The 144,179-nt window shown below is 31.5% G+C and overlaps 6 protein-coding genes across 7 annotated transcripts; 4 read left to right on the forward strand and 2 right to left on the reverse strand.

The window, feature by feature from the left end:
- Nucleotides 1-5,301: 5,301 nt before the first annotated feature.
- On the reverse strand, nucleotides 5,302-10,937 carry LOC109814205 (U-box domain-containing protein 44). 2 transcript variants are annotated; one of them, XM_020378582.3, is made up of 4 exons: nucleotides 10,639-10,937; nucleotides 8,345-9,729; nucleotides 7,649-7,967; nucleotides 5,302-6,995 (listed from the first exon to the last, which is right to left on the reverse strand). In XM_020378582.3, the coding sequence occupies exons 2-4, from the start codon at nucleotides 9,572-9,574 to the stop codon at nucleotides 5,503-5,505; spliced, it is 3,042 nt and encodes a 1,013-aa protein (XP_020234171.1). In that variant the 5' UTR covers nucleotides 9,575-9,729; nucleotides 10,639-10,937; the 3' UTR covers nucleotides 5,302-5,502. The 2 variants fall into 2 exon arrangements, with proteins under 2 accessions (XP_020234171.1, XP_020234178.1); XM_020378589.3 differs by having other exon boundaries at nucleotides 8,345-9,734.
- A 17,065-nt stretch (nucleotides 10,938-28,002) lies between these two features.
- On the forward strand, nucleotides 28,003-29,736 carry LOC109804552 (CBL-interacting serine/threonine-protein kinase 7). The gene has a single exon (XM_020366406.3). It carries the CDS (start codon nucleotides 28,043-28,045, stop codon nucleotides 29,333-29,335), a length of 1,293 nt encoding a protein of 430 aa, XP_020221995.1. The 5' UTR covers nucleotides 28,003-28,042; the 3' UTR covers nucleotides 29,336-29,736.
- A 17,999-nt stretch (nucleotides 29,737-47,735) lies between these two features.
- LOC109788841 (ion channel POLLUX-like protein, putative (DUF1012)) lies at nucleotides 47,736-61,784 on the forward strand. Its single transcript, XM_020347680.3, has 25 exons — nucleotides 47,736-47,929; nucleotides 48,135-48,223; nucleotides 49,007-49,078; nucleotides 49,782-49,903; nucleotides 52,075-52,361; nucleotides 53,270-53,341; nucleotides 53,488-53,563; nucleotides 53,675-53,773; nucleotides 53,848-54,002; nucleotides 54,093-54,197; nucleotides 55,834-55,920; nucleotides 56,199-56,283; nucleotides 56,382-56,529; nucleotides 56,982-57,058; nucleotides 57,146-57,226; nucleotides 59,069-59,248; nucleotides 59,348-59,461; nucleotides 59,780-59,881; nucleotides 59,973-60,096; nucleotides 60,160-60,236; nucleotides 60,362-60,409; nucleotides 60,492-60,561; nucleotides 60,663-60,736; nucleotides 61,116-61,226; nucleotides 61,308-61,784. The coding sequence occupies exons 1-25, from the start codon at nucleotides 47,844-47,846 to the stop codon at nucleotides 61,407-61,409; spliced, it is 2,643 nt and encodes an 880-aa protein (XP_020203269.1). The 5' UTR covers nucleotides 47,736-47,843; the 3' UTR covers nucleotides 61,410-61,784.
- Nucleotides 61,785-65,281: 3,497 nt separating this feature from the next.
- LOC109795075 (uncharacterized) lies at nucleotides 65,282-69,897 on the forward strand. Its single transcript, XM_083059857.1, has 7 exons — nucleotides 65,282-65,650; nucleotides 65,722-65,982; nucleotides 66,070-66,208; nucleotides 66,684-66,798; nucleotides 67,108-67,171; nucleotides 67,281-67,547; nucleotides 69,498-69,897. Exons 1-7 carry the CDS (start codon nucleotides 65,492-65,494, stop codon nucleotides 69,501-69,503), a joined length of 1,011 nt encoding a protein of 336 aa, XP_082915983.1. The 5' UTR covers nucleotides 65,282-65,491; the 3' UTR covers nucleotides 69,504-69,897.
- Nucleotides 69,898-78,813: 8,916 nt separating this feature from the next.
- Nucleotides 78,814-93,536, forward strand: LOC109807330 (Glycosyl hydrolase family 47 protein). Its single transcript, XM_020369852.3, has 16 exons — nucleotides 78,814-79,365; nucleotides 79,449-79,541; nucleotides 79,655-79,741; nucleotides 80,695-80,785; nucleotides 82,100-82,155; nucleotides 82,434-82,506; nucleotides 83,272-83,381; nucleotides 85,809-85,859; nucleotides 86,838-86,926; nucleotides 87,045-87,126; nucleotides 87,224-87,337; nucleotides 88,747-88,826; nucleotides 90,802-90,937; nucleotides 91,607-91,677; nucleotides 91,769-92,015; nucleotides 92,799-93,536. Exons 1-16 carry the CDS (start codon nucleotides 79,138-79,140, stop codon nucleotides 93,024-93,026), a joined length of 1,836 nt encoding a protein of 611 aa, XP_020225441.1. The 5' UTR covers nucleotides 78,814-79,137; the 3' UTR covers nucleotides 93,027-93,536.
- A 10,156-nt stretch (nucleotides 93,537-103,692) lies between these two features.
- Nucleotides 103,693-105,093, reverse strand: LOC109817418 (auxin-induced protein 22B). Its single transcript, XM_020382659.3, has 4 exons — nucleotides 104,786-105,093; nucleotides 104,499-104,689; nucleotides 104,310-104,409; nucleotides 103,693-104,225 (listed from the first exon to the last, which is right to left on the reverse strand). Exons 1-4 carry the CDS (start codon nucleotides 104,971-104,973, stop codon nucleotides 104,150-104,152), a joined length of 555 nt encoding a protein of 184 aa, XP_020238248.1. The 5' UTR covers nucleotides 104,974-105,093; the 3' UTR covers nucleotides 103,693-104,149.
- Nucleotides 105,094-144,179: the final 39,086 nt, after the last annotated feature.

Raw genomic sequence — 144,179 nt, forward strand, 5'->3', positions numbered from 1 at the left:
ACTACACAAGAAACCCCCTTTCGCCTGGCTTATGGGTCCGATGCGATGATCCCAGTGGAAATCGGGGAACCATCATTCCGCCGAGCCCACTTCGACGAAGCAAACAACGGAGCCAAGCTCCGAACAAATCTGGACGCGGTAGAAGAAGTTCGAGACCGAGCGTTGGTAGTGGCCGAGGCCACCAAACAACGATACAAGAGAAGGTTCGACAGCAAGGTAAAGCCTAGAGAATTTCGAGAAGGAGATCTCGTTTGGAGAGCCACAGGCGAAGCAAGAAAAGACCCGAGACAAGGGAAGCTCGCCCCAAACTGGGACGGGCCCTTCCGAGTCCGACACAACCTGAACAACGGAGCGTTCAAGCTGGAGCACCTGTCCGGAGAACCTATCCCAAGGACTTGGAATTCCATTCACCTAAAGATGTATTACAACTAATGTACTAGTGCACTCTTTTCCTTAACCGACTCTTTTTTCCCTAAGGAGGGTTTTGGGTCGACAAGGTTTTTAACGAGACACTTCATTAATGCAAAAACTTGAAAATCATTTCCCTCCTTATTTAATATTATGCATACATATATGTCATGATTATGCAGGTCTGATCTCGGTTAACTCGTATTGGCGCCGAGCAACCCTCGGCCGACCACTCCAAAAGTGCCCTCGAGTTCAACAGGTTTCCCTCCCGAGTACCCTCCTCGGCTAAGGATGTACCTAGGCCGAACATTACTCTCACGCACCGACGCCGAGCAACCCTCAGCCGACCACTCCAACGTACAATCGAGCCTAACAGGTTTCCCTCCCGAGTACCCTCCTCGGCTAAGGATGTACCTAGGCCGAGTACTACTCCCATGTACCCACGCCGAGCATCCCTCGGCCGACCACTCCAACGTACAATCGAGCCTAACAGGTTTCCCTCCCGAGTACCCTCCTCGGCTAAGGATGTACCTAGGCTGAGTACTACTCCCGTGTACCCACGCCGAGCATCCCTCGGCCGACCACTCCAACGTACAATCGAGCCTAATAGGTTTCCCTCCCGAGTACCCTCCTCGGCTAAGGATGTACCTGGGCCGAGTACTCTGCACAAACACCTCCGTCGCCGAGCTACACCAGGCCGACCACTCGTTTATACACCCGCGCCTAACAGGTCCCCTCCCGAGCACTCCCCTCGGTTAAGGATGTACCTAGGCCGAACACTACGTGTTCCCACGACGAAGTCACAAACGATGCAATCGTGCCCAACAGTTTTCCCTACCAACTACCCACTCGGCCGAACACTTCGACGCGCACGCAGGCCCGACAGGTCTTACTCCCGAAACCGACTGGTCCGAATAACAAAATAAATTTCAAACCATGTCAAGGCCAAAGTATTGTAACCCGAATACTCATAAGCGAAACATTAACGGCTTACGTTTAAACACACAACTCATCCACATCGGTCATAGTGAAGTCGGTTTATATTAGTGGTAACTTGGTTAAATTAAAGCAAGGAAATGTTAAGCAAGACAAACTTCAAAGTTTCATTAATCATGGCCGATCAAAACGGCTACTTACAAAAATAGTCAGTCTATACACCGACACTAGAGGTCGGGCTTACAAAAGGCGCCAACGGCCCAGGTACAGAATGAAAAGGCAAAAAAGATCAACCCTAGCCTACCTTATACAGCAGCCGACCCTGGCGGGTCCTCGCCACCCACCACATCTATAACCGGGTCCTCTTCCTCGGTCTGTTGCACCGGAGCCCGGCCAAACTCAGCTTTCCGAGGAGCTTCGACATCAGGTTGAACCCCTTGGGGGAACTCGGCAAAGCTGATAAACTTGCCATTCAAGAAATCCCGGCTAACGTCAAATTGAAAATCAGCCGGGACATCACAGAACTGATAAGCTTGCCGGACAGCATGGTTGAAACCGGCGTCGTGCTGGTAGAGGATCTGCTCGGTGGCTTCGGCCTCGAACTTGGCGGCTTCCTCCTTTAGCCGATTGATCTCACCAGCAGCGGCGGCAGACTCGACCTTCATCTTCTGCATAGCCAACTTTAGGTCGTCGGCTTCCCTACGATAGGCATCAGCCGCTTTCTTCAGCTCCTCAGCCGACTCTGTGGCCTTGGCGTTGGCACTCAGAGCATCCTTCACTGTATTCTCGGCATCCTTCAAGTGTGCTTGAAGCCTCTCGGCCGAGACCGCCGATCTCATCATGACATGCTTTGCCACAAGAGAAGTCCGAGCATCAAGCTCACAGAAGAGCTTGTATTCGGCCTCAGCGGACATTCCCTCCAAATATTGAAGTCCTCCGCCAGTGGTAAGGTCGAGACTGACCAAATTCTCGACCTGAACTCCCGATGCCAAGAAGTTAGACCCGGCCACAACGGCCGGAATGACAAAGGCACCGCACCCTGCTTGCTCCAAAGATAATTGTTTGGGGCGCTTGGAGGAGGAGCTCGGCCTTTCCGACTCAATATTCTGTTCCGCAGCCCGCGCTCGAGACATGTTCCCCTTTTTCTTGGGGTCGGCCACAGGAACCAGCACATGAGCAGGTTTATCCTGTTGCACTTTAAGGGCCGACCGTGCCGGTGGCACCTTCCCGCTCTCCTTGGTCTCCTTCGCCCTCTTGGCGAGCATTGCGGTCACGTCCAGTTTACCCCTAGCCATTAACCCTGCAACAACACAAATCTTAACATCAATTCAAAACTGCTAAACAACCAAAACTTGAAAACACATACCTAGCAGAGCCATCTCGAAATGAGATGTTTCAAAAATATCCAAAAGGCCTCGGACAGGCAGGCCCTTCGGTAACTGATCTAGTAGGTCCACGATCTCCTTGTCCTCGTCGGGAAGTCCGGACACGGAAAATGCCTCGTAACGAGTCGGACGCTTCGTCCAATAGAAGGGAAACAATGGGTCGCCCTCACGGTCATAAAAACCATTTTTTAACTCCGGCCCCCAACGAACCTTGAAAAACCCACTCTTAAACCCTTTGTACGAAGAAGTGAAGGCCCGAAGAAACCCTCGCTTCGGCACCCGAGACAGAGACACCCACTTCACCGGCTTGCTCGGTCGACATGTATAATAATACAGAAAGGCGAGGGGTCGGGGAGTGAAACCCAAGCATAAACAGAGATTCCGAAACGCCTGCATCGCGGCCCAGGCATTCGCATGCAACTGAGTCGGGGCAACATTGAGTACTCGGAGAACCCCCATCTGAAAATCGTCAAAGGGCAGCTCGACACCGAGATCAGTAAACCAACACATGTAGGCGTAAAAGTAGTCATCATCATTCTCCCCTCGTTCCAAAAACACAAAGTCGGCCTCCGGCCCATCGTCCACGCAGGCCTCGGCTAGTAGGGGAAACTGGTCTTCCCCACTCCCAAAACAATTTTCCAAAGACACAAACGTGTCCAACAACCCTTGGTCCGACAGCTGAGAAAAATAAACGCCGACCTCACCGTCAACCCATTCATAGCCAGGCATCTCCAAAGTCCCGTAGTCGATCCGCGCCCTAGCCCGAGTAGTTGAACCAATAGCGCCTTTACCTCGCGCGTCCCCGACTACTTCTACTCCATCCCCGCTAGAACCGACTCGCAACGCAACCTGCGATGTTGGCTGACCGACGCGACCCACACCCCGTTCGCCCACTTCGACTGCCCGAGCCAAAGCCACGGCCAACGTGGTCGGAGACAACACCTCGACCACATCATCCCCACTATCCTCTGGTCCGGGGTGGTCGGAAGGAAAGACCACCTCGCATTGCAACGGGGGCAACCTGGATATTTCGCTGGAAGTCGATCCCTCTCCATCTGACGAAGCGCCCGACCCCTCCGAAGACGTCCAATTCCTGGCAGATTCATAACCCCTATCCATTTATTGCCAAAATAAAAGAATACAAAATTTACCTTTCTCGGTTTGCTCGGAAGAATCTTGATATCGAGAGAGCTCGGAAAATTTACAGCGCGTAAATTTTCACTCCCAACCTCCCTATTTATAGGCAAGGTAAACGGGAGGAGGTGAAAAGACGCCCCCAAGCCACGACCGTTCGATCGCCATCATTCAACGGCCCAGATCTCACAACCTTTGAAATGATAACCGTTAGGGCTAACGTGGCAAGTCACATCCTGCAACACCTCCCCACGAACACTGATCACGCCTCGGTACAAGACTCAAGCAAAACTGGGGCCTCGGTTTAATCCAAGGTAGGCTTCAACTCAGCCTAAGCCACTCAGGCACTCGGCCAAAAATCAACAACTCGGCCACAATTCGGCCCAAACATCACTCGGCCCAAACTCAACAACTCGACCACCAATCGGTCCAAACACCATTCGGCCCATACTCCACCGACCAATAGTAATTCCAAAACCGGCTAAACCTATTCCCAGACCCCTTCTAGGTCGAACGCCGAGAACCACCACTACACACATTCTTAACTTCTTCGTCTCTGCGATCCTCGACGCTGTGGGGGCTGTGTACCGTATGAGGCCGAACGGTCCGAACACCCGACCACGTAACCGAGTGGTCTGAACACATTCACCCAAACCCGAATGAACCGAAGCCCGAGCATGCCGACTACTCATAAAAGGGAACAAGTCGGTATGTTCGGCTCAGGCACCAATCTTCGCTAGGATGATTATGGAGAAATTAATTTGCATAATATCTCGGTTTAACCCCCTAATTATCCGGGGCCCAGTCCCTAATCACGGCCCAACAAGAAACACTATAAATAGACCCCCTGTGAGGTACGTATCCAACTTTCAACTACCGCATTTATTACGCCGAGCACTTACTTGAGCGTTGGAGTGTCTTTGCAGGCTCACCCCCCTCACATCGGACTACCCGGATAGGAACAGTACCCTTCCTTTTCCTACGGGCTACGGGGTCCGTATGTAAGTTGGGGCATGGCCCCATGTTAAACAAATAATGATAATAACAACATGAACAAGCTAGTTGGCAGACACGTATTCATAACTGTCATCTACCATAATTTTGCTGACCATTTCATCATATAGGAGAAACAGATGCCACAATTAATGAGTTACACTTTTCAAGGTTTGGACATTTAATTACACTCGACAAGTTGCGCAAAAAACCATCTCCTTATTTACTTTGACAGTACCTGTACATTGGATTCTTAAGCAACAAAAGATAGAGTTTAAAGTGTAAAACTTTCATGGTCAAACAACTAAAACCAATTCATTCGTAAATACGTACAATAAATTTATTATACTCCTATATTATAATTTGAAATCAGTTACATGGCCGGTACATACATTATTTTCTCAAAAATAAAACAGAAAAGGTAAGAGTACAATACAAAGAGACGAAAAGTAAAGAGAATTTATTTGAATTTCAAGAGGAACTTTATATTGAAGAATTAGCCATCTGGTCAACACCAATATCCAAGAAGGACTGCATGACATGCATGTATGTAGGTTAATTTACAAATACCCAACAAATTAAGAAAGTTAATTAGAAATTTAGAATAGAGTTGAAACAAACAGTTACTACTTAAGGGAGTATAGTTTCACTCCAGAACTCCAGAGATTGCAGATGATGACGACTTTGAGTATCGTTCAAGCAATGATAGTACCTTGGCAGCTTTTTTCCTGAGGTGGCCATCTCCATATATATTCATGCCAGTCAAACCAATTAGACGTGATCTAGCTGTTGTTCCATGGTATTCAACCATTTCCTTTGACACAAACACCTTCTCCAATAGTCCTAGAGCTTCTGCTTTGAGAGAATCAGTTCCCCAGTTCAAAATGTCCAATATGGATCTTATTGCATTTGAATCATGCAAAACACGAGCTCCTCTTTGAGGAAAGTCTTCCAAAACCAACGTGGAAAGTGTTTGTATTGCTTCATAAGCAGTTGCATGAACCTCCCCATGCAACAACTTTATCAAGCCAGGTAAAGCCTTTGCTTCCAAGAGACAAAACGTGGTGTTGGCACTGCATACACTCCCATGTGCTGGACACAAAGGAACACGAGATGATCTGAAAAGCCAGCAACCAGTTGGTTTGGGAACAACTGTGAGCTTTGGAGTGCTCATGGAAAGATCACCAATGAATGCTGCTGCTCTTGCTTTTGCTGTGACCGAGCCAGTGTTGAGAAAATTCACAAGCAAAGGATAAATCCCTCGTTTAACCAAATCTCGCTGTGACTCAATGTTTGTAGGGTCTGTGAACCTGAAGAGTGCACTGAGAGCATTTTCTTTTGCTTCCATTTTGCCAGTTTTCAAAATGCTTATGATTGCATCAAGTCCTCCCAGCTCAATCAACTTCATAGTGAGTTCTCGTTCTGATTTTGGCAGGTTAGCAAGTAAACCAGCAGCAGCCATCTGCACATTATCATTTTCTTCATTCTCAAGAAATCCAATCAAGGCTTCCAGCCTTCTAGGCCTGAAGAGGTATTCAACTACTCCTTCTGGCTCATGTTGCGAGAAAAGAAAGAGAAGAATTATGGAAGTCTCCCTGATCTCTGAGTCAGAGTCATCAAGAAGTGGAAGAATTAGAGATACACCATTGGCTGCTAGAATTGCTTTCTTAACCAAACCAGTCTCAAACTTGCAAATGCCAAGAAGTGCACGCAGTGCATGCTTACGGATGTTGTGATCATGGTGGGAAATCTGCTGCAAAGCTAGCAAATTGGTGATGATAGAATCTAACTCAAGTTCTTTGCCTTCTCCATCAACAAAGAAATCAATTCCATTACCATCTGAAGAAAGCTTCTCAATGATTTCAGAGCATTTGATGATAATGAATGTCAGTGGCCGAGGAGAGAACATTAAATCTAGAATAAGAGGAACTCCTCCAGATGCTGCGATTATTCCCTTATTGGCATGAGATCCTGCTAATTTAACCAGGGCTGACAATGACAAGTCTTTTGATTCAATACTGCCCGACAGCATTTCTAGCAAAGGAGGTATAACTCCTTCCTTGCCAAGGAGTTTCATGTTTAAATCACTCAACTCCAAATTAACTATTGCTTTTGCCATTGAAATTCTTGAATCCGGTCCTGGGAAGATAAAGAAGAACAAATAACTCATTATGATCAACTTAGTAGTTACTATACAGAGTGAACTTTCTGACTCGAGAATTGTAATAAGTCAAGACCGACTGCTTGATTTGGTATCAGTGCAACAAATAATTATAACTATAGGATACAAAGTAAAGGAAAAAGACTCTCCTAATCTGACTATGTCCACAACAAAATATATGAATTATGTGCACCATAAATGTAAGAAAGTATATGAACATTTACCATGTGATTTTGAGCAAGTCAATTTTTAAATGGAGCATGCATTACTTGAAATTTTTCATCGGCATTGCAAGAACAAGGAGGTATTTTTTTACTGAGTTTTTCTCCAAAGCTGGGAAGTGTCATCGAGAGAGAACATGGAATGGGAAGAGATTCTAAATTCGTTTCCTAAGAAACAATGATATTTACAAACTATTTTATTAATAAGCATCCATTTCATGTTTCTAACAAAGGAACTTAAAGTGTACTAGTTAACAACATAGGATAATTGTGTATTTCCTTAGCTAGCTAGATGACATGGCATCCTTGTCTTCTGCCATTGCAGTGCCAATTGCGTAAGCAATATAATGAGAAATATTTATGTTATCATAATAAACATGTTACAACTTGAAAATAATCCATCGTCTTACCTTGAATCATGCGATCAACAAGTGGTTTATACCAGCCAAGATTAGCAGCAATAGTAATGCTTTCCTCATTTAGTTCAAAAACCATCATCAAAATCTTTTCTGCTACCTCAGAAGAGGGGTTGATAGAATTCTTTAGAAGGGAAACAAGGGACCAAATTGCAGTGCGATTTTCAGAAAGCTTTTTGCAGAGACATTGATTCCAACCAGATTGTTCTTGAAGCAACTCATATAGCAAATTAATTGCTGCCTTTGAAATGCTAGAGTCACTCCCTAAGCAAGAAATAATGTGATCCCATCCTTGAGATTCAGCCACTTTCTCCTATAAAATTTCATGCAAATATTAGAGTTCAACTTGATCTTGAGGTTAAACATTTGATATGTGTGCTGTGGGTGTAGCCATAAAAAGGAATCCAGACTATCTCAATGGTAAAACTAGTCCACTTCCCATTCAGGAAAGGAGAGAAACTTCAACACAGAAAGTGGTAAAATGAAATCAGTGAGCCATAATGAGAAACATATAACCTTTTAAAAATTATCATGTTCAAAATGATACAAGCAACAGCATAATCAAGAAAAATACTTTTTCACGTTTGTTGTACCTATGCTTCTCCCATTTGTCCCTCTAAATCATAAAATGCAAATCCACAAGGAACTTTATTTTTTGACTGAAGCAAGAAAAAGAAACAGCTTGCCTACCTTATTTCTTGTATTCCCCTCTACAGCATCCTTCAAAGTTATCAAAATCTTCATCTTCACTTCTCTGTCATCAGATCTCCCAAGGATAGAGATAACATTATCAGTAAGCTCTCCTATAGAAATCCAATCCTTGTTAATAGAATTCTCTCTTACTAGAGCCTGCATTTGGCTCAGGGATTCTTGCAGGTCAGAATTTGATAATAAATTTTCCCTGATAGACCTAATTATCAGACAGTAATTAAGTTCTCTCCACTCTTCAATGGATTGTCTTAAAGGAATGTTAGACCTCAAGGTAGTATCTTCAAGATCCTCTTTAGTTTCTGGGTCTGTCCTGTTGCCATCATAAAACCAAGCTTCAATAGCAGATCTCTCACAAGTAGTACCAGTGCAAAGGCTGACAGGATCTTCCATAACAGCTCCAGTTATCGAACAAAGGAAAGGATTGAGTGGGGGGATATACTTTTCCCTTGAATCATATCTCTCTATCACCTTAACCCTTTCAAAGTATTGCCTCTCCACTTCTTCATAATCCCTTGCTGCATCAGCTCTAGAGAGTAACTGAATGATCTGCTCCAAAAAAACACATTCAGCTCTTTCTTTCCTTTGGGCAGCTTCTTCTTTTTCCTTCCTAATGCTATCAAGCTCTTTGCTTATCTCTGAGGGTTCCACTGGAACCCCAACTGCCCTTGCTATCTCCTCTACCATGTAATTTGCAAAAGCCTGATCTAGTTTCTGTTCTCTGAGTCCCTCGTTCAACTTGTCAACAATTTGAATTTGAGATTGTGAAGCCTCAAACTCCACCCTTTGCATCTCATTTTGTAGTCTATTGACCTGATCAGAAATTCTTGATAGGACTTCAGTATTTGCAATAGACAATGCAGCCAGAGACTTTCCAATATCCCTGGTGACTTGTTCAACCTCCTTAACTATGGATCGGCACTTAACTAGCAAGTAAAAACGGCCACGGTTCTTATACTTCTCCACCAAATTATTTGCTTCCTTAACATCTGCTTCAAGAGAGTCCAGAGCAACTCTTGCGGCTTGAGAGTCGTTCAATTCTTGAAGTTGTAATTCCTTTAGCACTGGCTCAATATCTAATAGATGTTTTGAAAGAGCCTTGAAACTTTCTTTACCAATAAGAACATCAGATGCTGCGGAAGCTGTTTTCAAGACTTGGTTAGTTACCACTGTCAAAATTGTACCTATGGGTATGAGTTCCAATCCTGCCATAGTGAAAAGTCTATGGCCAAATTTTCTACTCAGACAGTGTAAACTGAACTCTTTCTATTTCCTGGAAGTTGAAACTATTGAACCTGCAAATTGCTTCTCTTTTTCCTTGGAATCGAATTCTTCTAAATCAATCCTCTTATAAAGCATAAAAAATTCTGCACTAATTCCAGAACAGACAATTTAACACAGAAGAAATAGATATTGACTAAATGAATATGAATTCTACTGTCTAAAGAATTCCATATGCAATAAACACCATGCTCAGTATATTAAAAATATATGATTTTAACTCGTAATATTGAGGTTTTGGGTATTTTTACTGATAGCTTGGAAAATAAAAGATGAATTAATATATTCAATTCAAACTTTTACAGGTGGTGTTGATTGAAAATAGTAATTCGTGCATACAACAACAGAGGCAACGAATTCTTATCCCATCTGATGGAAGATACAGAATATAAATCACTAGTACATTGCTGGGTACATAATTCATAATATTGGGCAACATTGTCCATAAATGTTTCTTCCTTTCTGGTAAGGGAAATAATCAAACAAGCAAGTTGTGAAAGAGAGATCAAATGCTACAGTAAGGAAATCCTTTAATGGAGAAGCAAGTTATCAAGATAAGCAAACAATCTGACAAAAATTACAAGACCGTGCCAATACCAAGATACAAGCTGCCAACATATGCTACAAAAATTAAGGAGTAGAGTGGACTTTCAGAATATCTTGTTATTAGGATGAAATCTATTTCAGCATAACTTCCATGGTTTTATCTTTCTTTCTTCTACATAAAAACTGATGCATCCCTGATGTAAAATTATAATTCTAAGATGAAGAATTCCATTGCTCTCAAAATTTCCTCGTTTACTTTTCACATAGTATTATTCTCTAATTTCACTTTTTTGAGTACCCAAAAAGTCAAAATTCAAGAAGAGCAAACTAAAAATTGTACTTGAGCTGCAGCAACCATAATTCTAAGTTTCTAACATGCTGAGGACAATGGCGTCTATCTTTCAAGATGCACAAATAAAACGGAAGATTATAAAAGGCTAAAAGAATACCTCACAGAAGCTGCAAACTAGTGTCAGAACTCAAAACTGAGAAACAAAGTTGATTGTTACTGCTTTCCTTTTATTGGCACAGAAGATACATGGGGAGAGAGGAGTTGAGCAAGTCAATGGTTTGAGGAAGATACCAAGAAAGTTGCATTTTCATGTAATTCTGTGTTTCAAAAACATTAAACATGGTTTGGAAAGTTGCGTACAGAGGTACGGAGCAATGAGTGACACATTTTCTCTTGCAGTAGATTTTGTTTTCCTCGATAGTTAGCTCGTTTAATACGCTTAGCTACGTTAAATGCGGTCCAGAGAACGCGGTTAGTTGATCTGGTCGTGTGACTAACGTTGAATGGAGTTGACCTTTAATCTAAGTCTGCACTGTAAATTTCGTATGAAAGATGGTTCAAACACCAAAATCTGTCATAGGCCCACTACTTTGTTTTCAACATTTGCTTTTCCAATTCGTTGGATAGAGGCCCAATTCGGTGGCCTTTTTGGATTCAAGTGTTTCTTTTCAGGCCACACCCCGTTCTCGTGGCCCAGCTTTTGGACTCAAATGTTCTTTCCAAAAAAAAGTTTTAGAGCTACGTCTCTACTAATATCAACTTTCCCAATTTCTCACTTTCCAAAATAATAAAGAAGTATTGTTTTCAGCAACAAATAAATAAAGAAAAAATAATGACAATCTTAGCCTCTATCACTTCAAAAGAAGAATAAAAAAAAACGAAATATGGCCATAATTGAAAACAACATTTCATCAGATCCCAACAATTATCTACAAGATAATGAAGATGGTTGCTATGAACTATTATTTGATTGATCAAAAGCAACAAATACTGAAGTTTAAATTTATATTTAGAAAATAATATCACATAAAAAGAATTCATGCTTCAGCTCAATCAAACTCATTATCATATCACATGACCATAAAGGAGATAAAACTTTCAATTTGTCGAGAGTCTGCAAAGAATATCGCATGAAAAAATCTTATGATTTACACATTTGTCTAAAAGCTTTAAATATAATATTATCTTACCATCCTCTCTATATCAATGCAATATTTTATAAGTATAATAATTCTGATGTAATATATTTTATTCAATAAGTATAGTAATCTGTGTTGTAGTTATTTGCTTGAATCGAATTAATCATTGGAAATTGCCTCCAAGTTTTCTTCCTGCTTTTGTAAGCTTTTCATCTGGAATTTTTATTGTAGAATTTTATTTTAAATCAATATTTTCATTGAGCTTAATATTTAGGCACTATTAATGTAAAAATTTACACTATTATCTTAAAAATTACGGAAAATATATCTTTTAAGATAATTATTGTAAAAACAAACCTATGTTAATTTGTAATTGAATGTTAAAGTAAAGTCTTTACATTGTTAATACATATAAAAAGTATAAGCTGTTTACTCATTCTCAATATATTATTATAATAAATTAATTCATAAGATATTTATAATTCTGTCAAATTTATTTACTTAAATTCCAGCTAATACCACTATATTGAAAGAAATAATATAACACGAGGAGATCCTAAAGAACATTGATTGTCACGCAGTTCCATGATGCTGCATGCCTATTTTGTTTGCGTGTGTGGCATTTGTAGCTGAACCCACTTTACGCTACAACTAATCAAAATGTTCCTTCTGCAACAAAACAATGAATTGCTCGTCTTATTGTCCATAGTTAAGCTGAAGAATTGTATTATTGAGCAGTGAGAAGTGACATCAGACGTGACATAACATATAATATCTATTACTCTCATTCCACTGCCCATGCCCATCAAATAACATCTTCTTAGTGGTCCAATTTCACATGAACGTCCAATCATTCCAACCATTAAAGCAACAAAGCACAAAGCTCATCACCCTTCACATTTACGTTCTTTTTTTAAAAAAATCTAGCATATGGAGTATATAGCAAAAAGAAGTCACTTTTTTTAATCAAGATATTTTTGCTTTCATGACGAGGTGACTGCTTCAAAAATGATCACTCTCCATGAAAGAGAACATTTCACCGTGTTGAAACAGTTAATTACATGCTGTAAGTCATTTTCCCACTTTAATTTAGTATGTGTTTCGATGGATATTTATAGCATTACATGAACTTCATTTTATAAAATCATTTTTAATTAAATTTTAGAATATAGAGAGTAATTTATTTTAAAATAAGTATTCTAAAACAATTTATAATACAATTTAAGACAAAAAGATTTATTGAAACATAAAATCATCCTTTTAAGTATACAATTATGAATTTGATTTATAGTTTATGTATGGAAAAACATTTGTTATAAAAGTTCAATCTTTTAAATTGGCATCAGTATCGAGAGAAATTTCTTTAACTTTTGGTTAGGTGATTTCTTAGTTTATTAAAATAACAATAATAATTTTGTATAACAATTTTTTTTCTATATTTATTTCCCATTTTTCACAAGGGAGAAGGTGAATTTTTTACATAAATAATATTTTTTTTAAAAAAAATTACAAAAGTAACATCTGTGCAACTTTATTTACTCAACTAGAACCAATCACTGTTCATGCTCAGAATTCGGTTCCCCGGGAACCGAATTCTGAGCTTCAATATATATATATTTTTTTGTTATCAGAATTCGGTTTCCGGGAAACCGAATTCTGAGTTGTTTTAATTTTTTTTTTTTTTGTTTGAGGCCCAGTTTGGGCGAATCTGGGAAGTGGAACGGGCCGTTCCGGAAGCAGAACGGCCCGTTCTACTTAAACACATAGAGTGTTATTTTTGAAATTGGAACGGGTGCAGAACGCGCCGTTTCAATTTCAAAAATAACACTCTATTTGTTTAAGCAGAACGAGCTGTTCTGCTTCCGGAACGGCTCATTCCACTTCTCAGCTTCGTCCAAACTGGGCCACAAACGCAAAAAAAATTAAAATAGCTCAGAATTTGGTTTCCCGAAAATCGAATTCTGAGCACAAAAAAAAATTGAAGCTCAGAATTCAGTTTCCGAAGAACCGAATTCTGAGCATGAACAGTGATTGGTTCTAGTTGAGTAAATAAAGTTACACAGATGTTACTTTTGTAATTTTTTTTAAAAAATATTTTATGTAAAAAATTCGGAAGAAGGTACCCAACATTTTTTTCCCTTATTTAAATATATTATTTTACCACTACAAACTCTCCTAATCCATGTATTAATATTAAATTTGCAAATGCTCATAAAAATGTTGATAATAGTTGGAAACAACTTTTAAAAGAAGTGGAACATTAGGTACCGTACATATGTTTTGGTATTTGGTGAAATAAGTGGAGCATTAATTTAGCGAACAATAGGACGGAAGTGGTACTAAGTATTAACTTCTCCTTCTTTTAGTTTTATTTTTTTATATTTACATAATGAAAACTAGAAACTCTAAAGAAATAAATAACTGAAAATTCAGTTATCAAAGGAAATATAGTCCAGAAAGGCGAATCTTGAAAGACATGCACAACAATAATGAATTCAAATTAATGCTTAAAAATAAATTGCTTTTATATTTAATATCACACTGTTTATTTCACATACATAATTAAATGAATATACTATTTATAATAAATTGAATTTGAATAACTTAAAAAAAAAAAATATCACATTCGAAATTCAAATTTTAAACAAAACACCCAATTATTGTAAAATTAAAGAAATGTAAGATTGTAAACTTTGATTAAAAAAATCAAAATGGGAAAAGTTTTGGCAGATTTATATTCTATTTAGAATTTTTAATATAAAATATATTTTGAAATAAATTATCATCTAAAATATTATATTAGATATTAAAAATATGTTTATATTATAAATAAATTAAACTTGATTTTGTTACAATTTAACATATTAATTTTTATGTTTTTATTAGTATTAAATTATTACAAAATATATTTTTAGGATTGTAATTCTAATCAAACATTTAAAAAAATGTCTAGATAAATAAGTCATATTTAGGACATATATTTTAAAAAAATGTTAAGTTCAAACCTACTAAATTATAATATAATATAGTCTGACTTAACTTATTTTCATCATTAATCATAAGCATAGATATAAAAGCTTGTAAAAAATAATTACAATATATATTTATACCTTTAAAAATTACATGTAAAATTTGCAGTACTATAAATATATAAATAATTATTGTCCTCACTATCTACAATTTATGGATCCGTCACTATTCTTAACCGGCAATAAATCTTTAGAGATGAGTCGCATACATATAAAACACAAAGGACACATGAAATCATATACAATATTAGTCGAAGTCCATTTTATGTGAATTAATATACAAAAATTTCCAGGAGTTCATCAATAGTTACCACAAAACAAGTTTCGTGCATATAGACATTTAGCTGAATAAAATGAATAACACATATATTGATTATAGAAATCATATCCTTTATTTTCAACAATGGTAGAATTATAATGCATAAGGATTATGCTGAGTGACTGAAATATTACACTATATACACTAAAACTAAACTAAACTTATTCTAAGAAGAAAGAAGAAAGATGGTCAAGAAACCATACAACAGTCTCATACATAGGAGCCATATGCGCGGGCAAAAAGTGTTGTGAGATTTCGTAAGTACAATGTTTCTAACCTCTTGAAACGAGTCTGTCTTGCTTATTTATAGATGATGGGTAGGAGCAGTTACTTTTGTATTAAATCTGATGTGGTATGTGTAACTGCCCCATATTACAAGACGTGGGTAACCTGTCTTAACTGTTCTTAACTTCTCGCGACTGCCCAGTACACTCTTCGATCCTTGGATAATTTTTTCAAGATTCTCACTTTAAATTTCGAGAAACAATTAATATTTATCAACTCCTTATGCTTTGTAACTGCCTCATCGTTCATGCATTTGTGAGTAACCTCCTTTAACCACCCATAACTGCTTGTAACTACCTTTCTTCAATTTGTCGAACTATAGAATCTTTCGATTTCTTCTAGATTTTCCAATTCTATCCCAACACATACAATGGATGAGAGTGAGACTTTCCAAACCAAACTATTCTCGAGACTCTATGCACTTTTAACACACTTATCAATATATAATTTCCAACACTTTGCAGTTCGTCACTTATCACAACCCTTGTTGCATATCACATTATGAATGTCACTTAATGTTTCACTTTCACAATATCACTAACATTTTCATAATTCACATTATTTTCCATATAATATACCATCCCTAGTTATCATGCAATCATTCATATTGATTTATCATCTCCCATCATAGACATTCAAACAAACACCAACATTGTAAGTGCCCAAGGGCTCGCTCTAAGTACCCAAACATTCACTTTAAGCAAGCGAGGTTAGAAATCACTCTTAAACCTCTCCACCACCTCCCTTAGTTCGCTTAGAGTAATCATAATTCACTTTGAGAAACTAAAGTCAGGAAAAACACTAGACTTGGTTGCACCACTAGCTTAGAGCAAGTAAGTCCTCACTCTGAGTAAGTACACTCAAAAACCTACATATTTTTTTGACTTTTCTCACATATAATTTTCCATAATTCACACAAATTAATCAATTACAAGGGCTTCTAAAATCTAATTAATTATAGTTTTTAAACATACAATTACAAATATTTTAAATAACATCCTACAACAATTTGTATATACATCCTTAAGATTCTCTCGAGAACTCACGGGCACTCATAGACTGATAAATTATGTACAATTCATAGAACCAAACACACCACCACACGTATATGTCATTCAGAACATCACAATTTCATGACAAATTCACACTAGGTTTGGGTTTAATCCCTCACCTCTATGCATACAAACAACCTAGGGACTAAGGATCAATCTCGCTACCCAAAAGTTATCCCACACCCTAGAGCAAGACTTTCGCTCCCCCCTTACCTTGATTGACGCTAGCTTCAAGGTTCTGATCTTCGAACTCCTCTCATGCTATCTTGAATTTGTCTCCCTCTTCATATCACAATATATAGTCAGATTAAAAGTGGGGTAGACCTAATATTACTAATGTATTTAAAAGAACCCTAATCCTCACCCCACACATGTATCCCTTCAGAAAAGTCCAACTCAATCACTCTCATTAATTTGAATTTTAAAACATATAATAAATCAATAATATCTTCTCTTGATTCCCTTAGAATATATTATCTCCATTTAATTAATTTAGAAAAAAATTTATTGATAAATTTTAAAAAAAGTGGAATCTTACACTTAAAATTACATAAAAAATATTTAAATAAAAATGATAAAATGTTCAAATAATATGTACAAAGTTTTAGGTTTAAATTTTCTTGTGTCATCGTAATTTTTATTGATTAAAAACAAGTTTTACGATCAAATAATATAAATCTAATATAAATACATTATATATAAGTAAATTTATAGGTTTTTTAATATTTATTATTTCAATCAAATACAAATTTATAAATATAAATAATGTCACATTTTAACATGAAATTAAAAATATTTTTCATATAAACATTGTTTATTTTTTAAAATTCTTTTAACATTTTATATTCATCACATAAATTTATCGTTTATTAAGTTACATTATTATTGTCTCTATTATGAATAATGTTGAGCATGTTGTATTAAGGTAATATAGCATGTTTAAGACAATTTATTTTTCTCTATTTTAACTATATTCATATGGAAAAAAAATAATTTGAAAATATAACTAATGTGTGTTTGGAAGAAAATAAATGATGTTATAAATGATATTAACAATTTGAATTTTTTTAATGCTATAAATGATGCTATAATTAATGCTAACCTAATAATTTGAATTATATATATATATATATATATATATATATATATATATATATATGTATATACATAAGTTATATACAAATGCAAATATATTAATAAAACTAATATTTTCATAGATACTTTTATTTAAATATACATCATTATTCATTATCATTTTTATATATTTGTAAATATTTAAATGCATATCTATTAACACATATTTTTAAATAATATTGAAATACATTAAAAATTATAATAATTTAAAAAAATCATTAATATCCGTGTAAGACTTTACAACACACACGTATGCACATATTTATATAATATTTACGAATGTAAGACCCTAGACTCTATATTAAAGATTATAATATATAAAATTTTGTATTTTGTAAATTATAACCTTATTCGTACACGCGGAACAAGTTACTAGAGTAGTTTAATACATAAGAATGAAACAAGATTGAGAGAAACAATAGAGTATAGTGTAAAAAAAACCTTCAGAGTATGAATAACTTTTTTTAAAACAAATATTTACAGAAACAAAAATTTTAAAATAATTATTTTGAGATTATAAATGACCAGTATTTAAAAAATACAGAAAAATTGAACATAATTAACAATTTGGTTTTTTAAAAATTAAATAACATTAATTAATATACAACTTTAGAAATAAAAATAATACGAGAAAATGTTACCACTGATAAAAATAAGGATTGTATTGTATATATAAAAGATTAATGATTGTATTATAAACAACTACATATCTAGCGATCGATTTTATTTTATTTTTTTCTGTAGAAAGAATATCTTATCTTGCCGTTGCATGAATCCTTAAACAACTTTAAGTTTGTTTTTGAGTTTAGTCTTTATGTAGATATTTCATATATGCACAGTGTATTCTCCAGTTCCTATATATAATCCTATATTCTCTAGCTCCTACATATGATCCTACTAAAATATAAATTGGCGACATGTATATACAAGCATTATTTTTATTTATTTATTTATCCCAAAAGTCTACCTCCACACAAATAAGAACAATATTATTTATTTGTATACTTAATTTCAATTATACCTTTAGACGTTTACTCACTTTGTAACGAATAGTTTATAAAAAAATAATGAACAAGAACATATAATATAAATATATACTTATTAATTCGAAAACTAACGGTGGAAAGGAAGAGAAAAGTCTTGATCATCAAGTGGTAATCATGTTTTCGGGATATTTCCTTGCAATTTGTCAATCATAAATTGTATCTTGTTTACTATACTACTACTGTCGAAGCTAATTTCAAGCAACGTACCAAACAAAGAAAACTTATTTTATACAAAAGATAGATAGTGACATGTTGAATAGAATAAATAAGGTCATTGTCACGAGTCTTCTCGTTAGTGGTTGATTCAGAGCCACTATCTTATATGAAGCCAATAAATGATAGTTTCTTAAGTGAATTAACTAATTCGGGAAGAAAAAAAACCCAATGAACTAGGAGCCAAACAAACTAAGATTACAGAATGGAGTGAATGAGTGGAGTTATTTAGAAATACAACATTGTTTGTCTATAGCTAGGATGATGAAATATATATATATATATATATATATATATAACTTGTTTCTTATCAATTATATGCTGCCTCTTGCTACAGTGACAAGGCTAATAATTCCTTTGGGAGACGGATGTTTATTCATAAAAATGGGGAACAATCTTTCCCTCTATTTTTTTACTTGAGTTGGAAATCTAGCGTTTTGACCAACAATAATGAATAAGTGAAAACATCTGATATTTTCTTACAAAAGATATTTTTGATTTATGCTTGTCTTGTCGATATTGTTCCTATCAAGTTATACTTTTATAAAATTCAATGAAAACAAAAGATATAGTGTCATACATATATAACATTTATAATCAGATGTTTTTTTACATTTATTTTAGTCTTTTCAATAATTAATTATAAATTATAGATTTATTTTCACAAATATTCCCTTAACATATATTAAAAACTTAATAATTAAAGTAAAACTGAGTTTCAATATCTTAATACAAATTTTAAGTTCGAGTATCGTAGATAATAAAAAAATGGGTATAAATGGAATCAAACATCAAATTAATATTAGTGGTAAGAGTTGATCCATGCTTAAACAAGGTCAGAGGTTCGAATCTTTCCTTGTGTATGTAGCCGCGTTAAATCTTGGGACCAGCTATCCCACCTTTTGAGGTGCCTCTAACGTAGCGAGGAGATTAGTCACTGTTATCAACGGTGGATACTCCAGGGACAAACAAAAAAAAAATATATCAAATTAATACAGAAGGGGCCTGCCATAAAACTAATTTTATTTAATGATTATTTAAATAAAAAAATTTATATAAAATATTGACAATTATTTAATTCACAAAAACATTTTTAGAAAATTTATTTACATAAACTAAATATGTTTTTTAGAATATCCAAAATTACATTTGGCAATCATGAATTTATAATGAAATTTTATGTAGCATTAATCACATTTTTTATATAAAAAAGTCTTATTAATTGTATTATAAAATTCTACTAAATTAAAATGAATTGTATTAGGCGCCAAATTATTTTTATAACAACAATAGTCAACAACAATAATCGAAGAATAAAAGAAAAATGTCATATTATTTAATTGAGAAAATGTGAGAAAAATGAATAAAATATAACAAAAGTAGTCATATATAGAATGAAATGAACTTGATTAATGTATTTAAAATTCAAGATGTCAATTTCTATTAAAATAAATTGTCACTCTAATGTACATAAGTTTGTCCCGTTGACAAATAATAATAATAATAATTTTAATTCTCAAAATAATTTATAATTAAATTCATATAAATGTAGTGATCATTTTTTTATGCATTTGAAATAGGAAAAAAAAAACAACGAAAAGAATTAAAAGTGAATATAGATTACGCTGATCATATCAATTATCAGGAAATGTGTTAATAAAGAGGGACACTCGTTTCAAACTAACAAGTGTTCATGGTTTACTCTATATTTATCCCGTCAATCAGCACATGAATTTCCTTGACGTAGAATGTGACAAAATTATAATGTCCAATTGAAAGTTTTGAAACCATGAATCAAGTTGATTAAAGGTTCGATCATATCTTACATCTTTATTAATAAGTTCGAGCCTCATTCACACATAAAAAGACTAAAATTATCATCCCATACTCTATTGACTATTGATACCATAATAAATACTCCCTCCGTTTTTTTATAGTCGTTTAAGGTTTTGCACGAGACTTAAAAAAATCATTGATATTTTAGTTTTCAAAAATATTTATTACTTACTTTCCTATTTTACCCTTTATTTTTTTTTGTATTTTTGAGACTTTTAAACTGCAATCTACTCCATTAATTATTAATGCATTGATTACACGTGAACTATGACCTACTGTATTTAATTATACCTGTCTATGAATTAATGGTTATAGTTAAAGAGTCTTGTAAATAGTTGTCCCTTTTTTTTTGTTTTTTTATAGTATTTTGTTGGGAATATATTGTTTTTATAAATGCACATTAACTTTATATGGGTAGTTGGAGAAAAAATAGGTAGACATTAAAAATAAATACACACATTGCTCAGTAAACATGTATTAATTATCAAGGGTAAAAATGGAGAAAAAAATTAATAAGTCATTAATTTGAGTAAAATGACTGAAAAAAAAATAATAAATTCTGACAAAACGACTATGAAAAAAAAATGGAGGGAGTAGCAAATAACTTGACTCTAAGATTAGTTGAGATACGACACGATCCTGTAATGCCAGTGATCCAATCTCTAGTAGAGTTTCGGACGATTACTCCAAATCCATAAGTGTCAGGATTGTCCCACAAGCTTCCATCTGTGTTGAGTTTAACAAAAGGTGAAGTAGGAAAGGACCAACCTACATAAAGAGAAGTCTTGAACAACTTGAGTTTATGAAAAGCATTTAGAATATCCACGTGAAATTGTTGAACCTGGTTAATGATTTTCCAAACATCCCAAGATATAGTTTGAAAGATAGCTGCATTACAATTTTTCCAAATCATCCAGCAAGTTTTGGCAAGGAGCACACCACTCTTACTCTCCATTGTTGGTCACCAACCAGTTCGTGAAATCAGCAGATCGTAGAAATTGGCCTGAGAATCCAAATTCAAAAACTGCCATATTTGAAGTGAAGTGTTGTAATCTCAAAGTAAGAATTGTTTCCTCTCCATTAGTGCACCTGAAACGAGAAGAATTAACACATGTGCCTAGAGACACAATAAACATTAGTGGGGATGCTCTCATGCAAAGTGAGCCATATATAAGAAGTGTTTTGTGTGTTTAGGTAAAGGTTATTTCTAGATCCATAACCAATTTCCAAATTGAGCTACAGGCAATGGAGACTCAACAATAAGCCATATGTAAGCTGAACCAGTCGAGAAAGCGCCATCTTTAGAATGCCCCATATAATCACATCGTCTATATGCTCATTCAAAATATAATTTTGAAGAATCAGTTTTGTTCATGTATTAGGATACACACTTTGCTTATCCGAATTGTTGCGAGTCTGATCCTTGGTCTAGGTCTTCTCGTTCCGCTCTAGATAGTCCGAAGTGGGGGGTGCCTGCAAAGACACTCCAACGCTCAAATAAGTGTTCGGCGTATTAAATGCGGTAGTTGAAAGTTATCTACGTACCTCGTTGAGGGTCTATTTATATTAGTTGTTGTTGGACCGTGATTAAGGAATGGGCCCCAAAAATTAGGAGGGTAAATCGGTGTATTAAGTAAATTAATCTCGTCCTAATTCACCTGGCTTAACTCCGTGTCCTCGAGTATGAGAACCTAATTGGCCGAGTCGGCCGACCCCAATTTGACAAGGTCGGCCGAGTCGGTTGCAGTGGGGCGGTTCGGTATGGTCGGTTATACTAATGTTTTCGGCCTGGTCGGCCATCCGGTACAAGTTTGACATGCATATGAATAGTAGTAGCCAACTTGATAAATATCCTTCAAACGCAATTGAGTATCCTGAACATGCACATATATGGTATTAAATGATAGAGATAGTCTTCCTCGAGCCATTTATCGTACCAAATATAGAGATATATATTTCCTCTATCAATACAAAATTGAAAGCCAAATTTCAAGACATTAATAGCTTTTGTTCTTACCTGAGATCGGTCAAGAGGGACGATTTACTGGGTAAGATCAGTGAGCCTTCTTTGTTGGGTACGTCAACTGCTTCGAGATGGGGTGGTACCTGCAAAAGAGACTCCGATGCTAAAGTTAGTATTTGATCGTATGAGTGTCTCATGTATATAGTGCACGTACCTTGATGTGAGATTAGAATTTCCTCTTGGGTGAGGATAAGATTGATATGGGCCTGAGATTGGTCGTGGCCCAATAGGCATTGGACCTTTGCTTTGACCGATGTCATGTAACATCTATCTGAGATTGTGCGACGCTTGGGCACCGAACTTGAGCTCGGTGTCCGATGTGAATAGTACAACTTTAACTATTAATTTCTAAGTAGGATGCCCCTTGTATTAAAGAAGAAAATAATACAAAGTCACACCTTAAATATTTGAAAAAACTCAATTAAACTGATTATATATAAAAAATAATAATTAATAAATAATAAATTTTAACAACTAATATTTATTAGCCACAAAATCATATAATTTATGATTGATTTAGTGACAATTATATTTTTGTCACCACATTATTGTTATTAAAAATTATTTTTTTTCGTAATATATAAATAATACTTAATTAAATGTTAGTATTATTTTCACATTCAAATATTCTTAATAAAAATAATAATATCAATATATGGTTCAATAATTTTTATTTATTTATTTATTTTTTACATTCATAAGATAAGGTTGGCTTCAACAAATTGAAGTTCTTAATTATATGATTCATTAAAATAAGACAGGTGATAATGTTGAAGTCAGCATGAACCAACCTAGCCGAGCTTAATTGATCAGATGAAAACCCAACATATTTTTGTGAATGCATTAAACAACTTAATACTAATTAATAGACAACGACGTAGTGAATTAAACTATAAAATGATCAAATAGTCCATGCCTGAATAATGTCTCGAATTTTGAAGAGAACCATCTGTTAACTTAATTTGCAAATTATCATTAATATATATTAATAAAATACTAAATTAGTGTCTGTGCCTTTGTAAGCATGGCGTAAATCATTTTTTCAATTTAATAGTTTAATTATAACATATTTATATAGTGTAAATTATATTTTTATTTCAATATTTTGAATTACAATATTTATATCTATAATATAAATAAAAAAGCTCACGTTAAACTTATAATACGATTTTTTCATCTAATTTAAAATATAAAAAAACTCTTTCAATTTATTTTATTAAATTTTTATTTTTGTTATATATTTGTTGACCTTTTTCATTCCAGTCTTTTAAAATTTTTATGTTTTTAATTAAATTACATGGAAAATTTTCATGTCATGAAAAGCTTAAATGAAGAATTCAAATATTATGTGGTGAAAGATTAAAATATAATATAATTTAAAAAAATGAAAATAATAATTAATAAATATTATATATTTTTATTTATGTATTTAAGATTAATAAAATAAAATTCTTCTTAATTTATTAAAAATTATTTTAATTACTATTTACTTAAAATTTATAGAAAATAACTATAAAAAAAAAATTGAACGTACTTATTTGTTTCTCTCCGCAGAAATGCATAAGCTTTGTTATTTTTTTCCCTAAATATTGTTTTTCTTAATTAATTATGTTCTTCCACGTTTCACCGATTTTATTTGGCCGAATGACGAAGGTTCAAACAAATCCTTCCATTTCTCCAAGCAAAATGTGACTAATGTGTTTATGCTAAGAGATCAAACATGTCACTTGCATAGTATTGACCATAGACACCACATAAAATTTAAAACGCATAAAAAATAGTATCGATTTCGTAAAATATTACCATGCAATATTTTATTACATAGAAGCAAATGTAATTTCCCTTTTAAGTTTTTAAGACAATAATTCCAGCTAATAGTAATTATAGTAATATTAATATGGCCAGGGGCGGACAGGGGACTCACAGCTCTCCCAAACTTTTCTAAATTTTCATATATATATATATATATATAGGGGAATGCTAATATATTCTCACCTATATTTTTTAGTTGAAGTATGTTAGTAACTTACACTAAAATTTTATAACAAAAAAATCACTCATTTCTTTTGATTTGATTAATTTATATAAATGATATTATAGTAATTTAATTTAATTTTAAATGAAAATAAAATATATTTTCTCTCTTATTAATTTCATTCTCTAAGTTATTTTTATTTTTTATTAAATTCTTTCTCCAACCTACTTCTCTTTTTAATTAAATTCTATCTTTAACTTATTTATCTCTCTCCTATTAAATTCTTTCTTTAACTCATTTCTCTCTCATCTCTCATGATGTCTCCCCTCTTTATGAAGAAATAAAAAATTAATTAATAAAAAATAAATAAATTAGAGAATGAAGTTAATAAGAGAGAGAAAATGTTTTATTTTCTTTTAAAATTAAATTAAATTACTATAATATTCTTTGTACAAATTAATCAAATAAAAAGAAATGAGTGATTTTCTTGTCCTAAAATTTTAGTATAAGTTGCTAACATACTCCAACTAAAAAATAAATAGGAGTATATTAACATTCCCCATATATATATATATATATATATATATATATATATTAATATTATATTTATATATTGTTATATTATTAATTATAATAAAATTAAAAAAATTGAGTAAAAAAAGAGAAATTCTATTTTTTATTTAATAAAGAAATTAATTTATAATTTTATATATAAAAAAAATAATTTAATACTTCCAAACTTTTAATCCAAGTTCCATCACTGGCGTAAGTATAGGCCTGTAAAACAAGATACTTTTGTATAAAATTCTTCTGATCAACTTCTTCTTTGACGATTAATTTAGGCCTACGATCATGAAAATATAGTTGATGCGTTAGTTTATTAGCCTTAGATTTTGTAGCTGATCCACAAGGTTCAGTATCATGAAATTTCTAGTGGCATACCAAATTTAATACTATAGCAGAATACGATTCATTTTGGAGACATTTTTCACGTCTCATTATGTAAGAATTACTAACATGGTATAAATATATGAGAATAATATAAATAGATCATATAAATCTTAGGCAGAGTACTCTCCACCCCTCTTTCTCAATCTATATATGTATAACTTTTAAACACTTATTCTCTTATTATAAATATTGACTTTAACATCAAAAATTTTATAAAAATATCTCTAGAGTTAAGCTTGCATAAACATTAAAAAAAAAAAATATTATATTTTAATATTTAATTTCTCCACTCAGGTCTAGTGCTGAAAAAACAATCAGTTGTGAGTAAAATATTCAACTAACATTTCTCTACCACTTCCAATAATTTTTTCATCAATCATTTCATTCTTTATTTGTATTTTTAAGTACGCGTGCTTTTATGCCTCATTTGCTTCTGACTTTTCGTGATTATTGATTTCTTGTTTGGAATTTGTAACATTATATATATATGTGGCCATACTCCTCGCAACAACTAGTTTGGTCATCTCATTATTTCAAACGTGAACACAAAAACGTGAACAAATTCTTGAAGTATAATATGTTTACTTATAAATACGACTAATTAAAATTCCTTAAATAACATTAAAATAATCTTTCAACAAATATAATTATTAAAATAACATATTTTAATCTCTTGATTGATTGTATTGAATAATAAACAAGAGTTCACAGTATTTTACTTTCTAAAAAAATTATAAATTTTAATTAATTTTTGTTCTAAACTTTAAAAATCAATAAAGTACAAAAATATTACACAAAAAAATTTATATTATAAATATAATATATATATATATATATATATATATTTGATATATATTTACATAAAATTTTATTTTAAATTTTGAATAAAATTTAATAATATATTTTATGTACCACTATATATAATATAGATACATACATACCAATATATTATATATATATATATATATATATATAATAAAATTAAAAATAATAATAAATATTGTATATTATGGGATATATATCAGTACATAATTTTTTGCAGTGATAATTTGAATATTTAAAAAATGAAAAATTAAGAGTTGGTTAAGATGAAAAAGAAGAATAACCCAATAAAAAAATATCGTAATAGAAATTCTTAAATTAATCCTTGATAAATAAATAAAAATGATTTTTGTTATATGAATAAAATTATAAAAGAATAAAACAGCCGCCTTAGTACTTTGTAGTTTGTACTAGTTACGTAACTGTCACTGCTGTTCTGACAGCTCTATTTGTCGTTACTATATCGTGGACTCCCAATAATCCCAACCCTAGAGTTCCCCATATAAACTTTTCCTCAATTACTCATAAATTCTCCATCTTTCTTCCTGTTTAACTTGGGTCTTCTTGGAGGTTAAAAATTATTTATTTATGTAAAAATTTCGACTAAAAGATTCTTTGCTTATCGTTTTGCAATTTTTTATATTCTTTACAAGTATTCTATTTATAACTTACTCTTATTAGTGATTAAGCCTTTTGCCGTAACTTGACTATAAGGGTATGAAAATAAAATCATTAGAGCAATTAATTATATATATATATAATCAATTACAATCTGAATAAATTAATAAGCTTTAAATTATGAATACATAAAAATCGAACGAAAACATCATGAAGGTGGTTTGGAATTGAGTAATTGAGCAGTTTTAAAGCGTAAAAAAAATTACATGTAGGAATAGTTTGATTATGTAATAAAATAAAAAAAGATGAAAAGGTTTGGTAAGAAAAGAAGAAGTGTGTCAAAAATTGGCTAGCTTGATGCGTTGAAAGAAAGAGAAGTAAAATATAATGATTGACAGTTAATTATATGGTAATGCTTTGCGGATTCTCATTCCAGATTGTACCCAATTTGTCACACGCTTCTTCCCAAAGAGTCAAAGACTCACTCAACGCTACTCGTAGCTTCGCGCCTTCGTCAAAAATATCTCGGTACTTGTCTACACCAATTCAATTAATCTCTCTTAGTGGATTTGCTTTTTGCAATGCATCTTATTCCCACTGTTCCACCGCATTTATTTATATTTCTATATTTTTAAATTATATATAAATTATTTTATAAGAACAGCCCTCTCTCTTTTAAGATGTTAAAAAATATAGATATTTAAATTTTGCTTGATCACATTAGTATTTGATTTATACAATAAGATTTAAAATAGAGGGGATATATTCATAAAAGCTTTTACGCAACTCACTCTTGATCCAAGTCAAATGTGCTTGTGGTGTAGTCAACCTATGGCGCTTTGTATTTACGGCTCAGAATGAATAGTCATGTCTGGTAACAGTTGGTAAATAGACTAACCACCAAGCACCAACTAATGATATACTATTAAAACGCTAATTCTAAGTTTAAACAATATTTATCTCAGCCAGCAATTAAATATTTATATTTTACAAAAGGGAATTTTAAAGTGGAAGCCAACCGGTGTATCGGTGACAGCGAAAGATCCCAACCCACACAAAAACTTCTATATAAACCCAACTCCTCCATCACACACTCTCTGTCCCGTTCCACGCTCAATCATGGAACCACCATTCAACCAGCAGGCGCCGCCGCGCGCCGCCACTATCCTCGGAAAGTACCAGCTCACGCGCCTCCTCGGCCGCGGCAGCTTCGCCAAGGTCTACCAGGCGCGCTCCCTTGTCGACGGCGCCACCGTCGCCGTCAAAATCATCGACAAATCCAAAACCGTCGACGCCGGGATGGAGCCGCGCATAATCCGCGAGATCGACGCCATGCGCCGCCTCCACCACCACCCTAACATCCTCCGAATCCACGAGGTCATGGCCACCAAGACCAAGATCCACCTCATCGTCGAGCTCGCCGCCGGCGGCGAGCTCTTCTCCAGAATCTCCCGCCGCGGCCGCCTTCCGGAGGCCACCGCGCGCCGCTACTTCCAGCAGCTGGTCTCCGCGCTCCGGTTCTGCCACCGCCACGGCGTGGCGCACCGCGACCTCAAGCCGCAGAACCTCCTCCTCGATGGCGACGGCAACCTCAAGGTCTCCGACTTCGGCCTCTCGGCGCTGCCGGAGCAGCTCAAAAACGGCCTCCTCCACACCGCCTGCGGCACGCCGGCTTACGCCGCGCCGGAGATTCTCCGGCGGTGCGGCGGGTACGACGGGTCGAAGGCCGACGCGTGGTCCTGCGGCCTGATCCTCTACGTCCTCCTGGCCGGGTACCTCCCGTTCGACGACTCCAACATTCCGGCGATGTGCAAGAAAATTTGCCGGCGGGATTACCAGTTCCCGGAGTGGATGACGAAACCGGCCCGTTTTATTATCTATAAGTTACTGGACCCGAACCCGGGCACGCGAATGGGCCTGGAGGCCCTGTTTTGTAATGCGTGGTTTAAGAAATCACTTAAAGCGGAAACCGCGGAGGAAAACGCGTTGGACTGGGAGAATACTAATACTAAAAATAACGTTTATGATAAGGGTTCGGGTTTGACCGCGTTTGACATTATATCCATGTCTTCGGGTTTGGACTTGAGGAGTTTATTCGAAACGACGTCGTGTAGAAGAGAGAAGAGGTTCAGTTCGAGTGCGAGAGTGGAGGTGGTGGAGGAGAAGGTAAAGGAAGTGGGTGGGGTTTTGGGGTTTAAGGTTGTTGAGGTTGGGAAGAGTAACAGTGCTGGTATTGCTTTGGTGAAAGGGAAAGTGGTTTTGGTGTTTGAGGTGCTTGAGATTGTGGCGAACGAGCTTCTTTGGGTGGCTGTGAAGGTTGTGGAGGGTGGCTTGGAGTTTGAGGAACATCATTGGGAGGATTGGAAATCCGCGTTGCAAGATCTCGTCCTTTCTTGGCACCACGAATCGTGAAGTTCCGTATGGACATTAATTTGTATATACTATATACTATATAGTCACTCGGTGCTGTGCGTTTTTGTTAGATGATTTAGTTCTTCTCAAGTGAAGGATCTAGACATGATGACAGAGAGAGACATCACAAGACGTTGTCCTGATGAGAAGAAGCAGCGTTGATGCTTGTGAGCAAATAATTTCACTATTATGTGCCGTAGCTTAGTTCTAGTTACACGTGTATTAATTTATGATCGTTATGAACATATGAGAATACTATATGGTGACTAATGTTTGCTATTCTCCTTTTCAGTTCATGCCATAAATTTGTGTTTTCCTAATGGTCATTTTGTAACAACTTCTAATGTACACACTTTCCTATATATATATTATATACTAGTATGAAAATTACTACCCGTCAACTTTTTTTTTGTCGGTTTCCTACATTTTTTTTTTTTTTTTTTATCGAGTCGGTTCTTTTTATATATATGATGAATGCTTTATGCATGAAAATAAATTATTTATTTACATGTCTATTATAAAAATGAAGTGTAAATAAAATAAATATAGTTAAAAATTCTTTAAAGTATTTTTTAGAATATATACTACTCCCTTCATTAATCATAATCTTTGGTTTTTTAATATTTATTTTGTTTTACAGATTTGATTTTTTTTTTAAACTTTAAAATGTAATTGGACATTTTTTTCCTCATCAATTTAAACAAAATATCAATAAATTAGTATAAGTTATAAATGGAGTAGGATTTGTTTCTAGAGGATTACAAATATTGCAGATGACGGAGTAGTTGATAATCAAAGTTTGTAAAATGACAAATGAGGAGTATAAATTAAAATTTTCTTAATATTTGTGAGTAAAAACCTTATAATTAAAATAAAATTTTAGGAATGTTGGATTACTAAATTGTAGTAATAAATATTTTTAATAAAATATAATAATAGTCTAGCTAACAACTCATGCCATTAATAATTAAATCTCAGACAAATTTGAAAAATTAAACATGAACAAGTTCCCTAAATATTGAAGAAAAATAATAGAATGGACACTAAAACTAGGATCTAATTAATAAGTTTTACAATACATAGGACTTGTTTATATAAATATATCAATTTTCATGAGATAGTACTTACGTGCATATAATTTCTCTTCTTTATAAATAGCGTCTGTATGTTCATTGGACACCTCATGACTTTATTTCGAGTAACTGAGTAATTAAGAAAGTTTTCCTGTTCTAAGGGCACAGTCGCAGGAAAAGAGACATGCATTGATATATTTTATTTGAAAAACATGTAGTCGGTTCACTTCAATCTAAGAGCATTATTGGGACCAGCAAAGTGGCAAAGTCCTAAAGGGCGTGCTCGCAACTTTCAACGGCTCTAAGGCATGCATGGCATAGTAGTATTTCATAATCAAAGTATCAAACCACTATTCATAATCATATAATATTTGAAAGGAATTATCATCATGATCTCTCTCCTGGATGCAATAAAACAAAACAGCCTCAAGAACTTGGGCTTGTGGTGTAGGATGCAAGTACCCCTCACAAAATCAAAAGCAAACCAGGGTAGTCAATTGTATATTCAAGAAACTCATGATCACGAGTGGTGGAACCACCAAGTTAGCACTCTTGTAAATACATTCTTGTATGTGTAAAACATACTTAATTGTATCACGATATTACTGTGATGATGATGTGATTGTCAATTACCCTCAAAATAACGGTATATACTCTCTAATTTATATCTCTTTTCCGTTTATTTAAAATGAAAAAATTCAAAAGATAAAGAATTTATTTTAAAAAAAGAAAAATTTAAAAGTAATTAAAGTTGAGATTTACAAATTGGTGCTTTTTTAATTTTAAAAAATATATTAGACTAAGAACTATTAGTCATACTAGTGAAATCGTGTCGTATAAGGCGGGGAAAAAATTATAAATGATGTGTTCATATTTAAAAATAAAGATCCAATTTTAATATATAAATAAATAAATAATTGATTAAATAAAATATAATTGTCAGAGGGGCCTCAAACGTTTTAGAAAAAAAAATGTACAGAGATTTCTAAATTTATTAAAATATTTAAATTGATATATCTATATAAATCATTGTGAAAAAAAAATAACATAACTTTAATTGATTGTCGTAATAAATTTAAAATATACTTGTTCAGATAAGTTGAACGTATTAAAATTAAATTTTATGACTTGTGAAGTGATGATAATTGATATCTTTTATTTATTTATTTATTTATTTATTTATATATATATATATTACATTTTAGTTTTAGTATATTAAATATATAATATTATAATATAATTTGAATTATATATATCTTCCCGTTAGATCTTGCATTTAATTCATTTAGATAGATCTGTAAGACAATGAGCCATGCAACATATTCATATATACACAATTTACAACATGCATAGAGTATTGTTGAAAATTAATAACATGATATGATAAACCTTTAATCAGTCCAAATAATGGAATACTCCGGAAGCTGATGTTTTAGTAGATCTTTTGGGGGACTTTAATGTGGATAAAATGATAAATTATATTATAACTAAAAATCTGTTATATTGGGTCATGTTTATTTTCTTTTCTGCGTATAGTTTCAGAATGTTTCAATCCTACGAGTTAATGGAATGTTACAGCTTATAAATTGTTTCGGTGCCGACATATGAACAGATAAAAAAGGATCAATTGAGGATATCCCTACTTCAAGATAGGCACAAACATTGAAGATTAAGAGATAAAAAGAAGAATGTATCTGTCTGTGTTAGAGATTTCAAAAACATCACTAAAATATTTACAACTAGCCAACTAATCCAATCTTTCTATATTACTTATGTCAAACCCTTTCTTGATGATTAGATATGTTCCTTTTTGTTTTTCATTATATTCCTTCTCTTAAACGATAACGATAGCTTTAATTCAAATGGACGGATCTTGACATTGAAGATTTGATAACAGCCTTTCCTATTAATATTATTATATATAGAGAGCGTGGCTGATAACACTGAACATCTTGTTACTAATTCATTCTTCACGAATTTACTTGGAAGTAATCTAGTGGACGAATACTAAATTTAAAAAAAAAAACAAGAATTAGATGAAAATTTTTGTATTCAAATTTTATTATAACTTTTCATACTCTGTAGCGTTTTTGCATTTTATATATTGTTTACTCATACAAATTGTTAGTAGATATATATCTCATTGTAATTGCATGTTTCTTTGCCTTTTGACCCTGCATTTTCTTTTTCAAAATAGTCAATGTAAATTTTTATTTTTGGTTTTGTTCTTTATTGTATATTTTTAATTTTTAATTCTTAAGCGTAAATATGCATGTGGAGCACCAGGCTCAAACGCACCGAAGAGCAAAAACACAATTCTATAGAACTATGTACATTTACTAAAGTTGATCTCCGTATTTTGGAAAGTACAATCATGTTGAATTAAACACAATTATGATAAACTAGTGAGGAAAACGCACTTAGGCCTCTATTATACTGTACTTGATCGCTGAACTTAAAGAATAATTAAATTCCAATAATTGAATGAACAAACTACTAACCAAGTTTTCAATTATTTTGTTTCTGTGCGCATTGAAGAGCTTTATTCAATTGAATTCTTAAATGAACAATAGGAATTAATTTAATAAAAAGATATTTCTTGCAAAACATAATTGTTGTGCACATATTTTGAGTTGTAGATATGATCTTGAGCCAAAATTAGTGGCTATGAAAAGCTAGAATAATTATTTACAACTTTTATAAAGAAGTCATGAACTAGAAAAGTTTAGATTATGGACAAATATGACAATCAAGATGAAAACATTATTTTGAATTGTAATACTAACATAGTGCAATATTTTGAACATACATATATCTGAACTTACAGATATGATTTTGAACCAAAGTTGGCAGTTATGAAAATATTGAAAAATTGTCTACAACTTTGATGAAAAAGTTGTGGGTTAATAAGGTGTCTATCATAGACAAATTATGTATGCAATATGAAAACACTAATTTGTCCATAATAACATGATGATGCTACAATGTTTTGGGAATATCTTGTGCTACAAAAGTCCAAATAACATGAAACAAAATCCTAATGATCAAGGACTAATTTATCTACAAGTTTTATGAAGACATCAAAAATTAATTTGGCCATTCGAAGAGTCAAAATACTTAATTATAGAGACTATATCAGTAAAGTTCCATATTAGAGAAAATGGAACACAAAACACGAACGAAAAAGCACCTTGTCTAAGAAGCTTACTAATGTAAGAAAAATATGTGATGTCAACACAAAACTTGGGGAACAAGACATGCTCCAATGGCTAGTGCTATTGAGCATTGAAAACATTTTGATGAATCTTGCTTTATAATGGTTGCATGTGGATTTTGTTGTTATATTTGAGTTGTCTAGATTATGTATGTATTGATTGGTGCATTGCATGCTTAGATTTTCTGAGTTTCAGGTGTGGAGAACCAAATTTGTGAATCTGCTAAGTGTAGAATTCATCATCACATTAAGTGTGACATGGGTCAGAGACTCTATATCGCATTGATGTCAAGCATGGGATGGGTAAAGTCGAACGTGAGTGAGAGAAAAACTCTATGACTTGATCATGCTGGGTGTGGGTCGAATGACACAAGGTAGGGAAGCCTTGGAGCTCTCAACCTTGGTGACGTCGGACCCTAGTTGAGTGGCGCTAAGTGTGATCAAGATAGAGATTCTCTATTTGAATTTATATGTTGATGTATGAAGTTTGATCTTTATACATTGGTCTAAGATAATTAATATATATATATAAGTGTGATCAAGATAGAGATTCTCTATTTGAATTTATATGTTGATGTATGATGTTTGATCATCACACATTGGTCTAAGATAATTAATATATGTGAATTTATATGTTGATGTATGAAGTTTGATCTTCACACATTGGTCTAAGATAATGTTGATGTATGAAGTTTCATCTTCATACATTGGTCTAAGATAATTAATATGTGTGTGTGTGTGAAGATAATGTTGATGTATGAAGTTTCATCTTCACACATTGGTCTAAGATAATTAATGTGTGTGTGTGTGTGTGTGTGTTTCATCTTCACACATTGGTGTGTGTGTGTGTGTGTTTCATCTTCCCAGAATGGTGTGTGTGTGTTTGTGTGTGTGTGTGTGTTTCATCTTCACACATTGGTCTAAGATAATTAATGTGTGTATGTGTGTGTGTCTGTGTGTCTATGTGTCTGTGTCTGTGTGTCTGTGTCTGTGTGTCTGTGTTTGTGTGTCTGTGTATGTGTGTCTATGTCTCTGTGTGTCTGTGTGTCTGTGTGTCTGTGTCTCTGTGTGTATGTGTGTGTCTGTGTCTCTGTGTGTGTATGCGTGTGTGTCTGTGTGTCTGTGTTTGTGTGTGTGTGTGTGTGTCTGTGTGTTTGTGTGTCTTTGTGTGTGTGTCTGTGTCTGTGTGTTTGTGTGTGTGTTTGTGTCTGTGTGTCTCTATGTGTGTGTGTGTGTGTGTGTCTGTGTGTCTCTATGTGTGTGTGTGTGTGTGTGTCTGTGTGTGTCTGTGTGTGTTGAGTTGGTTGAGTTAAGTGTCAATTAACTTGGGAATAGAAGAAATATTGTTTAAAATATGGATATCCCATCATGAGGATATTTTTTTGGTTCTTTATGAGTTCAATTTGTTTAAAACCCTTATTGGAAAGTTGACCTTTGAAGTAGATAGTTGAATTTCCTCTAGAATCATAGTTGATGTGATATGTGGATAAGATCGAGTCATATTGTGTATAACTAACACATTATAGGGGTCAGGTCGAGCTATATTGATTATAAAGTGATCAATGTGATCTGTATAGGGGTTAGGTCGAGTTGTATGTGTATAAAAGACCAATTTAAAGTAACATACAAGGTTGGGACCAAAATTCTTAACTAAGTACAGGAAATGATGTAGTATTTAGAGGGTAGTCGATAAGTTAATCTCATAGGAGGTTTAATTATGCAAGCTAATATTGTGGTAGGTTCACACCCCAAGCTATCTTACTATGACATGAATATTAGACTTTTCAAGTTTAAGGAGCGAAATTCAAGAAATTATATTGTTGTTGATTTTTATCCAAATTGATTGTTGAACTAGTTCTATTGATATATTGATTGAGTTGTATAGTTCATATGCTTTGTTGTTTAATGATAAGTTTGAGGTGTTATTGTTGTGTGGAAAGTTGAAAACCATGAAAAGTTTTGGTAATATAGTTGTATTTTTCTTTTATAGTTGATATATTGAATTCTTTTAAATATTAACTTACCCTTACATTTTTTTGTGTGGTTAGATTGCGATGATCATCTTTGGTATAAGAGGAGAACAAAGTTAGTTGGAGGAGGAGTTATAATTGGGAGTCGTGTTGGACATCGGTGTCATTTTATACTACCATGGTGTGATAGTTCTTTTATAGTTGTTGCTTAATTGATAACTAGGATTTCATAATTGCAATTTATTTTGGATTATTGAACATATGTGTATATACAATATATGTCGTAGTTTTATTGAGAAACATTTTTATTATTGGTTTTTTTTACTCCTATATATATATATATATTATTACTTGTAATTACAAGAATTGTCTGCATGCTAATTTTAAGTAATTGTAATTATCTATTTTGTACTCTAGTAGTTGAATTGCTAAATATAGAAATCATAACTAATCGTTACAGATTTCTTTGATATTGTTGATATTATAATATTTTTATAGTAATAAAAAATTAAAATAGAATTTCCTACTAAAAAGAATCTGAGGAGTGAGAAAATAGAAAATGAAGGTGAGAAAATTATGGGCCGTAGTCTTATTTACCCACGCAACCCGTTAATTAAAGCTGAAGAAGCTAGTGGACTTGTGTGTTTTTCATGGGCTTCCCAAAAAAAAAGGGTTAAAAAGAAATTCGTAGCCCAATGGAGAAGAAATTTCAAACCAATACAACTAACACACCATGGCCCAGGGACACATTAAAAGGGCTGTAAAATTGAAAGAATTATACAGCCACAATGAGCAGGGATTTCTGGGTATACATTCGTCTTCTTGGTTGTACAATTCATGATATTATCAATTTGTTTGTTCTTGGTTAAAGGAGTAATGATAATTTATTTATGGGATACATGAGATAAAAAATAAAAAAGATTAAAATAATAATAAAAATAATAAGACAGAAAATGAAAAGCATGTGACGAGTAAAAAAAGAAAGGAAAAAATATAAATGAATAAAAAAGAGAAAGTAATTATTTATTATGTTATTTTATTCAAAAGAATGGATACTTCTACAATGATCCTATGGTCCTAACAATAATGAAACCGTCGATGAAGCTTATACTAACCGGTTTATAGAAGTTAAAATGGTTTTATATATCTAAATTCAATATAAAAAATAATAATAGTTAAACTTTACTCATACGTAAAAGAGTTTATTTTATTTTATTTTCTTCCTTGGTTTTTTCAACATCCTTTCTTCTCCGTGACATTCAAGTTACGTCACCTTAATAATAATAGGCCATTGTTGAATCTAGTGTATCCTTATCCTTTTTTCGATCACAATTTTGAATAAGAGATTTTTCAGGAAATAACAGATATATTTATCTATAACTGAGCCAATCTAGTGTATCATTATCGAAAGAGATTTATTCTTTCGATGTAAAACAAAGAGATTTATGTTTTTTATTAATTCCTCTAAATTCGATAACAAATCATTTCTTGAATGAATTATTCAAACGAATTAAAAAGTTACTCTTAATTAATTCTACCTCTCCTCTTTTTTATTTACAAAGAAAATGAATACTTTTTTTTATCTAAGAATTATAAAGAATGGGTTCATACTCTTGGAGAGAATAATTTAAGAGATCCAAAACTTCAAATAATAGTATTTAAAAAAAAAAGAAATAAATAAGCTTAAATTATTTTGCATGGTATTTAACTTCTAATAAATCAACTAGAAGTAAGTACTTAATGTACATTTATGATCCTGCATGACTTCTAAGTTCTTATCTCTTACTATTTTTGTCTTAGCTAGAACATTTACACATTAATTATTCTTTCGAAATGTATGTTATAGCGTGTATGTCTAATTTCTGTCTTGAAAGTGATGAATATTCATAATCTTATTTTTAATTATGTGATAAAATATATGCACACCAATTATCCTTTGGAAACGTATATTATAGCGTGCACGTCCAATTTTTTTTTTTTTTTTGGAGACCGACGAATTTTCATAATTTCATTTTTAGTTATGTAATAAAATGATATTTCACTCTAAACCCTTATCTCTAAAATGATATTTCACCCTGTATAAGGCTAAGAAGATTGAACAACAACAAGATATTTGACTTTTGACCTCCAATGAGTAAATGGCATGCAGTGACGGTGTCTTGGAGCCATCAACTATAAATTTGTAATGATAGAGGGACTATTTTATAATTTTATAAATAAATCTCCTCACTTGCTTGTCGAACCTTACTATTGGTAGTTCATCTCCTATTTACTTTTTTTTCCTCTTAACATGACAGTCTAATTTAACGTGACCTCCATATTGATGGTCCAAAATTTATTAGAGTACTGAATATGATTTCCTAAATGAATGGTAAAATATAAATGAAAAAATAGAGTACGTTTTTACTACTTGAGTGGGGAGAAAAATGTTTTGGCAAAAAAAAATCTAGTAGTGAATACTACAAAAACAATTTTCAAGTAAAGAAAAATGGGAGGAAAAAAAATTGTTGAAGTAACAAATTTTGGCATTTGTCATCTATGTAACAAATTTTTAAGTTGATGTTAGTTAAGTTGGTTAAGTCTAAAAGGATTTATAGGGGATTTTTTGGAGAAGGGGACTCATAACCATATTTTTAGAAAGACTTAAGAGAGTAGAGAGAATCGGAACCTTTTCTCCTTCTCCACCTTTTGAATGTTTAATGCTTGTTGGTATGCTTAATCTGGAGTGGGTGTTGGATTTTGAAGAACTTGGTGTTCTCGGCGTACTTGGCAGAGAAGGAAAGATTGGATGATTTGTTTGGTGTGTTATTGTTGCATGTCTCATTTTTTTCAATTTATGAGTTGTATGTTGTTATAACTTGAAGATTCTTAGTTTGCAAGCATGTATTGTGTATGAGTTAAGAGGATTTGAGATTGTTCTTGAGTTGTTGGGTTTTCTCGAAGTCATGCATATTGTCTGGGATGGTCACTTAAAGCACCCATGGGGGTTGCTCCAAGCAAGCCTAGGTGGTCATTTAGAGACGCTTTCAAAATTGGGTCGCTCTAAGTGAATTTTGATCACTTCAAGCGAATTTTGGCCACTCCGAACAAGTTGTTAGATGCTTTGAGCAGATTTTAATTGCTTAGAGCTAGTTGTTGGTCACTCTAAGCGAGTGGTCTAGTAGCTCTAAGCTAGCTGTTTGGTAGCTCCAAGCTGGTTGTTGGTAGCTTCGAGATAATTATTGACAGCTCCAAGTTAGGGGTTTGGTAGCTCTGAGTTAGATGTTTGGTATAGCTTTAAGCTAGTTATTGGCAACTCCAAGCTAGGTATTTTGTAGCTTTATGCTATTTGTTGATAGCTCTGAGCTAGGTGTTTAGTAGCTTTGAGCTAGCTGTTGGTAACTCCAAATTAGGTGTTTGATAACTCTAAGCTAGTTATCGATAACTCTAAGCTAGGTATTTGGTAGCTTTGAGCTAGTTGTTGGTAGCTTCAAACTTGGTGTTTGGAAACTCCAAGCTAACTATTGGTAGCTTTGAGTTAGGTGTTTGGTAGCTCTGAACGAGCTATTGGTAGCTTTGAACTAGTTGTTGGTAGTTTTAAACTAGCTGTTTGGTAGGTTTAATCTAGCTATTTGGTAGTTTCGAGCTAGTTGTTGGTTGTTTACATGATGCATGATGAAAATTTAAATATATTTCTTTGTATGTTGGTAGTTGAAGGATGATTTTAAGTTTCATGATGGATTATGTATGATAGTGTCCAAGTTGAAAGTTGTAAGTCATATGATGTTTGAGTTATATGAGTTATAAGATGCTAAAGGTAAACATGTTGTTAAGTTTAAGTTGTTCGATGAGATGACATGTTGACACCCATGAAGTTTGTAAGTTGATGTAATATGATGAAGTATATGATGTAAACTAGTATGTTGATAGAATGTTGTGGTTGTCAAAGTTGAAAGTTGCAAGTTGATAAATGTTAAAAGGTGTATTAAGTTGTATTATATAAATTGATTTATTTTAAGATGAGTTATGAAAACAAGTTGTAAGATGAAAGATGTTGAAGTTGTAAGATGAAAGATGTTGAAGTTGAAAAGATGTAAAGTTGTTAAGTTGTAAGTTGAAAGATGTTTAAGTTATGAAGATGTAAAGTTGTTAAGTTGTAAGTAGAAAAATGTTTAAATTATAAAGATGTAAAGTTGTTAAGTTGTACTTTGAAAGATAATTAAGATGTGAAACTGTACATTGCTTCTAGTTTATGTTGGTCATTTTTTCTAGTTGCTAGTCGTTATTTTGACCTTAGTATCAACTGCTATTTTTGTAGTGTCAGTCGTTTCTTCTAGTTTATGTTAGTCGTTGTTTCTAACCATGGTGTTAGTCGCTGTTTCTTGCCTTAGTGTCAGTCATTATTTTTTACCATGAGTCAAATGCTGTTTTTAACCATAGTGTTAGTCGTTATTTCTGGCCTTAGTGTCAGTTGGTATTTCTGACCATAGTGTCAACTGCATTTTTTGACTTTAGTGTTAGTCAATGTTTCTAAACAAAGTGTCAGTCGTTGCTTCTAGTGTATGTTAGTCGTTGTTTCTATCTTTATGTTAGTTGTTGTTTTTAACCATAGTGTCAGTCGTTGTTTTTGACTTTAGTGTTAGCCATTATTGTTTACTAGTGTTAGTCACTGTTTCTAACCATAATGTTAGCCACTATTTCTAGTCTTAGTGTTAATCGTTATTTTTTACCATAGTGCTAGTCGCTACTTCTGACCTTAGTGTTAGACATTATTTCTAACCATAGTGTTAACCATTACTTATAGCTTATGTTAACTATTAATAGATGTTGTTTCTAGCTTTATGTTGGTTGTTGTTTCTAACCATAGTGTTAGTTGTTATTTTTGGCCTCAGAGTTAGTCACTATTTCTTACTATAGTGCTAGTCGTTGCTTCTAGCTTATTCTAGTTGTTGTTTCTAACCATATCGTTACTTGTTGTTTCTAGTTTTATGCTAGCTGTTACTTTTGGTCTCAATATTTGTCGTTGTTTCTAGTCTTAGGTCAGTCGTTGTTTCTGGTTTTATACTAGCCACTATGATTTGGTAGGGTCCAACACTTAAACTCCTCATCCTGTGTTGTACGAGATCTCTATAAATTGATATGCATGACGATGTATCAGTTGTTTAAAGTTGTTTATGCGGTGATTGAAGTTGTTATCTTGAGAATGCTATACTTATTGCAAGTTGTGCTAGTTGTTGAAAGTGGTGATTGAAGTTGATTCATTTGTCAAGATGTTTAGTTATTTTCAGTTGATTAATGGAACGTTGTTTCAGTTGATGTTATGTTTAAAGTTAAAATGCTAACTCGAAGTTAAGTTGTTATATCGATTGATGCTTTTAAGTTGACACGTTGCCAATTTGTGTTGTATTTGTAAGTTGTCATGTTGCGATGTTGTATAAGTATGTTGATCATTGAAAGGTTGTGTTGTTTATATGCTAAGTTGTAAGTTGTTAAGAGGTTAAGTTGTAAATTCCATGTTGTATGTTGTTTTGCGTTGTTAAACTAGACTTTGGGTCGTAGTTATGTTGATTTGTTGATATATTATTTCTTTTAAAATCTAGTTTATTCTTGCATATTTTCATGTGATTTGGACTATGATAATCGTGAATTTCATGGGAACAGGGTAGGAATGGCTTGAGAGAGCTTTTAGAGTTGTAGTGAGGCCATGTTGTTGGCAATGTAGTCAACAACTACTTTTATTGGTTCATATAGACGTTGCTTGACCGAAAACTTAGGATTTTATATTCTTTAATTGCGAGATTACTTTACATATACTTGTATAGTTATTTTAGTTATATCTACTCATATACCTGCTATAATGTACATATCCTAATATTATCAATATAATCTTAAGTAGTAATTGTAGTTTCGCTACTTGTAGTTGTGATCATAAATGTGATGGTTATGGCGGGTTAATACAATTTACCTGTTATTATATTATAATAACAAAAAAATTATTTTGTAACGACCCATTATAGTTATTACACTTAACAAATCAATCTACTAATAATGGGACCAATAAAACAATTACCTAAGGTTCATATATCTATAATTCTTGGAAAACACTGTGATAATATATATATATATATATATATATATATATATATATATATATTTGTGTGTGTGTAAAATAAAACTTTTACAACAACAATTGAAATACTATACAAGTATATATGTATATATAGTAATCCAAAACTATAATATATGAGCTTAGGTTGTCGGTCAAGCAACCCTACCAAAACTTATACAAAGTAGCTTCCAACTACACTACCATCCCATAGCATGACTCTCCACACGTCTGACTCCTCTAGCATAACCCTGTCATGCTTTCATGTAAAGATGGTCATTGTAGTCTAACCAATAAAATACATGTAAGGATAAGTTAGAGTACAAAATGATAAAACATAACATCAATATAGAAGTAAAAGTATCTATACTAGTCATCAATATGTAAAACCATACATATCACCTCATGGTCTACAACCTAGCCACACATCAAACATCTCAACACGACGTTCAACCACCTTACAAAAGTAAACAACTTACAACATATGATACATCATATTTCACCACATCAATGTCATTCAACCATAAAATCAACAAGCATATGAACATCATCAAATCACACCACATCATATGCATACACCTCAACTATTACATTGTCACACATTCACTTACAAAGATCTCCTACAACAAAAGTGAGCAGTCTATGTAACTTGATCCTATTGAACCAACGTGACCTTTTTACACCTGTTACGTTAACAACCAAATTGGGTTACCAATCTCTAACAACATAATTTCTCGGATGTTGTCACTTAATTTAGGAAGTCTAGTATTCTTGTTAAGGTAGAACAATTTGGGCATCAATCTGGCACAACATTAGCTTGCAACAATAAGCATCCTATGAAATTAGCCTATCAACTACCCTCCAAATACTACATCCTTCCAATATTTAGTTAGGGACTAAACCCCAACCTTGTACCTTACTTAGTAGGTCACTTTATAAACATATGTCTCGACCTTGCCCATTACGGATCAACATTGGTCACTCTTAGTCGGTATGCCTCAACTTGACTCACATACCACATCAAGTAAGGTCCTAAAGGAGACTTATCTATCCATTTCAAGAGTTAATACCTATTCTAGAAAGGTTTTCGACAACTAGACTCGTGTAGCACCACATCAATATCCATACAATAGGATATCTAACTTTTAAAAATAGCATTCTCTCTAGTCCTTTGCCAATCAACATACCTAAATGCCTAAAACATTCTTAACATCATACCTCAATAGTATATCAACACAACATGCCTAAAGCATTCACAACAGGGATGCAAAGGTGAGCAGAGAAGGCTATCAGGTGGATGGCGATGCTTTTGAAAGTTTTTTGTACTATTATGTTGATAGTTGTATAGTAATGTTTAACCGACACACTTAACTCATGTAGTACTTTTTTTTAAGATGATTGTATATATGTTTACATTGTTTTATACTTGTATAGTTATTTTTTTTCCCATATACATGTTATATATATATATATATATATATAGTCATTTTGATAGGTGATAAATGTATAATCTTAAATATCTTAGTAGTTTTGTTACCGTTTGTAAATTTCACAAAGTAAAACGACCATGATAAGTCATTACAAATACTCCACATAATTTCTAATATATTAATCTATCATAATATGAAATATTTTCTATTATTATTCTTTCATATGAAACTTTATTTTATTTAAAACACTGAGACATCTAAGATGGAAAATTAAAATAATATACATAAAATTCTATATTTAAATATTTAATGCCATCATTATAATAATTTCATTAATTTTATTTATTTATTTTTATCTCATCTTCTTTTCAATTTCCCCCGAGTCCCAACCCAACAGTTTAGAAATATCATGTTTACAGGTTACCTATATGTTTGGTCATTCAGCTAGTTTCAAAATTACAAGATCTAATAAATGCTGCAAATTACTCTATGAAACAAAACATCAACTGTTTTGTCCTCGGGGATCTTTTCATAGCAAAAGAAGAACAAAAACTTTTGTCTCATACTTTAACCTAAATTTAGATCCGTGACTATTCTGTAACTTCTGTCGGTGACCAATTCAATAATTGAACTCAGGACACTGATCTCTGTGGTCACAGGCTCACAGCTGGTAATGCAAACACAAAATTTCGTTTTCTTTTGGTAGGTATCGTACCTGGGGGAAGAAAACCTGCAAACTTAATTTTGATTTTGATAGTACTATGCATATATTAAATGCCACACCTGATTATCAATGCCTTCATATGTTGGTGAAGGTCTATTTTAATTTTAGATTTTTGTTAACAAGTGTTTTTAGGGTCTTAGTAAAATAAAAATTTTAAAAAAGTTTATGCTATAATTATATTGGTGAAGAATCAACGCATATGGTTCACTTATGAAAAAGATAAAAATGTTTTTAGTGTGTACATAAATTTTTAATCAAAACTATAAAATCACTGATTTTATTAAGTACACAAGTTAGAGGTTTAAAATTTAACTTATTATTTTTTTTATCAGTTAAAACTCCGTCTTAAACTAATTTTATTTTAGAGTTTAAAATCGAAAATACTATTTGATTAACTCAATCTTAAATTTAGTATATTAACAACTTGTATTCCATTAGAAATTTTTGAAGAGACACATTATAGAAGTTTATAAATTCTTTTGACTAACTTACTTATAATTTTTTTGGTTAAAATATTATTTGGTACACAAGTTTATTTTAAAAATGTATAACTTATTTTTATAAGTTAAATGAAATAAGTTTTAGTTTATAAGCTTTACATTTATTTATTTATTTATTATTATTATTAATTTTTTTTGAAATTTATTTTTATCCTTTTTAGTCCTACTAAAATAATTAATTAATTAGTTTATAAGTTTCCAGTTCTTCAGCTCCTAATACTTATATAACTTTCAAAATTTTAATAAGCTTGTAAACCAATTCTACTAAATATTCGCTTAGTAACATATTGAAGGACTATGAAACTTGGACATCATAGATATTTTAAAATGACTTTAAATCATCTAACAGTCTCACCTGTATGAGCATATAATTTAAAGTTTATTTAATCATATTTAAGAAGATAAGCTTGGGTAAAAACATAAATCATTTTACTTATCACATTACTCCACGTATCGTTACATCACATATTTTAGCATGAAATTTACATGGAGAGAGAAAAGAGCTTTGAAGAGTGCAAATGAACATTGTTTACATGTGTTTAGTATCACAGAGACAATATGAAAGAGCACAAATATTGGTGGGGCCAACAATAAAAATATTTTGTACCAATAATAACAAATTCATAAATCAGATGATTAAAGTACTTGTCATTCTAAATTCATTCACACTTATATATATATACAGAGAGAGGAGCATCAAATTATTTTTGAGATAATTTTTGATAAATTTATTCTATTAATAATTCATGTTATATGATAATTTTAACGATGAAATTATTAAATTAAAAATTTATAATATAAAAATTAAGTTTATAAATTTTAAAAATTTTAAAAAATATTTAATATTTTATTTTATTAATTTAATAAAATGACTTTTAATTTTTTTTTAAAATTTATAAACTTGATCAGTATATTATGAATTTTTAGTTTAATAATTAAATAGTTGAAATTTATTGTACAACATGAATTATTAATTATGTAATGGTTATGATATTTTTATTTATAAATTAAATAATATAAAAATAAAAATAAAATATTATTATAACAAATAAAAATATTTATTATTTTAGATTAAATACCTTCTAAAAAAGATCATTTTTCTTTCATTTATTAAGAAATAATCTTAACTATTATTTTATTTTTCTTCTCCTTCCATCTTTTCTCTTTTCTTTTTATTCTATTAACTATTAATGACACATAAATATTGAGCAGGCCTAGAACACAGTATACAACAAAATTGATTATTGATTATTGATTAAAGGCTTGACTCTGATATATTCCATGTATTTCACGTTGAGATTAAGTGACTAGTGGGTAACCCGCACTCACAAAGTGGGTCACCCTCACTTACAAAAATACTATCACTTTTCAATAGTTTCTTCAAAAAATAGTACCATTTATGACGTTGGCGTGTCACGCTACTTCATCAATATCCATCACACCTATTGATTAATATGTCCCTGTCATTTGGCTAAATACAATTTCTTATTATTCTCAGAAATTATTTTGTAATGTTACTTAAACCAATAACAAAAACAATTCATCAAATAAATAAAATAAAATATATAAATTAAATATTCAACAATAATAATGACATAGTAATATTTAATTTGGTTAATCCCATAAAAGCAAAGAAAACTTGTGTGCAGTGGGTTTTCACTTTGGCATGCGCACTTGGAAGTGGCATAAGCAGCACCAAAATAGGGACCAGCTGACTGAGAGTGTGACCGACGCACGAACTCTTAGGTGTAACGAATGTCATGAGCTAATGGCCCAGCCCAGCGATTCACATTTTATGCATCACAAATCTTATCCTTTCAAAAATAAAAATATTTTTATTTTTATTATTTTTATTTTTATTTAAAACTGCACGGGATCCAATTCCAATGCCCAATGCACGTTCGGATTCACCTAAGTCCTATCCACTTGTTAGTGTGGGTCTAATTTACCGTAGAAATTCACAAAATCATGTTTAACAAAAAAATAAAAAATGTTACTTCTCAATTTAGTGCTTTGAAATGTGTGTTTATTATGTTTAACCAAATTTAACCATATACCAAACATACTTTTAATTGTTAGGACTAGTATAATGTGAGGTAGAAATGTGTTAGGATAGTTAAAAATACGGGAGTTTAAGTTTAATTTTTATTGTGATATTTTTATAAATTTTATTTTTATTTTTATAAAATATTAAAAAAATAATTTTATTTTATTTATTCTTCTTTTAATTAATCATATTATTAGTCCGTTTCAATATTTAAACTATTCATAGATACTTTAAAAACAATTTAAATATAACATTTTCATAAATTAGTTTTTTTTTCTTTTATTTTTTCTTCTATGAGTAATTATACAAAAAAATTATTCAAACACATTGTTTATACTATTTATCTTGATTTTTAATATTTTTTTTACAAGAAAAATCTTTTATAAATATTATTTTTTAGAATAACTTGACAAAAAAATTATAGGGTTAAATTATATTTTTAGTCATTTATCTTACTTATTAGATTTATTTTAATCTTTTATATATAAAATGTTTTGTTTAATCTTTTATTTTTTATATTTAAATTAATTCAATTATTTTAAAATAATAATAATTTTTAATTTTATAACTCAATTTTGAATCAACTTTTGATTAATTTGAGATGTAAAACTTGTAACAATCTGAGCAAAAATTATAAAATTCAAATTGATGCTTGAGAATGGTGTGAAAAATATGTCAAACAAATAATTAAAAAATTATATGAAATTATAATTTTTAAAATTTTAATCATCTTTTGAAATTATTATTATACAAATTTTACTATATTTGTAATACTTTTTATTTATATTTTATTGCATTTAACAAATGAATATAATGATATATAGTAAAAAAATAATTTAAAATTGTGTCTCAAAATAAAAAAATTTATTATTTAAAAATTAGTTTAAATTTAAGAGATAGAAGATTATAATGAAAATTTTAAAAAATTATATATATTTACTATGTGTTTTTAGTAATTTTGATTCTACAGAAATATTTTTGTCCACGAATGTTGAACGTTGAATTGTAAACTGTTATTGCAGTCAGAAATGGAGATTGAATTGTCACAGAACTATGGGCCACCAAGTAATCAGCAATAGCATACAGCTCCGTTGTTATTGTTAAGCAAAAGTATGTCCGAAACGCGAAAGGGATTGTTGACGTTCCCGGTTACAGCTTTTTGTTTTTTTGCGACGACGTCATGTTTTTGGATTCGATTATTCAATGGTGCTTTAGTTGTAGTACTAGTACGTTATATGACGCTCCTCAACAAACATTAATAAACCCTCTTTTCTTCTCGGTAATTACTAATTACTAATTACTAATTAATAATTATTGTCTTCCTCCACTCTGTCTTCTCTCATTTTTCATTATTATTTTGCCACGTTAGTTGTTACATTTTTCATTCTCTCTCTTCCCATCACTTTCTTCCTTTGATTTTTGGTTTTTCAGGCCATTCTTATCTCTCTCACTCCAACAAGGAACTATGCTTCTCCTTCACATGCAGAGCTGTCAGCCATGGATTCTACATCCAACACACACTCACATCTCATCAATCTCCAACAATTCCAGGTACTCTCTTATGCTCTTACTCTATCTCTCCACACACGCACGCACATGCAAATATAGAATTTGGGAACCATTTATGTTACTTTTGATAGTTTCATGTTGTCTTCAATGGATTTGAATATCCTCAACGTAGATAACCTTTGAATTGGTTAAATAGGTTTTAGATGAGTTTGTTGTATGAAGAATTCTCTGTTCTATTATTGCTCAGGAGACTTCACAGGAGGTATATGCCCTGCCACTTCAGCTTCATCAAATCTTCAGCCTTACATGTGCGTGGTCTTAGAGGGCATGGTGAAGGTGAGCCCCACGAGTCAAGAGAAAACAATCGTGGACTTTATCTGTTCAGTTTTTATCAACTGAAATAATGCTGCTTTAGTTGAGGGTGCAAGATCTTAAACTAGTCAATGTTAACTGTTAAGTTTTTGTCGGGTAAGATGTTCTTGACTTGTTTATCGTCAAACTGAATAGAGATTTATGTACCTACTTAGAATGCCATTTGTGGCATCATTATCAAATCAAAATCAAAATTTCACTCAACCAAATTTTTTTATTCAATTCTGTATAGCTAAAATGGCCAAATCCATTCTTAATCTCTTTGTCTCAAGCTTATTGTACTCTTGGAGTTTATCTCTGATTTTGGAGCTTATAATGACTTGGCTTGTTGTTTACTACTCTTACGCCACTGATCTAACCATTTCCAAATTTGATTACAGTGTTGACTTTCGCTTTCTTTATCTCTGTTCAGCTTTTGGGATCATCATTTAGCTCTCTAATTGGCTGCTATGTATACTTTTTTTTCTCTCTTGGTTTTCTCTTTTCAAGTGTTTGCAAACATTTGAAATTAATACAACCATTACTTATCACTATGTGAAATATGTTGTGCTACCTAGGATAGAGCCAAGTCTAATTGAATGCCATAAGATGCTGAGTTAGTACTTTTCTTACTCTTCTGTTTACATGCTTTCTTATTCGTCCTCTATATTATTTAGGTGAAGGCCACTGTATATAGTTTCATTAGTTTATTAGTTGTTCTGTGACCAGTTCTGATGTGTTGTACTCTTCTCCCATGCTCATGTCTAGGAAATTATTTAATGAGTGATCCAAACAGGGCACAGCTCACAAGTCTTAAATTGTTTGCATTTGTTAGATCTGGTACTTCCATTTCTTATTTGTATTTTTTCAAAGATTTCAATTGAGTTTCTCAACTATGTTGTTCTTTAAGCTTTTGTCGTGGCTGTTTGCCTGTTTACAACGAGAGGCACATTTGTTGTTCTTTCTACTACATATCTTGAAATCTCCTCTTTGAGCTTTTTGTTGTTGACTATGCTAGCTTCATAAGAAAAGAAAGAAGATTACTTCCACTTGCTTTTGGGTAGGGCTTATGGTGTATGCATATAACACACCCAGAAACTTAAGCAAGTGTGAAAAGATTAGTGATTCACACTGTCAAGATCATAAAACTTCATTTCCAGCATATGTTAGGTTTTATTTATTTAAATTTGGTGTGTGTGTATAGTGCCTTCCTAAGTGGATTTGTCTATTGAAAGATGCTTATAGATTGATAGCTGTCTCTTCTTTTGAGCTCAAATTGTTTTATCTGGAATGTTTCTTTCCATGAGCTTCTATATTGTCTTCGAGGAGGTTTTGATCCTAATCAACTTTGATTATGCTTTAATCCCTTTCTTTTGGGAGAACCCAGTTGTTTCAGCTCTTAAGTATTTGCTTTTTTGTTGTCCATCTTACTGTTTTGCATGATATATTCTCTTTCTTGTTTGATCTGAAATAATTTCTATGGATTAATTTTCTTGACTGTTCTTACCTAAAACTAAAAGGTGAATTGATGAAATCCCTGTAGGGAGATGGGAGGTTGATTCTCACAGGTCAGAAGATAAGTCAAATTCCAACTCTAACAATCGTGTCCCAGAAAATTTGGGCATCGAGTTTGTTTGGATGAAGAAAAATAATAATAGTTCTCAGGTGAGAAATGTGTGATAGAACTTGGAAAATGGTATACTTTTTAGTAATTTTGTTATTTTATTTTCATTAGTTGCACATTGTTCCTTCCCTTCATGCTTGTATTTATATTTTTTGCAATTTTTTTTTTCAAACACTTAGTTCAATGTTGTATTTGATGATGAATGTTATTTAGTTTTAAAGTGTAAAATTACTGCATTTCCCCCTTATTCCTTATTTTGTAGCATGTTGTGCATGAGAACAACTATATTTTATTCACAAAAAGGCCTTTACATTATTCCCGCCAATAGTGCTTGATAATGAAGTAAAATGAATGATATTTGCTAAAAGAAACTCCTCATAGGATTGCTTGTTAAACTTATGATTCATTGTTTCTTTTTTGCAAGTATTTTTGGAAATGGTGTTGCAATTATCAATTCGATCACATAATAAGCCCAGTATTTCCAACGGGGAAGGGAAAGTGCCAACTATAATTTGTATTTTTGTAAGGTGATCAGAAATGTTGATGCTGAGGATTATAAGGCGATCAAAAATAGTTATTATTGCATGCGGTGACTGGGAACTTGTGGTGATAAAAAATAATGGCTTGAAGATTGCTTTAGTGATAAGGTATTTAGATAATGGGCACTCCGAAAAATATTAAATGTTATTTAAGAGTTAGAACCAAGGTTTGCATGCAAAATTTGATGAAATATATATAGGGTAAACTGTAATATTGGAATTGCAAGAAATATATAAAAACACTCTTGGGCCTTCTTACAACTTAAGTAGTTAAAGGGCATGCTTGGATGCACGCCTGGGATTCACATCCAAGCAAAAATCACATCAATTGATGGTGAAGCTACTCTTTGTTGCTTCTTTTGGATGTGGAGAGTGATGATCTACGTTCCGGATTTGGTTCCAAACACACTAAGTTTTAGCTTTTAAATTGATTCTTGTCATGGTTTTTTTCCTGAACCAACTCTCCCAAAAGCTTAAGCTACATGACTGGTTTTATATCTTTCACACCCCTCATGCAAGAGTCCTTTGGGCTTCAAGTGTAGAAAATGTGCTAGCCCATTTTTTTCATGTGCTTAATTCAACCTTTATTTATGTTAATGATGAGGGTGATAAGGATCAAACTCTAGTCTAAACCAATTAGTCATTAAGGCTCTTTGTCATGAACTAACTATTTTATAAGCTTAAGTTATAGGGAGAAAACACATGAATGGTTTTATATCTATTTAACATGTGGTTGCGGCAGGTGTATACTTTGCTCACCTTGAATACTATCATGTTGATAACAGATAAAAAATGAAACATTGTGAAAGCACAAAGACTAAATTAAAGTGGCATCTATTTGTCATGTCATACTAAATTATAAGATTCTACGTTTGAAAACTCAAGGACTTTATTAAGGTGGCTTGGATGTCTCAAGTTGTATCAAAATGATAAGATTTTAGATTTGGTTGAATGTCACTTTTTCTAAGTACTTTTAAATTAGAGGCTCAAGAATAGTGGAAGATATGCTAGGATAATCTTGTGTGGGAAGATTGACAGCTATTTCTTAATTTATTAAAATTTAATTATTCTTTTTGATAATGATACTCTTTCAATTTCTGAAACTTGAATCAGCTTTCATAAAGATGTCATCTTTATACCTTTGTGCTATAAAGCTACATATTAGCAACACTAGGTCAACGTGATTTTGTGCAAGCATGGGAATTTGTATTTCATTAATGATTAATTTGATAATGGAACTTCTATGCCATACTTGAATTACAATACTTTCTGAATCATAAATCATAATGGACTAACAGTTTGATGTGGTCATCAATTTGGAACTTATGGAAGGTTTATAAAGCTGACATAAGTACACATTTGAAGGTGACTTTATTGATATATAAGTTGATTATGCTCTTTAAACATATTATGATAGTTATTCTATATTATCAATTGACTCTTTCAACTATTCTATTAAAGTGAATAAATATACTTGTCAGTGGATACTGGACATAAACTTGTCCTTGCAGGCTTGCAGCTATGTTTTCTTCAGATTATTTGTCTATGTCAATCTCATGGTTGTATCATGCTCAAATATGTTGGATAAATTGATGTATTATTAGGATTTGGCTTGCTAAACTTTGCAGTACTTAGTGCTAGCTAAATCTCTCAAAACACAATATGTGCTGCAGGGTCCACAGGCTAGAAGCATGATACAAATTATGTCAATGTACATCATACTGAGATTGACCTATAAGAAGTTGTATGATTTGATGATAAAAGTCGGCCAAGCAGTGGTTCCATATGTGTTTCAGACTCTTAGTGCAACAAGCTTACCTCTTGCTTGTGTTTCTAATGCCTTGAATAAACCAAAGCCTCTTAATTTAGATGTGTCCTTGCCTTCTTTTCATGATATTAGATGGAGCTTAGCACGGTTGTTATACTTATTTAACATCCAACTTGAAAGAAATGTTGCCACGTAAGTTAATCGCTTCTTTTATCTGGCTGGGAACTATTATACCTACTGGTTATTTAATAAAATTTAAGCTCACTTGACTATTGCCTTTTGAGTAGCATTATTTATATTCTTTTGTTGTGTTTATCTTGGTATCAGATCATTATATTTATATCAGTTTAGCAGCATTAATATGTTCTGACATGGCTATAATGCAAATTATAGGCTATATATGTCATCTTGGATATCATTTGCATTAGTGTGCACTTTTAGTGTATTGTCAAGCTAGAAGGGTTTATTCATCATGGAGATAACTTCAAAAAGGCTGCCATTTTATCATTAGTTTTGGTGTATAATGTTCATGAATTTACTGTAAAAAGAAACCAACTTTCTTTGTGAAAGAATGGAAGTTTTTGGGATTGATGGTCATCTATTATTGCGTTATTTGTTATCTTGGTGTATTTGAAATAGATAGTTTGGTTTATATTATAAGACATGAGTTTTGCTAGCGGATTTTGTAAAAACTGTTGTGAACTTTCAGGGGAAAAACTGGAAATTCTCTGGAAATGTGACTCTTTCATGGGGATTTAGTGCATACATATTGTTGTAGATAGAGATAAGGAACAATACACTCTTCAAAATTAGATTAGGATATGAATGTTTGCATTGCTTCCTTGGGTGCTATGCTTCTAAAACACTTGCATTACTCTATTGCAGCTATTCTAAAGGACTAGGGAGCTCGCTTATTTATGGCCAAGATGGCTAAATGAGAATTTCTCTGAACAATTCGTAAAAAATATGTTTTTTGAGTGTCTGTTTTCTGTGAATGGAGCCAGTGGGTCTTGTTTATGTTACTAACTATTTCTTGGTATTAAAAAAACTAATGATATATACATGCTTGTTGTCTGAAACAATCATATGGACTCTTTCAGGTTCTTTGTGGTGCTCCTTATAATGTGCTTCTCATTTGTGGTCATTGGTGGTCTTCTGTTCTTCAAGTTCAGGTAATCATAATTATCATAGATAAATCACTGTTTAAATAGTGTTATGAGTTCATTCTTATGGCTCTCCTAGTCTTCTTTGCTATTTGAGTTCACTGCTGTTGTGCTTATATATGTTTGTTAATCTGGGCCAATATTGTATTATCCAGGGGTAACAAAAATTCCCTGGAAGATTGTCTTTGGGAAGCCTGGGCATGTCTTTGTTCATCATCTACTCATTTAAAAGTATGTTGGTCCTATTGTGGACTTCATAATCTGATTTTTTATTCACCCGTTTCACATTGTTTATAAGCATTTACTGCATAACCAAATAACACACTTTTTGTTCATCTACAGCAATCAACACGTGTTGAACGTGTTATTGGCTTTCTTCTTGCAATATGGGGTATATTGTTTTACTCTCGACTTCTAAGCACGATGACTGAACAATTTAGGGTAAAATCTGAAACATTAGGCATTCATTAAGCAATGTTTCTGTGCATGCCATTAATGTTCAGCCTTCACTACAGAGTAATATGCAAAAGCTCAGGGAGGGGGCTCAAATGCAAGTTCTGGAGTCTGATCATATCATTATATGTGGGATGAATAGTCATCTTCCCTTCATATTAAAGCAGTTAAATAAGTATCATGAATTTGCTGTCCGCTTAGGCACAGCTACAGCTAGGTAAATGGTTCGGACAAGGTAGTTGCCCATTGCCCTTATCTTGTGTTCTGATTGCTGGCTTCTGTAATATGCTTTTTCATTTCTATGCAGGAAGCAGAGAATCCTTCTTATGTCTGATCTTCCAAGAAAACAGATTGATAGAATAGCTGACAATATTGCAAAAGATTTAAATCATATTGATGTCCTTTCCAAGAGGTATCAATGCTGGGTAATTTTCTGTTTTAATCATGGAAGCACCTTTTGTACAATTACAATTTGTTTCTTTTCTTATGTCAGAGACTTTTCCATGCTACTTGGTTGATTTTGGTAAAGGTTCTTTTAGAGAATACTCCCTCCAGTCCTTATTATGAGACACTTTTAACCGAATCATTCAAACTAATATAAGTAGTTATGTTAGTTAATTTTATTGTGTTTATAAAATAAAATCATGATACATCAATTTTACCCTTCTTACTTATTATTAAATTTGCATGTGAGAGGTGAATATATTACACCATATCAAAATTTATGCACCAATACTAATAAAATTGATAAATGACAAGAGTTTAAGAGGTGAGAGAAAATATTTATTTATCAAATTCTCTTCTCATTATTCAACAATAAGAGACACATTCTAACACTCTTTAATAGGGACAAAAGATGGAAAAAAAAATAATGCTTCATAGAAATTGTAAAGTGCCTTATAAAAAAGACCATCATTTCCTCCTAAATTGTGTCTTATAATAAGAATTAGAAGGAGTATGAAATAAAGTGGGACAGTGGGTGAAGAGATCACATTCACCAATTAAATTACAAATGAAGGATTGCTTATTTTCTAGCTTTATTGCACGTAAATATATATAGCTAAGTTAGGTAACATCTTGCTGTATGTGTGTCTAATCTATTGTTTCTCTATTTACTGCTATGTGTTATCTTAATATTATTATTTGTGTTTAATTTCACTTCAAGTCCCTCTTGTTTGCTTATGAGTGCAATTTAGTTCTTTAGCTTCAATTTTTAATTAGAGAAATCGAGGTCATCAGCACAATAAGGCTCTTCACTGCATTTCCACTGATATCTGATTGGGAGATTCCCAAAGTCAGAGCACAAAGAAGAAGCTATTAACACAATAAAGCTCTCATAACAACGTTAAGGATAATGAAGCACCCTAAAAATGCAAGCATTATGCTCCAATCATTTACACCAAAGAACTACAGAAACACTGACTTTCCCTTTCTGGCCCTTCTAAGCCTTTCAAAGTTAATTAATAAGAACTGCATTAAACAATTCAAAGGACACTTCTCAAACTGAACATTTAGAAAAGCTCTCAACTTAGTCCATATGTGGCCAGAGAACTATGTAAAATTGTGAGTGTTTATTTCTATAGCAGGTAAAAGCAAAAGTAATGAACTGTTGTATATGTTGAGTTGGCTTAGAACTTATTTTCTTTCGCGTCTCATATGTTAGACTCAAGAACATGCAGGAATAGTTAATTCTTTTACTAGAATAATATGGTTTATAGACCAGATTTGTAGAACAGAATATCAATTACACAGGGTTTCCCCTTATCAAGGAGTTTCCTCTTTCCAAACAGCACCACCAACAAACTGACATAATGACTGCCTCCTACAGGTCTGTCACAAAATGTATAACTGCCACAAAAATTCATAACTGACCAAAGACACATGCTACAGAAACACTCATTAGTCTGATCCCTAACCACCTAAGTAGCTACCTAAAGACACAAATACTGCACAAACACTAATAATTCAGGCTTTTTCTTGGTCTGCTTCTTATCTTCTCAGAAAACTTCTGAGGTCTATCATCATACTTGAAATTTTTGGCTTTACAGTTGCAGCCTTAGTTTAACAAAATCATTTGAAAGAGCAGCAGCCAACAAGGCACGTGCAATAATTATACTGCCAACAAAAGGGGATCGGTAAGAGTTGATCTACTTTTTATTGTCAAGTTGTTATATGATATCCCATGTAGACTAATTACAATAATTAAACCAGTAAGCATTTGTTTTAGTAGAGTTTTTTCTCTAACTTTTGTATCTATCCCATGTAGACTAATTACAAGCCTCATAATGTTTAGTTAACATAGATAGCTTCAGTTGTTTTAGCAGAGTAACTACTTTTTTAGTTAATTTGATTTTTGTCATGTCCTGAATTTCACTTTAATGAAGTTAATTGATTCAGATTGTTTGTTTGTTAGGTATGAAGTTGACACAGATGCATTTCTTTCTGTTTTAGCCCTTCAACCAATTCCAAATATGGATTCTGTCCCCACCATAGTTGAGGTTTGTTGCTTATGAGCCGTGTTTTGTGAAACTAAAGATACAAATAAAAAATGTAGAGAATAAACTTCATTTGCAAATTTCTTAATTAATGAATGTAGGTTTCAACTTCCAAGACATGTGAGTTGTTGAAGTCAATATCATTATTGAAAGTGGAGCCAGTAGAAAATGTTGCATCCAAATTATTTGTTCAATGCTCTCGGCAGAAGGGACTTATAAAGATCTACAGGCACTTGCTAAATTATCGAAGTACTGCCTTTATATTCTCTACATGTCATATATGTCATGTTTGTAAGGATTGTTTATTTTCATATTTCTTAAATATTCTATAGTGGTATTTTATATTTGTTTTTTTTTTCTACCAAAATAATTCAGAATAGATTTCAGATAAATTCAAAATACTTTTTGATTATTTGTTAATGACTAGCAACTACTAGATTGTTCGTTTTGCAGGTTTCTAGTTTCTAGTTAGTTGTTATCAATGTAAATGAACATATTTTAGTGTTCTGATTTTAGTCTTTTTTATTGTTCTAACCTTTAATTTGGTATTGGTTTCCATTTCCTAGCATAGTTGGTGTTACACTAAAGTAGACACATATTTTGCCTTACATTTGAAAACTGGTTAAACCTTTTATGATTTTTTTAGTTGACTTGCATGTATTTATTTATTCATGAATTCTAATTTTTAGTTCCACTTGCAGAAAATGTATTCAATCTTTGCAGCTTGCCTAATCTAGAAGGAATGACATATAAGCAAATAAGACATGGATTTCAAGAAGTAATTACTTCTTCAAATGTAATTTCTTGACTCAAATTTCCGTTTATACACTTTTCATTAATGCTTTCTACTTTGATATTATTTCAGGCCATTGTATGTGGTCTTTACCGGAGTGGGAAAATATACTTCCACCCAAATGATGGTGAAATTCTGCAGCAAACTGACAAAGTATGTAGACCACCAACTCATAGCTTTGTCTAATTCACATTTATATGACATCTTCCTATCTACCTTTTTGTCTTGAAATTTATGAGTTTCATGGTTAAGGGCCCATTTATTAAAGCTTACAAAGTGATTCTACTTTTTCTGAAACTACTTATTTTAACTTAAATTAAAGCACTAAAACAACTTTTTTTCTTATTTTTTTTGAAAATTTTACCTTATTATAAATACTTTAGTACATTGCTTTTAATTAAAGGAACACTTTCTTCAACAAAAAAAAAAGGCTTAAACAAATGGGCACTAAATGGTTGTGTGGATAAACAATTGTTAGAATATATGAAAATATCCTTTACTGTTTTGATCATATAATTAAAATTTGTAATAAATGAGTATATTTTATCATATAAAAAGATTTATGATAAATAATTTATATTGTGATACAAGATTATTTTAACTATTGATATTTTTTTAAAAATTATTAAATTTAATTTAGAAATAACAAAAATGACATATTAAATTGATAAGAGGTTAAGAAAAATTCCTAAAATTACTTTTATCAAAGAAAAATAGCTAAAAACATAATCGTTGGAGAATGGTCTCTAAAGACAGTCTTGTTCTAGAAAAATATTTTAATTTATATGTATAGAAATATCTTAGACTATTCTTTAGGATTAGTTTTTCGTATCTCTTAGGATTGGTTACTATATTTCCTTATTTCATGATTTGTTTCGTTTTTAGTTAGGATTATGATTAGTATAAATAAGGGTCAGTGCTCTAGGTTTTATGATCCCAGATCTTATCATCACATTATAATACATCACATCATACCAAGTCTATGTCAATCTCATAATATTGAGTCTCTATTCTCTCCTTTTCCTTCCTTTATACTTAAAACTCCATAATTTCAACAAAGGGCATGGGTTATTGTTCCAAATCTTTTATCCAACAACTGTGTATAAATTGCCATCAGAACAAAATCAATGAAGCAGTTGGTATACAGGAAAAAAGAGAGTTGGTCAGAAACTGGATTAATTTTGGTATGATCAAAAAACTATTACCTTTTTGACAATTTCCCTAAAGGCAGTTCTCCCATTGGCAAACTTTGCCTTCTGAACTTGAGATTCACCTAGGTTGGCATGTTTATTGCAAATTAACTGGCTCTATTTATATTGTGTATTATAAATATGTGAGATAATCTATAGGTAGATAATATACCTACTGATTGCACAATGTTGAATAATAAAACTCAGTCTGTCTTAGATTTTAGAAATGTATTTTGTGACCAAGATGTATGTTGTCAGGTTTGGTATGCTAATTTTCTACTGTGTATGTGAGATTTCTTATTATTTTTTGTATTTAATTCCCTAAATTGGTTCAATGAATCTTTATCAATTGAAGATTCATCAATGTCATATTTTACTATTAAATTTCCTTTCATCAATACATTAAGGTGGTGTATAAGTTTAAAAACTGAGTTTGTTTATTGCTTAATTCTTCATGACTTTTGGTTGCATCCTAATCAGTAGATGCTTATAGTTCCAATCAGATTGGTAATGTTCATTGATTTCTTGAGAAAAATATGCTTGCTACAAATACTATTTTATCACTTACATTGTTGCTAAACTGAAACACTGGGAATCAGGGAAGGGGGGGGGGGGGGGGGGATAGGGAACAGAAGCCATGTGAGGGAAAATTGGCAATGGCTGGATCAGACCTGGTCACTGCCAGAAGCACAGCCATTTAGTTGACCAACAGGACAATGGCCTGTTGATTAAATTTTATTTTACATTAGTCAATTTTCAATGTTTACAAGCATACATTCAGATACCGCTTAGCTTTCCTTGTTAGGTACTGTTTATTGGATCCCTTCGGGATACTAAAAAGCCAGAAGTTGTAACCCTTAATGGGAAAGAAGGAAACCATGGAATTCATAACAAGGAAGTACAAGAAAAGGATGTGGAACATGCCATCAAATTGGGTAAAAGACTTGCTAATATTGTAAAACGTCCTAATAGATCAGGTTCCAAGGTATGGATTTCCAGTTCTATGTTGTATAGATGTTTTGAACGAACATGATATCATATGTACCATTTGAAACTTTAACCTTTGTTGGTTATCATGATGTAGGCATCAGATGGGAATGTTGGACCAAAAGAATGCATTCTTTTACTTGGGTGGCGCCCTGATGTTGTCGAAATGATTCAAGAGTATGATAACTATCTTGGTCCTGGAAGTGTTTTGGTATGTCCTCATATATCTTGGAATCTTTGTTGATCTGTACTTTGGTGAGTGTATGATTGGGAAGAGAAACTTTTAAGGAATTAAGCTGGTTTACTGTTTGCTATATTTGTGTTAATCTAAAATGCATTATCCCTCCAACTAAATACTTCTGCTGTTGATGTGGATTGATCTTAATTTTGAACCACGAGGAGATTCATGACAATGGAGATTGTTTAGAATTTAACATACTGCATGCTATTTTTCCCCTTCTTTATACATTATATATGCATTCATTTGGAAGTTCAATATTTACCATTTCTGGTCATAAATAATATGCAGGAGGTGTTATCAGACACACCATTGGATGACAGGATTATTAGGTCAAGCAACATCAATGTCAATGGTCATAACAAACTCAAGAATGTCCGAGTTTCTCATAGGGTATTGTCTAGTGTAGTCAATTAATATTTTTAAATTTCTTTTAGTACAGTCCTGCTTTCGATACGAACTGTCACTTCTTTCAATTTGGCAGATTGGGAATCCCATGGACTATGACACCTTAAAGGAAACCATTTTGAATATTCAGAACTCATTAAAGAATGAAGATGTACCAATGTCAATTGCTGTCATATCTGACAGAGAATGGCTTCTTGGAGGTAATTATGCATAAAGTTTTTTGTGACTAAAAAATGGCCTATGATTGACTATTCTTTTTTCAGATCCATCAAAGGCAGACAAGTTGTCTGCCTATTCTCTCCTCCTTGCCGAAAATATCTGCAACAAACTTGGAGTTAAGGTGATGTTTTTACCTTCTTTCTCTTGCATATTTTTTACGCTGATAGAAATTGTTCATTTTGAAATATTAGTTATTCTAATGAGACAGAGGTAAAGCATAGTTGGATTGAATTGGATGTTTTGCAGGTGCAAAATCTAGTTGCAGAAATTGTTGATTCAAAGTTGGGGAAACAGGTAATTCTCTTGTTTTTGTTTAACCTTTCGAATTTTATATTGTGGTATGTTTTGACGACAGTATTAATATAAAATGTTGCAGATTACTAGAATTAAGCCATCAGTGACCTACATTGCAGCAGAGGAAGTTATGAGTCTTGTAACAGCTCAAGGTCAATAATATGTGTTCTCTTCTTGCTTGAGTTTTAACAGTTGTCGTTGTGATCTATTTCGTGTATCCAAGTTAAATTTATTTTTCAAACTTGAAAAACAGTGGCCGAGAACAGTGAACTGAATGAAGTTTGGAAAGACATACTAGATGCAGAGGGAGATGAAATTTATGTCAAGGTAATATGTATTCATGTTGTCATGTTTTTTTCTGTAAACATTCAACCCAAGAAAACGTGTGATTTACCGATACTTTGGTGTCATGCCTTTCTTTTGAATTTTTCCTACCATACCATTTTGTTTCATGGACGAATTCCTTCCTTATCAGTTATCACCCTACATTCCTTTTGAAATAATATACCTTATGAAAATGAAGAAATGATAAATTGATTTGGCCTATGAGCCAAACACATGGCCTTTAAACTGGAACATGAGCGTCAGCCTGCTGGATAACAATTAACAAATGAAACGAACAATACTGAGGAATGAGGACCCTTTTAATTAATGTCTGCTTGGTTGCTGTTGTAGCAATGCAGTTGACTCTCATTTGTTATTGCAGGATATTGACCTATACATGAAAGAAGGAGAGAATCCATCATTTTCTGAGCTTTCCGAGAGAGCATATTTACGGAGAGAAGTAGCTATAGGATACGTGAAGAACAAGAAAAATGTATGCCAACAGCACTCTCAAATTTATTTTTAGTACTACTTAATTTGAACAATACTCACACGCCTTTCTTCCCATTTGCAGGTAATCAACCCAGTTCCCAAGTCTGAACCCCTCTCTCTTGAAATGAGTGACTCCTTGATAGTCATATCTGAGCTGGAAGGAGAGCAACCAGTGGTTTTGTAATGCTGAAAGCTTTTTAATCATGTGAAGAAAAGTTTTGGAAAACTCTGCCCCCCAAAATTTGGGGCCATTCATTTTGATGATTGCATCCAGGTGATTGATTGCTATTTGGGATGATGTTTTAGGACTTGACTTTCAGTGAACATGTTCTAGGAATCTATTTATCTACCAACTATGTCAAGTCAAGTCTTGCTGGTCAAATTGTTACTGCTCCTGTTTGCCACTTATTAGTTCACTCATACTAGATCAATGTTCAGCTTCTCGGGTGCAGAAAATGGAAGAAATGTATTTCTAATAATTCTATTGCTATATGATGGATTTTTATAAACCAAAGTTCCTCTGCAATAATCATAAATAAAAAAGAGTAGACTTAACTAATTCTTCAAGTTGCTCAATAATTTCAGTTCAATTTTTGCATTCAAAAATTTTCTAATTAGTGGTAGTGTCATCGTCAATATCATCATCACCACCATTGTCGCTATTGTTACTACTATCACCATCATTGTTGTCGTATGATGATGACGACGATGGTAAAGTCAATGACAACAATAACAAATGATAATAATGACGGTGGTGACAATAGTGGAGTTGTGACCACCACCACTACTACAATCGTTGTGGTAGTGATGATGATGGTGATTGTGGTGGTAAAGATAGTATCAACGATAAAGACTACAATGGTAATGATGGTAGCAACATGGTTGTCATTGTCATCACTACCACCACGATTATTGTGACAACAATAAAGTAATGGTGATACAGACAACAATAATAATGACGATGACAATAATGATGATGGTGTAACGATGACAATGACAACGATAATGACAATAATGTTGATGATGGTGGCAATGGTAACATTGTCGCTATGACCATTGTGGCGATAATGATGATGGTGGTAGTTAAAACGGTGACAATAGTAATAATGACAATGGTAATGATGATAATGGTGATAGTATTGTCAACATTGTCGCCACGACCATTTTGACAATGATGATGGTAAAAATGGTGGAGATAGTGATTACAATGATGATGATGATGGTGATGACGGAAATGGTGGTGTCGTTGCCATTACCACAATTGTCACCATGACAACCACTAATGAAGAGACAATGAAATGATGAGATTCAAAAAAAAGGAAGAAACTATTTTGTCGATATAGTTTATGCCACCATGTTTTTATTTTGTTGGAAAATATTGAGAAAACTTTGGGGGTGTATTGGTTTAGGATTTCGTAAGATTTTAAAAGACTTTTTTTGAGTAAAAAAGTCTATTGGTATTCAATCAGGATTTTATGTCACTTAAAAACAATCCAGTTGTATTCAATCTGGATTTTCAAGATTTTTTTAAAGAATCCATTAAAATTCATTGGTATTCATTTGAGATTTTTTACAACTTAAAAATAATCCATTGGTATTAAAAAATATAAGGATTTTAAAGGATTGTTGTGTGAGAGGGATTTTGAAAAAGACTTTTTAGTGCTATCTATAAATACCAAATTCATAAAACAATCCCATCCAAACCCATTGGATTTTGAAGGATTGTTTGAAATGACTTTTCAAGTGTTTTAAGAATTTTCAAGTGAGTTTTTCATCTTTTTTTTTCTATGCTTCTATCTTCTCCATTTTTTCTTTGCTAATAGTACTGCACTTTTTTCATTGTTCATATATAATATTGTAGTATTGTTCTCATTCCATTCTTCTATTCTGTGAAACTCTAATATGTAAATGATAATGTCATTGACTTGCTCTATTTTTGTGTTCGTTCTTTTTAATTGACTTGTTTTTATTTTATTCTATTTAGTTGAATTTGTTCATTTATATAACATAAATAAATGCTTGAAATTTCAACTTTTAAGTGATAATTTTTTTCATAACACACGTCAAGAAAAGGAAAAGGTGAAAGATGAAATTGATATCATGATCCTTACAATATATATATAGGGTTTCTGTGAGTAGAATGAGATGAAAATGGAATTTAGTTGGGGGAAGAACCCTCTCAGCAAAAAACTACAATCTCTCCTTCCCTTGAGTTTGTTATTCTTATCCCTCCTCCTTTTATGACTCAACAAATATTTTATTTTTTCTATGAATTTTTCTTTTTATTTTTATATTGTGAAATTAGAATTTTTTTATATTTAAAAAAAAATTAACATAAGACATTGCGGTATCTAATTTTTTAGGGTTTAGGGTTTATGCCTTCATTAACTTATTTTAAAAAAAGGAAATATTGTTAAAATATCATCTACAAGATTTTGCAGGTCAAGGTAATGACCTTAAAAATAAGAAAGAATTGTTCAATCTTCGTCATGCATCTTTAAGGAATGTGATCGAGAGAATATTTAGTATTTTTAAATAAAGGTTCACAATTTTTAAGTAAACACTACATAACTTTCTACATAAAGAATGTCGTTCTAATGAATTTCCAATTGAAGCGGTGGATGAACCTTCATCTTCAACACTACCAGTTAATGAAGATCATACTTTTGAGCCTATTATTCAAACACAAGAGCAAGAGTAGAAGACGCTAAAGTTTGGAAGACTAGTATAGCTATGAATATTATTATTTTTTTTTATTTTTGTTTTTGACTCTTTTTAAATTTGAATGTATGATTTTTTTTTTGAAATCTTATCAAATGTCAAAAATCCAGGAAAATTCTACAAAATCTCACAGAATCCATTAAAATCTTGATTTAAAAGTTTTGCAGAATCCATTAAAATCCTAATTTTAAGTCTTGTAAAATCCTGCAAAATCTTAAAAGTCATGAAAATTATGCAAAGTCTTTTAAAATCTGCAAGATTTTTTTTAACTAAAAAAATCATTTAAAATCCTAATCTAATACACCCCCCTTTGTTTTGTTTTTAATTTTGACTTTCATTTTGAAAATGTTTTCATAGAAAATATTTTCTAAAACTTAAGCAAGCATGTTTTCATCACTATTTTTCATTTTCACTAAAAATGAAAAAGAAAATAAACATACCAAACAATCCCTTAGTTTCTCTTTGGTTTGTTCTTTAAAAAATAACATTCCCCATTGTACCGAATAGATTTCAGATCATCCTATTGAAAACATGTTGGTTATAATCACAATTCCATAAGGTTGATATCTTGGTTACATATCAAAAGAGTTCGAATACTAATCGGCATATTCGGTAGAAACCACTCTTGATCCAAATAATCATCAACTTGCTAAGGATTTTATTTTCGTGGTTGTTTAGCAAATGATAACGTCTGACTGTTAACAATTAAATATCTTGAATGCATTTTAATGTCTTGTGGACTAATGGTAATATTTTTTCTCCTATATATACACTTGTATTTTTCCTTCTTAAGATAGCCTTGTTCTTAAGACTACACTCGTACCCTCTGATTACTTACTAACTTTAACATCAAAATCCCTTTTATAATTACAACCACTAATTTGAGGATTGAAGACTTTGAAAGAGGACGAATATACATCAACAAAAATTGACTGAAAATAGTTTTATATAGGTATCTCACACAATTATTCCCAAAAGAGATGAAAATATAGCATTTTCGAATTACAAAATAAAGTGTTAAAGAAGTAAAATCTTGAATTCTCAAAAAAAAATTTATAAATATTTTTGGAGATATGATTTTCATAAATAATAATTTCAATCATAAAAAAAATTTGCCATACAGACCCCCTCTAAATATGAAAGAAGAAATTGATGACAGTTAATTGAAATAATTTTGTGAAAATAAATTATTTAAAAATAAAAAATAAAAAAATGTTAACAAAATCCTTTAAAATTAAGAAAATTAATATCTTTCTTGTAACCTCGATTTAAGGTACAACGATTATCGGAAAAAAATTGTAGTATTCCTATTCCTATTCCTATCCAGGCTGAAGTGATTGTTGAAAATCAAACGTTAGAAGGGAGGGTCTGGATATAAGTGGTTGAAAGGAAAACATAATAAAATTTAAAAAAGTTATATATAAAAGCTCAGAGCAAAACCCTCGGTGTGGTTTGGCGGTGCAGTGTATTATAGGTCATAAGACGAAGAAGGGACTCAGAAGAGAAAAAGTGAGATTGATTTGATTTGAGAGAAGAGAGAGAGCCATGGCTCACGGTGCTTACAGCAAGCGGCGCGTGAGCGCAACGCGTCGATCCAACTCCAAGCCTCTCGGCATCGCCAAGAAGCCCAAGCCCAAGCCCAAGCCCAAGCCCTCCGTTTCCCTCAAAAATCAGATTCGATCCATCGAGCGCATGCTCCGAAAGGTAACCCTAACCCTAACCCTATTTCATCTTTTCCATTACTTTCTATTCATTTCTCCGAATTCGTAAAGCAGAGTTTGCCTCCCGAGGCGCGAGAGGCGCAGGAGCAGAAGTTGGAGGGACTGAAGAAGCAGCAGGAGATTCACACGCGCCTCGCCGCCGAGCGCAAGATATTCCTGCGCGACCGCAAGATCAAGTTCTTCGAGAGGAGGAAAATCGAAAGACGAATCAGACGCCTCGAGAAATTGCACCGTTCTTCTTCTTCTTCTTCCTCCTCCGCACAACCTTACTCCGACCAGCTTTCCGCTCTCAAACAGGATCTTCAATATGTCATGGTCTGTATTACGCTGTTTTTTTTTGTCGTGTTGACATAGCCAGAAATGTTGACTTAAAATCTGTTGTTGTTCTATTTCTGTTTGCAGTACTTTCCCAAGAATGAGAAATACGTTCCTTTGTTTACCGGCGGCGATGATTCGGAGATTATTGACAGGAGAAATGGGCTGCGCAAACAGATTGAAGATAGGTTAATTGCAGCTGCTGCAAGTGGCAAGGATTTAGAAGGTTCGTTAATTTTCATGATTCGTGCCGTCATATATGAGTTTAGAATGTTGATGCTCTACGAGAGATTTGTTTTAGTTGTGTGAGCCCTAGCTGAAATTGTTGGTTGAGTTTGGTTCTGTGTGGATAAATTTTTCAATAAAAACTTACAGAGAAGAAAATGAGCACAGAAAATGAATTAAGCTTCTCTTATAAGTTAAAATTAAATGAGTGGGCTTCTATGAATTAGCTAATGAATAAGCAAATTTGAGCTTATGGTAGAAGTTGAATTCATTTTACCTTCTTATTTTCTTCTCTAATAAGTATTTATTGAGAAATTTTTTCACACGGGCCTGTCAAAAAAATTAGGAAAACTAGGTCAACCCGCATGGATGTGCCTGAAGCTCTGCTTTGTATTTTTAAAAAAATAAATATGCCTCTGTGTTTATGCTGGATTCCTGTTCCATAAATTGTCAACTTGATTTTGTGCTGTTGTCAGAGACTGGCAGTGAGGATGACGGTCTTTTGGATCTGAGTGATGATGATTTTTTCCTTGCTGGGAGTTCTAGTGATGAAGCAGATGCAGATGATGAATGGACAGACAAAAGCACAAGGTAAGTGGGGATGTTTTAATCCTTTAGCAATTCTAACAATGAGAATTTCATATATACCCTGCGTGCATTAAGGTAAAGGAGAATTAGAATGTTAAAAGAAGAGTAGCGGAATCAACCCTCACTTGTGATGTTGGTATTAATGAAGTTGAAGCCACATTTTTATTTATGAAACTTCTGGCGTTTGGCCAACATTATGCTAGGAAAATATTCCAAATGCATTTGTTTTTGGAAATTTGCATTAATGATTAAGATACAGCAAACATTTTATTTTGATGGAATTTGCTATATAAAATTTTCTATTGGTTGCAGGGAGCAGGCTTCCAGTGCTTCTGGTAAAGGCGTGTCTGGCATGTCCAGTGATGAAAAAAATCAGGTCTGACAGTAAGAGTAGCAACTGTGTTTTAATTCCCAATATTCTATGCTATGAAATATATAGTAACAAACTATTCTGCAAATTTTGATTATCTTCAACCTTTTTATAGAGGCTGATTTCTGCTAGAGCTTTGATGCCTCCACCTCGTCCTTCAAACATGAAGTTGTCAAGGTTTGGGTCATCTTCTGGTCAAAATTCATCTATGCAGAGATCTGAGGTTTCTACATCGAGCAACACATCAAATAGCAAAAGCAGCTCAGACTTCAAAGTAAGGGGACCCTCAAGATCAGGGACAGGTCATGGTAGTAGTCTAAGTTCCAACTCTGATGCTCACAAACCTCGGAGGAAGAGAAGACCCAAGAAGAAAAAGAAGCAGGTTTATTACCTATGCTCTGTCTTGGATTTTATTAATCTTGGTTATTTACCGCAGTAGGTAGGTTTGGAAGCATTTTTATGCACACTCCTTGGCCTTGTTTCGTCTAATTAGTTTATTCTCACATATATTGTAGATAAATGAATTTTGCATCTTAAGTAATGGCTTTGTTTATTCTTGTTTAATGAGGTCCATACCCTGTAGTTTTATTATGTTGATGGTGATAATCAGTAGTTTAATGTGGAAATTTGGGAATAAAAAATTCCCACTTGGCAAGGATAGGTCATAGGTGCCATCATAAAAGAACTGTACATGACATGTATCTTGGGATTTGTTAAGGATTGGACATGAAACTGCTATCTGAAGTGGGAGTCGGAGCGGGATTCATGAGTTTAAGGGCTCACTTTTTTTCCTTAGAATTTTTTTTTCATTATTAATGTTTAAATTTTTTTAAAGGTAATTAAAGGTTTTTTTTTTTTTTTTTGGGAATAAGCTAAAAAGCCAAACAAAGCAGTTTTATTAATTTTTACAAACTAGAAAGAGTAGCTTTTGAAAGAAAAAAACCTATTAGAAAAAGCAACATTGCAAGATTAATTTATTTTTTTAAAGCTTGTCAAATTACATCCCAAGAGAGCTCCAACTTGCAATCTATTAAGAAACTATTGGGCACTAGTTCTGTTCGGAGTGGTCAATTGTGGCACTATCACACTGCCAGTGTGCCACCAAGTTGCACAGCTTGCCCACCCTAAGTCCTGTTATGATGGAGAGGCCAGGAATTACAGAAAATTGCAGTATTGCACCAATCTGGGGGTAAAAAGCCTGCTTATGTCAGTCTTTCTGTCATGCCCCTTTGACAAAAAGCAACTGCCCCGCCTCTATTTTGAATTTCCAACAGAAAAAACTACTAATTCTAGCAGAGTCTGTTCATCTTCTGGCAATTTTTCTGTTAGCCAGTGGTTTTATGGCCAACTTCACTTGTCTGACTGTCTGATTGGCAGTGTTATTTTGGGCCTGGTTAGGCATTCTGCTGCAACCCACCCATAGCTTTTCTCCTCTGCTGATTCACACATAATTTCTGTTGGTTTAGTTCTGACAACACTGGGGGTGTAAAAAAAAAAAATTCCAAACCGATCTGCTTTAGATTATAAAAGCAAATCAGTTTCAAGCAATCCAATTTAAAATATCCAACCTGTTTTTTTTTTTAAAAACTAAATCAATCCACATTACTTAAAATGGTTCGGTTAATTGAACCCTTCTCATAATGGATTGGTTTGGTTTGGATTTTTCAAAAATCTGATCCATGAACTACCAATACTTGTTTTCTGCTCCCTTATCTGTTGTAGGTCTGATTCACACATGTTGTGCTTTTTCCCCGTATGTTGTGTACATCACACTTACCAGCCCACTAATTTCTATCTCATTGTTTCATTCTTTCCCCCTCCCCCCTCTATTAATTCCATCATTTTACTATAGTTTACCTAATTCTCTGTATCACCCCCCCCCCCCCCCCTCTCCCCCTCCCCCTCCCCCTCCCCCTCCCCCTCCTCTACTATATGGTCCTGGACTGTTGTGATTAGTTAATCAGTAATCACGCTTTAGAATGATGGTGTTTGTATTAACCATTTTTTTAAATTTTTTTAATGATAATGCCTTCAATTTCAATTTGTTTTTAACATTTATGTTGTATTAATTATTTATCTTGTATCCTTAATTTTCGGTAGCCACCATTCCCGTGTCCTGCTATATACATTTTTGGGATTGGATGCTCTGTACTGGCATTAGGGATTTTGAGCATTTGACGGAATACTCCTAAAATAATTATATGGAATGAGATAGGTTGATAAAATTATACACCATAGCATCAGTGTGGCGAATTATGTCGGGAAATGCATCCAATATTTACTTTGCTTTCTCCTTTGTGTCTCTAAAAGTAATACGTATTTTTTTCTCCAGATGTAGGCATGATGGCCGAACTGTGCTTTGCCTTGAGCAATAGGATTTGTCGTCACATTTATTCGAGATTTTACGGTTGTCTTACCTGCTGGGAGCCCCTGTTTCACTGGTCAATATGATGATCACATTATGTATTGACTTGTTAGGTTAGATCAAGAATTCGTTACTGTAGATTATCTTTTTTATGTGGGGTCTTCATATGTAACCATGGCTTACTGTAAATTATATTGAATTATGATTTATTTGTGGGATAATATTCTACCCTTTCGGAGTACTATCGCATCGACATTCGGCAAATACGGGGCATGAAACAAATTCATGCGTGAAGAATTATACTACATTTTAGTTTAGGCTTAAAATACGAATTTTGTCATATATATATATATTGTTTTATTTTTGATTCTTGGGTTTTTTTAGTGAAGTACGAGTTTTTCCTTTCAACTGGTTCTTTTGTTCCGTTAAATGATGAATTGATAAACATCAATCACAAAATGCATAATATGACTGTCATATCAACTTTTTATGAAGCAAAACTAATGGTAATGCGATTAAAAGTATGTATTTTTCATTATAAAATTAGGGGCCAAAGGAAATTTTGATTGAAACAAAAATTATAACTATATAGTTTTAGTGGCGCAGAATACGTTCTAAATTTTAGTGAGGAAATAAATTTATGGAATAATGCTACTTACGCCTAGCAATGGTAAGGTCTGAAGATCAAGAATTACATAAAAGAAATATTGAAGCAAAAAGAAAACAAGCCAAACTTGGCCATAACGATTTTTTGCTGATTGGTCATTTTTAACACGCGGCAAGCTCCCTCAGTGGATAAAGAGCAAATGTGGACGAAGAAGAAACAAGGATGAGTTTTCTGACAACCATGAAGCAGTAGTTGCACAGCTGAGGAGTCTGAACTCATCCATGTTTGATGGGTTCCTTCTCCATGAAATGACGTAGAGATGAAGGAGAGGAAGCCTTGCCTTTGATCTAGGTTCAACAAAGGAAAGACACAAGGAGATTTTGGGGTGGAGAAAGGAGTGGGTTGCGTGAAAAGGGAGGTGTTTGGTGGAAGCTATTTAGGTGATGGTGTTTGGTGATTTAGGTTGGCTCACTCCAAGGTAGGTGGAGGCCACTCTAGGTCTCACTCTCCAAGGGTGGAGAATGAAGGTAGGCTAGCCGAATTTAGCTAGGGACTAAGGATAGGGACTTGAGGCATAAGAATGCTCACTCAAATTCATATACATCCAAAGTATTTACAAGTGGTGGGGGGTGGGGTATTTATAGGAGAAGTTGCATTTAGGGTTGCATTTAGGGTGTGCATGGCCGAAAATGCCAAGGCAAATGCACTCCAAATGCAATGCCAAATTAACCCTAGATGCAACTTGGTGGCCAAGTTTGGAATCTATGGGATTAGATTGGCTATTTCTAGGTGCATGATAAGTCCATGCAACCTTTGCCCTCCATTGGGCCTAAGCCTTTCTAATCACTAAAAATAGGTCCAAACTCACCAAACTAGGCGTCACCTCCTATGTAATACCCTAGCCCAAATTAAAAAACCCTAATCATCTAAAGCACCCCATAATACAAGGGTAAAATAGGAAATACAAAGAAAATAAATCCTATGACTAAAATACCCCAAAATACAAGGGTAAAATTGGCAAATAAAATAAACCCTATACTAATGAGGCTTAGGAGAGTACTAATACTCTATGATCATGAGGAGAGTATCCCTAGGTGTGTGAACACCCTCCTCCTCTTCGACCCTCCTAGCCATGGACCTAGTGATGGGGCCCACATGTGTCTTCAAGGATGGTCCTCCATCATCCCCTCCTTCTTGAGAAGCATCTGTCCTCAGATTAATTTCTTCATCCAACTCCTCAGCTCCTAAAAATGGTGTGAGATCACAAACATTAAAAGATGAGCTAGTGCCATATTCAGAAGGAAGGTCTAATATATATGCATTGTCATTTATTTTGTGAAGGACTTGGAATGGTCCATCTCCCCTAGGGTTTAGTTTGGACATCCTTTGAGTAGGAAATCTATCCTTCCTCAAATGAAGCCAAACCCAATCCCCTACTTCAAAAGTGATTTTCTTTCTTCCTTTGTTGTTGTATTTGGCATATTTTTGAGTTTGTTGTTCAATTTGACTCTTGATCCTTTCATGGTATTTCTTAATGAAATCTGCCCTAGATACTCCTTCTTTGTGAAACAAGGAAGGGGTATTAGGGAGGGGCAAAAGATCAAGAGGAGTGATTGGGTTAAAGCCATAGACAACTTCAAAGGGGGAAAGATTAGTAGTCTTATGGACTACTCTATTGTATGCAAATTCTATATGGGGGAGACAATCATCCCAAGTTTTCTTATTTCCTTTGAGGAGTACCCTCAACAAAGTGGATAGAGATCTATTTACTACTTCGGTTTGACCATCGGTTTGAGGATGACAAGTAGTAGAATAGAGGAGCTTAGTTCCTAGTTTTTCCCATAAAACTTTCCAAAAATGACTAAGGAACTTGGCATCCCTATCGGACACAATTGTTTTGGGTAGACCATGCAAACGGACCACTTCTTTGAAGAAAAGTTTAGCTATATAGCTAGCATCATCCACTTTGTGGCATGGTATAAAATGAGCCATTTTGCTAAAACGGTCCACTACCACAAAGATGGAGTCAAATCCCCTTTGAGTTCTTGGAAGACCAAGCACAAAGTCCATGCTAATATCTACCCAAGGGGAGCTAGCTATAGGAAGGGGGGTATAGAGTCCATGAGGCATTACTCTTGATTTAGCCTTCAAACAAGTAATGCATTTGGAGCAATGCCTTTGGACATCTATTCTCATGTGTGGCCAATAAAATTTAGCTTTCAAGAAACTTAGGGTTTTATCAACCCCAAAATGGCCCATGAGACCTCCTTCATGACTTTCTTTGACCAAAAGATTTCTAATGGATCCTTGGGGTATGCAAAGTTTGCCCATTCTAAAAAGATACCCCTCAAGAAGATAGAATCCATCAAAAGGCTTTTGGAGACATTTGGCATAAGTGGCTTGGAAGTCTAAATCAAGCTCATACAATTCCTTGACATCATCAAAGCCAAGTATTTGAGTTCCTAAGGTGGAGAGCAAGGTGTGCCTCCTTGAAAGGGCATCGGCTACCACATTTCTCTTTCCCTTCTTATATTTGATGATGTAGGGGAATTGTTCAAGATATTCCACCCACTTTGCATGCCTTTTATTCAACTTTCCTTGCCCTCTAAGATACTTGAGTGACTCATGGTCGGTGTGAATAACAAATTCTTTAGTCACCAAGTAGTGCTCCCAAACTTGGAGAGCTCTTAAGAGGGCATAAAGTTCCTTGTCATAGGTGGGATAATTCAAGGTGGCCCCATGAAGTTTTTCACTAAAGTAAGCAATGGGGTGACCTCCTTGAAGTAACACGGCACCTATGCCCAAACCGGATGCATCACATTCTAGCTCAAAGGTTTGATCAAAATTTGGTAGAGCTAGAATGGGTGCATTGGTGAGTTTCTCTTTTAGGTTTTTAAATGCTTTTTCTTGGGCTTCACCCCAAAGGAAGGGTACATCCTTCTTAACAAGCTCATTAAGAGGGGATGCAAGTGTGGAGAAGTCTTTTACAAATCTTCTATAGAAGCTAGCTAAGCCATGAAAACTTCTAACTTCTCCAACACTTTTTGGGGTGGGCCATTCTTGGATAGCCTTTATTTTCTCAGAGTCAACTTGCACTCCCTCTTTGCCAACAATGAAGCCCAAAAATTTAACTTGTTCTTGACAAAAAGTGCATTTTTCAAGGTTGGCATAGAGGTGGTTGACTCTAAGAATTATTAGGACTTGCCTTAGATGTCCAAGATGTTCATCTAAGGTCTTACTATATACAAGGATGTCATCAAAGTAGACAACCACAAATTTACCTATGCAATCCCTAAGAATATGATTCATTAGGCGCATGAAAGTACTAGGGGCATTAGTGAGGCCAAAAGGCATCACTAACCACTCATATAAGCCAAATTTGGTTTTAAAAGCAGTTTTCCACTCATCACCTTCTTTGATTCGAATTTGGTGATAACCACTTTTAAGGTCAATCCTGGAAAATATGATGGCCCCATGTAATTCATCTAACATATCATCTAACCTAGGGATTGAGTGCCTATACTTTATTGTAATGTTATTGATGGCCCTACAATCCGTGCACATCCTCCATTTTCCATTTTTCTTAGGCACCAAAAGAACGGGGACGGCACAAGGGCTAAGGCTCTTTTGAACCCAACCCTTCTTCAACAAGTCATCAACTTGAGCTTCTATCTCTTTGGTCTCTTGTGGGTTAGTCCTATAGGCGGGCCTATTAGGAAGACTAGAACCCGGTATGAGGTCTATTTGATGTTCTATTCCTCTTAAAGGTGGAAGTCCACTAGGGACTTCTTGAGGAAATAGATCATCAAACTCCTTTAAAAGTTTTTGAACCTCTTGAGGTAGAGACTCAAGCTCATGACTAGTGGCAGCAAGTGTCTCTTTGAAATAGAGAAGGTACAAAGGTTGTTCAATCAAAAGTGTGTTTTTGATATCATTTTTAAGGGATAAAACACTTTTATGAACAACTTCTTTAGAGGGGACACTTTCCTCTAAACTTGGCACCTCCTCTTTCCCTTCTTTATTCTTAAGGGAAAGGTCTTTTTTTTCTTTCTTTGGCTTTTTACTTTTTTTTCCTTCTTCCTCTCTTTTGATTTTCATCTTGAGTTGGTCCTCATACACTTGAAAAGGTGATAGAGGACACAACACAATCTTTTTACCTAAGTGATGGAAACTTATTTTGTTGGTTAGGCCATCATGAATAGTTTTTTTTATCAAATTGCCAAGGCCTCCCAAGTAGAATATGACTAGCATCCAATGGCACTATATCACATAAAATTTCATCTTGGTATTTGCCAATGGAGATAGGTATATTCACTTGTTGATTAACTTCAATACCTCCCTCCTCATTGATCCATTGTAATTTGTAAGGCTTTGGGTGAGGCATCGTAGTTAAGGATAGCTTATCCACCAATCTAGTACTACAACAATTGCAACTAGATCCACTATCCACAATAAGAGAACAAGTGTTTTCTAAAACCTTGCACCTTGTATGAAACAAGTTCTCTCTTTGGGATTGGTCTAGGGTACTAGATTGGTTTCCAAGAAGCCTTCTAACCATTAACAAGTCTCCTTCACAAGGGTGAGTTTCTTCCTCGGACTCTAAGTTTTCTTCATCACTTGAAGGTGAAGAAGTAGCTTCATCAAGGCTACTATAGTGGTCTTGGCCCTTTAAAATCATGGTTTTCTTTGTTGGGCATTGAGAGGCAATGTGCCCTCGACCAAGGCATTTAAAGCACTTGATGTCACTTGTCTTAGTGTCTTTGGAAGTTGTCCTTTGAGAGGTTTCTTTTTCTTTTTCTTTAGGGAAAGGATTGGAAGAGGGGCCCTCCTTCTTGAAGCTCTTGGAATAAGATGGAGTGGAGTCTTTTCTAAAAGTTTTTCTTTTGAGTTGGTGCTCCACTCTAGAACAAAGTTGAACAAGCTCATTCAAATCTCTATATGGTAAGAGCTCAACTTTGTCCCTTATTTCAAGGTTAAGACCACTTTGGAATCTTGAGATGGTGGTCCTCTCTTCTTCCCTTATCCCAGCCCTCATCATGAGTAACTCCATAGATTGCCTATATTCTTCCACACTAGAGGACCCTTGTTTTAATCTTTGAAGCTTATCCATAAGCTCTCGGTCATAGTATGGAGGAATATGCCTCCTTCTTAAGGCACTACGGAGCTCATTCCAATATTGAATTGGAGGCTCATGGTTTATTCTTTTTTCTTTTTCTAAGGAAGTCCACCAATACATAGCATGCCCTTGGAAGCTAAGGGTTGCTAAAGAAACCTTTCTATCCTCACTTATTCCATGGCAAGAGAAAAGTTGCTCCACTTTCATTTCCCAATCTAGATAAATTTCAACATTATCTTTGCCATGAAATGAGGGAAGATTGATGTTGGGTTCCCTATTGGAAGACTCCCTATTTCTATGATGCCTTGGGGGTCTTTGATAGTAATCATTATTGTGATGACTACTATGGAAGATATCACTTAGAGGTTGGGTATGATGCCCTTCCTCCTCATGAACACTTGAATACATATGCCCCTTGCCTCTTGAAGGTTGAGGAGAAGTGACTCTTGGTTTTGAACCACTAGCTTCTCCTCCCACAACTAATCTTTCAAGTAATCTTTTTATTTCCTCATTGTTTCTTTCAAACTTTTTTTCTTTCCTTTTCAATTCTTCTTCTCTTTTTATATTTTCCTCTTCTTTTTTTCTTAGGTACTCTTTCAATTCCCTAAGTTCATCCCTAACACTAGACCTAGTACTACGAGAATTATGACCATGGACACTAGAATGATCACTCATCTTTGATCAAGAAAAGATTTTCACAAATTGTTTTCAAAAAGGGATTGAAAATGGTTTTCACAAAGAGTGAGTGATAAGAGATTTTCACAAAAAGGTTTTCAAGGTGCAAGATAGGTAGGAAAGGCCTAAGTGCACAAAGTGAACTTTCAAGGGGAGGTGGACTACAAGGAATCACTTAATAACCAAGCCCTATCAAGTAAAAATCACTAAGCCTTTTCTACTTTCTCTTACAAAAACGAATTGGCACAATCAAAGGTGAGTGTGTGCATGTTACCCCTAGTAGGCAAAACAAGCCTTCTAAACGTAATTGCACAAAGATAAAGTCCTAAGCAATTATACTACTAAAAGCTTTAAAACATGCAAAAAGAAAGCACTTAAAACATGTTCTAGTCGAGGTCCTAGGTGAAGGTTTTCAAATCACCTTCAACTACACGTACTAAAACCAAGTTGAAGAGGTTTAGAAATGGCCAAATTACAAACCAAAAGAATGAAACTAAGGCCAAAAACAACAAAGAGGCCGAGAGAGAAAAGTAAGCAAAAAATTAGACAAAAACAAGAATTTAAGTCTTCAAACTCCTCCAATGGGGTTCCTTCACAATGAACAAACGTGTTAGACCTCTCCAAGTGTTTGTTCACTCCTTTATGTGTGGTGTAAGTCCCTCCAAAGGCTAGGCTTGGATTCGGTTCACCCCTCCACTCAAATCCACCAAAGGTGTGAAAATTGACTAGAGTGGGTTTTGACCTACAATGAAATTAAAACCAACCCAAAGCAAGAGTCCAAGAATTTTTTTTTTGTTCTAGTCTTTTTCTTTCTTTTCACGGCAATGTTTTCTTTTATATGTCTTGGGTCCGAAATTTTTTTGTTAAATTAAGCCCAAATGTTGCTTAGGTTTTGCACTTGTGGTTGGTCAAAAATTAGGTTAAAAAAATTTAGGAGAAGAGAGGATGACAAGTGGCGTTTCTTAGTGGTTCCTTAAGGAATCTTTTTAGTGGAAAAGGTTTGTACTAGTTGGTACAAGTTGTTGGCACAATTTTTTTTTTTTCAGCCACCTCTTAGATTCTTTTAGGGTTCCTTTAAGCATACAAAATTAACCAAAACAAGTGGAATGCAAGGGAAAAAGTGGGCAGCAAGTTATATGCATGTGCAAGGAAGCATTTCAACATGGAAACTCAAAATTACAAGGAACATGCTAGGACTATTTAGCATGCATGAATGACCTCTAAAGAACTTCTAAATGTCACGCCCACTATCATGCAATATGGCATATTTTGTTCATGTGTTTCATGCAAAGTGTTTGGCACATACATGGAATTTATGTTGACAAAATATAGGAAACAAAAGAAATGACAAAACTTTAGGTGGATTCAAAAATCAAAAAGCATGTTCTTCATGTTCATATGAGACTCAAGAAAAATGAAAAGCATGGCAACCCTAAAAAACACATGGAAACCTAAAATGGCAAGGAAGGCTCACAAGGACAAGGTGTGAACCCTAAAGCTATTCGACCACACAAAGAAGGCAAGGAGAAAGAAAATGACCGAAAGCAAAAAAAACAAGAAGAAGACTCAAAGAAGACACAAAAGTACTAGATGTTACCCTTGAAGAACCTTGGCTCTGATACCACTTGATGGGTTCCTTCTCCATGAAATGACGTAGAGATGAAGGAGAGGAAGCCTTGCCCTTGATCTAGGTTCAACAAAGGAAAGACACAAGGAGATTTTGGGGTGGAGAAAGGAGTGGGTTGCGTGAAAAGGGAGGTGTTTGGCGGAAGCTATTTAGGTGATGGTGTTTGGTGATTTAGGTTGGCTCACTCCAAGGTAGGTGGAGGCCACTCTAGGTCTCACTCTCCAAGGGTGGAGAATGAAGGTAGGCTAGCCGAATTTAGCTAGGGACTAAGGATAGGGACTTGAGGCATAAGAATGCTCACTCAAATTCATATACATCCAAAGTATTTACAAGTGGTGGGGGGTGGGGTATTTATAGGAGAAGTTGCATTTAGGGTTGCATTTAGGGTGTGCATGGCCGAAAATGCCAAGGCAAATGCACTCCAAATGCAATGCCAAATTAACCCTAGATGCAACTTGGTGGCCAAGTTTGGAATCTATGGGATTAGATTGGCTATTTTTAGGTGCATGATAAGTCCATGCAACCTTTGCCCTCCATTGGGCCTAAGCCTTTCTAATCACTAAAAATAGGTCCAAACTCACCAAACTAGGCGTCACCTCCTATGTAATACCCTAGCCCAAATTAAAAAACCCTAATCATCTAAAGCACCCCATAATACAAGGGTAAAATAGGAAATACAAAGAAAATAAATCCTATGACTAAAATACCCCAAAATACAAGGGTAAAATTGGCAAATAAAATAAACCCTATACTAATGAGGCTTAGGAGAGTACTAATACTCTATGATCATGAGGAGAGTATCCCTAGGTGTGTGAACACCCTCCTCCTCTTCGACTCTCCTAGCCATGGACCTAGTGATGGGGCCCATATGTGTCTTTAAGGATGATCCTCCATCAATGTTTCTCCTCATTTTAATCAAACAAGGTCTTTTTAATATTTAAATTTTCTTATTTTTAATTTATCAAGCAAGTTATATTTTGTCAGATGAAACTACTCTCTAAAGTTAAATTAATAAATTGTCAATGCACCAGTTAACGAATCTTTATGCTTTTGACATTAGAGTTTAATAACATATGATATATTTTATTTTATTTTATTCCACATTATGATCTATGTCATGATTTTATCATTTTGGTAAGACATTTGATCTCACTGGATTGGATCCACTGAAGCAATTATTAATCATTTTTCTATCAAAATTGATAAAATTTTTGTTTGGACGTGGATTTTGAACTCGAATCCAAACATGGCTTAGATGAAATGATTCAGCTAACAATGAAATGCTTGGAGGAGGTGAAAATAAACATAGATAGATGAACCTTTAGAATTATTGTTGAATCCACGTGAAGAGAAGAAATAAGTTGGAAAATGGAAATATAACAACTTTTATCGCGTGAATTAATTAAAAATGTTTCTTAAAATATCTTTTAAATTATTATAAAAGTGAATAAATTCCCAACATATGTTTGTTGAGCTGGAGGAGGGCGATGAATAAGAATTTGAGTAGAAAAACGGCGAAGCGATGAATATTTAGGAGGAAAGGAAAGGAAGTGATTTGAGAATTGCATTGAGGGAGAGGGAAATGGAGGGGATTCAGATCCGAGCAGTGTTGTTATTGGTGGTAGCCTCTCTGAGTGTGGCCGTGGCCGATAGTGTCACCGCAGAGGAAGCGAAAGAACTAAGAGAAGAGGTTCGCGAAATGTTCTATCACGCCTTCAATGGATACATGGACCACGCTTTTCCCCTCGACGAATTGAGACCTCTCTCCTGCGCAGGACAGGATACGCTCGGTGGTTACGCCTTAACCTTGGTGCGTACAACATTCTATCTCAATTCATTATCCGTTTCTCCTTTTCATTCTAATTCTTATTGTAATGCATCCATTCCAATCAGATTGACTCGTTAGACACTTTGGCTTTACTCGGTGACCGCCAACGCTTCGCTACCTCCGTTGAATGGATTGGTAAAAACCTTCGTTTTGATATAGTGAGTATGACTATGCGTAGACTACTCCACCCCTCCACCTCCAATCAAACCTCTAACCCTAACCCCTTTTTCTTCAATCTCTTTTATTTCCTTATCCTTTCTTCTACTCGCAGAATAAGACCGTTTCTGTCTTTGAGACTACTATCAGGGTCCTCGGAGGATTGCTTTCGGCTCATCTTATTGCTGCTGATTATGCTACGGTATCTTATTAACTTATTATACAATAACAACGCATATCTTATAACAATTTCAAACTCAATGGTGACCCTATCTCTTGTTTCGTGCTTGCTGAGGGCACGTTAGGGTTTCTTACCTTTGGTTTCCAGCTGGATACCAACTTGCTCTCTTGCTTAGCAAGGGGATTTGGATCTTGGGAGTTTGCAATCCCATTTTTATTTCTTTGGTAGAGAATTGGCTATACTATAATACCTTTTTCTATAAACTAATTCCTTGGGAACCAAGTAAGTCATATAATTTTCCTTTTGTACTATTAACATGATCTGAGGGAGAAGGTTGTCTTCAGAAGTGTTGTTGTCTTTCTACTTACCTTTTTTTTTCCTTTGATGTTTTCCTGTTTATCATTTATAGGAATTTTTTCTTCTTGTGAAAATACTTTTTCACCTATTAAGTTTTCATGGGTTTTATTTTTTGGCTGCTTTTATCATAGAATTTCTGAGCTTGAGGTAAAAAGAAGCATCAAAGATATGTCAGAGTGATTGGTAGTAGTGTTGGAGTCCGTGCTTAATAATAATAGGTGGTTTTGGTATGTTTGGAGAGGAGCTGTAGAGGCTCCAATAAAGAGTGTAGATCAGACAGAGGGTAGACCTATTGCTAGGGGTAAAGGGAGACAAAAAACTATAGGTGTAAGTGTGTAACCATTTGGAAGTTTTAGAGATCATTGATTTGTTTATAGAAATTATGCACAATAGAATATTATGATGTTGTTTGATTCATGTAGCTCAACTCCACTTACTGGTGAGCTCCACTTAATGGGAAATGGCCTGGTTGTTGATGTTGTAGTATCTATGCATTCCCAGCATATTGATTTGGCATGTCATGATTCAGTTCTCTTGTTAATGTTAATTCATATTAGAATATATTTGTACAGTGTTTTTAAGTTTTCAACAATTATGTTCACATTTGTTGTCTGCAGGGCATGAGAGTTCCATCATATGATAATCAGCTACTAAACTTAGCTGAAGATCTTGCCAGGAGGTTGTTACCTGCATTTGATACCCCTACAGGTATTACTCAATCATACACAATTATGCTTGTCTTTTTGTAACTTGCTCTCACTATCATCTTTCTCAATTCCAGAAAGGGTTATTTTATTGCATAAATATGTTATATTTTAAATTTTCACTCTTTATGGCATTTTATACCACTATACTGTTGACAAACACTGACACATACATGGTGAAGCATATGTCGAGAATGATACTATGTGTTTATGGCAAAATCCTGAGTGGTTAGTGTAGGATGGTTAAATTACAAGGGTTGAAATTTGGCACAATTTTTTTAAAAGGGGTAATTTTAATCAGGGAAAAAGCAGGAAAGTACAGTGAAGGTGAGAGGATAAGGTATACTACAAAACATTTTTTTAAAAAAATAAATAATTCAGCAAGGCTGCTCATCTCTGCAAATTGGATAGGGCAACTCCCTTGAAACAGCTATGAGCAGAACATCAAATAGAAGCTAAAAGCATAATCCTATCCCATAGTAGCAAATTTAATTGCAAAGTCCCTCTTAAATATCCATGCATGTTGCTCTAAGCCTAATGTACCAAATTGCATAAACTGCACGTTGTGTCAAGATTTTGGCTTCATATGTTTTTAATGTGACCTACAACTACAACCAACCTCCCAATAACTAGAAAATATTTTGTTTAATTCGTTCACCACACCAGATCATTGGAAAGCCCTCATAATTCTTCATAGCTTAAATGAACTAAAAGATGGAACCTTAAAAAAATGTTGCTATCCTTCTCTGAGAAGAGAGTGGTATCATTCAGCAAATTTAAAAAGTGGAACTCTCATATTATCTGAACCAACTCTGGTACCCTTGGTGAGATACTTATCTAGGACTCTCAAAAACATGTGACTTAGAACAAGAAAAAGAACATGCGTTCTTCTTGCTTGACTTGCCATACATGAAACCAAGTTTTTCATTATTTGCAATCACAGGAAAACAAGGGCAGTGAAGAGACATCTAGAATCAGTGTCCCAGTTATTTATTTTTAGTGATGCAGAACTGCTCATTTTTTTAGCTTAGCTTAAGAGAGAATGCTGTTTTAGCTCCCTAACCCAATGTTTTGATAGAGGGAGAGAAATTGGAGAGGAAAGTAAATTTTTGAAATTTGAAAATTTCTCTTCTTTGGTTCAAGAGAAAATGAAGAGATAGAAGAGATAAAAGTTGACTACTTGACTTTTATGAAACAAACATTTCAATTTTTCCCTCTTTATTTTCTTTCTAATTCAAATTTCAAAACTTATCCTCTCATCCAAACAAAGGTTAATAGTTCATCATATGCTGGTTTTGATATGCTATGTTTTTTGCAGGAATTCCATTTGGATCTGTAAATTTGCTTCATGGAGTTGATAAACACGAAAGCAAGGTAAAACAACCTTCTCTTAAGCTTCCTCCTTTTATGTTAGAAACTTAGAATATGTGAGTCTTCAACATAGTCACTTATCTGCTAAAGTGGCTGCTAATTTCAAAATATATATATAAGAAACAAAATTGTGCAAAAAATTAGTGCAAGATGCCTCAGAAACTGGTCTTATCTACATTATTTTCTTTTTGAGAAGCAGAGAATGTTTCCTTACATCAGTTCTCTCATCTTCTTTTGTTTTTGTGTTTATATTGTGTTAAAATTAGTACTTCTGTGTTTAGATAACTTCAACAGCTGGTGGTGGGACCTTGACTCTTGAATTTGGAGTTCTAAGCCGTTTGACAAATGATCCTAGTAAGTATACCATTTTCCCTTTAGGTCTATTGTAAGCATACATTATCAAGGAATCCATGTTATAGTCATTGAGAAGATATGTCAACTAAAGTTCTAAATAAACAAGGACCAAGTGCAATCTTGTACTGTATCCACAGAAAATTACTCTAGAAGTTGTCTTGGTATCATTCACTAGTAAGAAATATGATTAAAGTTGGCCAACAAATGACAGGATTGTATTGATGGCTTTTGTTTAGTGTTCTACTCTCATGGCATACATCGATATTATTCTAGTTCCTATCAATTTTATTTGGCCCAAATGTGTTGGTTGGTTTTTTCTCCCTTTTCCAAGCAGGTCTCTCCCCATATTTGGTGCCCAAAGATTGAGGTGATAACCCACCCTTCTCCGACAATATTTCTGGCATTTCCCTGTGTTTTCTGGCCATTCTCATATCTGTTCTCCACAGTTTCTGGTCATCCCTAATCTCTGGGCACTTTCTGATGAACCTGTCATTGTTTCCAGTCTTTTTACCTTTTAAATTTTTTATTCTATTTGATAGAATAGTGGCCATCCTGCTATAGCATTTTCAGGGTTGTGCACTCTGTGTCACTATTTGGGATTGAGAATTTGAGATTAACAACTATGGTTTTACCATATGCTTTTGATTTTTGACCTTTTTTAATCTATCATCAATCTTTCTATTCTTCACTATCTTGGGGAAGTGGGGACATGCCAACATGGTCTTGTTACTGATAATCCAATCTGTTTGTTTCTTTGACTTGCAGTTTTTGAACAAGTGACCAAGAATGCAGTGCGTGGACTTTGGGCACGACGTTCAAAGCTTAATTTGGTTGGTGCTCATATTAATGTTTTTACAGGTGAATGGACACAAAAGGTACAAAGTATATTTTATTTGTTGAAATCATACATATACACACATATGTGTGTCTATAATGACACTTTTTTATTTGTTTTGTGGCATTATTTCTTTTTTTAGAGAGCAGATTCTTAAAATGATAGAGCCGTAAATATTTAGAATGTGATGCTCTACTTTCTGTACCAATTATAGTGCCTCTTATCTTACTAGTGTTTTATTTTATCTAAATGTGACCACTTCTACATACCCTACTCCCGGGGTCTAAATAAATGTACAGGGACCCTGAGTCCTACCTAAAGCTATGTTAGCAATTCCTGCTTAATCTTCTTCTTTTTCTCTCTCTGTCTCTCGCCCTCTACATGGTGTAAGGGATGGGTTGTCAACTTTGACTTAAACCCTATTTCTCTCATCCTTCTATTGAAAGAGATTGCAAATTGATTATTTTCTAGTTCAGATGGGCTTTGTATGTGTTCTGAGTTGATGGATGCTTTCTTTTTAAATGGATTATGCATGACTATGGAGTCAAAATTCTATTGTGGGGGAGAGGAGCTTTGAAGTTTGACCCAGGTAGAAGTGGGGTGTATCTAGGCAAGAAGTTGACTTACCAACCCTTGACAAGTGTGACAAAGTCCACATAAGTTTGGGTTCAGCTGATTTTTTGCTGCAGCACCTCTGGCTTAATTGCTTTTGATGTTTTCCCTGCCTCATCCAAATTGTTTCCATTGTTCAGAGGAGTGTTGCCGTTCTGGATAGTTCAAATTTTCTTGAATTAGTAGTGAGACTGAAATAATTGAGACATGAAAGTGGAAGGATCACCCAGTGTGAGACTGAAATAATTGAAACATGCAAGTGGAAGGATCACCCAATGGTACATGTCTAGTCCTGACAAAGAACACCATCTTGCCTATGACCCATCTTCTGAGAAGGAAAAGATAGCAGAGGACAATTAAACAGATACTAGAGGATGATAAATTTTCAATCCAATTATTGAAATCATATTTGTTAACTGATGCTGTCCCTGGACATTGTGATGCAGTCACCATTTAGAGGTTTTGTTTGGTAACAAATATGATTTAGTGAAAACATCAGCAAGCTACTCCCTAGTCCTCACATGACAAAGAAATTAGTCCTTGCTGGATATTTTTCATCAACAAATCACAATCAGCCTCAATATGCTTTCTCCTCTCATGTAAGATTAGATTAGAGTAAATGTGGAGGAGTTGCTTAATTGTCAAACTCACATCAAAACTGAATAAGCATTGCACTTTTGACTTTGAGAGAATTCTCACCAAGTACTGGAAAAATCATATCAATGCCATTGTAGCTTGAGCAATAACTATGTATTAGACTCTGCATTCAATCTAGTTACTGCACTCTGCTTCCTACTCCTCCATGAAACCAAGTTACCCCCATCAAGGAACAATAACTCGAAGAAGACTTCCTATCAAACTATGTGATGACATTTGCTGAAGTTTATATGTTCTAGGTTATATTTTAACTTGGGTTTCCTTTTGTTGACATGCTGAAAGCTTAGTAAGCTTCCAGCTTGAGGGGGAGTGTTAAGAATATAGTATAATAACAAGGAAAATGTTTTCATGGTTTAGTGACTAGTTACTTGTAGTGCAGTCAAAGAAGAGTATAAGAGTCATTATGCACTTACTCTGGTTTCTGAGCATAGTAGTGGTTTAGGTTTGGCTTGTGTATTCTACTATTTTGAGTAATTAATAAGTGAACTTTCTCCTTCTGTCAGGAACCAGAGGGGCCTTGGTGTAAAAGCAATAATGATAAAGGTGAATGATAAGGGCTCTGAACAGAATATTTGTGTTATTGTTCATTGGAGGCAAACTACCTCAATAAATACAAGATATAAAGCAGACATTCTTCTATAATTAAGGATAATTGATTATTAAATAAAGGTGACAAATCTTAACTAAAAGGGATAAATAGGGGAAAAAATAGTGGGCAATATTTCTCTATAAACAGTAGATATAGCAACAAAAGGTAATAAGAATATAAAATGTGCATAATGATTGTAGGGTTCAGTTTGACCTTAAACAAAGTTGTTGCTGTTGACGGTGGTTAACTTTTCCTCAGGCTCTAGACTTGAGCTTATCTGTGTGTTAATTAGTTAATTTGTTATTCATTTCTTTGGTAAGTAAATTACTTAATTTGTAGGGTTTGTGTTGCTTCTCAACTAGATGTTGGCTTAGTTTATTGCTTCTCAACAGTTATTTATTGTTAGCTATGTTTTAGTTGTATAGTTGTCTGTGAAAGTGAAAAATATGAATTTTCTGTTGTTTTACAATTTATAGATTATGCATCCGTTTGTCATTGCCTCACTGATCTTTCTCTACCTGAATATGCCCAACTTTTCAATTAGGACATAGATTCTTTCATTTTATGTGTATCAATAGTTACTACAGTTATCTCTTTGCCTTCTTGCAGGACGCTGGGATAGGAACTAGTATTGACTCGTTCTATGAGTATCTGTTGAAGGTTAGTAACAGAAATTTAGTGGGGTGAAGCCTCTATGGAGCAATTTGTACTGAGGAGTTAATTCCTAGTTTCCTATGATTATGTAGAAGAACTATGGCTTGATAAACCAAAACATACATGTGATACTTTACAAATTTTGTATACAAATATTTTGTGATAATGTATTTCCCTATGTGCATGTTTGTGTGTGAACACACTTATTTTTGTTTTATTTGCTGTTTTGGCTTTATTATCTAATTTGATATTATTCCCATTTGTACATGTTTCTTCTTTTGCTTCCTTGCAATATATCTGATTGAGGGAAAAAAAGTCTTATAATCTTGTTCTGTGCTTTCTTTATAAATTAATCAGTTTGTCTTTTACCAAAATATTTAAAAGCAAGTAAATTTCTTCCTGCATCTACCAGAAACAAACAAGTAAAATTGCTCAGCATGATATTCTTCCTATTACTATTCTACCATTTGTTTGAATTCTGTGTAAAGGATTTCCTCAGAATTCTTTTTATACAGTATGGGCTTTAACAACACAATATTTTATAAGAACAGGTAGAAGTGAGAACTGTAATTTTGACTTTGTTTAAAAATTCTAAAATTAGTCGGCTTGTTTGTGCCAACTTATTTATGCTTTTCAGCTCTATTTTGCTGAAATGACATATGATTCATTGATTCTACAACATATACAAGTTGTTCTTAAAGTTAAAGATCCTTTTTTGAGGAAAATTGCAAAATGAAATAAAGGTTAAAATATTTTAAATATTTTAAATATTTTAAATATTTTAAATTCAAGGACATTTATATACCCATGTTATTATGTCATCTAGTGGTTATTGATCATCCAATTTTGAAATGTTATTAACCGGGCAGAATAATTTTAGGTAGAATTCTTTTTTGTTGTTGTTTTCCCTTTTTTTGGGGCATTACTATGTTAGTTGATGTGCATTGAGTTCTCTGAATTTGTTTTCCATACATGACCTTTCAGGCGTATTTATTATTTGGAGATGAGGAGTACTTGTATATATTTCAAGAAGCTTATGCTGCTGCCATGCATTATCTTTACCATGACCCTTGGTAAAAGTTTGTGGCTAATATACTTGACTTGCTGTCCATAGTTCTTTCAAATGCATACATATGTTTATTTTCAAATGTATTTCAAGTTTGAAACTCAGATTTGTGTTTATGCTTCAAGGTATGTAGAAGTGAATATGGACTCTGCTGCTATTGTCTGGCCATTATTTAACAGCCTGCAGGCATTTTGGCCTGGCCTTCAGGTTTTCATTTTTCTGTGTTTTGATATAATAGTATTTTTTGTTGACTTGGGATAAATAATATCATGGTAGGGCTAATTGAAATGTGTAATTTTGCAAGGTTTTAGCTGGAGATATCAATCCTGCAATCCGCACCCATGCTGCCTTCTTGAGTGTCTGGAGAAGATATGGTTTTACCCCTGAGGGCTTTAATCTTGCTAGTCTTAGTGTTCAGGTATAATTAGTCCTAACACCAGAGGGCCAATGTGGCTATTAAATTGATGCTTAATTATAGCTTCAGCATTCTTCCTATTAGTTGTATTTTAGGGTAGGGTAATTGATGATTGTTGCACCAGAATTAGAGTGACGTTCTCTTAAATAAACTTCTATCTCAAATATCTGTTCATGGCTATTAAAATGATACTTAATTATAGATTCAGCCTTCTTTCTATTAGTTACGTTTTACGGTAGGGTAATTGATGATTTGTTGCACCAGAATTAAAGTGATGTTCTCTTAAATAAACTACCTCAAAATATCTGTTCATGTAATGTAAGTAAATCTTGTTTTAAAATGTATCTCAATGGAGAGAAAATTGGGAAAGACTTGGGAAAATAAAAATGTCAGAGACTAGAGATGGAGAGGGTCTCGGAAGAGAAGCAATGAATAAATTCTATCCCACAAATGTAAAGCCAATTTCTTAGAAAGTGTTAAGATGTCCCACATTGACTAGGAATATGGCCAAAATACTAAGACTAAGATAATCTTTCTCTCTTAAGCTAGCTTTTCAGGTTGAGTTAGGTTTGATTCATTTCTTATATGATATTAGAGCCTAGTCAATCTTGATGAGTTACTTTTTGAAGTTGGTTAGGTCCAGTTTATTTCTAATATGGTATAAGAGTCTATCTAGTCTTAATATTGGGACATAGAAAATGTTTAGTCCAGAAAGTTTATGGTTTTATGCTCAAGTTATCTAGTCTTTGGTGCAAAGGGTGTGTTAAGATGTCATGCATTGGCTAGGAATATGGCCAAAATACCTGTTATATGTCTTGGACAATCGTCCTCCTTTAAGCTAGCTTTTCGGGTTAAGTTAGGCTAAGTTCATTACTTCATTTTTAGTAGACTGTACACTGGTAAAGGCAAAGCATTTAAAATGATTCAGACATAACTTCTTCATTGCAAGCCACACCCAATGATTGTCAGGAGTCCCTAAAAAATTGTTCCGTAGAAATGTAAAATGCTAGTTGCCTTATAATGGCAAGAACAATTTGAAGTTAGATCTAAACATAATATTGAGAGAAAGATCATTTTGAGGTATAGGACTTTGCAACAAGTGTTGATACTTGATACTAAAACTACTCATAAGATGAACATTAGTTTTGTATTATGGATTTAACTGGTTTGTCTTGTCAGTTTTTTAATTTTGAGCAATCCATGATGTTAATGATAGATTGAGTGTGGAAGATTTTAAGATATAACTAGCTATTGAGTTGATGGCCCTTCATTTTCATTTACATTTGATTGCCCTTCATTATGTTGCTAACAGAAAACATCTTACAATGCTCCTTTTCTTTTTTGAAATCTTTTGGTTGATTATCTATAAATATTTATGAACAGTTTATATAATTTTTCTCGCATTATATCAGCATGGGCAAAAGAGTTACCCGTTGCGGCCTGAGCTAATTGAGAGCACCTATTGGCTATACAAAGCTACCAGAGATCCTAGGTTTGCTTATATATTCCTTTAAATTGTATTATCATTGTAAAATTTGGCTCATGTCTGATTTGGTAATATTAATTACTGTATGACAGCTGTGTATATAGTCCATGCTTTGTTTCCTTACAGCTTGAGACAAAAATGGTTTGGTCTTTGGGCAATTCATTTACCACAGCCTTTTTAAAAATTTTCAGTTTCAGTTTACATGGTTTTTCATCTCAATCTCATAATATTATTCACCAAACTCTTGTGTTTCACAATCCTGTACCATTTTCTGTTTCATGGTATTTTATTTTATTTTTGTTTTTTGTTCTCTCTAAATATGTAATTTTGTCACTTCTCTGATCATCCTCCTTCTATGCTTTTATTTTATTTTATTTTATTTTTGTTTTTCAATTTCTGCTACACTGATCTTGTTTCTCAGAGACCATTACTGGCACTGTTCAGTCCTTAGTTTCCATTCACAATTTCACATTGTGTTGATCCTTCGAAGCTTGCAAGCTAACATCCTGATAGATACCATCAAGAATTAGGGTGAAGAATATGCCACTGGTGAATGCAGTGGGGGCACTGGCGGGAGGGGGCAAGTTTTTATCCTCATTGGTTGGCCTTTGTTACAATCAAGAAATGAGAGAAGAGTAATTGTGTTATGTCAAGGATTGCTGATTACTTGTTGATCTCTTCTTTATAGTATAGATATAATTACGATAGGGGATATTATAAATTTATACTTAATGATGGAGATAACAAAATCACTATTTAAAGACTATTTGGTTACAATTGTGTTCCCCCTCTATGCCTTACACCCTCTTAATCATTGGTCTCCTATCAGTTGCCTTAATGCCTTTTCAGCTGTGTTTATGATTGTTTATATAAATATAAATATATATATATATATATATATATATATATATATATATATATATATATATATATATGAAGAGGGATCCATTTATTTTAGAAGTAAGTCTACCAAGACTTACTCTATTCAATAACTCATGTTCTACATCAAATTTCAACGATCCAACCATTGAAATTAAAGTTTTTAATGCATAAATCAAGTTTGCAAATTTTTTAAAAATTTGAAAACTATTTGATACTTCATTTCATTAATTCAAATTGATAGATAATCATAAAATCATTTTATACATTGATTTGAATTAATGAAACGAAGTATCAAATGGTTTTTAAATTTTTTAGAAATTTGCAAATTTGATTTATGCATTAAAAACTTTAATTTCAACGATTCATTTGATGTAGAATGAGTTGTTGAATAGAGTAAGTCTAGATAGACTTACTCCTGGAGTAAACGGATCTCTCATATATATATACTAGAATTTAAGCTTAGGGCCTAACTCAACCCCAAATAGCTATTTGTAAGGTGAGGATTGCCCAAGTTTTTTAAGCCATATATCTAGCTGATGTGGGACTAAACATCACTCTTGAGGCTGCAATTGAGTCAGCCTCTTTCTAAAGAGGCCACAATTCTATGGTGGAATAGGGGTGATTGCAATCAAGGCTTCTTTTCAATACTTAGTCACTCATTGCTCCGCCCTGGAATGTGGCAATGCAGGTAGCCCAACATTGGATCTATGATAGGCTATGTAACACATTTACTGAATAATAAGAAAGCATTCTCATTTTGAATTCTCACTAAAACATTTTGTTCTATCTCTTTCACTTCCCCTCTAAATTTAACTGTTAGAAAATCAATTTCCCTGGGAAAAAAAAATCTACTGAAAGTAGCTTCTGGGTGGGAAAAAATCCTTTTAATCATTATAGTCTATAGATAAATGGCTTTTTTTTGTTGCTATTTTTCCTTTGCTTTTAGAGGACGCCATAATTTTTTCCTCCCTTTTCTCTGAAAAAGGGAAATTAGGATTACTTTTTCTTGTTGAACTTCTATGTATTTTTTGTTAATCGTTGTGACGTAAGTTTTAGTCAGTTGACAATTTGACATGAAGCTTGATTTTGTCCTTTGTAGATATCTTGATGCCGGGAGGGACATGGTTGCTAGTTTACAGTATGGAACTCGATGCCCTTGCGGATACTGTCACATTTCAGATGTTGAGCATCACAATCAGGAAGATCACATGGAGAGCTTCTTCTTAGCTGAGACAGTAAGAATAAATTCTTCATAACATAATTGATAATTTTGAGAACACAAGCTATCAACTTAAAAACAAAAAAAAAAAGGAACATAATCTCTCAGTTGTATTTTATTGAAGATTGTTGTAGCGTGTAATTATGTATAGAATATATTTCCTGATTTATTAGGATTAGTTTTTCCTAATTTCCTCCTCATTATTATTATTATTATTATGTACAGTTTGTTAGCCTAAAATCTATAGGTTAGCATTTATTTCATTTATTTTTCTTGTCTATATATGTTGTACCTACTGCTGTAAAGAATCAGAAAATATAACATACATTTCAGTTCTCTTTCCAAGTAAGATCATTGGCCAAGATAGGTAGATTGATTTTATTTAGGGATCCAAATAGTCTCTCTTATAAGATTGAGAATTGTGTGGTATATTGTGATTTTAGATGAGGCTCTGATATCATGTCAAGGACTAACAATCCTAGAAGCTCAAGTTGTTAAGTGGATGTCTATGAATGGGTTTACGTCTCTTCAGTTTCATTTTGTCTTATATTTCTACTTTTCTTTCTTTATAAATTATGCCTCTTATACCATTAACATCTATCTTGCTTTTCATATTATCTTTTTTCCCCCCATGTATTTATTTAATTTAAAGAAAAATGCTGCTACTAACCTATGTTAAAATTAGGTCAAGTATCTTTGGCTTCTGTTTGATTTGGCTGTGGGTCCTGATAACCTTGTGGAAAATGGGCCATACAAGTGAGTGACTTGTGCATTTGCAATTTAGTGGCTTAACTATTTTGTACAATAAAATGAAGGTACTTGTTTCTACATTTATTCTGTGAAACAGGTACATATTCAGCACTGAAGGTCATTTACTTCCTGCAACTCCTCAAATCTCCCTAGTGAGGGAACATTGTTTATACTATGGGGCTTTTTGTAGAACCGGTGATTCGAGACAAACTTACTTTATGCCAGAGCCTGATGAAGATAAAAAAGAATCCAATGATACTAGATTTTTTGAGAGTTGGACTAAAGCTACATATTCACCAGACTACACTACTTTTGAGCCAAGTGCCGTCTCAGGTTTGATCAAGGTACTTGGTACACTTTCCTCCCTTCTCTCTTGGGCTTCTTTCTCTCGTTTTACAGTATTCATATTACTTGTGTGGTTGTGCTAAATATTACAATTTGATCTTCTATTTCCCTTCATTCATTCATGTTGCTATAGGAATATTTATTTTGTTAGGATTTGGGTTCCACTGCATATTTTCTATTTCTTATTCTGTATGTTGTGAGAAGGAAAAAAAGGAATAGTCTGTTGCCCATTCTCTCTTCAAAGTTCAAAATTAGATTAAAACTATAAAATATCAATATGGTTACTGTGTGGTATGTGTTGACTCATTGACTGTTGACAACTTCGGCATATATTGGGCTGGAAGTTTTCTACAACTTGCAGACTGTGTTTAGGTGCTTACAGCAGCGTGTCAAATAAAACAAAGTAGTTTATTTTGTCTTTGACATTATGACCTGATCAGACTGCTTGGGTTAGCATCCCATTCGTTTTGGTTTTTGGTCTAAGCCATACTCCGGTAACCTGATGCAAAAGGCAATGGAAGTGTAAAATGTCAGAGTATTGGTCCAACATTTTCATGACCTCATCAGTCAATGCTCCTGTGCCAGCCATCTCGTGTATATTGTCTCTCAAGCATGTTCTTGCTTTATAGGTTTGAACTTTGAAGTGACATAAATTTTAGCTCACAAGTGGTTCTGTAGAAATCTGATTAGTTTTCTTGTGTATTTTGGGATTTTGTTTATTATTTTACAATTCCATTTGGAACAACTATTTCATGTCGAGTATTTTGTTTACATTTCTGCAGGGTTTCTGCCCAGGATTAAATCATGGACAGAAGTTTGGTATATTATATGCGCATTCAACTGATGAACGTCATTATTATGAAACCAACCAAGTCCAGCAGAAAGAACCAACTACTGTGCAAAGCCATTCAGTATTGGTTCTTCGTGGCCAGAGTTCTGACCATTTGCCACCAGACCATGGCAGTGTTCATAATGATAGTCAAACACGTGAATCAGACGTTACTCTTTGAAGTTGGAGGGACTTCTGGTGCTAGTAGAAACCAAGGTTCTGATCCCAGCAACATAGGAATTATAAGATCTCAGTTATGCAAGAGGATTGGTTGGGAAAGATATTATTTTGAACTTCAAAGGGTTTTATTTCTCAAATTTCTGCAGGCTCACCCATCTGAAATTTAAATTCGAGTTTTGTAAGTCTGTCCATCACTGAAAAAGAATGCATTTGGTAATTTCGGCAACTGTTGATAGTGAGCATGGAGCTGAAAGAGTTAAATTATGGATGAACTGACCCGTTAGATGTACTTCTAATGTTGTGCTACTGAGCCTGAGACGTCCTGCCTCCTAATCATTGGGCACGTGTAAAAGAATGTAATTGTAATGTTTTTTGTTGTATCATTTTTACTAAAGGCTCTTGTAACCTATTGTCAGGTTTAAATCTAATCATTGTACATGAGATAGGTATTATCAGATCCTTAAAATTAAACCATAATTTCAATTGCTGATAGAAAGGAAATTATCAATCATCCATTAGATCAAGCACACATATATATTAGATTTCTGGATGTACACTTGTTTTTTATATTGTAAATGCATAAAATCATTACTTTTATTTTTAAATTAAGAGATTTTTTTTTTGTTATATAACTGGATTAACTCTTATAGAAATAAAGTAGTAATTTCTGTCGTATTTTAAGAACATTTTATAATATTATAAGATTAAAAATATATTTGAACATTAAAATTTATGTTAACAATGTAATTATTTTTTATTAAAACAATATCAAAATTGAGAATATTTATTATAAGTAAAATCTCCCTTTACTCCAAAATTCTTTTTTCAAACAGTTAAACGCTATCTTTGAAGGTTGCATATAAATCTCATATCGGCCATTATTCCGATCAGATCCTGTGACTACCAGACTTTCAGGTTATGGTGTTTAGTACTTAAACCAACTAGCATGATTTTAATCTCGATATGCAGCTTGGCCATTCCCATTTTCAAGGTTTTCAGAATTTTCAATAAAGTGTCATTATTGTTTTATTTGGTCCAAAACCCTCAGTGTTCAGTAGTCACATTGGATCCTGACTAATTCAAACTGAGTCGTTTCCATTTAAGCAGCAAAGCGCTCTTTGTGTATGCCTGCATGCATGCATACACACATGTAAGACTCAAACTTGATATTTTGCTAAAGGGGAACCTAGGTTCTTGCTACTTGCATCAATTAACTTGGGTACTATTTCCTTTGTTAATTACATGTTTACTTGTCCTTTCATTTGATCACAAGTGTATTAAGGCATATAAGCTATATTTGATATGAGGTTCATTTATTGTTGGAATAACATCAGGGAACATTATTAAAGTAGTTATCATTGCTCTGTCTGTCTCTCCTCTTCCTGCTTTGTGTGTATGAATAATTGCTTGTTGACAGGACTATTGTTTTGCTACAGGTGGCAATCTCTTTGGCTGCTTGCATATATTTTCTTAATGAAAAGACAGAGCATGGCTAGAGCATTCATTATTGGGTAAGTGGTATACCTTAATTCAACTTATGTTTTTTTCTATGATTTTTTACTATTTGCCATCACCGTTACCATTATTTTATTTTGCAATATTATAGGTTTGGAGCTCTAGTGGCTGGATGGGTCTCTGGTACAGTGCTGTTACCCAATATTCCATCTAAGTTGCTGCGCCCAACTTGAACACTTGAGCTCTTAATGTCTTTGGTATATTTAACGTGTTATTGTTTATTGCTTGTACTTTTCTCAAGTGAAGTGACAACTATTCTTTCATGTTTTTTTTCGGTGATGAGTTTATAGGTGATCAAACTCAACTTTCTTTAGCTAGCTAAATTGTTTACTGTGGTGCTTTTTATGAAAACAACTTTTTGAGTTGGCAATGGTCAGCGTAGATATTATTACTTAGCCTTAATTACTTGTGAAGAAACACAATCCCTACAAATCAAGTAATATACTTACCGAAGAAATGAATAACAAATTAAGTAATTAACAGACAGTTAGAGCCTGAGGAAAAGTTAACCACAATCAATAGTGACAACTTTGTTTGAGGTCAAACTGAACCCCAAAATCATTATGCACATTTTATATTCTAATTACCTTTTGTGGCTATATCTACTCTTTTTTACATTTTGAGATATCTTGTTTGCTATTCTTTTTTTTCCCCCTATTTATCCCCTTTAGTTAAGATTTGTCATCTTTATTTTACTTATCAATTTCCTTAATTACAGAAGAATGTCTGCTGTATATCTTGTATTTATTGAGGTAGTTTGCCTCCGATGAACAAAAACAGAAATATTCTGTTCAGACCCCTTATCGTTTACCTTTATCATTACTGTTATTACACCAAGGCCCCTCTGATTCCTGATTGAAGGAGAAAGTTCACTTATTAATTACTCAATAATAGAATTCACAAGCCAAACTTAAACCACTACTATAGTCAGGGTAAGTGCATAATAACTCTTATACTCTTCTTTGACTGCACTACAAGTAACTAGTCACTAAACCATGATAACATTTTTCTTGTTATTGTACTATATCCTTAACACTCCTCAAGCGGGAAGCTTACTAAGCTTTCTGCTTGGCAACAAAGAAAACCCTAGTTAAAATAAAACCTATAACGTATAAACTTCAGCGAATGTCGTTACGTAGTTGGATAGGAAGTCTTTTTCAAGTTATTGTATCCTTGATGGGGGTAACTTGGTTTCTTGGTGGAGTGGGAAGCAGAGTGCGGTCGGTTGATTTAATACAGAGTCTAATACATAGTTATCGCTCAAGCTACAAGGGCATTGATATGATTTTGTCAGTACTTTGTGAGAATGCTTTCAAAAGTGCTGTAAGCCTATTCACAAAATCATGTTTGTTACCATACAAAACCTCTAAACGCTTCCACAATATGGTTACTGTATCACAATGTCCAGTGACAGCATCAGTCAACAAATATGGTTTCAAGAATTGGGTTGAAAATTTATCATCCTCTAATATCTGTTTCATCTTCCTCTGCTATTTTGTCCTCAGAAGTTGCTCATAGGCAAGACGGTGTTCTTAGTCATGACTAGACTAGTACCATTGGGTGATCCTTCCACTTACATGTTTCAATTATTTCAGTCTCACACTGGGTGATCCTTCCACTTTCATGTCTCAATTATTTAAGTCTCACACTACTAATTCAAGAAAATATGAACTATCCAGAATGGCAACACTCCTCTGAACAATGGAAACAATTTGGATGAGGCAGGGAAAACATCAAAAGCAATTAAGCCAGAGGTACTGCAGCACAAAATCAGCTGAACCCAAACTTATGTGGACTTCATCACACTAGTCAAGGGTTAGTCAGTCACCTTCTCGCCTAGATACACCCCACTTCTATCTAGATTCTTTTAAAATTCCATCCACAAAATCTACATTTTTAATGAGTTAAATAAATTCGATCAGTAAAATAAATATTTTTTTTTTCCTTGTATCCACCCTGTGGAATCTACAGTTAAATGGACAAGCCAGTAGGCCCAATAATTTTTTAAAATAAAAATTGTTTTCTTCCCCTAAGAAAATATGAGAAGAAATACCTAAAAAAATATTATATAAAAATACATACATCAAACAATTTAAAATATATTTTTTTAAATATTAACATAAAAAGGTTGACATAATTAAACTAAAACATTCAAGTATTAACATATTAAGTTTGCAAATTTAATCTAAAATATATTTACATATAAAAAAAAATCTAAAACATGTTATGGTTATAAAACTGCAATATATTTTAAATAAAAAAATATACTAAATTCAATACTTATTATTTATATTTATTTATTAACAAAATATTAAAACTACTCATTTTAAAATTTCTTATTAAGCCAGCAAAAATAATAACTCTCTTAAACGGGTTGGTCTATGGGTTCGTAGATTAAGTCCATCAAATGTGTGGATTACGGGCCATATTTCATTTTTTTCATAAGAGCATCTCCAGCGACAGATCTTATTGGAGTTCTTAAACATATTTCTCAATTTTCAACATTGGAGTATGTCAAGTGGCTACCACATGTAAGCTACGTTGCTTAATTAAGCAACCGTAGCTAAACTGACAAAAGGAATAAAAAAATATATTTTTACTGTAGGATGACAATTGATGGAGGAGAGACTTATAGGCTTCATAGTTAAAGTTAAGAACTTAAATAAGAAATTTACCATTGGAGCAATATTTTGTAAAAATTCCTAAATCTTACATGGAATAATGGGGTCCACTAAAAAAACTAAGAAATTCACTTAAGCAACTAAACATTGGAGATGCTCTAATTATACAAATTTTTGAAAAATAGATCCGTCAACCATGTGGGTCAGCCGGAAAAACCTAGATATATACCCTTACCCACCCTCAAACTTCAAAGCTCCTCTCCCCCGACAATAGAGTTACGAATCTTTAGTCCATCGAAAAGAAAGCATCCATCAACTCAACACATACAAAGCCCATCAGAAAATAATCGTTTTGCAATCTCTTTAAATAGAAGGTTGAGAGAAATAGGGTTAAGTCAAGGTTGGCAACCCATCCCTCGACACCAGAGCCATCAAAATGGTCTGAAATTCATGAACCAACTTGACCCACCATGAGATTTGAATTGAATTGAGTTAAAAAAAATTGATGCATTTTAATTATAAGAAAAATTTGATCCAACTTACACTCAGTACATCCCTAATTTACTTTATATTATTTGTTGTTTTGGTTTCTAAATATTAGTTTATGTAATTATACATCTATATGATTGATTAAATTCTTTTTATCATATATCATTGACTAAATTTTATACATATTAGTTATGGATTACAATAATTAACATTAACTTGATATTATTAATTAATATTTAATGCAACTATTTTGATATTCTAAGTTGATTAAGTTAATTATAGTTAATGTCTATTTTTATTGATATTTTTTTATTTTACAATAGCATAGTTGTAATTCTAAATCATAAGATTATAAGATGTATTTTTTTTATATAAAATTTAATGTTTTTTAATTAAAAACGAGTCAATCCGTTTAACCTACTAATCTATTGTAAGTCAAATCTGTTGTGAGTTAAATCTATTTTTATAACTCTACTTGACACTATAGAAAGAGAGAGAGAGTCTGAGATATGTATTTAGATAAGAAGAATAGTACATGTAGAAATGTTCACATTTAGAAAAAATAAAACATAAATACAATAGGAATTATTATAATTGATACAAAATGTATAGCGTCATATTCTAAATATTTATCATTTTAAAATTTTGTTATATAAAAAAAATAATACTTAGAACCAAATATAGTGTGATCATAAGCACAGATGTGTATGTTTATGTTATCGATAAGTATATGTATATATGTACATTATAAGTTTGCTTTAAATAGAATTTGTGTTGAGATCAAAAGTTATCAACTAAAGGGGGGAAATTAATCTTATAATGTTAGTGTCTCTGGTCTCTATGGACTCAACTTTTCTCTAAACCTCCTAAAAGGCTGTTTTACTCTTCTCCAAATAATAATTAATGGCTATCCAATGAAGAAAAGAAAATCTCCAAAGATTTACAAATACAAATTTGACGCAAGAGTCTATGACACCTCTTACCATTATTTTGCGGGCGCATTTTGTTCATACGGCGTGGTTTCTCATATATAAGAAAATTTGGGTCACCCTACTCTACCCTAGTTCCCTTGTTAAAAATTAAATTTCATGTTAATAATTTTACCCATTGTTACTATAAACACCTTTATACTGTTAACTAAAGAAAAATCATCTCAAGTATTATTTTTAAAATAATTATTATAAAGTGGTTCTAATTAAATCTTAATAGTGTTTATTTAATAATCAAAGTACTTGAGGTAAGAGTAGACCTATTGGCAACTTAGAATTCCCCGAAATATTATGTGACACACCATGATGCTGTCTTTACGTCAAAGCGAAGTGATCATTTCTTTGATTGAATAGATGAAAAGGGTAAAATTCCAGCCCATTATATGACAAGGGGATGGGGAAAAAGACCCTTAATTCCATATTAAATGTGCAATTTTTGCTATTAAATATAAATTTATACAAAAAAAAATTCACAGATAGTCTAACAATTTCATGCATTAATTGGCTCTTCCTTTTTTTTCTTTTTTTCCAATGGTTCAAAATATTTTTCATGCATTTTGCTCGAATTAGTCTTTTCTTCAGACATTGGTACGTAGGCCCTCATTGTGAAGTGTCATCTGGTTATTTTGCAGCACATGGAAGCAATTTATTTTTTCACTGGTAAAACTGCATATGGTCTTTTGTCAACAACAATTTGAACATCACTGTTTAAAGTCTGCAAGGATTATTTTTCTGTACTTGTGCCCATTTACTGGCCTAAAATCTCATTGTTCCCTGCTACAGAGTGCAACAGTAAGGACAGTTTCTGCTCTATTAATAAAATATTGTGCATGCATTTTCATTATCTTTCTTTAGAGTATCTTTCCTTAAACTTTGCCGGGAAGAGGGATCTATACCTCTTAGCCACATTCATAGTATAATTTGATATTGCGAGACAGACTTAGGTTGCCTGTGTAGTTTATTTGGCTACTATAGGGTAGACTTGGATAATAAACAATGTTTGTTTCTTTGCATAACAAGTGGCTAAGCAGAAAACATACTATGAACTTGCCATAAAACTGAAGTTATGTCTGGTGAATACTTTTAACAAACCTTTTGCATAATCAAATTAAATAGCCAATTTTTTTTTTCTAAAAAGAAGCAATATGCTGACACCTATACAGTATAGATAACTTTATGTGCATCTTATGAAGTTATAAAAGTAATTGAAAAGTGATGCATCTTCTTGTCATGCCTAGGGTTCTTATTGGAATAATAACATTGAATATTAATTAACATTGTTTGCCAAGTTTAACAGATTTTCTCATTAATCGATAAGATTTTCTAATTAGAAAATAAATATTTATTCGTATGAATGTTAATATTTAGGTAAAGTGCAATCATATTCTCAAAGGCACCCAAAGTATAAGCCTAGGAAGTAGAATAATGTGAAAGTATTTTAGACCCAATTGTATGGTGGACCATCTCATGAACGATGGATAAATTCAAGTTATAAAGGGTTAACTAATTACGTCAACACTACTTATGTGTAGGATTCTTAAGGGTTAACTATTCGATTCATAGTAAAGATATATTTGTCACTATAGCAAAATAAGAAAATACAACTAATGTGTAAACATTATTATATAACGTTATTAATTTGAGAGCTCTTGAACCACAATCTACATGAAATGCACTTTAGTCAAAGTCGCAATTGTCTCGTCTCAAACACATTAGAGAGTAAAAAACTTAAGTCTACCATTTGCTTCTAAGTGTATATCAAGACCAAGCCCAGACACGACTAATCAAAAGTAGACCACAGTCACACCACAATATACGCACAACGAATTTTCCAATTTTCCTTTCAGATAGCCAGCATCCCACATGCATCTCATCCTTTAATTTACACGTACATTTTTTATTTATACTAGAGGAAAAGAACCTAGAACTCATACATTTTATGTACAACTTCATTTATATTAGAAATACGACTTACTTTAAATTGATAAAAAAAAAATTTAATTGCATTAATTTAATAAATTGGAAACTAAATTATATTACTTCGTTGAAAACCAAAAAAACCATGATAGGGTTATAAGGGTCTTTCCTATAGAGTCAAATTACATTTCTTTGTTATTTTTTTAATTGGATGAATAAGAAATAAAAGAGAATTTAATTTCAAAAAAGACCAATGCCAAATATAAAGTAAACAAAATACCATATTATATTATTAAAAACAACTTAATTCTTCTGCTATGTATATTTTAAGAATAACTCCACGTCTTCAGATAATAATTTAAATAAAATTAATTCTGAATCTTCTTAACTAAATATTATTTATGTTCTCAAAATGTTGAATAAATTTACTTTTTATTCAATAGTTTTTGTAAGCATAAGAGAATAAAAAAAATAATTATACGGAAAAAATACAAAAACTCATATTTTAATTAAGATTACTGCTATGCATGAACCTATCTACGACTTTCCTTTAAACAGCTTCCAATTATAAAACTGCTGCCAGCATGTATAATCGATTGTTGCAAGCAGACACGGTTTCAAATTCTAATCAAGACAGCTTTCAATCCATTATTCATTCATAATTAATATGAAATAAAATTTTAGACATTTATTTCTGAAACCAACAACAAAGTTCAGCAGTTTTGTTTTAGATCTATGAACTTTATGTAAAATGCGAATAACTTAGTTGCTTGAACTTTTTCATATTTCAACACAGATATGATTTGTAGTAAGCCTGTCTCCTGCAATTAATATTCGCCATGCTTGTTTATGGTTTAATTTTTTTTCCACATCGTTTTACATAGTGAACTTTTAGATCAGCCCTACAAAGATTCCATGCAGGGAAAAATATAAAATATTCTTTTTTAAGAGCATAAATATAATTTCTCATTACTTGGAACTATTTTTCCTAAACCGACATCATCATGTATTATCATAGACAAACATAATTTGTTAAACTTTAATTTGTCACTCTATTTCTAACAACATCTGCATTAAGTCTTGACATGTAAATTTGAAGACTGATACTGTCTACTTAATAATTTGTCCTTGACTTTTTATTTTATTGATCAGATTAATTCTTCGAAGATCGTTATAAACAACCACACCCATATACATCTTTTTCTTATCTAAATATCTTTAATTTGTAGGGTAACGAGATTCCTTAGACACAACAATTTTGGGTGAGAAATCAATTGCCAGGATTGTCTGCAGTTGGAATTGAAGAGAGGACCCATTTGTACCAAAAATAAAATAAAGGACATTAATTAATTTATCAAAGGTCACCTTTAATTTCTTGTTTTGCCATTTAATTGAAAATCACAACTTCCTGTAATGTCAAGGTTTAAATCATACAGTTTCCTAATTATGTTATCAAAATATTCGGTCAAACACCGAAAATTTTGAATGCCGCGTAAGTAGAATGATGATAGCCAATAATAAAATATACCACACTTATATTCTATTTATTATTTCTTATGCTCCATTTTTATTTGATGTTTTATTTTTCATTTTGATTATCATTTTATCATATTAGTCAAGCATTAAGTATTTCTTTTCCATTATACCTTTAATCATTATTTATAGGGTGTGAAAAAAAGAGAGAAAAGTTGTGTAATATATTAAAATAAGAAGTATATTAAAAAGTATAAACTACTTTTAATAAAATTTAAATATTAATTATATTTTCTAATTTATGTATCGAAACCTTAATTTGTGTGAAACAAAATGAGAAAGAGGCGAGTAAATATTAAAACAATGATAGGCGGAAAGATGATGAAGTTCGAGATCGTGGGTAGTTGTGAAAACTATGTTTAGTAGTAACAAGTTTAAAATCGAGAGCCTTACTCAGTTGAGTTGTTACTCAATGGAAAACTTCTCTTTTTGAATTTGGTTAATGGTAACATTTATAAGGTTTTATCTTCATATTCTTTATGTAAGCGCGCTAATTCGGTAGAATGGTATCTCAGCTTATGATTTATTTATTTATTTATCAGAATTAAACTTTGTATTAAATAGTTTATAACACTTCCACATTTTGTTTAGTTAACTGAGTTAGACCATGCATATTGGTCGTAACCTTGTGATTTGACTTGTTTCGCATATTTAATCTACTTGTATATTAGATATAGAAAAAGATGTAATAGAATAGGATAATATTAGGGTTTTTTTTTTCAATTGTTTAATTGAATATGTAATGAAATGCATTCTATTTCATTTCATCTAGCTCTTCTATTTTTCTTTCATTTTAAGAGTATTGGATGAAACTACTGATTTTACATTTCATTATAAAAATATTTAAATAATAGAATGATAATTTTATTTCACTTTATTATATCCCGTTCCTTTTTTCATTATTATTTACCTAAACTTATTTTGGTGTTATTTTTTCATAATGAAAAATATAGGAGAAGGCTACTTCCTCAGTTACCCGATTCCAAATTTCCAATAATGCAGCGTCCACAAAGGATTATTATATTCATTTACTAATTTTTTTTCCATCCCACTTTTATCTCTTTTTTTTTTCCCTCTCTTCGTCTTTCACTTCTATTAGTTTTTCTCTTTCCTTAATTTTCTCGTTCTCATTTTACCTTCCACCCATTTATTTCATATTTAAGATGTACCTTCAGTTTTATTTTCCAACCGCAAAGCCTTGGGTAAAGCAGTGGTTATTCGTTCCATTTGAGAAACGATAGTTGTACGATAACTTTATACAACATTTTGTAAAACAGGACCACATAAAGAAAAGAAAGAAACGTAAAGAATGATAAATAAAATATATATATATATATATATAGTATATGAATAATATAACAAATTTCATTTTAATTTGGATAAACTCATAAAAGAATAAAGAATGTGGTGGCATCAATAAACCGCTAACCATTTGATGTCGAATGTGAAAGATGAAAAATGACCGAAGACATCGTATATTAATTAATCACCTGATGGTGTGTAGATATGATTCCAAAACTTTGATCTGAGTTTTCAGTTTCAAATTAAGATTTATGAATGATACAATCGAAGTTAAAAAGAGGAAAATAACCAGGAGGACACATAATACTTAATTTTGGGTTCATTTCATTCAATAACACAGGCACATAGGAACACTTGGTATATTACACTGTATTCTTGTATCAACAAGAAACCAAAAAAACTTAGATGAAACAATATTACATATCACTTCTTTCTATCTCTCTTTTACACAAAAGTTTCATTTGAAATCTCTGAGATTTCTCATGTGAAACTTAAAAAAGGATCAGTGGAAACAACAGCTACCATAGCATAGCATCTCACCACAGATGCCAAAATAACCAACCAGAAATGTTGCCAAACTTGAGGAAGAAAGTCCACCATATCTTCCATCTCTCACTCGAGAGTATAAAGGTATGCCAACACAGCTAGCATACACTACAGTGATTGAAAAGTCAAAAGCCTTTAGATCCGAGAACACAAGCTGAAAGCATGTTTTCCCTTCACTTCACCCCAAAACACTTGTTAATTTGAGTGGTTTTTCATACACCAGAAGCCAAACCCCTTGCCTCAGACCCTTTCATGATTCTTAGCCTTTTGCAAGAAGTGACAAACATGCTGCAAAAAAAGTACGGTTGTGTCAGATTGATAAGAACAGAGAGAAAGAAAAGAAAAGCATGCAGATGTAGCAGTAACACTTACTCCCATGGAACATCTCCAACTAACATCCAGTCACCGTCTTTGTCTTCATATGTAGGTGCATACTCAGATCCCTTGTAACCTTCTTTTTCAGAGTATTCACCTGAAAAGCCATGGCATGGTCATTTTCAGAATATAAAATAAATAAATAGAGCTTGAATAAAAAGTAAAACTCCTCTCGATCAGTCTCACCTATGGTCAACTTGAACATGTTTTCTAGAGCTTTGAGGAGTTGTGTGTAGGCTCCATAAACCCTCAAGTCAATTTTTCTGAGGTAAGGTGCTCCATCCATGCTCACTTTCACATAAATACCTGCACCTTCATTCTCCTGAAGGCTGTTTTTCCTGTAAGATCTTATTGGTGGCCACCCCACTATCTTTGCCCTGCACTCAACACATTCAACTCAATCAAAATCAGAACTTTCATAGCATCAGCAACATGATCATAATAATAACATGTTAATAATTAATTAAACTCACTTGGGAGGAGGGGCTGCATCAGATCCCTTTGAAGCACAGTCTTGATCAGAAGAAGGTTCATTCAAAGGCCTTTTGTTGGTTCTAACAGCTGCAGGCAGTGATTTTTCCTCCTCAGTTCCTGGCAGACCCAATCTAAGTTCTGTTGCCTTGAGGTTGAGATCATTCTCATATGTCACACTGGTTTCCATCTTCGGTTAATCTCTAAGCTAGAGTTGATTCTTATTTCTCTTGGTAGTTGGTATTGTATTTGTATCCGTGGAGAGGATGATGATAAGACTTGAGATGCGATGCAAGTGTGGAATGGTATGTTTTATAGGAAGATGTGTATGGTATGGGGAATGACATGACTTATGAGTTGGTTTGGATGCATAAATTAAGGACAAAGACAGGGTAAGGTGTCGGTAGCAGGAGAAGCAAGATGTCCCCACAAAGGCAAAGGGAACATGCCCATGTGAACGGAGGCTCCATCTCATCCCCATGTGGGTCTCATTTTTTTAATGCATCAATGCCTTCTGGACCCTCTTTACATGTGAACCTCCTTCTACTTGGAACTTGTAAGATGCACCTCAACCAATAACTATGATAATAATAATAATGTCTTCTTTTATATACACCATTGGTATTTCTACAGAACTAATTATGTTTCACTAGGGTTTCTTTTACGATATACAACATATTAAGAGTCGATTATAAGATTATTATAGTCAATAAAATGTTCTAAACTAATTACAAACTATCATTGATGTATGACTCTTTATTTTTTTATTATAATTAAAAGTTAACAACTTATTATCATAAATAGTTATTTTTGTTAAACATAATATTTTCAAATGTTTGTTCTAAATATTTACCAGGTATATTAAGACTCGAAAACAAAATTACTAAGGGAGACAGTATCATTATTATAGAATAAACAAAATTATTACTGAGAATCACATACTGCAATTATATATATAATTACACAAAAGCAAACATCATACCGATAAATCCATGTAGTGATTAAAAAATAGTAATGTGTTATATATTGTTCGGGTAATAAACTAATAATCTAGTAATGTTTTGATTAAAAAATATCACGGCGATATTTCAGTAATCCGTTTTGAGTTGTCGATGATCATCATCACGATGAATCTGTCTATCGGAAAAGTCAAGTTTTTAAAATATATTAGAATCTATCTATAAATGATTCTAGTTGAGTCTATTAGTTCCTTTATTATTGGGTTGTTTTCGGTGACAGATTTATAAATTTTAACTAGTGAAACAATGTTAATATATAAATTTGTAGTAATAGATATATAATTTTATATTTATTAAAATAAATATACATAATAATTGTTCTATATTAGATTTTATATTTAAAAATATTGGATGATTTTTTCATTTTTAACATTTTCTAAATTATTTTTTATATAAAATAATTAAGCAATCATTTACACTCACTATTTTTAAAGGGGTAAGTTAACAAACTATATATTTTTAAAAAATATTATAGTTATAACTTATCAATATACTTTGTTTAAAAAGAAGTGGGTATATATTAGTAAATCCCACAAGCATTTAATAAGTTGAAAATTTATTTTTTTTTAAGAAAAAGTAAGTTAGCAAATTACACTCAAATATCTTATATATATATATATATACTTCAAAAAATAATATATTAATTTTGACATTTTTTACAACATAAAAACACAAAAAAATAATAAGGCACTTAGATTTTAATGGTAAATGGTATATTTATTATAATATGTATGTAAAAAAAATTAACATAAAAAACTTAATGGGCATCCCCTCGTCATCAAGGTGGATCCATTTTTGGCTATTATTAGACCATATCCACATTATATTGAAGGTGGATAAATGTATCCTTCACTTTATTTAAATTATTAGTATATGTGTAAAGATATTGTATTTTGTCCTCTTTGATTTTATATATTGAACATTGATGTTTTGTTCATTGTATATAAATAAATATATATATATATATATATATATATATATATATATATATATATGAGTAGGGTTATAATAATACTGGTGTAACTTTTACTAAGTATTATACTACTCAATAGCTTTATATTAAATGTAAATTTTAAAAATTTAATCATTAGATTGATAATTCATATCACTTTATATGTTTATATCAAATTTTGTCAAAATTGAACAACAAATTGAAGGTATTCAAAGTGTTTATATTTTAGTATATTTTGAAATGAATATATTACGTCAATTTTGTTTTATAAAAATGAAGTATTAAATCATCTTAGATTAATATAAATTTTTGTATATATGATCTTAGAATAAAGAACTTTCGATATAATAGTTTGATTTACAAAATTCACATTTAATATAAAGTTATTGAGCGCTGTAATACTTAATAAAAATTATACCGGTATTATTATAATCTTCCTCTATATCTATGTATATGATTATTATTATTTATTTATTAAAAATAGATTTTCGTCACTCACTCGAAGTTTTAGATCCATCATTATACAAAAGTCTAGTTTCTCAAACATCACATTCAAGATATTTAGTCCTCGGTTTGAGGAGTGTGTATCAAAGATTTCATGTGATATAACCAAAATAGTGTATATGATAAAAAAATAATTATCACTTTATAAGTCAATTTTGTGATATTGAATTAAACCTATAATAATATTTTAAGATTATCCGGTTCTGTAAACTTCATCCTATTTATAAGGATTAAAATTAAAATTTATGTTGAAAAATATACATTTAAGTTTTAAATTTATAGATAAAGATAAATTAATACTCATTAAAAGAGAAGGATTGATTAATTAATTAATCTAGCGAAAGACGGATGCACTAATTTGGGTTCATTGCAGGTCGGATCAAGTGAACATAAGAAGAAAAAAAAAAAAAGGTTTACATTAATTTCGATTTTAATTGTTTTATTTATTTATTTTTAGATGACCAAGTTCCGTGTATGAAAGCAGGAAGTATCACATTGCTTAAGGATTTATCTTGTCAATTGACTAGTGGTTATTGTTTAAATTGTTGACACCTACAGCGGGGACAGGGGCCCTTCCTCATCAATTATATTTTTTTAATATATATAAATAAATAGATAGAGATAAAAAAAAAATAAGTCATTTTTCATTTGATAAAAATTCACAATTTTGCATTTTGTAATAAAAAAGTTTAATATATAAGTAGATTACTAAATTTTGTAAAAAGAAAAATTAATATTCCATAATACATATATAATTAGGCCTTTGATCTTTCATAATTTATGTAATTAGATCAGTAAAATTAAATTATGGTAGGTTGAAATCATTCCAAAAGAAATAACAATTTGTGAAAGTTTTGTGAACTAACTTTAATTAGTTCATTAAAAATCTAGTAATAAATTAAATGATAACGTACGAGTTGTTAAAAATAATAAAATAAGTTTATTAACAATATTAAAATAAGTCTACAATATATTTTATCAATAATAATAAAATAATTATACAATATAAATAAGTCTCAATAAATAAATGAGTCACAAATAAAAATAAAATATTATATATAAGTCAATGACGATGGATAAAAGTCATAAAAAAATGAGTTGATCAAATGAACCAGTTTAATTCAACAATTAACTCGATGAATTTATGAGTTGTGTAAGTTGAATTATAGGAAAGTAAAATGCAATTAGTAGGGTTGGATTGCACTTTTCAATACCCCAACCTAGGGATGGCAACGGGGCGGGGCGGGTACGGGTTTTATGATACCTGTCCCCGTCCCCGCGAGTCAAATTCATCCCCGTCCCCGTTCCCGTACCCGTCGGGTATGTGGTTTTCATCCCTATCCCCGTCCCCGTCGGGTATCGGGTATACCCGTACCCGTACCCGTACCCGTCAATTTTTTTATTTTTTATTTTTTGTAAAAAAAATATATTTTTAGATTATTTTTTTTATTATATTATAATTATAATTAAGTTATTTTTCTATCTCATATTATAATAAATAATCACACATAAAAAATATTAAATTTTTTTAATATAATTAAATTAAAAGTGAGTATTAAATTAAAAATAGAAACGGGGACGGGGACGGGTACGGGTACGGGGCGGGTAAGTACATACTCGTACCCGTACTCGTACCCGTACCCGGTCAAACCGGGTATTCTCCATCAAAGTTGAGACGGGTTCGGGTATTACCCGCGGGTACAGGCATATTTGTCATCCCTACCCCAACCTGCATAACTCAACTCTTACAACTCATCAACACAATGTGTTAGATGATAGGTTAGGTTGTATCCTCACTTAGACGACCAAGGTGATTTGCTTAAATGAGTTCTTATTGAAAATCTTCTTCATTTGATTTGACATCTCTAGTTTGATGCCTTATCAACATTATATATTCATTCTCTCTTGTTGTATCTTAAACATCAAAACATGTGAAAAAATATCTAATAAAAAAAATTATAGGCATAAATTTATTTACCTTTGACTTATTAATTATTTAGGGTAAAACATGACTCTAAAGCATAAAAAGTGCTTCAATAATTTCTAATGTCCTCAAATTATATGCATATATAACACTTATCACTCACATAATCCATCAATCCAATAAGGTATAAATGACAAGTCAGATTGGTCGATCGAGTTGATTCGCTGGGTTGATTCATGTAGTTAACTTATGTCTTTTCATGATTTTTATTTATTGACTGATTTATTATATTTTTTTATAATTTATTACTTATTAAACTTATTTGTAATTATATTGCATACTTATCAATGATTGTATTCTAAAATTATTTTATTTTTGTTAATAGACTTAAGTACATTCCTATATGGTTTGATTAGTTACTAATTTTACAACATTTTTTAATTATATTTTATTAAATATTTAAAGAAAATTTAAAATAAATAAAACAAAAAAAATAGTTTATGTCCAGATTAAGGATGAGTTTGATTGGATTAGGTTAGTTTGAAAATAAATTAATTTTAACACTTCTAATTTCTATCTATTAATCGTTTAAGAAAATATTATAAATATAATTTTTATGTTATTATTATAAAGTAAAAAAATTATATATTTATATATGATTTATTCAATCTAATATGTTATATTCAAATATAGATTTATATATAGAGCTTTTGTATTAATTCTAACCCGGAAAACCTATTCTCACACGTGCACATTTTGCACAAAGTGATGACTGGGTGAGAAAAAGAAAACATAAACGAAGTTATTATGAGGTATAAGTAACTAGCTACCGGCCTGACAGGTTTTTGTTTTGTTTTTTTTTTTTTTTTTTTTATGAAAGTTATATAGTTTCTTTGTAAATTGTGATATTTTGGTATAATTAATTTTTTAAATTAATAAAAAATAATGTAAAGTGTGATTTTTTAAATTTAAATATTTCACACACACATATATATATATATATTAAGAATTTTAAAAAAATATATATTAAAATGAAAAATATAGACGTGTTAAAAATCAAACAATTCTAAATTAAATATTCAAATATTTAAAAATAAATAAATAAATAAAAACAGTTTCAAAATCCTTTAAATATATAAATACATATAAGTATATAACGAATAATTATTTTAATTTAAGCATTAAAACAAATATTAAAAGATTTTAAAAGAATGGATTCTAATTTATTTTTAAATTAATAATATTAGTCTAATTTAGTTATCTATTCTTTAAGTCATTTCTTAAGGTTTATATATATATATATATACATATATAAACTATGGATATTTTTATGAGAAATAATTTATTCGAGTTAGATAAAAATATTATAAAAAGAAAAATTCTTAAGAATTAATTTAACTTTTTTTGAAAGTATAATCACATTTGAAAGTTTATTTTAAAGCCTTTTTTTAATGAATAAAAAGATAAATCATTTAAAGATTTTTTTTTTTGGATTTTAACTAGTATACTTATGATTTTTTATTCAAGATAGAGTTATATAATAATTATAGATACTTCTACGACAAGAATTTTAACCTTAGATCACTAGAAATCATCTGAAGATAATGTTTTACATCGAATGTTATTCACGTTTTTGTATTTAATTACATATTTTTTAAGGAGTATCTTAAAATAATTGTTTAAAAAGTAGTATGTAAATTTTAAAAATAATTTATTATTTTTGAATACCAATTGAATACTCCAGTCCTTAATATTTATTTAGAGATAAATTACTCTCTCATTGTATATGTATGTGTGTAGTAGAGCATATGATTTGTGATAGGGAGTCCCATTAAATTTTGCATAGTTGTGGTGGGAGGTGGTTCAGTGAGCAGTACAGCTTAAGCAAACTTGGATGAAGCTGGAGTGGACCACACCAACTCTCCCTCAGGCCTCAGCCTAGAATGCCTGTCAGAAAATCAAAACCAAAAGGTGTCAGAAGATATCTATGAGATCGATTTCGTCACTTCTAGGCTCTGAGAGAGAGAGAGAGAGCCATTAATTCCTTCCTCCATCGCCACAATTTAGTCAAACATCCATGGGGCCGAACAACACGCTAGCTATGAATAAGCAATTACATTCTGCTTTTAAAATACACCAAGTATTCAATATTCATGTATCCAATGTTTAGTGGATGTGATTTAATCGGGAGGAAGAAGGGTTAGAGTAAATTTAAAAAAAAAAACATATATTTATGTTTGATGGAGTGTATTTAATGAAAACTGTGAGAAATTCAAAATGAATTTTATATTATTTTTTATATCTTTTTATTGAGGAGGTTATTGTTGAATTTAGAAAATATATAAAATTATTATATATATATATATATATAATAATTTAAACTAATGAGAGTAAAAGTAATAATTATAAATATCAGTTTTACTTTATTTATCATCTAATTATACTCTATTAAACAATTAAATATTTTATTTTATTTTATTTTATTTTCTATCAAATTAATTTTTATTTATTTTCTCTCATTTTCTTTTATTCCTCCCATTCTCCCAAATAAAGCAGTAAACTACATTCTGGTTTTAAAGTACAGTAATATTAAGAATTTAAATTCAAAATTATTTATTTAACTAAAATAATTTCATTTTAAACTCATTTACATTAATCAATTCTGATTATATAAAAAAAATTAATTCTAATTGAGACAAATGATAACAATGGATTTGTTTCTTTTAATCAAGTTAGAGTTTAAATTTTAATCTTAAACATCAAATAAACTATCTTAAAAATAATATTTAGTATATGTATGATTATAATTTTATTACAAAGATTAATCATTATTTTAAATTGCAGATAATTCATATAATATCATGATTACTTGAAAATAAAAATAAAAAACCCATTTACATTAATTTTGATGATTCAGTAGGAGTGCAGTCATCCTCCTTTAATTAGCTGTATACTTTTGGGGGATCGTGTTTTGACTGTTTTCTGATGCTGTTAATTATTTGAGTGAGCATCAATCTTTCTTAACTTCCTGCATTGTTCTATACATGATTAAACTTGTCAGTATCTGTAGAATCATTTTAGAATGTAGGTTATATTCGATAAAAATAAAGTGCAAAGTTGATTAAAAGTTAAAAAGTTAATCTTTAACTAGAAAGCTACTGTGCTAATCTATATTAAACCAGAAATTTCTAGTTAAATTAGTTGCTAAATTAGTTAATGAGCGTAAAACGCCACGTTTAGATGCTCTTTTTATCATTACAAAAAAACTTTAAGGTTACCAATTAGACTGTCCGAAATAAGTAATTTTTTACTGTTAATTTAAGATCAAAATTCTGTATAAAAAAAATAATGTGTTAGAAAAATATTTCTAACTATCCACGTTGAATAGTTCCAACCCAACCAACCCACCTAAACGAACGGGTTAATTAAATAAATTGATAATAAGTTTTGATTGTTTTTGTAATACAACATGTTTTTATTAAGTATTGCTGATTTTATTAAAATTTGTATTGTGTTGATTTGTTGTTTATATTGTTGATAAATTTTGGAATTAAATAATTTCTTGTAAATTTTAGGTGTTTAAAGAGTTCTATTTGGTAAGAGGTCCAATTTGATCTTGAGGAAAGAGGAGTATATAATGTTTCTTGAGAATTGAATTCATAACTCATTCCCAGAGAACCTAGAGAGATAAACCAAAGAGAGAAGCTCTGAAGTTCTGATTTCCCCTTCTGTTACTTTCTAGACTCTTCGATAGAGCGATAGGTTTTCGTCGGAGCTTGAGTGTTGATCAGAGGTTCTTAGTTGAAGATTATCTTACAGAGGTGTGCTGTGGAGAAAGCTAGAACCTAGTTCCTTGTTGATCTTTTAGTTATTGTATATGAAATAGTTGTTGAATGATTGCATTATGTTGATAAGCTGCATGAAATTGAAGTTGGTTGTTAAGTCTTTAGGTCCTTAGTTTTTGAAGAGAAAAACTAGATAATTCTGTCTAAATGTGGTTCATCTTGTTCTTTTGAATGGAGTTGAGTTGGGAAAATGTATAGCTCAGTTTTCTTGTATTGCATGTTGAGATTTTTTGGTTTTTAAGTGGATTGAGCCAAAAACGTGAATCTACTAAGTGCAAAATTCACATCGTATTGGGCTCAACTTCAAGGCATCGAGCATGACACACGTTAAAGGCTCTTTGTCTCACTTTTGTCGAGTGCAAGATCGATGACATCAAGTGTAAGATCAATGGTGTCACTACAAGAAAAAGTTAAATTTCCGACGGATAATTTCCCACGGACAAAAATCCGTCGAAAATTTCCCACGGATATAGATCCGTCAGAAATTTCCGACGGAATTTTAACTGATGGAATTTCCGACGGATTTAAATTCGTCTGAAATTTCTGACGGAATTTCTGACATATTTAAATCCGTCTGAAATTTCTGACAGAATTTCCCACGGATTTAAATCCGTCTGAAATTTTCGACGGAATTTCCCACGGATTTAAATCCGTCTGAAATTATTAAATAAAATATAAGCCAATTATTTTTCAAATGCAAGCAATCCTGATCCCATCGATACACACAACAATGCACTATATAATATTTTCATTATTATATGGGTGTTTTCAAAATATAAATATATTGTAATGAATAAGATAAATATAAATCAGAGTGAGTGAGGTATGACTTACCTATATATAATTATATGTTTAATTATGTTATTATAAATTATAAAATAATTAGCATAAATGTGTTTTTTTTACTTATCTTGAAAAATACCAACACATGACGTCCAAATTTAAGAATAACATATCTTTTCTTTAATTTTTAAAAATCACTCATCTCTTTGAAAATAACGTTATTAATTAAATAAGGGGGAAAAAGTTAAATTATGTTCTACAAATCATATATATGTATCTATTTTTTATTTCTAAATTACATCCAATACTATGTTATTTTCATGAAAACTTTCATTGATCTTCAATTTTGAAAATAAGATTTTTTCAATTCATTTTTAAAATTATTACTTAAATTTAATATATTTTTTAAATCACAGTGTACATGATATTTAAAATAAATTTCAAAAAAGTTGAAATAATGAAATAAGAGATCAAATTTCATTTAATTATTGATCTTTGTATTAATAAATTATTTTCTCTTAATAGTATATAAATAGTATTATCTTATATAAGTAGTTGTATGTGCCACTTAAATAAATAAATAAGAAAATTAATACTCACTTAAAAATTTGAGAAGAGATATACGTATGACGTTATTGAGAAAAACTTCAAGTAGGGGTTAATGAAATTTTTTCTAGATTAAATCTTCTTTATTTAAAACTTAAAACATTAAAGTTAAAATAATTACACTAAATAATTATTTTTTTTCCCTAATAACTGATTGATTTAAAAATATCTCTTTAAGTTGTAGTAATTTCTTAAATTTACATTTTATTGATTTCTGAATTTTATATTTAAGCAAATCAGTAAAATACAAAGTAACGAGTATAAATATGAGTATTTAAAACTTCAATGAATCTATATATAGAAAGTAGAGATAAAGACAGAGAAAAAAGAAAAACAGTTAAATATATAGTTGTTTGATTATCTATAGTAATAGATAAAGGGAAATATACGTCATCTTGTAACTGATTTTGTCTAAAAAATAATAGATAATCATACCCTTAACTGATTTTTATTTTATATATTCTAATTTTATTTGTAATAATATGATTATATATTTAAATAGTTTAACTTTAATTATTTTTTAAGTATATTTTTGTCTTTTTGTCTTAAATTTTTGAATTTCTATATTTTAATTTTAATAATTTTTTATTTTTATTATTTATTAATTCTTTTATTTTTTAATGTTTTATAACATTATTAAAATTTTATAATTTTAATCTCTATAATTTTATCTTACTTTTTATTTTATAAATATAATTTGGATTATTCATTTTATAATTAAATTAATTTTTTAAAATTTTTTATGAGTTTACATTCTAAGAATGTATTGAAACCCCTCAATCTTTGATTATTAGATAGCAACAATATGGATATTCTGATTATTAGATATTATGTTATAATTCTACTGATCGTACTATATGTTATTTTTAAATTTGAACTCCTAAACTTTATTTGTTATGTATGACATTTTATTTTGTATGAATGAACTTGTTTTGATTTACATAATTATGATTGATTTAATATCTTTAAATAGGATAAATCCGTGGGAAAATCTGTCGGAAAGTCACCCACGGATAAAAATCTGTCGGTAAATATTTTAGACGAGCAATTTACCGACGGATTAGTGTTCGCCGGTAATCTGTCGAAAATGCACTATTACCCACGGATTTTTGGCATTTCCCACGGATTCTGGCCGTCTATAATAGCGAATTTTCTTGTAGTGTGTCAAGTGTGAGTTAGACAAATGTCTTTGATTTGGTCATGCCTGTAACAACCCAAATTTTTACTGGGCCGTGGGCCCAATTCGTTGCCTGGAACGGGCCGTTTCGAAAGTGAAACGAGCCGTTTCGGAATAAAGAATTTGCCTAAAAAACGTAGTTGAGAACGGGCCGTTCCGGTTGGAGAACGGGCCGTTCTGGTTTGGAGAACGGGCTGTTCTGAAAGTAGAACGGGCCGTTCTGTTGGGTTTTGGAACGGGCCGTTCCAGTTGAGATTTTTGCTTGGTTCTGGAGGGTCCAGAATAGCCGTTCCACTTTCGAAACGGGCCGTTCCGGGTTAGCTGAGGCAGATTCCTATAAATAGGAGGCCTTACCTCTCATTTTCTCACATCTCTCATTCTCTCTTCCTATTCTCTTCTGTTCTTTCTTCTTCCCCTCTTCTTCTCTCTGAAGACCATGGGGCACTTAGAGGAGGAGATCAAGAGATCCCTGTTGTAGTTTCAACTGTTGTTTATCCAGGTACGGGGGAAAAGAGAATTATTTATTTGTAGAGTTACATGAAGAAATTGGGTAGAGGAAGAACCCTAATTTTATAATTATTTCTGTTTGAAGAATTATTGGTTTTATTTGATTATGTATGTATTTAGGAACATGGATATATGATTAATTGGTAAAAATGATGATCTGGAAGAGAGAACGAAATTATAGAAAAGTGCCTGTAAGCTAAGTTTTGAAAAAATTAGAATATTTCTGTTTGAGAAACTAATAATCCTATTAGATTCTGTATGTGTTGAGGATTAGAAATACATATTTAATTTGTAAGAATGATGACCTGAGAGGAAGAACGAAACTGTAAAAAAGTGCCTGTGAGTTAGGTTTTGGAATAATTGGGAATTTTATCGTTTATGTTAAGATTGTATTAAAATTAATTATTATATTAATTTATGAATATTATTGCTATATTACTTGATAAAAATTGATGACTTAGATGTGAATTGCTTGAGATGTGTGTATGGAATTGAATTATGAGATGTCGTGTGGAATGTGAATGAGATGTGATTGTGTTCTTCACACCTATGACCAGGGTGAGCACGGCCCGAGATTGTTACATGGGCATCGTGACCTTGGTTAACATGTCGGGGGTGAGCACGGCCCTTGGTTAGGGGTAACGTGACCTCGGCACAGTGTTATATCAGGGGTGAGCACGGCCTTGGATTGTTACATGGGTATCGTGACCTTGGTTAACATGTCAGGGGTGAGCACGACCCTGAGATAGGGATAACGTGACCTTGGCACAGTGTTATATCAGGGGTGAGCACGGCCCTAGGATAGGGATAACGTGACATTGGCACAGTGTTATATCAAGGGTGAGCACGGCCTGAGATTGTTAAATGGGTAGCGTGACCTTGGCATAGTGTGAAGTGCAAGATTTGTGATGATTGGTGTGATTGAGAATTATGACGTGATGACAATGCATGATTGATTGAAATACGATATGTCGAAATATTTATGAATATTAAGTTATAATGAGATAATATGTCTACATATATAAATATTTTCTTTTCTCACCGTACGATTTGTGGATATTTTAGGTGAGGAAGATCTGGCTACGAGTGGTATCTAGAATGCCAACGGTTGAATTGTCGGGATGCTCTGATATTGTGACATTGGGGCAAATGATTTTTAGAACATAGGTTTTTATATGGATTTGGAATTGTACATGTTATTTTTGAAAATAATTTGAAAACTCTTGCGTTTCATTTTTATCATTGTGGTTATTGAAGGATAATTTTGAAGATTCATATGTGAACCCTTTTACCGAAATTGAAAAATTTATTTATAAGTTTTTACTATTACAATATATATGTTGGGGTAGTAAGGGTGTCACAATGCCAGATTGGTTTGAATGGCGTTGGACATGGGAAAAGAGAAATGTCTCTAATTTGGTGATGTTGGGCCCATGGATGGTAAGTAAATCGTAATCATGTGTAATACTCGAACTCACCTCGACTTTGACGAAGAATACCTGATTTAATTAGGTATAAGTACGAGTACGGATAATATCCGATTTATTAAATCAAGTATGGGGACGCACGAGTATACACATACACAACCCATACCTGTACCCATACTTATACTCGCTTTAAATTTTTAGGAACTTAATTTTTTTATAAAACAAATTACTTAACATTTATGTAATTCTTACTCTATTTTAAATTTATGTCAAATGAAACTTAATTCATGTAATTTTATAATTGTTACTCTATGTTGAAATTATATTATTATTTTTAAATATTTATTTTTAAAAAAAATACCTAATTAATTTTAGGATAGGTACGAGGTGGGTATGAATATACCTGATACTTAACAAGGACATGGATGAGAACACAAATCTCATACCAGTTAGGCATGAGGACGAGGTATATAGGGTACGGAAATGAAGACAAAGATGAGGTTAGTGTGAGTTTTGTCTCGTTCTCATCCTTAGTCGAGCCCAAGATTAAGCGACGCCCAACATGACCAAGTTAGAACACCCTTTGCCTAGACGACATCGAACGTCAATATGATGATGTCGAATGTGAATCAAATAGAGACTCTCTACCTGAAATGATGTTAAGTGTGAGTTTTGGCCATGCCAGGTGTGAAAGCAATAAGGACTTTCTACCTCATACATGTTGGAAGTGGGAAGATTGAAGTTGGACATGGGCGAGTTAGAGACTTTTTATCTCATTTCATGTTGGGCACAGGGAAGAGTGGCATTGGACGTAAACTATCTTATAAATATGTGGTTCTTGTGTTGATTAATTAAAGTTGAATATGTGTTGCTTGTGTTGATTAAAAGTTGAATAATGTATAAAGTAATAAAATGGTTGAAAGTTGAGTTGAGTTGTATATGATATAGTTGAGTAACTGTATTGAGAATGTGTTGACATTAAAGTTGTATTGTGTTGAATGACTTAGGACTAAAGGAGAAGTTTTTAAAATTGTATATCTTATTGTGAAGATTTTGTGTTATGGTGCTCTAAGCACCCAGTTTGTTGGAAGAGGGTATTTGGTAGGGATAATTTTTTTCATACTTGAGAATCATAATTCCTGAGAATTACAAATCTCAAGAATCATGAGAATGACTAAAATTCGATTGGTTACTCATAAAGATTTTTAAAAATATTAATATAGGTTTCCTAAGAAATAAAGATTCTTACATTTGGTTACAATATTACTTTTTTGGCTATATAAATATTTTTACAAAAATATCATTTACAAAAAATTGAGTTTCTTCTTCTTTTTAGGGTGTAACTATGTCATAATTTAACATTAAAAAACATCATGTTTGGCATAAAATAACAAATCAATAATTTAAATATGATTAAATTGTATGTAAAATCACAATAAATCAAAGTGTAAAATATAGTTTTTATGATTTATCATAGTAAGAAAAAAAAAATTAACAATTAAAATAACAAATAAAATTAAAATATAAGTAAATTAGAAAACAAAAAAAAAATATAGCATTATTTTGCATAATTAATTTGGTAAAATTAAAAGATATCGTAATAAGAAATTAGCAACACTGTTTTATAATTTATAATTTTTCATAATTATAAAATATCATATTTTATGAAAATTATATAATTATATATTTTTTATTATTAGATTAAAGAGAAAAGTGATAAAAAAATAAATAGTAATTCCTACCTAATAACCATAAAATATTTTATAATAAAAAATACCATAAAATAATTTATTAAAAGTTTATACATGAAACGTTGCAATGATTTTATTTTTTTTCTCAAAAAGAAATATAATTAAAAGTAATAAAAATAATAATATGTTTAATAAATTATTTAATTTAATTTATATTTTAATTAATTAATAAAATTAATATATTTTCGTATTTTTTGTTCAAGTAATAATGAATAAAAAAATATTAATTAGGTTTTCTATTTAAAAAAAAGGATAATGTAATCTTTTATATACATAAAACTTTCCTTCCAACTCAGAAAAGTTAGTTTTCACCCACATGGAAATTTTTTGTGTAAAAGTGAGATAAAAATGAGTTTTAAGAAATTATATTTCTTGAGAATCTTTATTTTTAAATAGTTATCAAATATGAAAAACCAAGATTCTCGATCTAAAATTCTTAGGAAAGTAAAAAAAATTTGCATACCAAACACCCCATAAAAGTAGATAGTTGATGATTTTCCTCTAAGGTCTTAGTTAATGCAATATATGAGTTAGGTTGAGACATACTAATTACAAATGACCATTATGATTCGTATATTTGAGTATGGTCAAGACATATAATTATAAAACAACCAAATTAGAGTAAACTACAAGATTGGATGCTAAAATCCTAACTAAATATTGGAAGGACGTATTATTTGGAGGATAGTTAGTAGACCAACCTCATAGGTGATTTAGTTATGCAAGTTAATGTCATGGTAAGCTTACATCCAAGTTATTTTACCTTAACATGAATACTATATCCAAATTTGTTGTTGATTTAACTGGATTGAAAATATTATATTATTGATTCGGTATGATCAAAACCACTTAGATTGCTTACTTATTTGTAGGAGATCTCCTAGTTAAAATGTATGATGACACATATAATTGTTGTGTTATCATATATTGCATATAATGTGCTGACTAGGTTGAGTTGTTTATATGCTATATTGAGTTGTGATGAGTAGCTTTGAGGTGTTGTTGTGTTATTCAAGTCGAAAAACATGTATTGTATTGAAAAGTTGTAAGTTGATATTGTGTTGAATTAAGTCAAGTTGTTTATATTGATAGTATAGTTATTTTTACTTTTATACAGATTATATTGATTTCTTTAAATTTTTGCTTACTCTAGCATGTTTTCACGTAATTGGATTGGAATTTGTACACATACATATATCGTCACTTATATATTCAAGAATGATTGTATATTAATATTAGGTAGAAATATATTTTCATTGTTAGTTATAAATCGTTAAGTATATAGATTTAGTGAGTTGTTACAATTTTACCACCCATACCTCATATGGAGGCAAGAAAGTATTTTTGAAACTGCATTTTAATCATATATTGCTAAATATTAAATAATAACACTTATCATATATAATTTATAAAACTTAATTAGGTTGTATAACAAATATTGACTCTATTATAGCTGGGGCTCTTACGTGTTGCTTGTAGCTAGTAGTAAAGGACTAATTAAATACTACTTTAGCTATTTCGCTCTCGTTGCTGGGTGTGTCGGATTTTTGTCACCATCGCTGATTAATGAATGAATCCAGAATTTGTGGTATGAAATCCAACAACATGGCTGGCGATATATCTATATAGGACTTGTACGTGGTGGCCTATATATATACTATGATCAGGCTTTGGCACTTGGCATTTGAACAGTTCAAAACAGAAGTGAGATAGTGATGCTCAAATAATGATTCCAATTCGATAGAGATCGCTTATTGCCTGATTTTCTGGTTCACTCTAGCTACAACATTTCCCTTGGGTTGAATCTGATTCCATAAATTAATGTTCACACATATATGAATGAATGAAAGGGATGCATTAAATGGGTATTTATTATGAGAGGTGAGGAACACATTACAACAATGGAATGTGAAAAGGGAATGTCTGGAATGATAAAATATCTCTATTTAAGATATCATGGATCAAGATCGAGTCATATAATAGTAGTTGCAAAATTAATATTCCGGAGGAGATGTCTTTGCATGATGATAGATCTAAACTTCTCTTCCTTTCATCTGGAATTGTTTGAGTAGGTGCTATACTTGAATGACATGAATTTGCTTGGCATGGACTTGTGGCTAACAAAGATTCTAATTTATTATGTTTTGCGACTAACAGACATGTGGAAAATGAAGGATAGGAAGCCTTATCACACGAAATATATCGTCTTGTCCCATTGCATTATTTGCTATAGCTAGCATTGCCAATGCCAACATTCTCCAATATTCAATTATTGAAAATTTTAGGTTAAATTACTTACTAAGTTTCTATATATATTTTTTTCAATATTTTAATTATTAGGTTCATACAGTTAAAAACAATTTTAAAAAATTATTATTTTAAAATTTTATAATTAAATCTTCATTCATTAAGGTGTTACAACTCTGATAATTTTTGTTGACCAGATATTTTGACATAATGATTATTGTTTTTTTATTATGGTAACATATATATGATATATTAATATGCTAATTACTCTTTTTATTTTCATTTGTTTTAAAGGTTTCTAAGTAAACCCCTATTTTAAAGTTATAACTAGTAGTGGACAATGATATAGAGCTAGAATGATTTAATTAGGGTGACTAAATAGATAAAATATTTTTTCTATTTTTTATGTGAAATTTTAAGTGTTGGATAATAATCTCTTTATAAATTTAGAATTTGAATAATTATTTAATACGTGGACCATATATAAAGTAATTTTTTATGTAGGGTTGAATAAAAATAAATAAATCAATCCTTAAAATTTTTTGAACGCCTACATATATATAAATTTTATATATTGGACCAAATTTAATCAATTTAAAAAAATAACTATGATTGGACTGATATTAACATAACTAGAAAATGTCCAAGTCACACTGCAATAAATGTAAAAATAAAATAAAATTACCACCTAATAAACAAAAAAATGGTCATAAAATTATTGTTTGAATTTAAAGATTATGCATTATAATAATTTTGATTAAGTTTTTCTTCTTAATATATTTTTTATATTAAAAAATAGACTAAAAATGATGATCTATATATTGTGTGAAATTTGTCGGATTAAATTTCAAAATTGAATAAATTTTAATAAAACTCTTTCAATTCTTCCATTTTTTATATTATAAAAATTTGACATATAGAATGAGAAAATTAAAAAAAATTTGGGAGCCATGGCCCTCCATATGGAGCAACGTAGCTTCGCCCCACGTGATCTATTTTATTTATTTATTTTTATAAAAAAATTATAAACTAATTCAATTTGAATTTCTAAAATACCGTCATATTAAATATTAAATTTATTTTAATCAAACTAATTTATAAGTTATAAGTTTCTCAAATAACACACTATTAATTTATTAGTTTGTTTTTAATTAGAAAATAGTTATCTCTGGAAAAATTTTAATTAATTAATAGTCCAAATATATATATTTTTATATTGATAGTATATATATAAAAGTTAAACTCCAAAGTTAAGAATTTAATTGGGATATATTAATAGTGTAAATTTACATTATTATTCAGTTATAGATTATAACATAGGGTAAAATCGTTAGCTTTTATAAATATTATTATTTTAAAATTTAAAGTGTAATTTTCTTTTCATGGATTTATAAATATTAAAATATAAGCTTAAAAAATTAATTTTTGAACGAAATGATTATATAAATAATCTTTTTATACTATTACCCAGTCATTGTTTATCATGTGATAACATTTAATTAGAATGTATATATATATATATAAAATAAAATTATTGACTTTTATAATAATTATTTTAAGAATCATATTTTTGATGATTTTTAATTAGTTAACACTATAAAACTTAATGTTGTTTGAAATTAAATTTTAATATTGAGAATTTAATTAGAATGTATTGATAATATAATTTAATTTTTGCATTATCATTCAATCATAATTATAGATTGTCATATGTCTTAAAATTATGAACTTTTAAAATAATTATTTTAAAAATCATATTTAAATAGTTTTCTAATTAGTTAATTATAGATGTTTGCAGTGTATTTTAGACTAATTTTTTTTTTACTTAAATATCATCCAGATCAAATAAGAAAATTAAACGCAGTTTAGTTTGATTTAATTTAAATATATTATGAGGTTTAAACCAAAATTGAACATATTTTTTTTTATTGATTTTAATTGATTTTTACAGTTTTTAAGAATATATTATTTAAAAATTAGCTAAAAATATTTAATATTATATTATAAACGAATCGTAATTTTTTTTTTTAATATTGTGACATTATCGAATTTGACATAAATACATAATTTTGATGCATTATCGATTTTGACGGTGGAAGACTCATAGTGAAAAACTTTAATTTTATATATTTTCATATTCCTCCCAAAATAACAAAATCTATGGATAAATTTGACTTTTTCCTGGAAATGATTTACTTGTCGATTTAATTAATTGGCTTGATATATAAGTTAAGCATAGCATTTCTATTGAATATTTTGGTTTGCTTGATAAAACAGGAAACTTAAATTAATAAAAACTACAAAAATGAATGTCTAGGTTTTTTTTTTCTTTCTCATTATCATATATACATATAGTATATATATATATATATATATATATATATATATATATATATATATATATATATATATATATATGAGAAAAAACATATATTAATACATAAGTTGGATTCAGTTTATTTTGAGTTGATTTTACAACTTTAAATTGTAAATTGAATCAAATTGTGCGATTTGATAAAATAAAAAAATCCAATAAAATTATGATTATTTAGTTTTTTGTTTCTTTTTGGTTTTTCAGCCTTTTATTTAGTTTTTGATTTTTAGTTTTGAACACCTATAGTTAATTGTACAAAAAAATTCACTAATAATGTATTTTTAATTATAATAATTTATTTTAAATTGTACGGTACAGCGTGAGAGGGAGTGTCGTTGAACACCTCCATATGTTAAACAAGAAAGATATTTGCTTTTATTTACTTCCGGAATTAAGTCAAACATGTTGCACATTCATAATTGATAATGCTCGCTTAACGGCTTAAGTCACATTACTTTGGAGACAAGGGACAAAGCTAATTAACAATGAATGTGATGTCTAATAGTAAGAAAGTTTAATGCACCCACCAAAACGACATCATTTTAGAACTTTCAGAACCAAGACGAATGATAACCAAGATGCCATCGTGGCTTCATTAGATCCAAGTACTTGTGTTCTTACTATGATACAAAATGGCATCAACTACAACTATGCATAAGTTTTGTACGTTGAAATGTTAGTTATTATACTTTATCAACAACAAAAAATAAAACGTTAGTTATGATATGTAAAAAAGTATTACTTTTACAGGAAAAAAAATAAGCCAATTATAATATTTACATATTTTATGTACAAAATCTTGCTTTTCAAAAAATAGATTAAATAATATATGTTAATTTCTTTGTCTTTTGTTCATGGTATACTTAAAAAAGAAAAAAGAAGATTAATTGAAAAAATGATTAATTGGGTAGGAAAGCATGCATGATAAATTGAAAAGAAAGGAAATTGGGAGAAGGAAGATAATTTAAAAATTAAAAAAAAAACTTTGCTGAATTAATCTTAATTAAAATTGTATGCATATAAAATAAAATAATGAACATGGGAAAAAAAATTCTCTACACCACATGACCAACTTCCTAATCAAACTAGTAATAAACTAATAATAAACAATCTTTTAAACAACTTCAAAATGTAATAAATCGAAAATAAGCTTGTTATATGTAGAAATTGTATATTTAAAACTCGTGTATTTGCAGTTAGCATTCAATGAATGTTACACCAAGTGCCAAATGCATTGGATTGGATATTGAGTTACATGTGATTGAAATGGCTTCCAAAAATTGTTGGCGACAGAGCAATAATTTCACAATGATATGATATCCGACCAAAATGACTAATGACAATACCAACAGAGGGATCCCACCATTTTGTTTTTACATCAAACCTACGTTTGACAATAGATTGGCCAAAACCTAAGATTAGTTCTCGCACTAATTTTTTATTAAAATGGAAATATTTTAGAAAATTTCAAATAAAGAAAAAATATGATTTACTTTTGCTTAAAACCAATAAGATATATCTCACATAAGTACAATATTAGTTAATTGACTGTATATCCCATAAATGAACAAGTATATATACTATTATATATTTAATGTTTAACTTATTAGAATAGGCTTAATGGTAGGTTTTGGATAATTTATATAAGGTCTTAACATAGCTTGTTGCCGTCAATATAAACAAAAAAACGTGTAATGTCATGACTACTTTAAAAAAAAATTGTTCAAATTATAATAAAAATGTGATTCTATCTACTTAAAAATTTGGAGTAGTAATATGTAGAGAAATGAGATGATAGGTAGGCACTAAGCATAGCCGCTGTTTTAAGCCTCTGCTGTATATTTATTTATTTTATTAATATAGCATAGTTTTAATTTTTTTTCTTTAAAAAATAAAGTAAATTCTAAGATTGTGTTGTCATGAGTGTACCAAATATAGATTAAAATCATATTGAATTAGTATATTTTTAAGTATTTATTACTAATATTCATTTGTAGAACGCATAAAATAAATGTTCATTATATATATATATATATATATATATATATATATATATATATATATATATATATGATTTAATTTTATAATAACTAAATTCATTTAATATATAAGTTATATTATAATTAAAATTTATAATAAATAAATGAAACATGTAGATTATACTATATCTATAATGAATAATTTATATTGTTATACAAGGTTGTTTTTAATCATTGATATTTTTTTTAAATAATAAAATTTAATTTAAAAATTAAAATTAAAAGAATAGATTGGAATAAATAGGAGATTAAAGAATTCTTAAAAATGTATTTGTCGGAGAAAAGTTTATAAAAATACTAATATTGAAGAATAGTTCTTTAAAATGTTCTCATTCAATATAAATATATATTTTTTTGTTACATATGAGAGAGAAAAAAAAAGGAAAAAAGATAACATGAAAAAACACAACAAACAAAATTAGGTCTTCTTATAAAATTTAGTTCCCTGAGCATTTGTTTATACAATTCATATTTATTATTTTTTTTGTCTAAACCACATGCATCCTTTACTAATTAAGATCATTCAAAACTATTATAGGTAGTAAAAACATTTTTCTAAATATATATTTAACACAACTTTACAAGATAAAATACTGAATTTTATATATATAATATGACTCTTACTATAAGATTTTTATAACAACTTTCTTTTAATAAAAGATGTTATTCTCAAATCATTATGAGCAATTTAGTAATAAGAGATTGAGCTAGTATATAAAAATTTATAAATTTAAATTATGTTGATGAATAAAAAAAATGTTATTAATTATCCTACTCGATTTTAGTAAATTTTTGAATATTTTATACATGGTCACTGACTAGGTTTTGACAATTATATCATTTAATTAACTAAAATATTGCATCAAGTTATAGTTAGGAGTAATGAATATATTAATGTTTACACTATTATCTAACCATAGTAAGTAATTATTTGTAAATACATTATTTGAAATGATAAATAATTAGAGGTAAAAAGGGTATAATGTTAAAGAAGGTTGAAGGTGAAGTACAGGAGCACGTGTGTGTCCCTTTGACGTGACTGAATGGGTCCGAAGCCAATCCACACGAGAGGAGTGGTTCTGTCAATGGTCCCACTATGACGAGACCAGGTTACCCAATTCCAACTCCTTCTTTACTTCACTTTTCTTGTGTTTGTCCTTTTGGTCTCCATCCATGCACGTCTATGCATCCAACCCCATTCGTGCGTTTCATCGTCCCTTCCTTCTTAGCTCACGACCCACCACATTCGGAAATAGATCCCTCACTTTGGAGGGGGAAAGTTAGGGTAACTTTACACATTTAAACCATTGAATTTATAATAGTAGATCAGATTATGACACGTGTACATTTAAGTTAAAATATATTTTGTACACGTGTCACAATCTGATCTATTATTACAAATCCAACGATTGAGATGTGTTAAATTACCATAATTTTGATATCTCAAAGTTAGAGGGTCCGGATCACCACATTCACCTACAAAATTAATTAAATTATATAATTCATTTCATCATATATCAATAATCTAACTGTTTAAATTAGACGAAATTTACAAACAATATATCTTCTAGTGCTATTAAAGAATTAATTAATTAATGAGTACACACGGCTCTAAGTAAGAAGAAACTCGTGTGTGTATATACACACTGATATATACAGTAAAAGGGTGGTGAGTGAGAAAAGGTGACTAGGTTTGGTGAAAAGGGCATTTAGTTTTTAATGAGATTTCCAAAGAAACAGACATGGCTATCAAAGCTGTCCTCTAATGTCGGACCGGGCTCCTCTATAATGGGCTATAGCCCCTTTTCAATCCATCAATGATGATAAAACATGTTTGCAAATCAGATTACATCGCTTTAAGAGAAAATGTTAATCGATATAATTTAATTTTTAAAGCGCCATTTTTTTTTTATAGTTTGATTCAAAATCAATTTATATAATTCAATCTAATTTTCATAAAACAAATTTATCAAGACTTTAATTTCTATGTATAATTAGGAAAATTAAAAAAATATTTACACTCATCAATTAGTAAAAAATTATTTATGATGATATGAATTTTAAAACAATTATCATAAAAATTAACAAATTCATTATATATGATAACTTGCACTTAAATCAAAGTGTAAAATATTGTTATATTATCATTGCCTACACTATTTACTTGTTAATTAAAGTACATAAATAAAAAATAATTAAATGTAACATATATAGAGTGTATTTATACTATTACTAAAGATGATATGTCTTTTTAGTGTTTATAAATTTTGTTATGTGTCATGATCTTCACGTTCCTTGAAATTAGGATCCAAGAATGTTGTATATATAACTGTTCAAACACACCAAAATAAAAAAGATTTAGAGATTCGTTCAAGTGTATAATTGTGAAATTAAGGATATTTTAAATAAATTAATTAGTTTTACCTGTATCAATAAGGTGTATATATTTTTCGATAGTCAATCATTAAAAAACTCTATAGTTAAATAAGCATAGCTTAGAACAATTTAGGAATAGATTACTTTTTGAAAAGTTTTTTTAAAAAGTATGCAAGTGAGAACAAAATATGTTAAAAACACTTATGTTGATTTATAGGGTTAGCCATTGATCATAAAAGTTAACAGATATTTTAGAAAGAACTACTTACAAAGAATTTTGACTGATGAAGGTCTATGACCGATGAAAAGTTGAGTGAAGTATAAATATATGAAGTGCAATCACGGAGAATTCAAATATAATGGGTGTTAGAATATGCTAATCAAACTCATTGTCTGTTGTACATTTGGTTTCCACCTCTCCCTCAAGCTTGCACCCTTATTCCAACATACGTACAGGGGTAATGACTATGTTGATTACGTAGTTAAAGTTAGCATTTTCATCTTCCGATTTTTTTGTGGTTTTTTTATGTTTGTCTCCAACATTTAAGCTTTTTGTTGTTACCAAACACTTTGGGGATAGCCTTTCATTTACTAATCATCTTCCTTTTTCATACAACACCAAAAAAATGTATCCACAGTTTCTCGATAATTTTGTTCCATAACTACATGAAAAACCACTATTCCTTTTACAATTTTTTTATTTACTTTTCCTTTCTCTTTTCTCATTTTTCATCAAAACTAAATATTTCACACTCTTTAAGTAATTACAAATATATTATCTCTTTCCTTATTTGAATTTAATTTAATTTTAAAAGAAAAGTATAAAGTGTTTCTATCTTTCTCCCTAGTAACTAATAAAAAATATTTGAAAATGTTAATTCAAATATAAATTCATCATGTGGTTATTATTTTGAGACGTATCTCTTCTAGATTGTGATTGGGCCAAGACCAATCCAAAATCAAATGACTCATATATGTGTTATCATCTATACATTTTATGCATTAATTTTTTTTTACTTTAATAGGTAAATCATAAAAATTTAATATACACTATAAATGTAAGTTTACGAAATTATAAGACACACGTACATTTTGTTTGCAATACACGCATTTTGTGCAACCATTTTTTTTTTCTCTATTCTTGTTTTACATTTGCAAAAAAACTGAAACACACTAAGGTACAAACACATGAGTCAAAAGAGCATTCTCATTCTTCTTATTTCGCTTATGCTTTGAGCAAGATTTGGAAAATGGAATAAATGTGCAAGCTTTTATAAACAGTATTGTATGAACTTATTAGAATTGACTTGGTGTGCGTTGCTTTATAAGTTTTACAATTTTTAAGAGTTCCGCGGAAAAGTATGTGTATAATTGCTTTGAATTGATCGAATGTTTGAACATTTACTAGAATTGAATTGGTGTGTGAATTTATAGGTTTTTACAAGTTTTACGAAACTTCAACGAAAAAAATGTGTACGTATAGTACTTTGCATTGATCGGACGTTTGAGTACTTTCAACATCAAAATAAAACATTATTAGATTATTAGTAATTACATCGGTGATATGTGTCACACACAAACTTATTTTTTAATCAGTTCAAAATATTATTAATATATTATTAATCTATCTTTCTTTAATTTATTTATTACACAATATTTTTTTCATTTAACTTTCAGATTTTTTTTCTGTCTCTTCTTATTTTACATATAAATTTTTTACCTTCTTCATCAATTATGATTAAATATTTTTAATATATTTATTGATATGAATTTATTCTTAAATATATAAATTAAGTTTTGAAACAAATTATGAAGAATAAAAATTATCTAATACAAAAATGGAATACGCAAAGGAAAATAATAAAAATGACTTATGTTGTCGTGATGATCGACAACAACTACTACAACACAAATCTATGATGCAAGTGATCTAATTTTTTAAATCAAGACCTGAAATCAGAAATTAGAAAATGTATACAATATTAGACAACAAACTTGAGATATATAGAGTATAATTTGAAAAATACAAATTATTTAAAGCTATTCAAATAAAGGGAGAGTCGAGGAAATTCAAATCGTCATTTAAAGCTATTCAAATAAAGGAAGAGTCGAGGAAATTCAAATCTGTTAATTATTTAGCACAATAAAAGAAGAGTTTCACATAGTTATGTAAATAATTAATTATTAAATAAATGAATTAAATTAATTAGTTAAGAATTGTAAATAATAAAAAATATTTGATAGAGTTGTTATAATAGTTATATAGAGTATTAAATGAAATGAAAAATAGATATGTTTGTATTCATTTTTAAATTACGTTTAAAAAAATATACTTTTATATATAAAAAATAAGGACTTGTAAATATATATATATATATATATAAAAGGAGGGATCCGTTTACTCTAAGAGTAAGTCTACATAGATTTACTCCGTTCAATAATTCATGTTCTACATCAAATTTCAATGATTCAGCTGTTGAATTTAAAGTTCTTAATACATAGATCAAGTCTGCAAATTTTTAGAAAATTTGAAAATCATTTGATACTTCATTTCATTAATTCAAATTAACGGATAATAACAAAATCATTTTATACATTGATTTGAATTAATGAAACGAAGTATCAAATAATTTTCAAATTTTTTTAAAAGTTTGCAGATTTGATCTATACATTAAAAATTTTAAATTCAATGATTGGATCATTGAAATTTAATGTAGAACGTGAGTTATGGATGACTATACTATGTTAATTATATTTACTTCAACAACGCATCAAATTTACATAAAATGAAAACTATCACACACAATAAAATTTTTGGTTTACATTCTTTTAATAAACAATTTTAAAAAGGCCTTAAATTGTTGAAAAAGAAAAGCTAAGTACTAACTTATCCGAAGGATATGGTAAATGACTTTAGGCTGGACCATATTTTATTGTTTGGGAAAATGTTGGACCAATTAGGGAGACAACAATATCCCCGAAAAAATGGTCAACCTGTGTCTTTTACTAGGTGGATCCTATACATGGCAAGAACGTGTAAATTAACACCCAAACTAGGTCAAGTACCTGTACAGTTAGTTGGTCATCACTCCAAAACAGCTTTCATGTGCAAAGTACTTCTCCGATATTCTCCTATGATTTCAGAATCTCTTTAAATCAACATACTTGCTCCCCAATCCCTAATCCCTATACTTAGATAAATGTATTAATTAGTCCCTAAGATGAAGCTTTTGAAAGTTTTGCCTCTTTATCTATCCTTTTCCACAAAAGCAAATATAAGAGAGAATAACGCGCGAGATCACTCTTTTTGGACATATTAACCAAGAAAATGATTCGTGTAATCTTCTTTTCTAAAGCATGGTTACCCATTAATTGATTCGGTATCCCCTTTGATTTTAGTAATTAAAGATTATAATGGCTCATGTTCCCTTCCGTTCAATAAAGAATAAATAAACATTTTCTATCATTTATAGGTTAATGCAACCTAAAAAGAATGAAAAACGCATTTTTTTTAAAAAATATTTTCTGTGCTCGATTTTCGTTAAACACAATTGTATTGTTTCTGTAAAACAAATATCCGTATTCATTCCTACAATCACTGTAACAAAATTGATTATTACCGATAATTATTTAGCAATAATAAATTAATTATTTTTATTTTATTATTTTATAAAAATATTAATAGATAATATATAATGATTACTAATTAAAAATATATTTATATCACACCAAAAATTTATTATTAGCGACAATTATTTATTTGAAAAAATTTAAGTCCCACAATGACTAAAAATAAGATAATTAAAAAGTATATAAATAGATGATAACTCTCACCTTACAAGTTTGTTTTGTAGGGTTAAGTTAGGTATTAGATTATTCATTATTACCAAACTCAATAATCCCTAAACTTGAGGGGGGTGTATTGAAAAAAATCCAAATCTCACATCGATTATTAATAAAATAATTAATTGGGATATAAAACAATTAAAAAATATATAAATAAAAAATAATTTTCATCTTACAAGACCCACATCGAGTAGAAAGTAAAAAATGTCACACAATACTTTTTCTGACCATTAAAAGAATTTTTACCAGCATTCAGAATATATTGTCGCTAAATATTTATGCGATACTGCATACAATGACTATTGTGAAAATGTCGCTAAAAGATTTCGTAGCAATTTTTATTACCATTAAAAATTATATTAAATGTCACTAAAAAATCTATTTTGTTGTAGTGAATTGGTGTAAAAAAGTTTAACTAATAAATATAGTACATCTAGCTAGACATCTAAAAAAATAATTAAACTCATATATATATATATATATATATATATATATATATATATGCTTAAAATAATGTAATAAAGCTAATATTAGCTATGATATGACTAGACATAGTTACTCGTTATCTTTTTATAGCACAGTTCATGTCGCTAATATAAAAATCAAGTGGTATCCAGATGTAGAGAGATATAACAATGTTTCCATTACGATAAAATAGATCAACAGCCACACAAGAAAGAGATAAGACTCTCTTCCACGAGTACCTTTTATCAACTAAACTATTCCACAAATTGTTTTCAGTTCACACATACAACCTTCGGTAAATAAAAAATAAAATAAAATATAAAAAACAGGAAAAAAACTGAATATTCAGTCATAATTTAATTGCTTTGGCTCAATTTAATATAGAACTCAAAATAAATGTTTTACTATTTTTCATTTTTTGTCTGTTACCTAATTTCAAAAAACATCAAATTAAATTTTATAAATTAATAAAAAAAATATTAAATAAAATGATATGTGTGAAAACTTAATTTTATCTATGTAAATGAAAATAAAATATAGAAGAGAGAAAAAGAAATAGAGACCTTTTGAAGATAAAAAAATATGATGCCTTCACATATATATTTTTTTTTAATGTTGAGTATCATTGTGTTTAATTTATTTATATCTTTATTTGATTCAAAATTTAGTCAATTTTATGAACTTAATTAGATCAAGACCGAGAACATTTAGATAAGATTAAGTAAACTTGACTTATTAGTATTAGATATTAATTTTAACATCATATATAATTAAATTTGTAGAATAATTAAAGTATGTAATTACAACTATAATCAGTCTCTAGTCCAGTAAGATACTCATGGTAAAACAAAAAAAAAAGTAAACAATTACAATTATAAGATATATTTTACAATTTTAAGATAGATAATATCAATATAAATATAAATATTTTTAGACAAAAAATTATTGACTCTAAAAGATATACAAATAATATATGATTGTTTCAAACACGCATATATAGTTGAAAGAAAGATTAATTTACTTTAAGAGTAAGTTTATTATTTACACTTACTCAATAATTTATTATTTACAGTAAATTTTAACAATCTAACTATTGAATTAAAGGTTTTTAATGAATGGATAAAGTCTACAATTTTTTGAAAAATTTAAAAACTATTTGATATTTTATTTTATTAATTTAAATTAATGTATAAAATATTTTTATAATTATCTATCAATTTAAATTAATAAAAAAGAGTATCAAATATTTTTTAATTTTTTTAAGAATTTGTAGACTTGATATATACATTAACAACTTTTAATATAACGGTTATATCGTTAAAATTTGATGTAAAATATGAATTATTAAATGAAATAAATCTAAATAAATTTACTCTCAAAATAAATGAATTTTTCATATATATATATATATATATATATACATATATACGAGGAGAATTATAATAACACTAGTGTAACTTTTACTAAGTATTACATCCCTCAATAACTTTATATTAATTATGAATTTTGTAAATCCAACTGTTAAATTAAAAGTTCTTTACTCTTAGATCATATATATAAAATTTTATATTAATCTAATATGATTTGATACTTCATTCTTATAAAATAAAATTGACGTAATATATCTATTTCAAAATATACTAAAATATGAACATTTTAATTACCTTCAAACTGTTGTTCAATTTTAACAAAATTTGATATACATATATAAAATGATATGAACTTTCAATCTAATAGTTAGATTTACAAAATTCACATTTAATATAAAGTTATTGAGCGGTGTAATACTTAGGAAAAGTTACATTAGTGTTATTATAACCCTTCTCTCTATATATATATTGATTCATATTTTTTTGCTAGAGACATTTTTTTATTAGAAAATTAGAAAAAAAAATTACGACTCACATTTCTATCCTATAAACCAAATCAAATTTATATATTTTAATGAAAAACAATTAAAAATAAACTATTTATCTGTGATAGAAACTTTTTCAAAAACTCTAAGAACAATATGATAGGTTAACATTTTATATTATTTTTATCCCACCAATGTAGAATGAGAACATTTTTTATATTGGATATTGAATTGATGTTAAAGTGGCTTTTTACATAGGTTAAATTTAACCAATGTAAAAATGTGGCACATCACTTGATCGCACACAAACAACAACTGCAGGCACCCACCACCTCCCTAACATGTTGCCTCCCCAAACCCAAGACCAACTCCCGTTATACCTTACCTTACACTACCCCCACCCCCTCCAGCAGCCACACCACACCAAATCTCCCAAGAACTCTTTCCTTGTCACACAACAAAACAAAGGGAAACCATCAAATTACGGTACCATTTATTGTAATTAAATAAATATCAGAAGAAACAAATTTTTACCCAAATCTACTAACCATGTTTTGTTTGGTGTTGTAAAGGAAGAAAGAGCTAGCTAGCGGTGCATGAGGAGGGTCATCCTCTTTTTTTTTTTTTTTTCTAATGTCAATAATATCCTTGCCTCTTTCATATTTTTACATCCGTGCAATGGACGAGGGAATGGAGAAGCAACAACGGAACGGTGGGGAGAGAGGGAGAAAGAAAAGAAAAGAAAATTTTAATTTGGTACAAAAGATGCACCGAATATACTATTGTGTGAATAACTATTAGTAAAAATGTGGTAGTCTTCCCTTTTCCCAAACATTTGCAATTAAAGAAGAAAAAAAAAGGTTGCCTAATAACTCTGAGGCTTTGCTAATCATAGCTTAACAAAAAAACCGCGTACGTTATAGAAACGATAATATTAATTTATATGAATAATTGGGGAGGCTCTATATTGTCTATACATTCTATAGGTTCTTTGTATAGAAACTAAACATTTCAAGGAAAGAGTATTTGGTCAGCCCCCCACCATTGTGTACCCACTGTCCCAAACTCCACCAACAAGTTGAATAATATATTATTGAAGGTGTAGATACTTGAAATAATTTTCTTACTTGAGGCTGTGCCAACATTAAACCACTGTATTAGTACGTAATGATAATTAATTAACATGACAATGGATTAATTAGTGACTTATGACTAAGTATGACGTCTCCACAGTAAGCTCACGATGAGAGAATCAACTTGGGATTTTGTTCCGTTAAGTGAAATAGTAAACGAAATTGAAAGAACCATATCAAAATTGTTTTAAAATTTATTTATTATTATTATTATTATTATTTTATTTTTAAGTAAAGAATCCTTCATCAGTGTAAGAATGGTCGGTGTTAGCAAAAAAATATGTTATAAATTGAAAATAAAAGAAAAGAAACATCTCGGTAAAAAAGGGAGAGAACTTTTAATGATACATCATATCTTATTTGTTTTAATCATTTTTAATCGTTTTCTTGATTAATTTATATTGATTAGTTTTTCGTATTTTTGTCATTAGAATTAATTTGGGATTTTCTCTTCCTCATTCTTCAAACATGATTTTGTTTTTAACATCACTGGGGGGAAAAGAGTCTACGAAATCAGTTGTTTTGAATCAAGTGATTTTGTTCTAGTTCATATTTTGTATTTGGAAACCTTTAATATCGGGTGTTGACTTATTTAGAAAATGGATTGTCTTAGCCTTTGGTTGAGACACTTTATGCAGGATACCATTTTACTTAGTTTCTATATACTTCGTGCTATATAGACTGGTAGGCAAGTGGATTGTCTCAATCTTTGGCCGAGATATTTTGCCTAATAAGTCTTTTTGAACATCTGATCAAACATTCTATTAATCGATCTCCTAGCAAGACAAATCGTCAATATACTAGCTTAATTTTTGTCTTCAAAATATTTTACTATTCACCTGATCAAGGGCTTATATCACAAATTGAATCTAAGCATTAATGGTTGAGATTGTGCGCTAAAATACATTACTCAATAACAAAGAAAAATTCTCATAAAATCTCATGATTTTCGAAGTTAAAAAAACATAGCAGTTAGATATAAAATCTTCGACCTTGGGCGAACACAGACAAATAACACTTTTAAATATTTTAACTATAAACTATGACTAGATTATTTTCTAGTACATTTTTTAAGTGGGAATAGAATAGAACATATAAATTTGATTATTCGTAATTGATTTTGTATGTCTTTCATCATCAATTTTGGGTTCAAATTTTGGTGTCCCCTGAGTCCAACCCTTTTCACCTTCACTTTGTGGCCTGTCGCATCTTCAAGAAGCTTTGGGTGGAGTTCAACTTTAGGCTTTGCTTCTCCCAAGGATGTGTTAGGATATGAATATGAAAATAAAACCTATTCGATGTCTAAAAAGTCTCACGTACATCACTTAGTAATTAAAATTAAAGATAGTTTATAAACACTCATTCTCTTAGTATTCTTAATAATGACAACGAATTTACAGTCAAAATATTAGCACTAGAAAGAGGATGTTACTATTGCCCCTTAGCCTTGATTGGGAATATGTTTAAAAAATCTCACATTATTTAAGAATCGAGGCTAATGATAATAATTTATAAACACTCTTCTTCCTTAACCCTAAACTCTAAATGCCTTTTATATAACAAAAGTGTGTCGGTCTAATAAGTGCTAAAGTGGACAATACCTCAGATATGGTGACCCTAATGATAATAGTGAACTTATGATTAAGATAAAACCCAATTTACCTTCAACTTGAATGTCCTACAAATTAACATGTATCTCAACATCAACATTTTGTTCCTTGTCAATGTTTTTCTTATTTTCTCAAGTATGAGTGTCCCTTTTGCTCTTCTTCACTTTCATCATAACGAAAAGTGAACTTCTGAATGCAAATACATAAGATCGATGTAGGTTAATTGAGAAAAAAAAAATGAAATTGTGCATTGAAATATTATAGAAATAAATATGGGCATCTATCAAATTAGTCAAGATATTAGATCAATAAGTCAGAAATTGAACAAATGAGTTACTAATTACATTCTATGACTACAATTTTTATTAATTTTTTAAAAAATATTTATGTTATATATCTATATATATTATAGTTATAAATTTCAAAAAAGAAATTCATATAATGTCTTACAAAAATTCCCAAAAAAGAACTATAATCAATATAATACTAACATAGCAACTAAATTATAAATTAGTTGAATCACATAAATTAATATATAATTAGTATTTTAACATGTATAATGTGCAGACATATTTATTATATATATAATATAATTAAAATTTATAATAAATTATATATATATATGTATATTATATTTAAATATATAAATTATATTTTAAATAATCATACATAAATACTTTTAAACTTATAAATTATATTTTAGATTTATGATATGAATAATTTGTATTGTAATATTTTTTTCATTGATAATTTATTTTAAAATATTACTATTTAATTAACAAATAATTATGATAAATAAAAACTAAATTAGATATGAAGTTAAAAAACTTTACAAACCTTTTTATTGAGGAAAAACATCTAAAAACACTCTCGCATAAGATAGAGGATTATGTTTAATATATAAGAGTTAATTAAATATATAATTTTAAATTAAAACATACTATCTAAATTATTTAAATTAAATGTAATAATGAAGTATGTTGATTTAGTAGTTATTAAAGTGTTAAATAATCATATTTAACTAGACACAAATTTCATTTTATTCAAAATTATTTTTATAATTTCTTATAAAAAATACATAAAAAAGTATATTTTATTATAAAAAATTAATATCAAGTCTCAAGAAATAAATAAAATATAATTTAATATAACTATATATTATATTTGTTAAATATATAACGTCACTATTAAGTAACCAAGTATATCCCTATTAACATCACTTTTAATATACTTTTTACTAGAAACTCTAAATATAATTGAAACTCTAGAAAAAGAAAATCATCTCATGCATGCCTCACGGTTTCCGACAGCATAACACTGTAATCAATGCATATTGATATACTTTAAAATATAAATAATATATAGATAAATAAAATATATTTTTATATACTTAAACACAATAAAGTTATATGTACTGGTGGTAATTTATGTTACAATAAAAAAGAGTAATCAGGCTAAGTCTCACTAATGTCAAGTTTTGAAAATTTTTGATGGACAGAGGCTTTAAATGTGCATTGTAGAAATAGTTTTGGATGTCTGATCTGTTTGTTGAGCAATTCCTCTAGTTGAACTTGGTTTCATACTAAATTGCTGACATCATTATCGAGACTCATGCATACCCGATCGAAAAATTGAACTGACTTGAACACATCATCAGATTTCGATTAGATTAGAAAACGAAGCAATGGTTGATACAAGAGACCTTGTAGGTGATCACAGGTGCATGCAACGCCATCCCACGCGCGATGCCCAATGATCAATGATGTAGCCAAGGAGTGTGGCATTGGCAACGACAAAGTCGACGACAATGGAGGCAGGTGCATGTCATGGCCATCGTGGTCACATAGTGAGGTAGGTCTCGAGCCTTTAAGGCTTTACTGGAGGCCATGTGGTAGCCATCGGAGAAACTGTGAGTGATGAAGTTGGGTGCGATCTCGCAGTTACCACGCCAGCTTGAGATTCTGGTTGGACACTAGTATCGAGAAGTCATATAATGATGTCAAAGCAAAGTAACAACTCCAAACCAAAGATAGAAAGAAAAACTACCACCCTAGCTATTATGTTTTAACACCATACTAAATTAATTATTTTTAAACCCATTTAGTATATTATATTCAAAATCGATTAAAATTTTAGCCGATTTTGAATGTAATTGCTAAATCATATATAAATCAACTGATTTTCAACCGATTTTTAAAATGTTCTATTCAAAATCGATTCAACTTTTAATTCACTTAGAATATACTGCATTCAATTGATTTTAAAATCGTTGGTATAATTTAATAAATGTCGCTATCTATTTAATCATTCGTAACAAAGTTGATTTAATAGTCTGACGTGATGAATTATTTTTACACTAGTGTATAATTCAACTCACGTTCCTGAATTATTGGGACCACTTGGTTAATAGAATAATATTAATGAACATTTCTTTTACAAATGGTAAAGGTTGTACTTGAAAAGACTACCCCACTCTGGTGCTAAACATACTCTTCAAAAGTTTTTAATCATTCTTCCCTAGAATTTTCATGTAGTTTTTTATACTACTTCAAGAAAACCTTTGCCATGACTTTCCATGTACCTACCCATCTCACCCTAATTCATGAATCAAACTTGAGTGACCCCTATAAGACTCATAAAAAAAAATAGGTGAATCAACAATTTATTGATGGGTTATTATTTTATAATATTTATTTGAGAGAATATTTTATAAGAGTTATTTTTATTCACAACTCTATAATGATGAGATATTGTCCGTTTAAGTTTAAGTCCTCACGGTTTTGTTTTTGGTCATCACTCAAAAGACCTCTCAATCATTGGAATATGCTTGTGTTTTATAAGTTGTTATTTTTTCTCTTATTCTATTGATGTGAAACTTGTTTGTATCCCAACAATCCTCCCCTCAAACAAGGGACGTTACCTTATGCAGCGAAATCTGTCTTTATATATCACATTATGAGTTATGAGGGGTTATGAGAGTTGTTACCGAATCCAACCTTGCGGCTCTGATACCATTGATGGAGATATTTTATGGTATTTCTCTGAGGGGATATTTTATAAGAGTTATTTTTATACGTACAACACAATGATGATATATTGTTCGCTTTGAGTCTAAGTCCTCACGGTTTTGCTTTTGATCATCACCCAAAAGGCTTCTCAATCATTGGAGTATGCTTGTTTTTTATAAGTTGTTATTTCTTCTCTTATTCTATTGATGTGAGACTTGTTTATATCCCAACAAATGTTAAGCTAAAAGATGATTTTAGATATCTCAATATTTAAAATTTTAATGTTAACAAATTAAATGTTTTTACTTTGAGAAAATATTTTCGAAAATGATTATCAAACGAACTGTAAGACCAAATTGTCTGTAAGATGATGTGAATTAGATAAAGTATACGGTTTGTTTCATATGCAATAAATATTCATCATTTAATAAGACTAACGACTAAACTCATTTGAATGTTTTATTCCTTAACAAATCGAATTAAAAAGTCATCTTGAAAATCATAAATTTGTTAAAGAGAACAAGATCATGCTTTCCATCAAAATCAAGGACAAAGATCCCTGAAATTACAGAAAAAAGCAGATAAAGGTGTTGTTATTGCTACTCTGCGTTGACATTTCTTCTACAAGCTCTATTTGGTATGGAAAGATGATAAATGACTTCCTTGATCAGATAAGAGGTACCATTTGGTGAAATGTATTTAATGTTTGCATTAAATGAAAACTGTTACGTCTCATCACAATGAAAGACGTTGAAAATAGATGAAACAAACTTGTGAGTTGAACTCAAAGTATTGCAATGATCATCTTCTCCAAAGCTACTACATAAAAAGGTTTGAAGTTCAGAAAGAGATATAGAAGACATACACAAAGAGACATACTTTTTAAATTATACTTATGTATAAACTTCATTCTTTCTTATAAAAAACTTATTGCACTATATTAGTTATATAACGTCTAAGTGGGATAAAATATCTTTGTAACTTTTATAACCATTGTTATAAGGTTGAGTTTGAAGAAACCTGTTTGTAAAATAATACTTGATTGAGCTTGGAGAGTTTAGTTTGAAAAAGAAAACTTGTTTGTTAAGCTTGGGAAGGCTTGTTGCAAAAAGAATAGTTGGATAGTTGCTTAAAGAAGCAAGTAAAAAAATACTTGGGATTGAGTTATAAGTGACTTGTTGAAAGAATACTTCACTAGTGCAAAAAGGGGCTACTACGTCTCTTCATTTACGTCGGAAACTGGAACAGCCGACGTTGTAAAAACGCGGTGGCAGTTTCGTAAATATAGAGGGGAAATTTACGTCGGACATATGGGGGTCCGACGTAAATTAGACAATTTATGTCGGACTATTTTGTAGCCGACGTAGATTGGCTAATTTACGTCGGACCCCCCTTGTCCGACGTAAATTTCTCCATATATAACTCACGATTCCAGAGCTTATTGGGTTAGTGGTTAGGGTTTCCGACCTCCTTCTTACTACTTCTCCCTTCGTCCCTCTCTTTACTTCTACGCTTTCCTTCTACGCTTCCCTTCTACGCTTCTTCTTGCTACCACGATTCCAGTATGTGAAGGGTTCTTTCATATTTCCTTCTTCTTGCTTCCCTTCGTCTCTCTGCCTTCTAATTTTTTAGACTTACTTTTTTTGTTTTCATTACTTTTTGTTCCTTGATAGTTGATCTAGATGCTACGTCTTTAAGAGGTGTGGTTTTTATTACGTCTTCTCATTTTTCTGTTTGTGATTTTAGATGCTGGAAATAAGGAGGAGGAAAAGCGAGAAGAAAAGCGAGAAGAAAGCCAAGTCTGGGTTCCAGAACGGGCCGTTCTGCACGGAGAACGGGCTGTTCTCCAAGCAGAACGGCCCGTTCTGCCTGCAGTCATTTTTCTTTTTTTTTTTATTAAATTTTTTGCAACTTTTTACGTCGGACCTTGTAATCTCCGACGTAAATTTACGTCGGTTTTCGCGCCCCGACGTAAATTTACGTCTCCCGCTTCTACGTCGCATCTTTTTCCGACGTAAAACCCCCTAAAATGATCGACGTGATATGTATAATCTGTACTAGTGCTTGTATCTTTGTTTAAAGATAGTGGAACTCAATTTAGTTAGATTAAGAACTATATATAATTTTGATGGCTGAGACAAGCCAGTATAAAATTACCCATTGTTTCTTGTGGCCCCTCTTCGCACCTTATCTGACTAATATTACTACTTCACTACGAAAAAAGTATGAATTTTTGATACATACTATTCTATCCCTCCCCTCTTTTTAGTATTTATCTTTTATCCATAATGAGCACATGTGACCATCCTTTTATGGTCATAGTGTGATATTTCTTTAACAAAGTCACCTTTTTATACTTATCAAATTAATGAACCTTAAACTTTGGGAGAATTACAATATTTTGTGACCAAACACACATTAGTGACATTGAAACCATAATAATCAACCTCATTAATGAATTTCAATATTTTTACATCCAAAATTCTTAGTTTATCCATGACTTATATATCTTTGAGTAGATAAAGGTGTATAACAATGACCCACATACAATAAACATCTAAACGACTTAGCAATAGGGTTAACAATGAATTGAATTAAATTGAAATTAGTTTGAGATTTCAATTCAATAATTGATTCGTTGAATTTGATTAATGAGTCAAAGGAGTCAAACTTTTGAGTTGAAAATTAAGTTCATTGAAAAAATATGTTGAACTTGAATATGTATAATTCAACTTATTTAGTTCATAAACTAATTCCATACACAAACATTATTAATTTCATATTATTTTTTTATCAATTTCATATTATTTTTATTTTTATACGAAGTAAGTATAAATATATGTTATATTTTCTCCCAATCTTTTGTAATTAAAATATCTATAGCTTTGTTATTACATCTAAAGTCTAACATAATTAAGCAAATGACATATGTGATCGCATACAAAGCTACGGACACCAAACTTTTGTTATCATAACTTTTTTTTTGGTACAATTATCATAATTAAACTCGTCGTACCTAGTTTCTTAACGTACTAAAAATAAAATAAATTTTTATCAAAAAAAGAAAAGAAAAACACTTGTCCAATACGCGTTTGTTAATTCCTGATCGAGTCACGGGTCAAGACAATCAGTAAAATTTTAGGATAATTTTATTCAATACGAACGATACATCATACATATATTTTTAACCATAAAATTTCACTTGGTATTTTCTTTTTTAAATTCCTCCTCTTTCTAACGCGTTGTTATCCAGGTATTACGTTTATGACCAGTTTGACCTGGTTTTATTGACCTTGCACAAAAATATAGGTTTTTGGACCACACTATCAATATCCCTTTGCGCGCCACGACATTGTACATGTAACATGTAAAATTAGCTAGAATATGGGATCATCTAAAACTGGAGTCACTGTCTACATTAGATAAGGATATGCAAGGGATTTTCCTACACTGAAAATTGGCTTGTTATTTTCTTTTGTGATTCTGACTACATTAGGTCTTAAAGATGAAAAAAGTATGTTTTTATTTGGACAAGTCCATCTGGGCAAATATGTGGCCAAGAGGACACGAATCCAAGAGATACTTATCATTGAGGTAGGTTAGAAAGAAACAATCAAGGATGGGGTTAAGAAGGGATGTTGACAAGGCAAGGGCACAACTAGGGTTTGAGATGTTTCCTTCTCTTTGTGATGTGACCTTTCTCTAAGTTATCTCCATGCCCTAAAAGTTCAGTAGTTATGATATTGAAAATTGATAGAGTGATCGATCATGATCATATGCCCTGCTTGACTACTGGGAATTTGCTGTAACATATCCTTTCATATCCAATTTTCTTCCTCATGTTCACATCATTTGCTTACCACAATTAGGAAACCATTCTTTCTCTACCAAATAATCCTTAGCAACTATTAAGTTATTGGTCTAAGTAATATTGGATCTAATTTCTTT

Source organism: Cajanus cajan, chromosome 7 (assembly GCF_000230855.2).
Source record: "Cajanus cajan strain Asha chromosome 7, NIPB_CcT2T_4, whole genome shotgun sequence".
NCBI lineage: Eukaryota > Viridiplantae > Streptophyta > Magnoliopsida > Fabales > Fabaceae > Cajanus > Cajanus cajan.

What these genes read in the sequence shown, in the direction of transcription:
- LOC109795075 (XM_083059857.1), top strand. Translation starts at nt 65,492, where the DNA reads ATGGCTCACGGTGCTTACAGCAAGCGGCGCGTGAGCGCAACGCGTCGA. An exon ending in TGGACAGACAAAAGCACAAG is followed by an intron (nt 66,799 to 67,107) that starts GTAAGTGGGGAT and finishes TATTGGTTGCAG; the next exon opens with GGAGCAGGCTTCCAGTGCTT. An exon ending in CCAGTGATGAAAAAAATCAG is followed by an intron (nt 67,172 to 67,280) that starts GTCTGACAGTAA and finishes ACCTTTTTATAG; the next exon opens with AGGCTGATTTCTGCTAGAGC.
- LOC109788841 (XM_020347680.3), top strand. Translation starts at nt 47,844, where the DNA reads ATGCTTCTCCTTCACATGCAGAGCTGTCAGCCATGGATTCTACATCCA. An exon ending in TCTTAGAGGGCATGGTGAAG is followed by an intron (nt 48,224 to 49,006) that starts GTGAGCCCCACG and finishes GCTCATGTCTAG; the next exon opens with GAAATTATTTAATGAGTGAT. An exon ending in ATTGATGTCCTTTCCAAGAG is followed by an intron (nt 54,198 to 55,833) that starts GTATCAATGCTG and finishes TTGGCTTTACAG; the next exon opens with TTGCAGCCTTAGTTTAACAA.
- LOC109804552 (XM_020366406.3), top strand. Translation starts at nt 28,043, where the DNA reads ATGGAACCACCATTCAACCAGCAGGCGCCGCCGCGCGCCGCCACTATC.
- LOC109807330 (XM_020369852.3), top strand. Translation starts at nt 79,138, where the DNA reads ATGGAGGGGATTCAGATCCGAGCAGTGTTGTTATTGGTGGTAGCCTCT. An exon ending in GTGGTTACGCCTTAACCTTG is followed by an intron (nt 79,366 to 79,448) that starts GTGCGTACAACA and finishes CATTCCAATCAG; the next exon opens with ATTGACTCGTTAGACACTTT. An exon ending in CCGTCTCAGGTTTGATCAAG is followed by an intron (nt 92,016 to 92,798) that starts GTACTTGGTACA and finishes ACATTTCTGCAG; the next exon opens with GGTTTCTGCCCAGGATTAAA.
- LOC109817418 (XM_020382659.3), bottom strand. Translation starts at nt 104,973, where the DNA reads ATGGAAACCAGTGTGACATATGAGAATGATCTCAACCTCAAGGCAACA. An exon ending in GATGCAGCCCCTCCTCCCAA is followed by an intron (nt 104,690 to 104,785) that starts GTGAGTTTAATT and finishes TGTTGAGTGCAG; the next exon opens with GGCAAAGATAGTGGGGTGGC. An exon ending in GTTGGAGATGTTCCATGGGA is followed by an intron (nt 104,226 to 104,309) that starts GTAAGTGTTACT and finishes CTTTTTTTGCAG; the next exon opens with CATGTTTGTCACTTCTTGCA.
- LOC109814205 (XM_020378582.3), bottom strand. Translation starts at nt 9,574, where the DNA reads ATGGCAGGATTGGAACTCATACCCATAGGTACAATTTTGACAGTGGTA. An exon ending in AGGGGAATACAAGAAATAAG is followed by an intron (nt 7,968 to 8,344) that starts GTAGGCAAGCTG and finishes GAAATTTTATAG; the next exon opens with GAGAAAGTGGCTGAATCTCA. An exon ending in TGTTGATCGCATGATTCAAG is followed by an intron (nt 6,996 to 7,648) that starts GTAAGACGATGG and finishes TTATCTTCCCAG; the next exon opens with GACCGGATTCAAGAATTTCA.